The sequence below is a fragment of the Talpa occidentalis genome, unplaced genomic scaffold (assembly GCF_014898055.3).
Source record: "Talpa occidentalis isolate TD23 unplaced genomic scaffold, MPIMG_talOcc4v2.1 talOcc4.8, whole genome shotgun sequence".
NCBI classification, from domain to species: domain Eukaryota; kingdom Metazoa; phylum Chordata; class Mammalia; order Eulipotyphla; family Talpidae; genus Talpa; species Talpa occidentalis.
Genome location: NW_023605194.1, coordinates 4,468,612 through 4,575,279, shown reverse-complemented (window position 1 = coordinate 4,575,279; position 106,668 = coordinate 4,468,612). Strand labels below are relative to the sequence as shown.

Sequence of the window (106,668 nt, the reverse complement as noted above, 5' to 3'; positions counted from 1 at the left end):
CAGGAGGACATTGTCTCTCGTAAGAGAGGAAACACACACACACACACACACACACACACACACACACACACACACACACACCCTTGCTACCGATCTCTGCTCTCATAGCTGGTCCTCTGACTGCATGGGAAAGTGGCAAGTCTTCTGAAGCTCCTCTCTCTCCATCTCAGTCTCCATGGAAACCTTGAAGCCAGACAGGACTAGGCCAGGCTGAGTTATTTATCTCCTAAATGTGGAGCTACAGCAGAGTCCAGTCCCTGAGGCTAAGAGTTAATAAGACAACAACTTTTCAAATAGACAAGCACAGCACTTCTCTGCCTCTAAATACTGGGACTTTGTAGACTAGGAACAGTACTTCAAATAGAGTCCAATGTACTTCCATGTAAATATAGCCAGGGCTGCTCTTCAGAAGACAATTCAGGAGAATAAAAAGATTGAAGTTATTTTTATTTCATTTCAGAGATGCGTATGTTGAGTGTCATAAAGATTAAGCGATTTGCTTGAGATTGCTCATCTAGGACACAAGGAACAGTAAGAGGAACGGTGAGGACAACCTCGGGGCCAGTGGGTGGCTCTCAGCGCCAACTCAGTGGTAGAAGGTGGAGGTTTTTCAGGCTCCATCCCATGAGTTGGGAGCTGACAGGAAATAGGGGCAGAGCTGGGACTTCTCCAGTTAAAAAAAAACTGCTAGGGCTTTTGGCAATTAAGCTACTGATGAGGAGGGGTGTCTGTGGAGAAGTTGCCAGGTTGTCACATGCTGCTTGGACCTTGGTCTCTGCTCAGTGGATGCTATCTGGGGTAGGACAGATGGCTCTGACCACACGCAAAACTGAAGATATTCTCTCTCTCTTTCTCTCTGTCTCTCTCTCTTGCCTTTTTTACATTCTGTGTAAATAAATCCTGTTGTTTCTCCCTGTGTGTCTGCTTTTGGGTCATGTCTTGTGTCTTTAAATACACGAGGGAGGACCTACCGACAGAGTCGGCCTGTTCCCTTCAGTTTGCTGTTTCAGATTCAGGCCTCGAACCCAAGTGTGAGCTGTTCCAAATCATACACTCTTAGTCTGTGCTTCCCAAGTATTTCCTTGGCGATTCAGTCAAGATAAATCAAAGGCCTGAGTGTTCTTCCACCAGCATTCTCACCTGGTGGCTCTCATTCATACGGCTCCTGCTCACAAAACCAAGCTTAAAACAAGTACAAAGGAAAAGAGGACCTAGACGAGCCACTCACAGAAGAGCTGGTGGAAGAGAAGAAAAGAGTGAGCAGTTTTATCGGTCGGGAAACCTTGGAAGGGAACCTGGACCAGCAAGTATAACAGGAGGTAAAGCGTGTGAGGAACGCTCGCATCAGCCTTTTCATCAGCATTACAACAGGATGGATGACTTTTCCGTGGATATATTTTTCTTACAAAAGAATTCATAGTAGTTAATACTTATTTTCATATGTCAAATACTTTGTTATTATATTTAAATTTTAGCAGCCAGGAGATGTTGGTACTATCATCCCCATTAAAGAATGAGAACATTTCAGGTCACACATGTTAGGGTCTCAGACTAAGGGGTGAATCCATCCCAAAGAAAGCCATCCCATTGTATTCAGGAAGGCGAATGTCATAAGATGGGCTCCAAGTTACAGGCAGAGGCCAAATGCTCCCCGGGGGTCGTGCAGACACAACCTTAAAACCAAGGTGAAATGCTAAATAGCTTTTAGACCCTGAGAGCACAGAAGAGAAAACAATCTCTCTAATCTTTTCTCTGAGACTTGCTTTTATAGACACAGCAGTGCCTGGAGGCTGATCAACCAGCGTCAAACTGAGCCCAGGGCTGGTTGGAGTTGGGAGACACAAATGCGAGGAGGGGTATTCCGTGGAGAAGAGGGAGCCTCCAACAGAAACTCAAACCCTTGTCATCTGAGGGAAATCTCCTCAAGCTTCTCCATAGATGAACTGTCCTGTAACTCACCCACGGACTGCAGCCAAGTCCACATTTCTTTGCCTTTCCCGACTCCTTAGCCAATAAAATTTAACTCCTTTAGTCTCAACCCTGGGCCTCCAAACCTTTCTCACCTCATTCCCTTTTTTATGTAGGGAGGTAGATTTGAGTTTATCGCCTATGTCCTTGCCAGCTGATTTGCAATAAAGCTGCTCTCCCAGAAGTCTGATAGCATAATCTGAGCTAAGGTGCCAGGCAGTAGCCCCACTGGCCAGTAGCAGTCCTGCTGATCACGGGAAGGGGGCTGGCCACACGAAGACCTTAGTGGGCATCACCTCAGCTCCCCATTGCCAGCAGGCGGGCATGTATCCCCACCCTGGACCTTCCCCGCAGACACAGCTCCAGGAGGGGCCTCTCCTACTCCCTCGCCTGGCCCAGGATCACCCTTTTCCCAGCCAGGAGAGGAGCATCAAACAGAAGCAACATGTACCATTTTATTGAGTTTTTCTGGGACAGAAAAGGGAAAAAATCCAAGAAATGCAGAGCCCTTTGGAGAAATGGATCGTTCTGAAAATGGGTGAACAGTAGGGCTTACAAGTAAGTTGGGGAAAAAAATATGCTTTGTTTGAATTGCTTGGAGATAAATGTGACTTGTTGTCCCCAAAGGTTAATAAAAGTCACCCTCGAACAGCCCTTAGTGACCTCCCCCTCTTAGCACGCCTTTCTCCCAGAGACAACTTCTGGGGGACTGCCTTAAGCTGTCATTGAGTTAAATGCTTTGGAAAATATTGACTGAGACTCCAAAAGTTCAAGTAAAGATGTCTCTTGTTTTCCAGAGTTAGTGGCGTGACTTCAGAGACCTGGGGGTGGGGCAGAGAACAGAAAAGGAAAAGAACAACTCATAGCTGTTTTTAATTAGAAGTCATAAACTTAACACCCACAAACGAAATCTGGTCCCAGACATTATTTTTATTTGAATTAGTAACCAACATCCAGATCCCGTAAAAATCTTAATTCCTGACTTTTCTTGAAAAGTAAGCAGATCTGTTTTTAGCATGGTGTTGGGTAATTCTGGACTGGGTTCCCACTCTGCAGGTCCTGGTGTCTGGCCTGGCCCCCCCAGTTGCCACCCCTGTGCTCAGTGAATAAAAGTGGGCTGGGGTGTCCACTCACAACCCATCCCTTGGGGCTGAATGCAACCTTGGCACCAATAGGGAAGGGCACCTGCTGTTCTGGAAAAACCCACATCTCCTCTCTGGAGAGGATCCCCAGCTTCCCCAGACATGTGGGAGCCTGCCCTGGGGCCCTGATCCCACCATGTTCCCCACCCCACCCTTCCCTGCTCAGTGGCAGGGTCACACTCTGAGTAGGAAGGGTGGACCCGTGTGAGCCCTGCTGACCTCAGGCCTCTGGGAAGAGTTGTAAGCTTCCCAAATGCTGCTTTTCCTGAAAAAGGCTCTCCATGAGAACGTGGAAGCTAGAAAGCCCCTGTGGAACCAACTTTAAATCACACGCACCCTCTGTTCTCTCACCACCATGTCGAGACCCCAGGGGAGCTTCCGAGGGGTCCTGGCTCAAAGGTTCACCTGCTTCCTCCTCCTTCCTGTGGAAGAAACGGACCGTCAGCCAGGCCTTACCAGGACTCCACTCCATAGACTTCTGCCGAAGATTCTTGTCCACCGATCCAGAAGTCTCAAAACAAAATAACCTAAACTCATCCCACTCCCCAGCTTGCCCTTTAGAAACACTTCTGCCCAGCCCCTGGGGGAACACATCTTGGGGCCACCCCTGGGTTGTGGACCGTGTTTATTCTCAAATAAACACTTTCTCGATTATATTACAGCCTGATTGTTACTCCATCAACATCTTAATTCAAATCATTCTTGAAAATCTTAAGGAAAGAAGTGTCAGGACCCTGAGAAAAAGTTCTAGTCAGAAGACGGAAGGACTGCACTTCTGCGATTCTCCCAGGGGCTGGCGCGTGCTGTCACTCAGCCCACCCACGCCTCTCACACTCTTCTTGCTCCTCTTTGTGATTCTCAGACTGAGTAAAAGCAAGATGGCGCCTCCTCTCCTCAACCACCCCCTGGCAGGACACCCATCAGGGCGGACAGTCTGCTTCACAGGCGTGATGGGGTTGTGGAGACAACTCTGTGTCACAACAGTACCTAGTCCCCTGGGGCCTTGTGCTTTGGGGGCACCATCCCTTACAGTGTGGAAGCTGGGCCTGGTGAGCAAAGAGGTCCCCCAGAGGGAAATTTACATTTCTCTCGCCTACAATTACTTTCCTATCCTCTGATAAATGTTAAATCCAACTCATGTCAGGAACAGGAATGTAAATCAGCCCTGGCATTTATGCCGAGTGGGATGATTGATGGTGACTTACATGTGTAAGCTGATACCATCAATTTTTCAGCAGATTGACACACACCCAGGAGAACACATCACTGCTTTGCAGGACACGGCCACCGGCAACAGCGTTTCCCTTCCCACAGAAGGCGCTTATCTCTTTCAGAAGGATATTAGTTGTTTTGTGTGGGAAACACGATATGACGCATGGGATAGAAAGTATCTGGAACAGGCTGGGTTTACACAACCGCGTAGCTGCGTCCTCTGGCTGCCTCCCCCGCGCGGCGACCCCTGACAGGCCCACCTCGAACCCATTCCCAGTGCCGTCCAGGATGCCACGTGTCTCCAAAAGGTGAACCATGAATAAAATGGTAGCGTCAGCCCCTCCTGAGCAGAAGGTGACTTGGGTTCACTTCCCATCAGCGCAAAGGGGCGGTGGAGGCTTTTTGTTGACAATTTCGAAAGGTAGAAGAAAATCCCGCCTCCGTGAGAGATGTTGAAACAGTGGCCTTTTGCGATAGATTGTTTGATGAAGACCAGTGAAGTTCGCTGGTTCAGCTCAGACACAGGTTGGCTGGAGAGGGAGAGCCCGCTGGGCCGATGCCGGCCCCGAAGGCCCAGGGCGGGGTCCGCTCTGCTGAGAGCAAGGAGGGTTGGCTTGGAGGCCCCAGAGGCCACCGCCAACCTCAACAATTTTTAGAGTCGTACAGACTTCGACTAAGCTCCTTCTTTGTCCATTCTTCCCGCCTGCCCTCTCCAACCTTCTTTTTTTTTTTTTTTAAAGATTTATTTATTGGGCCTCCCCGGTAGCACAGCGGGTTGAGCGCAGGGCTGTGAAGCTGCCCGCAGCCTCTGCAGCCTGGGTTCGATTCCTGGCCGGCGAGGGAGGTTCCCACATGGCGTGGCAGACTGGTGAACACTCTCACCCTCCAGCAACTCTGGTCTGTACTCCAGCTCTTGTATAAATAAATAAATCTTTTTAAAAAATAAAGATTTATTTATTTATGCATACAAGAACTCGGGTGTAGGCCAAAGGTGCTGGGGGTGGGAGGATTCACCAGAGACAGAGTTGGGAGCAGAACAGGCGGATCTACTGAAATCCACTGCTGAGGGGAGCAGTGGGAGACAGGAGAGGTCTGCTGTGCCATGTGGGTAGCTCCCTGGTCGTCCGGAGATCAAACTCATGCTGCAGAAGCTGTGGAGAGCTGCATAGTGCAGTGTATTAACCCCTTGCTCAACCAGAGAGGCCCCCTCAACCTTCTTGCTGGAAGACTTTAAAATTGCACAACAAATGCACTGGTGAATTGGAGGAAAACTCCTTGACCTTGGTGCTACAGAGGTGCAGCGGCTGCCAGCTATGTAAGTGGGTGTGAACATGGTCGCACAGACTTGGCCAGAGGCTCCTTCCCTGCAGCAAGGGGATCCCTAGGCCCAGTGCCCCACACCTGACCCCACGGGGAAGGCTTGGGATTTTCTCTCGGCCTCATGTCTCCCTTGGGGGATCACTCCCTGGGCTGGGGTGTTCACACCCTGCAGGCCCTCCGAGTGCTCTCCCTTCCCACACGACGTTTTCCCACAAAGTAGTCAACTTGTCATGTTTGACAAGGAATGGTCCCATCTCCTACATCCAGAGCAAGCCCGCCAGGGCCAGAGCACCCAGGGAACCAGAAAGAACATCTAAAAAAGCAGTTTCTGAAGACAGACATTACCTCTGCCCTCCTGCTGCCCAGCCCCCAGCCTCAGCCTGGTGCACAGCAGGTTCCAGTAACTGAGGGATCAGTGAAGAGAAATTACCAACCCATCTCCCGCCCTCCAGTGACAGCTCTTCAGGATTCCTGGTCTCCAGTGCATGGGCGGTGAGGGGACAGAGATCGCAGAGGTTGTCACCAGCCCACGGACTTGAGGGGGTGAGCTCAGGCATCCTCCACACAGTCATCACAGGCCCGGGGGTCCCCGACCCACCTCTTAAAGCCCCCTCACTTGGTGACCTATGCCAGAGCCCCCAGGTCGCCTGCCAGCTGAGTCAGCAGTGACCCCTCAAGGGCCCCAAGCTGCTCACACTCAGCCCTTCTGACCCAGGAACCCACAGGCTTCTCGCCATCCTCTGCCCTTCGTGTGGACACAGTAGGAGGCAGGGCCCAGGACCCACTGGGAGCCAGACCTGGTCCTACTTCTCCTACCCTGGGCCACTTCCCGCTCCCTCCCTTCTTCTTCCTGAGATCCCCCCACCGCCCCAATAACCCTCTGATCCAAGTTCCTGTCTCAGCATGTTCTTTCACAGACGCGTACCTTTAGCTCTAATGCCCTGTCACTGATATTTTCCAAGACCAAATTCCCACCATGCAAGCCTTCCCGTGATCGATCCTTTCGCTAAATGCTGTCCTTTCAAAATTCCCCTTTGGTGAACTGGAAAGAGCTTAGGCAAGTCACTGACCCTTTCCAGGCCTGACCGCGCCATCAGTAAAGTGGAAATATTACGCTCATCCTCCCCATTTCACGGCTGTCCTGGGGGGCAGCGCTGGGCCAGCTGCTGCCTGGGAAGTGCTCACAAAGGTGCCAGATTTGCCGAATTTAGGCTTGTAATTAGATCCGAAAGTCTGTCCTGCAGTTTCTTGACTTCTTTAAAAGAGTCTACTCACCCAATTTCTTAAAAACAAAACACTTTTTCCACTCCATTTATTAAAAGCAGGGTTTTCTACTGTATATTTTTAGACTGAAGAAACCACTTACTGAAATGGCCCTGTTTCTCCTCAGCAGAAGCCAAGCGCCTGGTCTTGGCCTGTCTTGGAGCCATGTGCGTGGCCTCTGCTGAATTCCCGGGCGCGGTGGGCTGGCAGCAACACAGGGTTCTACTCAAAACCTCACCCAGCCCCACGGCCTGGCACCACCTGGCCCCAGCTGTCCTCTTTGCCATCACCCACCTTCCCCGCTCTCTGGTTTCCTCCCGCCCTATTGTGGGATCGTTACCCAGCAAATGGGCCTCTACCCGTGTTCATAGATCAGGTTATGACACCAGGTTCTTGAAAAATCAGCTTTATCATCAATCAGTTGGCATGGAGGCAAGGGATAAACTGAAATCTGCCCCCCCAGTTAAGAAAGAAAATGAGATTCTGTAGGTTTGGGGGACCAGTACTGAAAACAAAAGCGTTAAATTGAATTAGCTGAAGGAGCAGGCGAGGGGCACAGAAACCCAGTGCTCACAGCACGGAGGGAGCTCTGATGGGAATCAGAGTCCAGAGCCATTATCTGGAGGCTGTAAATGCTGAACAAACACTCTTGAGCGTGCAGAGCACTTTGGTCGCCTCTTCCGGGTAAAACGGGTCATGGTGGGGCAAAGACTGGCAGGGCTCACCTGCCAGCCCCACCAGAGGGGCGCCCACCAAGTTAACCATTACCTGCTCAAATCCACTGCCTCATTTGCATAATAGCACAGATAAGCTTCCCTGCCTCCCCTAGGGGATGCTGAGAGGAACAAACACAATAATAGATGTGCAAATCCTCTGTAAACTGCAAAATGCCAAAGTAAATGAAAAAAATTACTTACCAGTGTTCCTAAAAAGAAAAAAAAAAATCTTGAAAGTAATGACATTGATTTCTAGGAAGTGACTTTAGTAAAGCAGGGGGCCCCTCATTTTCTGTGAGCCTTTTCTTTGTGGGTACCATGCAGGGTGCTTTGACCCAAACAGTCTTTAGAGTCACGGGGGACCTGTCCTGGTCATACTTGCTGGTCGATTTTGCAGGTGAGGACCCTGAGTCTGAGAAAGATCCAGTGACTTGTGCAGAGTCTCTGGCAGCCAGCGTTAGAGATTGAAGGCAAACCCATTTCTGACTCCTTCCAATGCCTGAGCTCTCTCCCCGGGAGCAAATGAAGACCACCCAAGTGAGGACAAACATGGGCTATTGACTCAAAGCTTGCAATAGTAGGATGTCAGCCCCCATCTCCTGCATTTTGGAAGAGACTCAAAGGCAGACAGAGGAGCCAGAAAACTTTGTAGTGGAAAACAGGAAGTCTTCAGGGTGCCCAGATGGGGGGACTGTGGGCATGGGAAGCTGGGGGCAGGCTAGCTAGAAGTGGGGCATCCTACGTGATTAGTTAGGCAAGCATACTGGACTTGGTTTAGTCATAAATTGGAAGCAGGGACAGAAATAAGGGGAGGGGTTAATTGTTGAGCAAATGTGTGGAGTTGGTTGCTACCAGGGTTATTGCTTGATCTCCTGAATTTTTACTAGAGATAGCAGTCTGACTGTTTATAAGCACTACTTAGAGATAACAGCCTGCTTTCCGGGACTGGTTATTGTAGATAATGGATTGGTTTCCTGGGCTGCTCACTGAAGATTGTGAGTCAGAATTGCATATGTAGTCTTACTAAAGCTAATCAAGGGGCATCCAGGGGGCCCCCAAACTGTTTTTTTTTTTTTTAAGATTTATTTATTTATTTATACAAGCACTGGGTATAGTCAGAAGCGTGGGAGGGTGAGAGAATTCACCAGAGCCAGAGGGGGAACAGAACAGGCAGACTGATGAAATACACTGCTGAGGGGAGCAGCGGGAGGCAGGAGAGGTCTGTGGGACCCTCGCCAGGTGGCCCGGGATCGAACCGGCGCTGCAGAGGCTGCAGGCAGCTTCGCAACCCAGCGCTCAATCGCTACGCCACCAGGGGAGGCCCAGCCCCCAAACTGTTAAGGGGTGCGTACTCCAAAAGGGATCCAGCCACCCATGAATAAAAAGAGAACTGAAGCATAACCTTAGTGTGAAAGATTTTTTTTTTTTTATAGAATTGGTGTGTAGAGAGAGAAAGAGAAAAGAAAGGATTTCAAATAATTGTTTCTCAATAGATCACCAAAATTTACCCATCCTTCATGGGCAAATGCCCAACCAAACAGGCTTGGCTTGAAGTGGGGACCAAAATTTTGCCACAAATGTAAAGTACTTTGTGCCAAGGAACTACAAAAAGAGGTTAGGCAGGTCCTTGAGAGCCGAAATAAAAAGAAAGACTCAAAATTCAAAATATGCCACATAATCCAAGATGAAGCCAAGATATCAGCTGTCATAGTCGCTGCCAAGGACCAGGAGCAGCCTCCCCACGTCTCTCACCCACGTCTTCTAAGTATCTCTTCCAGTGTCTCCTCCATGTGGATCCTTCCAGCAGTACAGGGTGCAAATCTGAGCCAAAAAAGCAAGAGAGCAAGAAGACTGCATGTGTTCGGTTACAAGCCAAGCATGGCTGCTTAAATCCTCTCCTAGTTCCCAGAGGTTCCTTGTTCGGGAAGTCAGTCTCATGGCATGCCTGGAGCCGTAGTCCTTGGCTCCTGACATTGCCTCAGTATAGAGATAGGGGGAGGGGTGGTAGAAGCAAAAAGTCACCCGAGGGTGAAGTTCATTCATGATGTCACTCACTGGCTCTGAGTTTGCTCCATTGTATTCCTCTAACAGTCAGGCCACTGACCACTTATAGATTCAGTTTCTCACACCCTTCTGCCACCTGATTCAAACTTACCCCTTCCCAACATATCATATTTCTTTGCTGTGATTTTAAGAGAACAGAGCTCATTTAATTGCTAATGAAGTATAGGGGAGGAAAGAGTCTGGCTCCCTAAAATAAGTCTTTTTGGCAAGACGTTTATTTCAGGGTAGAGGCTCTGAAGTCTGGGTGGAGGTTGTTTTTGATATTTATGTTTGCTTCTCTAAGACCTAATGCCTTATCTCTCCAATTGATCTTTCCCTGTCTTCCCCAAGCCTCCCTTGTCTTAGCTAAGCTGTCCCAGGAGACATTGTCTGGGTGAGATATTCAGCCATTCTGGGTCTCCCACATGGGAGGGATTCATACTGGCTTTTTCGCTTATCAATCTGTCTGATGCCTGTTTGATTATTTGCCAGCCTGGAAGAGCCCAGAAGTGTGTGGGATGAGTTCCTTTATGCCCCAACAGAAGTAACCAGGCAAGCAAGGAAAAACTCATTACTTTTTTGTTAATCAAAAGAAATATATTGCAAAAAAAAAAAATGTTTTTACTGATTAGCTAAAAGGCATGAAACAATGTTTTGAAACATCATGCTTATATTCTCTGCAAATGCAAAATTATCCAGGGCTGGGGCCTCCCTCATGGTGCAGAGGGTTAGGTCTCAGCACTATGAAACTATCGGCAGCCATTGCAGCACGAGTTCAATCCCCAGCCAGGGAGTTAACCCACATGGCGCAGCAGACCTCTCCTGTCTCGCCCGCTTTTCCCCTCAGCAGTGTATTTCAGTAGATCCACCTGTTCTGTTTCCCACTCTGGTGAATCCTCTCACTGCATCACCACCCCCAGCATCTCTGGCCTGCACCCCAGCTCTTATATGAATAAATAAATAAAGTAAATCTTTAAAAAAATTATCTAGGGCTGCTGATATGGATTCACCAAGCTGAAAGTTCCCACCCTAATGTGTGAACACGGTGGTGTTTATAATTCCAACAAGGTCAAGGTCCTGAAATATTTTTATTCTCACTTTAGAATCCTTAACAATGACTGCTGAACTAGGAAGTAGTACCCAATGACAACTTGAGAAAAACTCAAAATAGTAGGTGATTTGGTGAGGAGGTTCATAAAAGACCTCAGTGCATAATGAAACACTTGGAAACTGAAACTGAAAACACCCCAGCAACACTATTATTCTTTTTAGTCACAGTTTAGCATTTTGGCTTTTGGTTTCTAAAGTTCTGAGGCAGACTGAATTAGAAAAATATATGCAAAACTATTCCGGAGTTCAGTATTGCTTATGGTTTAGAGATGCTAACTCTTGCCTTCGAGAGACCTGAATTTGAGCCTTGTATCAGCAAGGATAAAGATCAGCTGCCTATAATTTAAAAAGCCCTGAAAATCAAGGCTGAAATGAGAGTTTGGAAATGCCCAGGGGAAAATAACTGATGTTGTCATGGCACCTGGTGTCTCCAGGCCCCAGTTCTGCCATCCTCCAAACTTGGTTTCCATCTTCAGCCTACAAGATGGCTGCTGGAGCGCCAGCCTGCTTGTCTTTGTCCCAGGCTGATGGAAGTAAAGAGAAGAGGGAACAAAAAAGGCCCTCCTTTCTTTATTTTCACTTGTGTGGATTTTTCACTTTTATCTCATCATCCTGAGCTTATAAACTTACCCACAAGGCCAGTTTAGAAATGTAGTCTTTTCCTTGTCATTATTAACTCTTGAAAATAAACTGAATGTACCGAAGGTTCAGTGACTAAATATGAAGGGAATATCAGATTGACCCTTAGATTGGGCTTTCCAGAAGCAGTATCTGCAAGGAAGATTTGTATGGAAGGCGTTTGTTGGGAAATGAATCTGGGAAAACCTGATGGGAGACCTTGGATCAGGAATGAAGTCCGAGCCAAAGCGTGAGGTTAAGCCAAGTCCACCGAAGGCGACCTTGACCAGTGCCTCTGAGCGCTCTAGGGACTCTATAGTGTTAACCCAGAAATGTCTTCCTCAGGGGTCAAAGGAGTTGGAGTGTTTACAAGTTCATACCCATCGTCCGGTGGGGAGGGCATGCTCCAGGACTGAGGCTTCACAAGCAGAAAGCGAAACATACGAGCAGTCTGTGGGCAGAAAGGCGGTGGCTGCTGCTGGGAGTAAGGGCTCACCTATAAGCTAGGACGCTCGCTGTTCTCACTCCCACCCTTGGAATGTCTCCTCCAACACCCTTTGGGGAAACAGTTTAAATTCTGATTTTTGGCCCTGGTTCCCTCATGCATGCGCCTCTAATAAAGCCTTGCCTTGTTCAACTCTACCCAGTGCTCTCTGGTGAGTTCTTTCCCACAAGGGCAAAGGGCCCACTCTGGTCTAGCTGGTGACCTTTAGCTCTCTAGTCTTCTATTTCTTGTGAAAGCAGCTAAAATGTAGAATAGAAGTTATAGGCTCTCCATGAATATCCTTGCCTCTGAAATCCAGGAAGGGCTTTACCTTCCACTGTGTAGTTGATGATTTCCTATCTCCAGGTGATGGTAATAAGTTAAATTACAAAATGGCTTAAATGAAAGGAGAAAAATTCTGATTGGCTGATAGAGATCAATGAAAACAGACAGAAATTATTTCCTAAAATCATCAAAAAAAAAAAAGACATTAAACTTGCAATATTTTGAATGTTTGCCAAAGCAAACTTAAAAGCATACTAGGAATGTATACAGTTTATGGCAAATCTTTGGGAAATGGAACTAGTTTAATAATTTTGATTTAATAAAAAACAGCTGAACCTTCTCTAATTAATTAGTATTATATAAGCCTCATTTTGTTCTACTAGGTATTTTTTTCTGCACTTACTCATTTTTACTCATGAAATAAGCTAATATTATTCCTAGTTAATGTTTCAGGGTTTGAAAAATGTATATTTGTGTTCAACTAAATTGAATCATTATTCTGACAAATTTCTATACGTCAACCGTAATTATGTTTTATAGTGTGTCAACTTAAAGGTAATTTCCAACATCTTTCAGTAATTTATACTCTTAGATTGGTATTAAATTTTATTAGTTAATGGATAATCATTGGATGCTTAGATCATTTCTCAGCAAGATGAATGCTGAAACATTGATTTATAAGCATAATTTTGGATTTATAGACCTTTTCTTCTTATTTGTATATGCAGTGAGGCATATTAATGGACATGCACATTTTTGTACTAGAGTATTTGGCAATTCTTTAAGGAAGGTATTGTAGTTACAGAAAGTTATTATGTAAATTCATGAGCTCTGCTAGCTTTCAGAAATATTGGTGTGGGGTAGCAGTTTGCAATTAACCATCCCACAGACAGTTCTCTGAGAGAGAAATGATTTACTTCTGCTAAAAATTATAATTGATATAAGTGATTGTGATGATATTAGAAGCTTTGGTGACAAAAAAAAAATGCAACTGTGTTTGCGCTTCTATTTTTCAAGGAAAACAGTTTTCTCCTAAAGCAACATAGCAATATTTCTCAGATTTTCAGTTTCCAGATATCATTTCCCTCATAAAATTTACAAAGGGATCCATAGAGCTTTTGATTTTTAAAGTTATAACTATCAGTGTTTTCTGTATTGAAAATTTTACTTATGGGCATATTTGAAGAGAACAAAAATAATTGTGTCAATAATTTATTAAACAAATAACTAAAAATTATTTATGATAAATAAATAATAATTAAATAATAGTTGATAAATAAAATAGATCTGGCCTTGCAGATCCCTGATACCTATTTTAAATAATGTGCTAATTTATTCTAGAAAACAAAGGAGCTAACAAAGAACAAACTTGGAAAGCAAATTTTATTTGCCTTGGTTTTTAACTCCTGATTTTTGAAGCTTTTATCTAGTCTCCTTACTTTGGATGGAGATTAAGTTATTTGCACAGATTCAGTAGGAATCCTTTAAACTAGGATGTAATTTGAAAAATTGGTTATGTATCTAAGGTCTTGCCTAGAATGTCATACCTGAAAATGATGTTTATTAATCAGGTATGGCCGAAGTGGTTTTTTTAAAGGAGCTCTATTGAGATATAATGTATTCCTGACAGTTCCCTTATTCAACCTTATTCCCTTATTTCAGAGTTGTGTCACCATCACCCCAATCAAACTTAGAATATTTTCATTACCCCAAGAAGAGACCCCGTTCCCCTTAGCCATTCCTCTCCCAGCAAACTCTCCATCCTCCAGTCCTAGCAAATGCAGAACTATTTTTTGTTGCTGGAAACGAACATGTTCCAGACAGTTCATATAAATGGAATCACACAGTAAGTGGCCTGTGGTGACTAACTTTTTTTACTCGGTGTCGTGTTCCAAGTCCACCCATACTGAGGTATCATATTCTGCTCTCTGGATAAACCACGTTTATTTTTCCATTCGTCAGTGGAGGGACAGTTGGGCTGCTTCCACTTTTGGGCTACTATGCATGGTGCTGCCATGCCTCTGGTGTGTGCAGGGGAGAGCGGCAGGTCTCAGAGCTGAGGGCACCCAAGATCAATGAATCCAAGGCGACAACCAGCTTTCCTCTTTCTGAATCCTAAGAAGGATTCAGAGGCCGTGTCCAGGCTCAGTGGAAAGAATGCTTCAGCTGACTGCTCTGTCTACTCTGAGCAAGGAAGGAGAGGAGAGACAATAGGGATGATTTGTTTTTCCAATCCCCCTGATTTTAGAGACAGGGAAACTGAGGCCCCGGAGGGACCCCAGGTGTCTAGAGTTATACATCAATCCCAGGCCTCTCTGGGAAGGAGAGGGGACATAGAGGTCACTGGTATCCAGCTCAAAGTGGTGCAGAATGACCTTCCCAAGCAGGCACTTTTTGGGGGTGGGTGACTGTGCTTTGAGGCATGGGGTGTGACATTTGGGTAGCTGAGATTCTACCCCTCAAAAAACCACACACTAGAAGGATCTTACCATTTGCTTTATTTTTCTTTCTTCCAGGTCAGTGAGGCAGCAAAATTACTAAAAGGTGAGACAAACTGTTTTCTTGCACGGTCACCAGTCACCCCTCCTGGACCAATGCTGAGCACTCGCAGGTGATGCTGAGCTGCCGGGAAGCAGCGTGAGGAAGGGCTGGCATTCCACACTCAAAATGAGTGATGTCAGGCCAACACGGGGGGTTCACTGCCATGAAAGGGAGGGTGTCTTGAACAGAAGGGGCGGTACAGGCCCTTTTCAAGTCCTAACAGGTCAAAGAGGGAGCCAGGCCATACGAACTGGCCCTAAAAAGATTGGGCCTCCTGCTCTCCTAGCCCAGGGAACCCCCAGGGCTACCGGATCAGCAAGGAGTTGGGTGGGGCGGTTCTCTCCGGACCCAGGACACACACGCAACGAGGCCCCGTGCCCGCTGTTCAGCCATCACTCTTGAGTGATTTCAAGCTTCCTCCCCTCTTTCGAACACATTCTGTTGTTGAAAGGGAAACTAAGTGGACTCAGAGGGCTGGCTGATGCTCACTGATCTACTGTCTATTCAGAGTGTGAGTTTATTTCCAGCAGTTGGAATGTCCCAGAGGAAGAAAGGCTGGATTCTCTTAGAAAGAAAGCCCAGAGCCACTCAGATGATGGCATTTGGGGCGGCAGAGCCCGGGGGTGCCCGAGAAGGCAGGCCAGCAAACTGCAGACGCGGGGGAATCCCTGCTGTCACACACAGGGAGGCGCCGGCCCCCTTCCCGAGCTCGTCCCGAACGGGCAAGCGCCTCTCACTCTGGGAGTCTCAGGCTGCCCTGCTGGACTCGCTCACTCCAACCTGCCTTTCTCTGCTCCTCCGTTCAGGTTACGTGGACACAAGGGAACCAAGAAAAGGAAAAATATCCCAAGCCCGTGGCCCTCCCCCGGGACCGTGCAAGGCAGACATTCGTCCAGGCCTTCTGGAATTACGAGGAAACAACAGGGACGGAGCCCTCCGTGGAGCGGGGGTCGGGGGGCTCATTGCAGGGGTCCAGGAGGAGGTCACCCGCGCTGTCGTCGCTTGCGCCCCCGCAGCTTCAGCCGCCGGGACGGCAGGCTGACCGGCTGCCTCCCGAACCTCTCCATGATCTCTCTGATCCGTGCCAGGTTGGTTTTGCTGAGGGTGAAGTCGCAGCGCGTGGCCCCCATGTCATAGCCGACCATGCAGTTCTTGGTGGATGAAGTGAAACCCTCGGCCTGGGCCGTGACCACGTACTCGCCGGGGTTGAGCAGGCGCCAGTAGTCCCCGTCGCTGGCTGGGAACAGAAAGCGGGGGAGTTCAGAGCGGGCCTTTTCTAAGTCGGGTACCAGCAGGCCTGTTATTCCAAGACCAGCCTCCTGCCCAGAGAGGGGATCGGAGGCAGGCAGGGTGGAACCGGAGACCCCGCGGAGGCAGGGTCTTAATGCGTTTTGGAAGCTGAGATGTTTTCTTCTTTGGAAGCAGCCCACGATGGTTTGAGCAGGAAGGGGGCTGGGGTAGAGCTCCCTGCCGGGTTAATAAACAGGAGCCGAGATGGAGACAGATCACTAACACCCCCTCGCTGTGACAATAGGAGCCATTCATCACGAACTTGAACTTGCAAGTGGTGGGCCTCACCACAGAATGCATCTTGAAAAGCCACCGGTGGTTGGCTGCTAGCTTCCCTACGCGCGGCTGCCAATCTAGAAGAGTCACTGTTAAAAGGGCCGGGGGTCTGCACTTCTGAAGAGAGAAGGGGAGGGCCACACAGGCCATGGGCCAAGGGACCTGGGCGAGGCCCTGGGGCCTACACTTCATTCCACAGCCCTCATGCTGGCAGGGGCCAGGGCCAGGAGAAACTTGGAGCTGCGGGGGTGACATATGGGGGTGCTGCAAGACTGGGTCCTCACCACCCGTTACACCACTGACCTATCACCCGCATGGGACCCAAGCCCATCCTTAGCTCTAGGCTACGTCCTTGTCACAAAGAGAGGGGCTGTTGGCTCAAGACACCCCTCCCCAGAGCCTGCAACCTGGTGGAAACACTTAGACCCCGGACGTTGAAGAGGTTGCAAGATAGAAAAGGAGGGGCCAGCACCTCCCTGAGAACATGGACTGGAAGGATGAGGCTGAACCCCTGGATGCTCCGAGCCAGCCTCTGGTGTAGGTGGTGAGGGTATTTCCTTTTTGACAAGGACAATTTGATGTCCAGGCACTGCAGGAGCAGCGCTGCCGGCCACCAGCCTGCGCCCACTGGGGTTCTCCCTCAGCACCAGCCCTGCCCTGTGGAAAGCGTCGATGCCAGGTAAAGGAAAGCCAAGGCAGGATTTGCTGAAGTGCTAGGGGGCTGCAGGCTGACTTGTCTAAATGAGGTTAAACACCTAGATTCCTCTCAGACCCTAAAGCACACACACACGAAAACTTCTCTAAACTTTACTCTAAGACTTGTTTTGCAGCCAGCACAGCATGGAGGCCTGTCAGCCAATGGCAACCTGAGCATCCACGGAAGCTTGAGCTGAGTCCCAGGCCGGCTGGGGTCAGGAGGTGCGAAGGCAGAGGATGGGCCACCCGGAGGTGAGCAGCCACCCACAGAAACCCAAACTCCAGTTCTCTGAAAAAAGTCTCCTCAGAGTACGTCTCCCTGTGTGAACTGCCCGTTCCTGGCCAGTGAGCTTCCGCCAGGTTCGTATTTCTTTGCCCCAACCTGCTCCTTTGCCCATGAACTTAACTCCTTAATTCTCAATCCCAGCCCCCAAAATCTGTATCACCTCCTTCCCTTTCCTAACTGGAGAGGGGACTGGAGCTCACCTCTGCTCTCCTTGCCAGCTGACTCACAATAAAGCTTCCTTCTTTTCTCAGAAACCTGGCATCTCGGGATGGGGCCACACGTGTGTCGGGCAGTGAGCTCACTGCTCGGTGACATAAACAAGTCCCAGGTCTTCTCAGGGATGGAGGAAAGGGAAACTGTGTGTGTGACTAGGGACCTCCCCATAGGCAGAGAGAGCACTAGGAGGCATCAAGTTCCCATCCCACTCATTAATCATCTGAGACGCCCCACACAACACAGTGGTCACGAGTCCCGAGGGCTCAAGATGTCAGAATGAGCTCTATGGGCATGGCTTGCCACACAGCCGTGCAGGTAACCAGGGCTCCAGGTGAGCGCGCCAGGGACACTCAGCTCAGCCAGGTGGCCCCTGCTGTCTCAGCGCCATGTCGGAGCGTGTCTGCCATTCGTGAAGATGCAAGGGTTTCAAGGAAATGAAATGTCATCTCAAGGCTTCAGAATTCAAGCTCCACATCAAGCACAAGCGTCTCGCCCTCAGAAGGCATCGGTCTCACGGCACAGTTCATCTTTTGAGATGTCTGGCTGGTCTCCCACAAATCCCCCAACGAATCTGAAGGGCCACTTCCTTCAACCAGCCCACGTGCCCTGAGGGAGGGCTGCCTTCTCCTCCTGCCTCTCCTGTCTCGGCTGGTATTAGGATCTAAGGGCCTGATCTCACTCCTCAGCACTTCACAGAGTTTCATAAAGCATGATCTCAAGGAAAGCCAATTCCGCTGAGTGGGATGGAGAGACAGGCCCAAAGAGGAAACTGAATGTCTTATAAACACGAGGAGTTGATCAGGTGCAGTCTCCATGGCTGGCGCTTTCTCCTCACCAACGCCTAAGTGGGTTAGTTCCTCAGCTTGTGTGCTGGGTCAACTCTCTCCTCCTCTGAAAACTGAGAACTAAGGTTCTGTGCAAATGTCTAGTGGTGGTTGTTTTTATATATAACGAAATCTACTCTTCATAATTTAAAGTAATTGATTCTATTCCTAAGCCCCTGCTGGATATGTCCTCCAAGAAAATGCAGATGCAATTTACTCACTTTGAGGAAACACAGACGGGCAGGTGGAGGTGGCATCCTGCCGGCCGGAGACGCACCCCTTTCTGACAGGCACTGAGCACTTGGGACAAACTCAAACTCAGGCCACTCCCTGCTGGCCCGGTATTCTCCAGCCACACAGGACTTCCTTTGTTTCCTTAATTCTTGACTCTGAGCCTTTGTAATGACTGTTCCCTCTGATGGAAGGCTGTTCCCTTCTTTAGTAAAGGCCAGCTTGTACTCATCTCTCCCCAAGGAGGGGAGCTTCTTGACTTTCCCACCCATTTCTATGTTATCCAATTTCTGTCTTTCTTGCCTCTCATCACTTCCTGCAATGAAGTTGTTCACTTCCCTTTATAATTCCCTGGAGCCTTCTCTACTAGAATGTAGGCTTTTCAGGGGCATCGTGTGCCCAGTATCTGCAGTCCGCCACACAGGAGGAGCTCAGCAAGACAGAGAAATAAATGTGTAGAACGACTGGAGCTCTGTTGAGGTTCGCAGATCAGAACCAGGGGCGTCAGAAGCTGCCTGCCAGCAGGGTACCTTCTCCCCAGAAGTTCACTGCTGGGCTTTCCCCACATCTGTCCCCAAGGCTCTGATTATCTCTGCTTCACCTCTGACCCTCTAGAAATTTCAGAATGCCCCACTTCCTGAAGCTCAGGAGACAGCATGTTGGGCTGATGTCCCCTGAGCTGCCAGGCGTGGCATCAGAGCTGAGATGTCCAGGGGAGGACAGCATGACTGGCATCACTCGGCTTCTGTAGACAGAAGGGACAGCCAGTGTCCATCTGTTAGCAGGTCTAGGAGAGTGTCCACCAATCATGGCCGGTCCCGTGGCCTTGTGGAGCAGGTGTTCACACCTATTCACATGCACTGAGAAAGCATTCTTACCAGCTTCCTCCTGTGTCATTCTGTTTAATAACCCCGTTGATTTTGCACAAAATCCCTCCTGAAATCAATCTTGTCAGATCACAGAAGCCTCAGACAGAAAACAAGACAGATTCAGGGCTTATGTGGAGCCCTGAGAGACGCCGAAGCCAGTGCGCTCCGGAGCCCCGCATGGAGTTCAGAATCCATCCATCACCAGTCGCACCAGGAAATTATTTATAGGGGATGGAAAGGTGGCGAGAGAGCCACTTCCCATTAGCTCATCAAAACTGTCTCCTTGATGACAGCGCTTGAAATTCAGAGCTCATTAGGCAAAGTACTCGCTGCTGGTTTGTGGGGCCCCGGGGGCCTTTTTACCTCCCACTCCATTTAAAACCCTCCTGTTTTCTCACACTGCATACTAGGCACTAGTAGTCCAACGAATGTTCCAGACTCTTCCACAGGAACTCATTAGCAGTGCTTAAAAAACCAGCCCTGTGCAGACTCAGATCAAACGGCCTTTTCCTTCATAGTGGCCGCCAGCTCCCCACAGGTATCCAGACCACCCGTGCAAAGGCCCACATTTGTTTAATTAATAAATGAACAAATGAATCAGTGGGTTCCTGTGAGAGGCCACTAGGTACCACATGCCATACAGTGTGCTACACGCCGTGAGATCTTGGGGTTGACGGCTGCGATCCTCAAGGACAGGTGTTTGAGGTCCTCGGGGCAAAGAGGGCAGGGATGCTCAGAAGATGCTGTTGAATGAAGAAACAGAGAGAATGTGCTTCACAGCATCACACAGCACTTCAGATGCGCGGCCCCCATTTGAACAATAAATGGCCTCTGTACCTGACAACAGGTAGACCAAGCTCACAGGCAGACCAGGTCTGAGCCTCAGCCACTCCCCATCTGCATGTCCCGGAGTCTCTGTTTCCTCACGGGTGATATGGAATGACTTGGGCAGATTCAGTTTGCAGAGAAGACCCCCCTCCCCGCTCCGGGAGAGAAGGGAGGCATTTAAAGTCTCAGCCGGTGGCTGAAATCCCAGCTCAGCCACTCACTCTCTCTGCAGGCTGGGAAACGCATGCAGTGTTCATTCATTCATCAAACTCATTCATCTATTGGGCAAATATTTACCGAGCACCTCCTGAGGGCCAGGCAATGTGCTTGTATCATCTGGAGGATAGAACAGCCCAGGGGCCTGGCACCAGGGGCTGGGATAGGGGTGGGGCGGGCGGAAACAAACAAGCACTGTAAATACCAGCTTCTCCTCTGGGGAGCTAGAAGGCACCCGGGGGGAGAAGGCACTGGCAGGCCAGGCCAGGAGAGAGTCAGGAGGAGGCAGTGGGGTAGATTCTGCCTGTTTGCTGACAGAGAGCCTGGCTGTGGGGCGAGGGAGAAGCAGCAGGAGTGAGCCTGCTTCTCATCTGCACCCCTGTCATGATCCAGGCTGTCAATCCATGTGCAGGGAGGAACTGGGAGCACAGGAGGCAGGTGAACACGACCCAGCTTGCCTGGAACGGTCCTGGTTTTGAATCTGAAAGTCACACATCGGTTCTAGCAACGAGAAGTTCTGTCCCCAGCGCAGAGCAAGGGCCTCCAGGCACACACAGGCGGCCCTTGAACGTCTGCTGAGTCAGCACCAACTCTGGTTTCTCTGTAGTCTGAGGGCTGAATAGCTCTTCCTGCGGGCAACATGGCTTCCTTTTTCTTGCAATAAGTCTGTTCCGTGTGCCTGGGTGGGGTCTGGGAAAGGCTGAGTAAGGGCCTCCCAAAGGGTCCCCATCTACCAGAACCCACAGATTATGACCTTATTTGGAAAAAAATTCTTTGCAGATATAATTCAGGATCTTGATACACAATCACCCTGGATTTCCTGGGAGAGTCAAAATCCACAGACAAGCGTCTTTGTGAGAGACAAAAGAGGAGGAAACAAAGGCAGAGGCAGAGACTAGAGGGCTCTCACCCCACAGCCCAGGGTGTCGCGGCCACCTGGGACCGGAAGAGTCAGAGAAGGAGCAGGCTCCAGGGGCACAGGCTCTGCTGGCTGTGAGGTCTCGGGTTCCAGCCTTCATAACTGGGAGGATGAATTTGATTTTTGAGCCACCAGTCTACGGTGATTCGTCGTGGCGCTGAAACAAACACAGGGCCCGCAGCCCGCCCGCCCGTCTGCGCAGCTGACGCCAAGAGAAGGGTTCCGCGGCGCCAGGGTGCAGCGTCGCGCTCCCCAGTGTGAAAACCCTCAGGTGTGCTCGCAACACCCCTCTGGACGCACCGGAGTCTTGCAGACGATCAGACTTAAACGCGCAGCTGGCCCGCTCCCACCACACCTGCCTTGGCATCAGGCTGCAAACACCACCCACCAAAGTCAAGGGCACCGTGTCTTCATGTCCACCCAACACACCGAGGGACAGGACCGGGCACGGCGGGAGGCTTGGACTGGCTGGCACATCACTTTTGATCAGCAAAGAACAGACAGTCTCAAAATTAAAAAAACAAAACCACAGAACCCGATAGAACAGGCCGCCTGGATGCAGGTGGGGGAGCAACCCGGAGCGCGGGGAGAGACACCGGAACCCACGCTCACGCCCTTCAACCTTGGTCAGACTCTGTTTTTTGCCCGAATGAGGCACAGAGAGAAGCCGGAAAGCACAGGCAGCAAGACTTGATTTTCAGGGTCCACATGGAAAGTTGGAGGGAGGAGACGCTAGTCAGCTTTGAGTAAGTTGATGTTCACATCGTGATTTTTAACCCAAGTATTTTGAGAAAATTGAATGTTTTCAGCGAGAGGCAGTTTATGCACATTTGCAGCTACCTGTTCGGACGTCGTGGTTGATGCCTTCCACGGAGATCACGGCGTTCGGGATCCCTTTCCCATGTAAATCCCTCACCAGGCCTTTGATGCCACGGTGGACCTGCCGGGCAGAAAGGATGAGAAAAAGGGTCAAATCACCAAGGGGCTGGGCCCGACCACACAGTGAGGCTGCGGACCCCCGAGCCCTCCCCGCCCTCAACAGCTGGCCGGCTCCATGTGGGCTCGGGTGTATGCATCTGCGTTCCTTCCGGGTCCATGTACCAAAAGTTTTCCATTGAAGGTAAAATAGTCCATAGATTTTAAAAGATATTAGGACCTGAGATGGTTCATAAAAAACACATCCAGTAAAAGTGGAATTTAAGTCTTCATGAGGCACTTTTGTTTTCACTTCCTGGACTAGAGAGATTTGATGACTTAGGGAGAGGAAAGGAAAGAGTTGAAGACACGCCTATAAACTACAGCTCACCAGGTCCTTCCACTGTTACCTGTGTGATAGGACAAGAAAGCCTCAGTTTCCCCATCTGCAGAATGATGCGACAACCCAAGGTGACAAGGTTTCATCTCTAGGGACCTTCACTGTAGGTATCACTAGGCCTGGGCATCTTATCTGGAGGAGGCTCTTCGGCTAAATTGGGGTCATCACTTTTGAATGACAAGGACCTTACTCTTCTCATTTATGAAATGACAGAGCCATCCCTCAGAAAATTCCAGAGCGGGGCCCTCCCTGGTGGCACAAGGGGTTAAGCACCGCATTATGAAGCAGTCCCCAGCCTCTGCAGCATGAGTTCGATCCCCGGCCGGCCAGGGAGCAACTCACATGGCACAGCAGACCTCTCCTGTCTCGCCCGCTGCTCCCCTCAGCAGTGTTTTCAGTCAGTCTGTCTATTCTGTTCCCCACTCTGTCTCTGGTGAATCCTCTCATCCCCCGCATATCTGGCCTGTGCCCCAGCACTTGTTTGCATAAATAAATAAATCTTTAAAAAAAAAAAAAGACAATTCCAGAGTGGGGACAGAGTGAGCTCATGGCAAACAGGTTCACACCCTCCTGTGCCAGGGGAGTGCACCCAGGGACCCTCCCAGGGCTGACTCAGATGCTAGATCCGGGTGCCAGCCTTTGCCACTTGTGTTGCCTGATCACCTGTGTCACCTGTGGGGAGAGGCAGGTGCTGCAAAGCCAGCAGCCCAAACCACTGGCTGATGCTTCTTCTGACTTACCTACAACCCTCGGAAGAAGAGGCACCTCGATGGCCTCAGCTCTCACTCCTACTGGGTGGGAATCCCAGCAGAGTCACCACATGGAATGTCACTGTTTGCTCTTGCTCATTCATTGGCTTTTCAGTTAGTCTGTTCTTCATGGGGCAGGGATGCTGTTCTGTCAGGTCTAGCACTGGCCTAGCATCAGTTTACTAAATAGGGGTGTCCTCGCCAGCAGGAGGAGAGGAACGGGAGCAAGGTTCTCGTGGATCCAGCAGATGCAATGGGGCTTCCTCAACAATTGTGAGCAGAACCTCGCTGGCGCGGGTCAGAACCGTCCCCCAGGACCGCCCACCCACTGCATGCACAGCCTAAGGGTGCCCCCAGCCTGCGGGGTGTTCCACACTGAATTGTACCTGCACCACATCCACAGTGAAGTCCTTACCCATAAGCTTGCAATGCACCTGCATCTGAGGATGAGCTTTCCAAAGGGGCGGTGCAGCTAAGACAAGTGCATCAGTGCAGACCCTAGTCTACCTGACTGGTGTCCTTAGAAGAGGAAATCTGGACACACAGACACTGGGCGGATGTGCACAGAGGAAGGACGGGGTGGGGCGCTGAGAGAGGGGCCATAGAGCCACAGAGAGCGGCCTTGGATCGAAACCCACTGCTTCCCTCCCAAGCCTGAACTTCTAGCTCCAGAACTGTGACTTCTGCTGCTGCACCCCACCTGTGCATTTTGGTATGTGGCCCGAGCCGACCAAAACAAGACCTACATCACGCACCCACAGAACAACATCTGAGAACCCCCAAAGTAGCCTCACGCTCCATGAAAATGTGGGAACAAGCCCCATTGAGCTACAACTCACTTCTGGGGTCTAAGCAAGTGAAAAGAGACAACGGGTCATTCCAGAGCTGTTTGGGTGTCTACTGCTCTGCTCTCACGCTTTGTCATCCAGATGCCCCTCTTCTCTTGCACCCCCATCACCGTCTCACACCCACCTGCTCCAAGAACACAATTAAGGATTCCCGATTATTCTCCCACTCCTCGGGCAGCTCGCTTTCGTGTGGGTATTTATCACAGCCCACGTAGATGGACAGCTCGAAGCAGTTCGTGTGCAGGTAACTGAAGTCGTTGAGACCTGCCAAGCCAGACAAGATGTTAACTGAATAAGGTTCAGAGTGGCCGGGGAGATGGCAAGAAGGTTTGAGAACGTGCTTCGGGAGAATTCCTTTGAGCCCACGATTTTGCACTGTGTCTTCAAAGCACTACAAGTACTAGAAGAATTAACAAAATGATGAGAAATCAGACAGGTGGAGAATCTTGGGCCATGTTTTTTGGGGTGACTTCAGCACTTCATTGAACGTGGTGAGGCTGAGACACTTGGTTCAGGAGCGGATCCTGAAGTCAAGGAGGCCTCACCCAGATCAGTCCTGGCTGCAGCAGGAGACAGGAGACGTCCTTTGTGTTCAGTCTTGGTCTGGAATCCTGCTCTTTCACAGCCTGGGGATGGACACCAGCTCCGTGTGCTGGTGCCTCCCCCAGATCTGCCTTCGTTAAGGTTAAGGGGGATGGCGCGCAGACCTCTCCTGCCGCCCGCTGCTCCCCTCAGCAGTGTACTTCGGTCCTTCTGCCTGCTCTGCTCCCCACTCTGGCTCTGGTGAGTTCTCTCACCCTCCCGCGCTTCTGACTGTACCCAGTGCTTGTATAAATAAATAAATCTTTAAAAAAAAAAAAAAAGGTTAAGGGGGAGAGGATGCAGGAGGGCAGCCCAGAACAAAGGGGGGCTAACAGCACCCTGGAGTGCAAACGCACACGGTGCTAACGATGTGCATTCTGACTGCCCCCTGCTCTCATCTGCGCCCCCATTACTAACACCTTCAGTGCACTTCAAACAAGTGAGCAAGAATCGCACAAAAAGATGGAGAGGAGGTGGAGGGGGAGGGAAGGAAATTAGAATTTGCATCTCATTAATCTACAAAGAAATGAATCTGCAGACTTGATCACACGCCAGGAGGAAGAATGATTTAAAAGGCTCAAGCACCACATAGAAAATAGTTGCTAGATTAAAAAAAAAAAAAAAGAAACACCACCACACGGGGTGCAGCAGCCGACTTACGGAAGCGGGGCAGCTGACCAGGTGACTCCCGCTGTGGCACCTCCAATTCAGCCACAGCAGCCATAAAACAAAAATTCTTTCACATAAAAATTGTACATTTTTAGGGTTAAAATTGAAAAGCAAGGAAGCTTTGTAGCCATTAGGGAATTTTCTCCATAGAGAGTAGAGGGATCTGCATTTTATTTTGTACGAAGGGAGAGAAGGACGGAGACAAAGAAGAGCCTCTGCTTGGCGTGGAACCAAGAAAAAAGTGGAAATCTTCCTGAGCACGTTTTAAAATGATCACAGAACAATGTGTCAGCGTCTTTTTGATTGTGTTTAGCCCCGGGGTGGGAATATACCTGCAAAGTATCTGAAAGCTGCCTTTCTGGTGAGGTTAATTAGTTGGGTGATAAAAGCACAAAAGGCTTCAGTGGTTGGGGGAGGGCACTGATCTTACATCTGCTCCCAGCAGGCAGACAGAGCACACACCTGTCAGCCACTGCAGTCCCTGAGGGATCCCTGTCATCACCGTCTTCCAAATGGAAATAATGGGGCTCAGAGGAGTCAAGTAACTTGCCCGGGGTGGCACAGCCTCTACATGATGGGCTGAACTTGAACCCGGGTCTGTTTGACACGGGATGGGATCTGCTTCAGATCCACCAGTGGTTTGATCAGCTCCCCCAAGAGGAAGAAAAGGAGCAATTGGCGTGATGCCTGGGGTCTTGCATCCCAGTACAGAGGGGACCTTGGGGACTGGGACAGGCTTCTCCCTCCTCATGTGGGAGGCCTGGGCCAGGTACACCCTGACAGAAGAAACAAAGTGCTCATCCTGACATTTGGACCAGAGGCCCCTCTGGCTGCTGTGAAGGAGCCCCACGCCTGTCCCGGAGGCTTGCTGGTCCCCATGGACCCGGGAGCAACACAGCCTCTGTGACAGTCGAGTGTGGCCTGGTGTGACCTCCAGTGCACAGAGGCAGCTTGGAGTCAGCTCACACCATCGTGGGTTCAACGCCAGCCCCTCTAGGGGTAACCATATGGCACGAGCCCCAGTGGGAACAGCTCTGGGTGAAGAGCCGTGGCCCCAGCTCCAGGGTCACCCCAGCACACTCCCAGCCCCTGGTCCAGCATCTCCCCTATGTCTACGGTTACCCCACTGACCCTACAAATTCCCAAACCTCAGTGGCCAAGTGCAGGCCGGGGGCGGGAAGGTGTCAGACCCCAGCTCCGCCCCGCTAGCGCTCAGGCAGATGCCTCCTAGACGACAAGTCCCAGCCATCTCGTGAAAATGGGGGGTGAGCCAGACCCCTTCGAAGACGGCTGTGAGATAAAGGGGCGTCTGTGTAGAGTGCTTGGCCAAGGGCTAGCTGGTCACCACTGCCCCAAGTGGCTCCTTATCAACAGTGCTGATAGGAGGGAAAAGGGGTGATGCTGCACGGCCCCCGGGTCCCCAGCCCACCAGCCCATGCGCCCCGGGCCCGGGATGACCGCAGGGCCACCGGAGACTTACTTCCAGCCACCGTGTGCCAGGAAGCCCCGTTGACCGTCCCGTCCTCCTTCTGGAAGTCCTCTGTGTGGCACACCCGCCTCCGGGCGTCGGTCAGGAGGCGGTGCGTGGAGGCGTAGGAGTAGGCGAGCCAGCGGAACACGTGGTCGTCGGGCGTGGGGCTGGGCTCCTGCGTCTTCCAGGCCGAGCGCACCATGTCGTAGGGGTAGGCCACCACCAGCTCGCCCCCCTGCAGGTTGCCGCCCAGCACGAAGGGGATCTTCTCCATCCAGGCGATGACGGCCCGGGTCTCCGCCGCCACCTGTGACCGTCAGAACAGACGTGCTTGGGGGACGGGGGGACGGGACTGACAGGGAAACGCTTTTTCCTCCCTGCTCCCCAGACAGGGAGGTCGTTGAAGCAGCCGTGATGTGATGGAACAATCTTAGCAGGATTTAGACTTTCAAAGGCTGTCCTGGAAGACCAGGACTTTGCTGGAATATTCCAGTTAGGGCTCCCCGAGGGAGTGACAGAATCAGCGCCAGCATTTTGCAGCTCCCAGGGACTAAGGGGTCAGCTCGCCCACCGGCAGCTCCCAAGAGCATGAAGGGACATAACCCAACAGAATGTGTCTCCGTGGGAGAGCTCACACTGCAAACAGAGCCACCCTGGACCTTATGAGCCCCTTGGGAAGGACTGGCCACCTTGTCCGTAAAGAAGCAGGCCGTCATTTTTCAGGCTTGGAGGACCTGAGGGCCTCTGTCACCAGGGCTCAGCTGTAGCTGCGCGGCACCACAGACAAGGTGCACGTTTTATTGGACGTGGCCAATAAAACACCATTTACTAAAGCAAGATCACGGCAGGACATGGTCACCGGCTACGCCTGCTGACTAGTCTGTCCAGCCTGAGTCTCACTGGCGATTTGCAGGAAGCACAGAGAAAATACCTCACGGGACATCACAGGACTAGCAGCCCCCGGACAGGGGACGACGCTGTAAGGTAACCTGGTTGTTTATAACCTGGTTGTTACAAGATAAACAACAGCCAAACAGCAAGGAAAACAGAGAGAAGATGGCCGAGAAGAAACCTATTGTCTAAAGGATACTTAAAAGACATGAACTAATCAAAATAACTGATCTAAACCAACAGAGGGCCTCCCTAGTGGCACAAGGGGTTAAGATGCAACCCATGAAGCTGTCCGCAGCCACTGCAGCACAAGTTCCATCCCTGGCCAGGGAGAAACCCACATGGTGCAGCAGACCTCACCTGACTCCCCGCTGCTCCCCTCAGCAGTGGATTTCGTCAGTCTGCCTGTTCGGTTCCCCACTCTGTCTCTGGTGAATCCTCTCACCCCCCACACCTCTGACCTGTGCCCCAGCTCTTGTGTGCATAAAATAAAATAAATCTTTAAAAATAAATAAATAAACCAACAGACAGAAATATTGAGATTGACAACGGGGCACAGGAAACCGGAGTTTTCAAAATTACGAAATGATGTTGCTAGGATAATGGTGATATTTTCAGTTATAAAAGAGTCCAATCTTTCAGAGCTACCTATTGAAATATTTGCCGGGGAAATGATCGGTACCTGAGGTCTGTTTCCAAAATCTAGGGGAGGAGGAGAAGGTGGAAGCAGGGGCAGGCGGAACATGAATTGATGTCTTGAAGCTGAAATGGGCCCCTGGGGCCCTTCATAATTTTCTCTGTAATTTGGGATGTTGGACATTTTTAATGATAAAAAAGCTAAGAAAAGAAAGAACCTGGCCATGGTAGAAGGTAAAATGGAAGGTCTGATAGGGTCAGATACTGATCAATGAATGAAATATTTATCAGAAATGACTAATCCCGAGGAAGCTCCAGGAGAAACTGATGATGGGGTTGGGGGGAATCAACACTGAAAATGGTTTCATTCATGAAATTTTGTTTTTCTTCATAAATATCCCAGGGACCCTGAATTGGACTCCGCACAGAGCTGCGTTCATTAACACCTCATCCTGACCAGTCCCTTTTCCACCCTCTTCTTTTCTAGACGTGGATCTAATAAACACCGGTGAGCCCCTCAACCCAAGCACCGGGTCTCAGCGACAACCTCTGCACACATCTGTGACCCCCCCCACCCCATGCCCCTCCCATTAGGTCCTCAGCAACAGGTTCTCCTTCCCCTCTGACCCTTTGCGTGGACAAAACAGCGACTATTTGGTTTTACTTGTTTTTTGATCTTAAAAAAGAAGGCAGGCAACTGTACTGACTGCTGTCTTCTGCTATGTGTTTTTGTTTTTTGTTTTCCGTTTTATGTTCTGAAGATTCGCCCAGGTTGTTGCATAAAGCTATAGTTCAGTCTCTGAAGCTCTCAGCATTTAATTAATCTCAATCTGTGATGATGGGCAGAGAGATAATTGCTTTTTTTTTTCCCTATAATGAACAGTGTTCCTTAACTCGCTTGCGCTGTCTTCTGGCACACGTGGGCTGAAGTTTATGTTGCTTAGATCACCAGAAGCGGAACTGCAGTCATAGAATAAGAAAATATTCCACTTGACAAGCCAGTCACATTATATCCAGAGTCACCGAGCTCGTTCACACCCTCACCCCCTGTAAAGGCACCCCCCTGTCTGTTGTCCCCTTCGACACTCGGGGATGTCACCCTTCCGGATTGTGCCATCCACAGGTATGCACTGTTCTCTACCCGCCATGCCCGGGTGCCGGTGCGGCCGGCCATCTTCTGATGTTCATTCGCCACGGGTTTCTTCCTCCACGAATTGCCTCTTCATACCTTTTACCCATTTCTATTGAGTTGTTTGTATTTTTCTTGCTATTCTTTACATATTTTCAAAATTCTCCTTTTCAATTAGATAATTGACAAATAAACTTCTCTCAGTTTTTAGCTTTTCTCATTATAGTTTAAAAAAATCTCTTGATGAAAAGGGTTTCTTATTTTAATGTAGAAAATATTCATCTTTTATTTTATGATTAATGCCCTCAAAGTACTCATTTATCGTATGTATCACTAACAGATTTTATTGTGTTTGGAGCTTTGATCAAATGCCTCTTTCTATAGATTAATCACTTCATATTTTCCCTTTGTTTTCTATCATTTTATTTATTTCTGTTCATACTTTCTAATTTCCATCTTTCCACATTTTGGGGGATTTCTTCTGTTACTCTTGGTCTAGCTTCTTATTAAGTTAGTTAATTTTCAGGCTTGCTTCTTCGGCAATATACTCACCTAAAGTATAAATTTATTGAAAGCACTATTTTTTATTTATGCAGTACTCCACAACTTTGATATGCATTGTTTTCATTATCATTCCATTTTAACTTGTTTTAGTTGTCAGTGTGATTTTTTTCTTTGACCCTTTATCTGAAAGTTTATCTAGTTTTCTAAATACAAGGTGATGTTTCATTTATCTTATTTCTGTGTTTTTCGAGACCACAGACCACAGTCTGCCTGATTCCTAATTTCTGAAGTTTGTTGAGATTTCCTCCACAACCCCATATAGCATTAATAAATGCTCCAGGAATTATTGAGAAGAATATATGTTATCTTACAGTTGGTTGTAGATTTTTGTAGAAATCTGTGTCAAGCCTTTTGATTGTTAGTCAAACCTTTGTCTTTGATGACTGTTTACCTATCTACCCCATCCAGAACTGAGAAAAGTATTGGTGATAATAAGGAAATTTTGTGAAATTTCTTCTACTACCTGCTCTTTGTGAAATGAGACCTAGAAATTGGGGGGAAATTTTTTTTTCCTTTCCGAAGAATCACCGTGGGACTTAAAGTAAACACAAGATACCTTCCTGTACTTCTAAAGAACAACACACCCAGGAAATTAAATTTCAGTCCTAACGCAAAGACTAAAAGCCAAGGACTTCAATCATTGTATTGCAGTAATTTCTTAGCTTTTACAATTTCAAGGCTACGAAAGCCAGACACCATTTCCCAAAATTTGGTACAAGGATTCCCAGATGATAACATCATTTGAATCTGGACTTTGCCAGATGTCATTAGGATGTTAGTGTGGGAAAAACGGTGTGTTCCATAAGATGGAATCAGGAAATAGGAAAAGGACTCAGAAAACCACAGGCCCTGAATCCTGGACCCCCACCAGCCACCGTGGGCATCCGAACCCAGCCACATGGTATTGTCACCATCTGTTTCCATCCCTTGACTGGTAGCTTCTTAAGAGCTTGAAGAAAACACCCTGTGAATCATAAATGAGGCAGCCATGTTGGCCTCCTCTAGTGGGTTGACATCGTATTTTGACTAAATCCTAGTCAATGAGATTTAAGCAGAGTATATGTAGGAAGTCTAGGAATGGCTCTTAAAGGAAGTTTAATTATCTGAGAGGACTTTTTTTAACCCCCTCTCTCCTCTTCCGTCACAGATTTGACAGCTGGGGCACCGGCTGCCATTTTGGACTGTGGCATTGAGGATCAAAGTTGCATGCAAAATGGCAGAGACAGAAACACAGATGATTTTTTGGTTCCTGATGATAACGGGGCTTCTATTAGGCCAGACCTGTGCCATCTGCCTCTAGGGTCCTTTTGTGCAAAAACGAAAATAAATTTTACTTTGTTAAGCCACTGCTATTTTGCTTTTTCTCACTACAGCTGAATCAAAGCCTAACTTACATGGTAATCAAGCTGTCTTCAAGGACACATAAGATCACAGATGAGGGATAAAGCAGCAGATTACTAATGGGCAAGGAAGGGGGGAAATATATGGAAAATTTTGTAAAAATGATTTCTTTTACTACATACTCTTTGTGAAGTAAGACTTAGAAATTTGAGAGAAATATTTCTCATCCACTCATATTTTTCTTTCTGAAGAAGTATCACATGCACTACAACCATGGGGATTTAAAATAAACATAACATCTCAAGCAATCTGTGAGGGCTAAGGACAATTTCACAGCAGTGTAACTGCCAGTGATGAGGGTGGTAATGACAGGGACAGACACAATTCAGAGGAAGGTCTGTTTTGTTTAGAAGCACTGTGTAATTGCGAAAAAATATAATTAAATGATTTCTCTTCTATGAAGCATCTCCTCAAATATCAATTTTAAAGGTAGTTATTATCTAGCACACATCCTTACTTTTGGAGAAAACCTGAAAGAAAAAATGGTTTTGTCTTGGTCTTAAATGTCAAATCCTCTGGAAATACCAGCGGGTGCCAACTTTGACCTGCCGCTGCTTTCTGGGTTATGGGCATTTCCACTCACCGTGGCGTTTTCAGACAGAAACCACTCCGGGATTGAGATGTAGTGGTTGGGGACTCTCCTTGGGGTGCGCTGTCGGTCCTCCGCCTCCCAGAGCAGCGTGTTTAAGTCTGGAAAGTTGTTGTTGATGTCGATCCCGTCGTGAGTCCAGCGCCCCAGGGACCAGCCTCCCAGCTCCGAGCCCTAGGAGACAACTCAGAGCATGAGGCGCCCCGGCTTCCGGATAATGCCGACTCTCTCACCTGCCCCTAGCCCCAACCCCATCTCCAGCTCCAGCTCCATTTCCACCTGGGGCGTGTCTCTGAGCCCAGACACTTTCTCACCCAAAGGTGGCATCCCAAAGAGACACTGAAACGCCTACTGTCAGTATCTGCTGGGTGACGGGTAATGCAGACAAATCACTTCAAAGAAGGGGGCCAGAGAACTGAGCAGTGCTCAGAGAGAACTGGGTCCCTTCCGGACCCTCTCGCCTCCTCTGAGCCCTTGCACCCTGGTTGGCTAAACCACTAAGTCTTCATGAATCTGAAAGCCTGTCATTATAAAGTCAACGCATTCTCTCTGCCCTGCCCACGGTTCTGGCTCACTTGTTAGCATTGCAAATCCCTACCCAACTGTTGGCACCGCAAACACAACTACAACTGTGTATCGTAGAGCTTGCATTTGATAGATACTATCGTTTTAAGTACAGTTTTCCATTTTGTTCCCAGGACTGTGATAGATAATTATGGATACACAATGCCACACGCTCCTTACAACTTTATACTACATTATACTTTATAACACGATACTAACTACACAACCTTTGGCATAGGCCCATGCTGTCCATGACCATAACCTATTCAAATTCTGTATCACACTTAGAGCATGAAATATAAACAATATCCCAAACAACAAAGCGACTCTCCTTGGAGGATAGATTACAGCTCAAAATCAAGGCCAGCACGCGCCTTGCTGAAGGGCTCAGTTCCCGGCGGAGGCTGTTTTATTATTATTATTATTATATACTCTGTTCTATTATTATCACTGTATTGATGGCTGTATTAAACACAAGCCATAGCAGTTGCTTTTCTCTAGGGGAGGCAATGGTTTTTCTTGAAAGAATCTCCCATTCTACGTCACCAGTGCACACACCGTTGTAGTGTTATCACTGTATCGTGTCTCCGTCTGCTGGCCTGGCCACCTCTCAGCGCTCCCAAATTCTCAACCCTGCTTGTGTCCGTCATAAACCTGTGGGCTGCTCGCCTCAGCAGAGCCCCCCCGGGGTCCTAGCCTTGCCCCGGCCTGCAGAGCGGGCCTTACCCCTTCATGGGCCTTCTCGTAGCCGTCGGGGTTGAGCGAGGGGAGGATGTGGATCCGGGTCTCCTCCACCAGGCGGACGATGCGCGCGTTTCCCGTCAGGTACTCCTGGCACAGAAACTGCACCAGCAGCAGCAGCAGCTCCCGGCCCAGCACCTCGTTGCCATGGGCGCCTGCGATGTAGTGGAACTCCGGCTCCCCTGGCAGAGAGGGGAGAACAGGCTCAGGGTGGATGCTTTGTGCAAAATGGCCCGATCTCACGGTGTGGGGAAGACACTCTCTGAGTCACATCGACTGACCACCTTAGCCCTCTCTGTTCTTTCAAATCCACCTGCCTGTTTGTCTTCCAAAATAAGGAAATAGGAAAATGCATAGAAAAAGGAGAAACCAGTCTCAAGGTCATCATGTTCCTTCTCAGCAGCCAGAAGAGGGACAGTTAACACGGTGTTTAGAGTTTAAAATTTGCAAATTAAACACAAGCCATAGCAGTTGCTTTTCTCTAGGGGAGGCAATTATTTTTCTTAAAAGAATCTCCTGTTGTATTTTACAAAGATGAATCGATACAAGTAGAAAAGGGCCCAGCGGGACGCGTCGGCCGAGGAGGCAGCATCGGGAAGAGGCTGCTTTGAGGGGTTTCTCCTTCCAAGCTCAGCTTTTTCAGTCTTGGGGTTTGTATGGGGGGTTGTGCTTGTGCTAAGGACCCCTTCTCCTTCATCACTGGCAAAGTGGCTGCTTTGGAGGAGATGTGACCGACTGCACCAGCAGATAAGGCAGAGAAGCCATAGAACCTACTGGACCAGCGACACAGGTCCTTGGGTGTCTGAAAGCAAAATGGCTGAAAATAGGAAACTTCTGAAAAGAGCATTGACTTTTTTTTTTTGCCTGGAGAAATGGGGTACAGGCCAGAGGTTCAGGGGGTCAGAGCGTTCACCAGAGACAGAACTGGGGGCAGAACAGGTGGATCCACTGAAATGCACTGCTGAGGGGAGAAGCGCAGAGCCAGGAGAGGTCTGCTGCGCCATGTGGGTAGCTCCCTGGCTGGGGATGGAACTCAGGCTGCAGTGGTGATAGTGCTGAGACTCAACTCCTAGGCCACCAGGGAGGCCCCCATATTGACTTTTTTTTTTTTTTTAATAAGGAATTGCCTCTAACTCAAGCCATGAATGACCAGGGAGTTCAGAATTTTCTCCCTAAAAAAGACTCTTTGCCAACGGCCCAAGACCCTTCTTCTTTTGTTAGTGATCTGGGTCTCCGAGACAGAGAGCAGAATTTAATATGGGGCATTTGGACAAAAGGAGGGTATTTCCAGCTTCAAATAATTTTCTAGTTGAAATATCACAAGACCAAAGGTTCACAGAACCAGAATTTTCTGCATCTATGTGAGCATTGGTGTGGATAGCTCCTGCCCTGTTTGTGAGTGTTGTCACCGGGCGGCCACCCCCTGCCGTCTGAGAGGCACAGAGACGGCCTCACCGACTTCGTGTTCCCCGGGGTGATCCGAGATCTCCACCGCGTACAGCTTCAGGCCCTGGTGGCTCTTGCCGATGTTGTAGATTCTGGTGACATTGGGGCACATTTCATTCACGACCTTCATCAACTGGAAAACAAGATGGATTCGGGGCTCCTAGCAAGGATGTCCCAGAGGGGCAAAGGTCCCCAAAAGACAGTCATGCCCTCCTCCCCCAAGGCCCCTGGCACCCCAGTCTCCCCAGGCACTGGCTCTCTCCCTTCTGCCTGGAACACTCTCCTGGGCCCTCTGCCCTGTCCTCCCAGCACCCCTCTGTGCGGCCATCACCTCCCTGGGTTATAGTCATCACCTCCGTCAACTGTGGGGTCACCTCCCTTGACTGTGACCGCCACCACCCTGCACCCTGGTGTCACCTTCCTTGGCTGGTGCCTCACCTCCTGCTTGTGCTTGTAGTGTCACCTTTGTGCTGAGGTTTCCAGTCTACCTTTGGGTGCTACATTGCAGATCCTTGAAGGGACACATCAAACTTTTATCTCTCTATCCCTGCCTAAATAAGTATTACTGCGTATCTTTTTTTTTCCTCATAATTTAACAAGCATCTACACAGTCAGACTGAGGAAAGAGGCACTGTTCCCCTCCCCCGCCCTTGACACCTGAGCTGGAGATCATGACCTTGACACCAGTGCTAAGGTCTGGACCTTGACACCTGTGCTGGAGATCATGACCTTGACACTGGACAAAGACACAAACCACCTCCCCTTGACTTGACACTTCACCACGCACGCGGCCCCCAGTCGGAAGGCTCTTGGCAGTCAGTCGCCATGGCCACGTCTTTTGAGGCTGGCGCGGTATTTCACATCAGCCACGTTTCCCTCCCCTGCACCTCACTGTGTCTTTCCCACACATCAGAATGAGAACCCAGGCTTTTCCACACTCTCCTTTATGAAGGTTCTTTGCAACCCGCCGTGCACCGTGGCCTGCTGGGATGCCAAGAAGGCGGTTTCTCCCTCCCTGGGGGCGCTCCAGGAAGGCAGCCGTGAGCATTTCCAGGAGCAAGTGCCCCGTCTCCACGCAGCACACTCAGGCGAGAGGCTGCCACCGCTGGGCCCACAAAGGCCTAAGATGGTTTCTGAAGTTTGGGTCTTACTGATGAGTATCTGGGTCTTGTAAAGAGAAAGTCTAGGATTTTCTTCATGGCCTGAGCATGTAGTCACCAAAGAGTGATGCCATCTTTAAGGTGAAAACTGGCCTCTGGGGAGAGCTAGAAATCTTGGGGATCCCAGTGCAGAGCGGCCTCCAGAGTCCCACCCTGCCCGCCGAGACCCCACACCCAGCACTGACCATGGCGGGTGCAGGTGAGGGAGGAAAGTGCTTCTACAGGCTTTTTGGGGCGAGAGTGGGGAAAAGGTTTGAGAAACATAGTCACAGAAAACAGCTGGAATATGAGACTCTCGCCAGAGCCGCTGCTTCATCTCAAGACGGGAAGAAACCACCAGCCACTCTCAACATGTCCTCAGCTCCGAGGCTTCTCTCCTCCGCTCACCACGCTGGGGCCTCAGGAGAAAGCGCCCCCTTTCCTGCTAACTCAGTGCCCCGCAATCAATCAGAAGGAAACGTCCAGAGATGGTAAAAACACACGCCCAGTGACACGCGGTGTGACTCCTTGCACAGCAGCAACTGCCGCATGGGAAGAGTGCCAGGAAAGCACCGGTGCATGCGCTCCCTGGAACATTCTGCAGCGTCACAGTTGCCATCATGGAGGCAGCGTGGAATGGGTCACGATCCAACAGGAGCTGGAAAAGCGGGGCCAAGGCCTGAGTTTAGGCCACAGTCGCGGGGGGCTCTGCTAGTACAGGGACCCCGACACGGCCAGGAGGGGCGGAGACACCGGGAGGGTCAGCCCTTGGGCTTCTGGCTTGCACATGATGTTGACGTGATATTATTTGTCCATCGAATTAAAAAAAACTTTAAAGGGTGGAGGGTTGGGGGAGAAGAGGAAAAGCCTCTTCCACCATCTTTCCTCATTTGTCTGAGAAGCAGACGCTACATATGGTCACTGGAGGGAGGAGCGAGGGCTGATGTGGGAGGCATCCCCGGGGTGAGGAGGGGGCTTGCCCGGACCTGCAGGCCTGCTGCAGCCCCTGGGAGGGAGCCAGCTGCCGCCTGCAGGGGACGCGGGGACCACTCCAAGGTTCCTCTGAGCTCTAAAATTCCTCTAGCAGCCAGCCAGGGACATGACCAGAGCCGCCAGGGGTTGGAAACACACTCCACCATCCGCCCTGGGGGGAGAAACCCCAAAGTTGAGCTATTTAAAGAGATCTGGACTGTCTGTGTCATTGTTCCTTTTAAACGCATGTAGATGTATTGCTTTTGACATTAATTGCACTGACTGAGTTGATCCTTGTGTAGTTTCTGAGCCCCCAGGGATGTCCTGAGACGTCCAGGGAGCAGAGCTGGGCTGACTTGCAATGGCTCCGTGAAGGGGAGCAGAGGGCAGGCGTATAAATACCCGGCGATGCGGAGCAGCAGGATGAGTCACGCACCACGCGTCCCAACACATTATCCCGGCTTCTGAAGAGTAAGACAGCAAGACGATCTCTTTAGCACATCCCACCTCCAAGTCTGTGCTGACAGGTGTCTGGAAGCTGCGTGTGCAGATCTCAAGCTCCGTGACATGTAGATAAACTGGGTTTTCAGACTTCCTGCGACAGGCAACGACCCCTCTGTTCAGCTTAATCGCTGAGGCTTCCAGAGAGTCTCCTGCACTGGCACTTGGTGGCCGGCCCCTCCCCAGCACCAGGAGTCCGGTGCTGAGCCAGTTACCATGGCCTTGGCGAAGCCTTGCTTTGTGAGGACAGCTCTCTGTTCTGCCTCTTCAAACCGATTCTTAGAAAGCAAATGGTTTCTCATTTGCAGCACCTCCTGTGCTTTCTAGCACCATCGGGGGTGCGGCCAACGCTGGACAACTGCTCAGCACAGGGCCTGCTCTTTAGCTTGTCCTAACCAGCCTTTGCCTCTGTCCCTCTGCACCCGTATGCAGTCAGAGGCTCAGAACCACTTGGCTTCTGTGATGAGTCTCAGGGAATCTCATTCCTTCTAACTAAGGTGCTCACGGTCCTCAGCTCGGAAGGTCTCAGCCAGTGGTTCTGAGCCTGGCTGGACGTTAGAATCACAAGGAAAGCTTTCACAAATGTGGACCCCAGGCCCTTCTCCAAGATTCTTTTTTTAATTTTCCTGAGGAGGAGCTTGAGTACAGATATTTTTCCAGATTTCTCCTAGTGACCCTAATATGCAACCAAGATCGAGAATCAGAGAATGGGAACAAGTCTCTTGGTGACTCAGTTTCCCCATCAGTCAGATAAGGATGACAGTGGTCTCTGCCCCCCGCCCCAGGGGGCTAGGAGGACAGGCCAGGCTCACGTAGGTGAGTTGATAATGCAGGTACCCTCGCGCAGGTCCTACATGAAGACTCCCTACTCTCGTCACTCCACTGTTTCCCCAGGCCCTGCTCTTCGGCGCTGCACACACCGACTTCCCTAAACCAGCGCAGCTCGCAAGCACACCGTGACTCAGAAGAGCCTGTGTTCGAATTCTGCTTGACCACCTGCTGGGAGAGAGACTCGGTCTGGCCCCCTGAGGCACCAGAGACATTCTCCACTTTGAAACCACAAGCAAGCGGTGGGGCTACAGCCAACCCAGTCACTTAGCCCTGCACCCCAACATATCACCCTAACTTCTGAAAAACAAAACAAGCCATGGGAGCACCCACGCATTGCTCCACGGCGGAGCTGGGCCTCACCTGGCGCATCTCCTTGTAGCTGTGGTGCTTGAAGTCCAGGTCGTCCGTGGTGGTCATTTCGTTCCGCCGGTGGTAGTAGTTATTGGGGTCTGGGGACAGAAACAAAGTTTTGAATTCACTCCCCGTCATTCTGGCTCTTGTGGCCACTCTGTCAGGTTCTGGAGTTGTGTGGGGAAACAGAGCAGCCGGAGGGCCACTAACATTCGTCTCCTCAAGGGTGACCTACAGCTGGGCTGCTGAAAGATGCAGCCGGACACCTACAGAATCAGAACCTGCGGTTTCGTAAAATGTCAGCTGGCTCCGTGGGCGCGGGAGTTTGAGAAGCTCCTCGTGAAATGTCCTACAGGGACCAGGGCTCCGAACATGCTGACACACACCTGCAGTAGCCGAACAAGCCACAGTCCAGCCTGCCCACCTGACCTCGTCAGGGCTCACCTGAAGACGCCTTCCCCAGAGGAACTGAGTGTGCAGTCAACTGAAAATTGCATCGACAAACTCCGAAAACAACCAGTTTCAATGGCTGCAAAAGGTTTGCCAGAAATACTATTTGAAACAAGTAACTGCCATAGAAAGACAGTGTGGAAAAGAAGTGCGTGTTGGTCCAGGAGAGAAAGTAGAAGCACCCCTGGCTTAGCCAAAGGCCCCCCAACCCCCTGATTGCTCCAGCACCTGCCCTTAGGGAGTGGGAGCTGACCCCACCCTCGGGCAAGCCACCTGCCTTTGGACTTACAGACCTGGAGGTTTCAAAGCAAAGGTAAATCATGTTTTCACATTCTTTTATGTGTAACATACCTCCAAGCTGGCTTCTAAGAGCTCCTTAACACCCCCAAGCCCCAAGGCCCTTAAATCCCCCTTGGTCTCAGAACACAATTTATGCCTTCAAGGTTCTTTCAAAAGGTCTGAAAAAACCCTCAGAGCTCTAAGTACAAAAGAGCTTTGTTTGGTAACATTCTTTCTTCCCTCAGACTAATCAGTTTGCCTAAGGATATGGGTACAAATTCCAGAACTGTCTCAAAGCCACAAGGAAGCACTGCTCAGGATGCTCAGTCTCCCAGATCTGGTCAAGCACTGCTCTTCCTGCCAACCTACCCTGAGTGGACAGTCGGAGAGAACCTCGCAGGAGCCCAGCACTGTGTCTGGCACAGAGTCTCCAGACACAGCAGACTAGCCCCCCATCACTGTCACTTTCTTCCCAGGACAAATGAATCCCCTTCTCCTGCAGGAAATCTATTCCAGATGGTTCCAACAGAACTGTTTTGCCACTCGACCCAGGTCTGACCAATTAAAACACGTGTCCTCTTGGGCCTCCCTGGTGGCGCAAGGAGTTGAGCATCGCACTGTGAAGCAATCCACAGCCACTATAGCATGAGTTCAATCCCCAGCCGGCCAGGGAGAAACCCATATGGCGAGGCAGACCTCTCCTGCCTCGCCCACTGCTCCTCTTAGCAGTGTATTTCGGTCAGTCTGCCTGTTCTGTTTCCCACTCTGTCTCCGGTGGATCATTTCACCCCCCACAGCTCTGGCCTGTACCCCAATTCTTCTATGTATAAATAAATCTTTAAAAAAAACCAAAACACGTGTCCTCTGGCCACAGGCCCTGGCTCAGAGGTGGCCCCAGGACCCAAGCTGGGCCCACCACTCACGGGCCCTTTCCAGAACCAGGCCGTGGGCATTGTGGTATCGTTTGCAAAAGGACAGTAGCTGAAAACCACCAACTCAAGCCCCATTATGAGTCTGACATCAGCTGGTGGGTGCCTTTACCTGAGTTTCTCATGAGCCAAAAAGTTCTCTTAAGAAACCTCTTCCACTTCTGATCTTAAGTCTAAAATCTCCATTTGAATTTGGGAAGAGAACACCCTTTGTTTTTAAAATTGTAACAAAGATAAGAAACATTTTTGAATTTTAAAAATTTCTCATTGTCAAAATGCACTGCCTTAACCATCTTTGAGAGCACATTTCAGTAGCAGCCAGTACTTCGCATTGCTGTGTGACAGAGTTCTGGAACTTTTTCATCTTGCAAAACTGAAACTCCATAACCACAAAATAGCATTCCCCACTTCCTTTAAACTTTAAAAGAAGTTTAAACTTCTTTTAGTTTTGAGTTTTCAAAAACCTATTGATAACCATGGGATGGGGTCAATCATTTTCCGGATCAAAAATATCTGGAAATGTTACTATTCACCAAATCTTATAAAAAATCCCCACCTTCTTCCATCTCCAGCTGCGAGATCACAGAAAGGTGGTAGAGGATGAAAAGGAAGATCAAAGAGAAGCAGAAGCAAAAGTCAGTGAACTTTTTACAAGCAGGAGTTCTGGGAAGAGCAGACCCTGGGGACATCTGGACACCCGGTGACCTTCAGTTTGGGCAACTGAATTAGCAGGGTTTTCTCTGCCTTTGGCTCATTAACTTGCACAAAAGAATTGCGTGGGCAGGAGCACAAGGGGAGGGTTGGTTGCTCCCCACAAGAACTGGGCGGCTCCCCTTAGCCTCAGCTGTGACCCCGCCAGGTGGCATATACGAAGGTCAGCTCCCCCCTGGGCAGACTGCTAAGTAACTTCTAGAAGAAAAATGGGCCCACATATTCGGGATGGAAAATAGAAGCATTCTGAGTCCATACTTGAAACCCACCCAGATTCCAGACAGTGACTCTGACTCTGGGTTTAAACTGCCTCCGGGCCTGTCTTCCACATACACACCAAGAATAACTTCCCAGGGAATATTTATTTCATGAAACTCACAGGCCGCACTTTGCCCTTTACCAAGAACAGATGAATTCCTGCCCACAGAGAGAAACCGTGGGCCGGCTCTTTAAGGCAAGTCAGCCAAGGCTATGAGGGGCCATGTGGCACAAAGGGGCCTCCTGAGGCACCCCCCACATCTGTGCCTGCAGATGCGCTGTGCAGGGGAGACCCCGCAGCCCTGGACCATGCCAGGCTGGCCTGGGGTGGCGATTCCAGGACGAACCAGCCACAAAAGGAAGCTCGAACACCAAATCAGGCTGGACGCCGACATTCTCTCTGGGTCTGTCTTGAAAACACACACCCCTTTCACATCAGTCACCCCCCTTTTCATAATCTAACTTATGAGATAATCTTATGGTTTAACAATCCCATCATGTAAACAACAATCACGGACATGCACACCGACACAGACAGACACCACCTGTGAGGTTCCTATAGAATCAGAACTTGGACAACAACTGGACTTCCGTCCACGAGAGGCAGAGTGCAGACACAGACTGAGTCCTGGGATGCTGTCTACTTGAGACGCGAACAATGTTTTTCAGTCTAGGAGGACAGATGTACAACAGAGTCTGCCTGGTGTGAGGTAAGAAGGTAGGTGCACAGCCCCATCTTTCTCACCCACAGAGTTTGCTTGCAAAAATTTCATAGTTGGCGAAGTATGACAATGGAGGGCCTCCCTGGTAGCACGAGGGTTAGGATGCAACCCATGAAGCTGTCTGCAGCTTCTGTAGCACGAGTTCGAGTCCCGGCCAGCCAGGGAGCAGCCCACATGGCGCAGCAGACCTCTCCTGACTTGCCCGCTGCTCCCCTCAGCAGTGTACTTCGGTCAATCTGCCTATTCTGTTCCCCGCTCTGTCTCTGGTGAGTCTCTCACCCCCTGCACTTCTGGCCTGTACCCCAGCTCTTGTATGCATAAATAAATAAATCTTTAAAAAAAAAAGTATGACAATGGACATTACAGGACTGCAGAGCAATCTCGTAAACAGTAAGCGACATTAAATGTGGTTTGAAAATGGAGGAGATGTAGGTTTGCACTGGGCTGGAGTGGCTATGAAGTGGCATGAGGGATGCCTGCCGTGAGAACATCAGGGCTGGCAGAAGCCTGTCCCCAGGCAGTGGGAATCTCACCCCAGGCAGGAAGAGCAGGACTTAGTGGAGAATGCACAGGTGAGAAGAAACCAGGTCCCCTGTGGCGCACACAATGGAGACATTCCCCAGCCCGAATGAAGGGCCTGAGGAATGTTCTGGGAGCCAGCTTCCTTCCCTGGAGATGTCTGGTCAGGATGGCAAGTCTGATGCCTACAGGTTCCATGTTGGCACAGATTCCTGACCTCTGAAAGGCCAGATAACACCCACCCCAAGCCAGACCAGATCAGCTTGTCCAGAGCAAACACCAGCAGGAGCCAGATGTGTGAAGTCCAGCCCCTTACGCCCGGCCTTGCTGAGGTCACATTCACAAGACATGATTGTGTGGAAACAGGGCCAGGGGAACACAACTAAAGGAACAAGCACTTACCCCAAGATAAGGCATCCAGGTGAAGCTACTTAAACAGAAAGAAACTATATCAATGGTCAAGTTTGAAATGAACGTCCCCCACCGCCTCTACCCAGTGCCGTGGAGCACTCAAGGACAACTGAATGTGCCACCAAACAATGCTGTGTAGTGTGTCTGCTCACTCTGAGTAGTACTGTTGCGCGCATTTCTAAGCTTCAAAGCATGCATCATCTTAAAATCCCAGTGGGTGAAACCACACTGGGCATGTGACTGAGACCCCAAATATTCCCAGGACTGAGTGAGATTTGGGGAGAACTTCTTCTTTTTTAGCTGATTTATGTTTTCTAAATATTCTACAATAGATGTGGTATTTTTTAACATGAGAACAAGACAGCAAAGTTTATTTTATTTACCTGGACTAGGCACCTGTTCTCCACCCGGAAGCATGAAGGGCAAACTCACCTGGCAGTGGACAGCCAAGGATCTCCATCCTCATGCATATGTTGTCAAACCACGTTTGCGGGTTGATGCGAATGTAGCGGGCCACCATGGGCACCGGCAGCTCGTTTAGAACAGGGATCTCCTTTTCACTGTTGCCTTCAAATACCTATTTACATACCAAGGAAAAGAATCTCTTAGAGCTTGATTACTCAGGGAGAGAAGAGTAATTCACTCATTGCCAGGATCTTATTGAAGAACACCTACTGTGCACTGGGCACTGAGGAAGAGAAACGAACCAGGTCTGGATCCTGCCCTCGGGAAGCCCCCACATAGCAAGGGGATGACCGTGGGATGTATCATACGTAGATATTAGAGAAGAAACCTATTCGTGCTGGGGCAAAGAGACAGTCACAGAGCTCTGGGTTTTCCTATGGAAAGGACCAGGCAAAGCTTCAGGAACGAGGTGCCATTTGAATTGGCCTTGAAGGAAAGCTAGTTAGGTCTCTAGCTCGAGAAAAGGAAGAGCAATAGCTGGAGAAGCTCAGACCTGGAACTCGGAGAGAGAAGAGCAACTGGCTTGCTTTTACCGGAACATGGGAGTGCATACGGGGGTGAGAATGAAAAAGAAGGTTGAAAGCAGAGGCTCCAGTTTGATTGTGTGAGACGCTGGAGACCTATCAGGAATATGCATTTGGGAACCTCAAGAAGAAAGTGGAGTGATTAAGAATGACCCGTGCTAGAAAAATCAGTGTCATTAGAGAAAGTCAGAAAACTATTATAATCAAACAGTTGGGAGCAGCACAGGCATAACCCATGTGCTACTTTTCTCCTGTGCTGACCTGTAAATTGTCAGAGACTGTAGCCCAGCAGCTCTGCGGGCTGCTTGGGGCTGAGCTCCCATGACCGATAGAGGCCATTTATACATCAGATCCCACGGTTGCTGGTTTGGAGTTGACACAGAATCAGGAAACATCGATGCTCACGGGGACCCAGCACATATCGCCTCTCTAGGCCCAGGGCAAGGTCAAGGGGAAGAAGAGACTCACCATGTCTCCAGATCCATTCTTAACCGTGATCCATGTGTGGCTGTCATTGCTCACCATGACCTTGTAGGAGGTCACCCAGTCACTCCTAAGAGAAAATAAAATGTCGTTGGGACCACAGACTTGCAAAGGTGTACCTCTGCCATGGAGGGGTGCCTGCCGGAGAACTGGTGCTTGAGTGAGACAGTCCTGGATCAAACCCCAGCCCCACTGCTCAGCCCCCTCCTGTCAGCTAGGTAACTGACCCACCTGTGCACCGTCCATTCATCCAGAAAATGGGAATGATCAAAATCCCAACCTAAAAGGATTATGAGTGTTCAGTGATTTAAGACCCTTTAAACTCTTAGGACAACGGGTGGCCCTTTGTAAGCTCTAAATATTGGTCATGCACAAGAGGCTGCAGACATAATTGGGTATTTGTTTATGCTGAGCATTCATTTCATACAAGGTAATAACTTAATGGAGTCCCACATGGCAAAATAATCTCAGTAAAAAGTTGCAAATTGGTCTAGAAATTTCACTTGGAATACTGATTTGGGAACAAAACAAATTAGATTCCACCGCAAAAATAACAGCTTGAGTTTCTAAGAGACGGCGGGTTTCTCCTTGGCTGTCGCAGCCGTGGAGACAGTCCCCGCCACCTCCAGCAACAGCCCAGAGGGAGCCGGGCCCAGGGCCAGCCCCTGTCATCACGTCCTATTGCACAGAATTACAGAGGGGAAAACAGCCATTATTCGACTTCCCGGAGTGGAGGTCCACCCCACCGGCTTGGCAAAAAAAACCCACCTTCATGTGGAAAACACATTTTCCCCTCTGCCTCGGATTTTTGGAATTATTGTGAAACTAGACAGAGAAACCCACCTGAGCATCTTTCTTTTTAATGTTTAAAATACTAGAAGTAGGCACCAGTTTATAATCCTTGAGAACATTCTGTCGGCTGCAGCACTTGGAACCCTTCTCTTCCCAGGGTGAATCTTTGGATTCAGGCTCACGCCAGGAAGGGGCCGAGTGTCCTGCCTGAAGCGATACTGGCCAGGAACGTTTCTTTAAAAGAGCAGCCGGCCTCATTCACGCTGGTTGACTTGTCGCAAAAATCGCACACGCTTGAAAACAAGCCTCACCTTGACCGTCTCCTCTTCTCCCTTCTCCCCAGCAGCTTTGTCAGACTACCTGCAGAAGCCGGATCTGCCCCAGGGCACATCTCCCCCCCCCCCCGCCCCCCCCGCCCCCCCCACAGGCCTGAGCCCACGACCGGAGGTTGAGGAGCACCAGCAGGCCTTGAGAAAGGGCCTCAGCAGTAACTCGGGTCCTTTGCACTAGATAATTTTCCTCACCCAAAATAGCAACCTGTTTGCCACAGGCAATTAACTTCCAACTCCTTAAGGCAGTTCCTTTGGCTTCTGTTTTTCTGCTGATAATGTCCCATGGTGACCTGCGTGCAACCCGCAGAGATGGAGGCAATGAACTCAAGAGCCCCTCAGTCACAGGCAGTGAGAAAAATTCACGTAAGTTCTCCAAAGAAAAGGAGAGAGAAAAGGAGAGAGAAAAGGAAGGGAACAATTTCTCACACTTACCAAAAAATATGGACAAACCCAGTACTACTGCCTGAAGGGTGACTGGTCACTCACGTGGCCGAAGCCCCCATCACACCCTTCTGTGATCTGGCCTGTCCCTCCACGGCACGGCGATATCTCCGATCTAACCTGCCCCCATCCGACCAACCCCCTCACCTGCTCACACCGCAACAGGGCCTCAGAGTCCCAGCCTCAGAAACGCTACTGCCACCCCCAGAAGGGAAGAGTCCTTGGTCCGCCAGGCCCCTTCCTCCCCTAGACTGAATCCATGGCCATCACGTTACCTCCCCACCTTTCTAGAACTACCCCGCTCTCTCCATCCTCATGCCACGGCCCTGCCCATCCTCTCTGGCCAGGACCATTGCAGTTGCTTCCCATTGGTCTCCTTGAATCTAAACTACCTCCTCAAACCTTCTGCACAGTCAGAGGCTTAGTTTTCTAATGAAATAATATTATGTCACCCCTGCTTAAAATACCACTCTTATTTTAGAATTAAGACCAAACACTCATCATGTTCATTTTCTGTCCATTCCTGAAACTGATTAAACTGTCTTGCCTCAGGGCCTTTGCACATGCAGTTATGGCTGTTAGACTCCTCCTCATGTCCCATCTCCTGTCTGCCTCTGGCTCCTTCAGACCTCAAACCTTATTAGATAAGCCTGTCCTAATCTTCCAATCTGATAGACTGTTGATGTGTATTTCTTTCACAGTTTAATTCCACTTAAGATTTTATATTCCTTCCTGTAGTGTCTTTTGTTATCACTGGAGTATACATAGATCACTAACAGGATTATTTTCCTATAATATATCAATGACACATTTGCTGTATCACAGCTGCTAACACTAATATTTATATACTGTTTATTCTATGCTAAGTACGATTATAAGATATATAGAGAGAAGTAGGAATCTATGCATACATATATACATAAATTGATTTAATTATCACTGCAATGCTACGTGGTAGGCATTATATACTCTCCATTTTACAGATGAAGACGCAACCAAAGACAACATTTTCCAAACGTTGGTGAATATGTTGAACAACAAGAATTCTAAAACATCACTGGAGAGAGAGAAAGTGAGAGAGAGAGAACACTGACAGAGTCTCCCTGGAAAAGAATTTGTCATTATCCTTTTGTACCCAATCCTGTCATGCTCTTCCCATACTCCAGTAGACATGGACAAGAATGATGACCCTCTGAAGCACCATGTTGAGTGGAGAAAGACAAATTGCAAAAGCTAAGTACAGCAAAAATGACTTTATATAGTCAATAAAAGGAGATTGTGTGTGTGTGTGTGTGTGTGTGTGAGAGAGAGAGAGAGAGAGAGAGAGAGATATCTTTTTAAAGGCAAGGTATTAACAAACCCCCAATAAGGAGAATGGTTCCACGTCCAGGAGGAAGCACACAGGTGGGGACAGGAAAAGTCACACAATAATTTCAATCTTGGCAATGATCTAGCTTTTCAAAGGAGGACAAGTTAGCATTTCATTTGGAGGCAAAAAGGAAAGCTTAATACAAGAGATTCAACATACAAATAATAATAATTTAAAAAAATTGAAGGGAGAAAATTGAGGTGAGCATAACAACAATTATCATCAAAGAGTAGAATCTCCGGGAACCAAAAAATCAGTTTCCATTATTTTAAGGTCACAGCAAGTTCCGGTTACAACAAGGCATTACACGGGGGAGCTTTTAGCACAAGGGATAGAGAAAAAGTCCCAAAACCTTATTGAGGAGAACTAATTAGAAAATGTATAGGTGTGGACAACCTCAGGTCTCTGTACCGGAAGGCTGAAGGCAGAGAGGTGAGGGGAAGGTTCCTTATCTTTGAGGGATGGCGAGGATGGGTTTCTCTTGGGGATGATAAAAACATTCTAAATCTTCTAAAATTGATTGTTGTGAGAATGTTAAATGGGCGACCTGTCCAGCAGGGAAATTATATTTCAATGACACTAATAAAAACTAATAGAGTGAGGTCACAAAAAATTCAAAATTTTACTTCCCAAGTTCCATTTCCAGATAAATCAAAGGGAAAACAGAGACATGGGATGTAAGAAACACAAAAGATCCCTGAGGAGAGAGCTGAAAAGAATCCCCGCGGGAATGGTAATAGGACGGGAGCTCCGGGACTGCAGAAGTTCAGATGCCAGCAGAGGCCCCACAGCTCCGGGGTGACGATACTCCAGGGTGACGATGCTCCAGGAAGAACTTGAAAGTGTGAACTGCTGATATCGTGGATGTATTTGGAGATTTCCAGGTCCCTCAGAAAGCTTTGGAATGAATTAGTAAGAAATATCTAGAAAACCAAGGAAACAATTAAAAGAAAGCCATTATTAGCTCCCATAAAAACAAAAGGTCATACAGGAAAGGGGGACATAATTATAGTACACCACGTGACCCAGCGACGGCCAGTCGTCGTGACGCAGATTAGATAGTGACGTAACTAGAGTTGGTGATGCAACTCTTTGGAGAGAACAGGAAGAGAAAGACACAGAGCAAGAGACAGGCAGACAGAGAGCGTGTGTGTGTGTGCGTGCACGTGTGCTTGAAATGGATTAGAAGAAACTTAAATTTTCACCAGTCACAGTAAAAATTCAATCAATAATAATTAATGTACAAAAATCAAAAAAGTGTACTGAAAGCATCTTGCTGAGAAATACAGGGATTAAGAGAATTATATAGAGGCTACTAACGGGTTTATAGACGTTACTTGAGAGACCAGGAATAGGGACACAGGGGTCAGGCGCTACTATTTTTCATAGCAAGCAGTGCTGTCTGCTGTTTACACACGTAATTATAAAATAAGCCCCGTATTCCTCTTTGTCACTTCGGCTTCACTCCTCTGGTGCTTTCTCAATTTTTCTGCCCAGTTCAAGGTCGTTTTTCACAATGCATGCAAGACGTGAGGCCAATTTCTTCCTCAGTTGTAAATTCAAAGCAGGATTAAAAAGCAGAGTTTCTTTTCCTTTTTCTTTTAAGAGTTCCCATATAACTCTGTGCCCTGGAGAGGAAGTCAGTGGAATTTTATGTGAGCAAAGTTGGGAAGCGTCTTGCCTTTCCCTTCCCACTGCCGCTCTGTGTGCCGAACGGGTTGCCAACCGTCTGCCCTCTGGCCCAGCTGATGTTATTCTTTGACACAGACTTTAAAGAAAAACTCAAGGTCGGAAGGTTATTTGAAAAGAAGGAAAAGAAGGACTTCTATGAAGCTTCGCAAAGATTTCAACTTTTTAAATTGATTAGAAAAAATATGGCTTCCCCCGTCCTCAAAGGACACAAAGGAGGACACCACACACGAGGCCTCAAAGGTACCACGTGAGCACCATCCTCGAGCGAGAGTTGTGCTTTCTCAAGCCCCGCCGGAGCCAGAGCAGAGAGCCTGGCAATTCCTGGCGCCGATGGCCCCCTGGAAACCTGCAGCCAACCTGGGCTGGGGGCCACCGCCACGTCCCCAGGAGGCGCTGGCACTGGCGCCTGTGGGGGCCACAGTCCTGACTGCAGGGCACAGGGAGAAACACTTGGCACACACATGCTGGCAGTGCTGCAGGAGCTCAGCTTACAGTAGGTAACTGCACCATGATTATTTTAAATGAAAGGTGACAGCTGCCACTCCCGGTGACACCAGACAGCAAGAACGGGCTCTCAATGGACACCACGGTCAGGACCAGTGGGAAGGAAACAGGCAATGCAGAGGAGCCTCCCAAGTCACAATCACCGAGCATGGCTTGGAAAGTTCTGCTGAGGTGGTTGGACACCTACCAGAAATTCCAGAAGAACAGAAGCTTCTGGGGAGAGGATTAGGAAAGGGAAAGAAACATTCATCTTCTGGCCTAAACTGTGCTTGACACAGGATTAGGAATGAGCTTCCCAATATGGAGAATAAGAGGGGAGGCAGAATGCCAGCAGGAGGCGGAGCTCCCTGGTTCAGACGCGATGGCTCCCAGCTCGTGAATGTTCACACCACCAAGTTCCTAAAGCTCATAGAAGACACACTAGTCACGGAGAGCAGCAGGCCATGGAAGTTTCCAGCACAGGGCCCCACGCCCATTCCCCACCCTCTTCCTCTGTGCTCATTTGGACCCTGTGCTCTGACTTGGAGTTTATTGCATTTATTTAGAAACTTCAAGCAAAACACAGTGATGGCATCAATTTAATCACCGTTCATAATATGGTCTTCATGGAGAGCGTGTGAAGAAGCGTTGCATCGGGGCATTATATAAAATGTAGGAGCCAGACACAATCACAGAATGTTGTGGTTCCCCAAGGAAATGCAGCTCTGGGTCCAACACAGGGCCTGCACTCAGTGACGCAGAAGAGCTGGCGCAGGTGTGGACCCGCAGAGAGCAGCCAACGGGTGCAGAGAAGCCCAAGAGGGTGATCGTAAAATCTGATGGTCAGATCCAGGGAAAACAAGACCAGGAATGCACCGCATGATCCCAAAAGGTACCGCTCACTTGAGGCATTAAATGGGTATAAATATCTGTGCATTAAACCAGCCTCTGCATTCACAGGGAGTTACAGGAGAAGCAGGAGGAGAGAGAACCTCCTTGTACCTTCCTGGAGGGGTCTGAAGGGATGAAACACCATCCGTGATAAGCTAGCCAGTGCCGTGGTCCGGAAAAAAAAAAAACAGTCTTTCTTTCTAAACATTCATGGAATATTCAAAAAAAACTGTCCCTACTTTAAGCCTCAAAAGAAACTTTCAAAATGTCAAGAAATTAGAAAACAGAGACCATGTCCCCTGATACAAAGAGAAACGTTAAAAAAAACATTGATTCAAAAACCTCTTGCCCAGGAAATTTAATTCCATCTCCTAAGGAATACTTGATCAAAGAGAAAAGCAAAGTTGAAACTACAGATGTATAGTGTTTGGAAGTCAATTAGAACCTTCTACATAGCACATAGAATGTCTGTGAGCTACAAAGTGTGAGGGGTCTCCCCGAAGCCCAGTCAGAGCCACCTCCATGTCACCAAGCCCAGTCCCAAGTCCAGTTGTGGCCCCATGTCAGCCCTGAAAAGGAGCAGTTCCCCTTCCTACTCCTCTGCCCAGAAGCTTCTGGTCTCCTCGTAGGTGTTCAACCATCCGAAATTGGGGGTGTGGGGGTGAGAGGGAACAAGAGAGATCCAAAGAGAGATCCAGAGAGAGAGCGCTGGAGAGAAAGATTTAGAGAGAGAACCAGCAGGATAGGGCTAAAGCAGAAGAAATCTCAGAGAAAATCTCACAATCTTACAAACTTATATCACTAAGAGAAAAAGAATGCCTGAAGCATTCAACTCAAGATTTAAAGAACAATGATATAAACCAAAAAAGGAGAAAGAACCCCTTTTCAATAGAAATGAGTAACTTCAAAAAAAGAAAAATGGCAACACTGGTAATAATTTCAATGAATGCTTGTTATTTAAAAAATTTGGTTAGCCAACAAAGAGAAAAGCAGAAATGCACAGATATTTTAAATAAAAACAAGCAAATAATTAATGAGCAAAACAAATTGAAAGATGCTTTAAAAGACAATTTTGTTAAATCAAACGTGCTGGAAAATGTAACAACAGAAAACTGGCACCTCACGTCCTTTCACTCTTAGAGAGGCCGGTTCTCCCTCAATTACCTGCTCAATCCCCTCTAACACAGCAACTGGGATTCTTTCCGTGGCTAATCCGTTCCTCCTTGAAAAGTGCATGTGTGAAAGAATATGGCAAGAATGGCCAGCCAGACATGATTCACAAGGATGTGAACTGGGTCTACGAGACAGGGCGTGACGACACTAGGACAGCGTGGCACTGCCACGGAGACTCGGAGCAATGGGATATCAACAGATTCCAGGAGTGAACCCCCTGGGTGACAGGACTGTAGACTATCATGATGGGGACACTTCAGTTGTGTCTCCGTCCATCCAGACTGCTAAGACCCAACACTATATACTGAGCATCTGAATAAATCAGGAATTTACCTCTCCCAGCCTGGAGGCTGGCTGTCGGATATCAAGTGCCAACATGATTGTCTGAAGGTTCTCTTCTGGGTCAAAGATTTCTCACCATGTTCTCACATGGCATAAGGGGTGAGGGAGCTCTGAGGGGCCTCTTTTATATGGGCACTGATTCTAATTACAAGAACTTTGCCCTCATAACATAATCACTTCCCTGAGAACCCACAAGAACCATCATATCGAGCATCAGGATTTAACTTACAAATCTGGGGGGTACATTTAGACCAAAACAGCTGGGGAAAAAATGCGGACCGTGTAATAAACAATGTTGGGACCATTTGACTATCCTGGTCACCACTTATGGATAAAAAGAGTTTGCTCTATTACATATACCCTGTACCAAAATACTTTTCATATGATTCAAAGATTTCAACATAAAAACTGAAACCATAAAAGTACTAGAAGAAAATATTGGGGCAACCATTTGTCATTAGAATGAGCAAGGCCTTTCTATGTATGACATAAACCTTAAGAGACTAATTATGCTAACCGCATAAACATTCAAAAATTGTATACATCAAACAGCTCCAAAGCAAAGTGACAAGGAAGGAGATTAACCAGGGGAATATTAGTACATCAAGCCACAGTCAAAGAACTAATTTTGGGGTGCCCCAGGGGCATCCATCGAGGATCGACCACACTGGAGTTTCTTACCAATTTGATTCGTCTCTCTCTCTCTCTCGCTCTGCCTCACAAGAAAAAGGTTCTTACCCACATCCTTGCAGGCGGCCACCATCAGCTTCAGCAAATACCACCTGACAGGGCCAATGAGTAAAGTCAGTCAACGAAAGGACAGAGAAGAGCCCCACAGTGGTATTCAGTCGTGAACACCACTGGGTGTTGTCCACTTTCCCAAGCAAGCAGGGAACACAGTTAAGTCCCTTTTCAATCAGGGAACAGTTCATCAACCCCTCCTAGTATTTAGGCCAATTTCTGTTGGAACTGTGAGGAAGCTGGCAGCTTCCTTTTCCTGTCCCCCACTCCTGGACGGAGCTAGCAGGTTCAATCCTGCCTATGGCTGAGTTATAACTCCAGGCAAGGTTGCTGCTCCCAGGGCCTAAACTTGCCTTATGTGGCTTCTAGAAACAATATGGAAAACAGTCTTTTTTCCTGCAATACACACAGGCAGGACAGCACGGAAGAACATACCCGCACAGTCCTTGCGCCCCACCCCCAATTTCCCTGTACCCAGCTCCTCCCTCCACCCTCTCCTCCCCCTTTCTCTGCTGGAACCACAGTTTCAGCCTGAAATGATGCTGCTTCCCTCTCAGCGCAGCCAAAGGTTGGACACTGTGTGAAAATTCAACCATTGATTTACTGGGTTTTTCGCTTTGGATTGGTTTCCATGGCTTTTTGAGAATGCAGACCGTACAGGAAATGTCATAAACTTAGAAATATTATCTATTTTCCATCGCTTCCAGTAAAAACGCCTACCAGCGAAAGCGGGGTAAGTGCCACTTTAGGGGCCAAGTCCAATAAATCTGGGTAAAGGGTGAGGCAGCTCCTGGTTGGGAACTAAAAATTCTCAGGGAACTAAAAATTTAACCAAAAAGTAAGTTATTTAAGGTCCCCAGATCTGAAAGTCATTTCAAAAATCAGTAGAAAAGGACCAAAATGAAGTCTCCCAGGACAGGTGGCCAGGCCCTTCCGGGGCGGTGGCCTGGAGGCAGGGACTCCCACGGGATGGGCCGGAGGCGAACAGGAGGCTTGGGGGGGGGGACTGGTAGCCGGCTCAGGGACTTCTGTGGCCCTGGGCACTTCTGTCTCCGTGGGCACTACCAGTTTTCTCCTGCTCCTGTAAAATGACTGCCCCGTTGAGCTTTCAACCACACAAACATGTTGTCTCACAGCTCTCGAGGTCAGGAGCCCTAAACCCGAGGTACTGGCAGGGCTCCCTGAGCTTCAGGCCTCGGGCATGCATGGGGGAAACCACAGGGTGGGGGGTGGGGGTGGAGGGAGCAGGAAGGACCTGCAAGGTCACGGTGAGGCAGGGAGAGATGCACAGGGGGCTTGAACTCCCCAACCTCAGTGTCCTCACCACTCAGTGGGGACAAAGAAGCCTCCCCTGGCAGAGTTGCTGAGGACACACCGAGGTAATAAGCAAGTGCCAGCAGCCAGTAAAGAGAACCAATGTGCTTTGATTTCAAGAAACCTTGTGCTAGCCTAATGATGCCAACAAAATGCAGAAGCATCACAGGAGTGTTTGAGCCAAACTACTTCTCAGTCACCATGTGATTCAGCCCCTAAGTCCTTCCTGGGTGCCCGCGGGGTGCTGGGGCCCTGGAGGCCCAAGCACAGATGGAGGGGGTGAGAGGAGCCCACCCTGCGAGGAACAGCAGTCCCAGCGCATCATTTAGGCCTGAGTCTAGGACATCCCAGGGCTTTCTGCCCGATCCCCCCAACACTCCCAGCGAGCGGGCGAGCAGGCCCTCACCTCCTCAGACCAGCCGGGAAAGCGAGGCTCAGGCGGACGACAAGGCCACCTGGGCCACCCGCCCTCCAGGGCTGGCTGCAGCTGCCTCCTGCCCCCCGGGGTGTGAGAGCACACGGGTGAGAGCACACGGAGGAAGGGGGGTGGTGGGGGACAGGAGGCCTTGCCCAGAGGCTGGCTGAGAGAGGAAAGAAGCATGGAGGCGGCACTGCATCAGGCCCCTCCACAAAAGACGGGAGGAGTCCTGAGGAAGCAGAGGCCGGGCGGCTCTTACAGGTGCCGCCTGCCGAGGACCACCCCACGTGCCCGGTGCGCACTTACTCATCCATACCCACAGTGGCCCCATCTGCAGGGTTCTGTTATCTCCATTTTGCAGGTAAAGAAACTGAGGCACAGAAAGGCTCAGAAATACACCCAGGGCCATGGAACTAGGTAGCTGTGGATTCCAGACTCCCAGTCTCACCGGAATCCACTTGTGTCTGCTCCAGGAGAGGAATGGTCACCTGAGAAGGGGAGCTGGGTCCCCAGCCTGCCCCTCAGGTTGGGGCCTGGCTCCTCTCAATGGTCCGTGCAATAAAGACCCCCGCCCTAGCAGACTCTGGGCTGGCGGGGGCGGGGTGGTGGTGCAGTGCTCCGAGAGGAGTCGGGCATCAGGGTCCCTCACTGATCTAACACTGGGGGCTCCGAGGGAACAAAAGCCAGGCTCCGTTTGCTCCCCGGGAGCCTCCCCAGTGCAAGTACAGACACACAGGTAGGAAAACAAGCCAATCAGGTCACGGAGCAATACTGAGGATAGCCGTCAGAGGAGGTTTCAGAAGGCCTCTCAATGCAGGGAGGGTTGAGCCTCCCAGTGGGGGATAGCAAGTGCAAAGGCCCTGGGGCAGGTGCGTGCTTGCTGTGTCTGTGGAACAAAGAGGAGATTCCTGTGGTACAAGTGCAATGAGCCAGGAGACTCATGAAGGCAGGCGGCAGGGAGGCCCTAGGGCCAAGGTGGGGGAACAGCTCGGGAGTTAAGCAGAACAGAAGGTCTTCTCCGCAGAAAACAGATGAGAGAAACTTCACGGTGTGCTGGCAGGTGTCCTGGGGTAGACTGGACCCTGAATAAATCAGGGTGGAAGCTTCATCCCCGGGGAAGAGGTGCTAGGAGGTTTCCATTTCAGAGACGTCACCTCCTGAGGACGCGCCCTCTCATCATCGGCACCCAGAAAGCCGGGTCTGAAAGTATGAGCCACGGAGCCATGAAAGAGAACTTGATTTAGTTTCAAATAACTCTCCCTGCATAGTTGAAGCAAAACACAGAAAGAAGAAATGATTGCCTGCCTGGCCTTCGACTTGAACTTGGAGATGGTTCCATTAAAACACTTCATTTCAGGCCAAATTTGGCAAAACTAATAGTTCCCAAAGAGCTTAGAACGGAATTTGGAAGCTTCTGTCTCCCCAGCCCCATGCAGGTGCCAAACACATCCTTCTGCAGCAAGCAGGGAGTCTCAGCATGACAGGGCACCCACAGCCTCGGCATGACAGGGCACCCACAGCCTCAGCATGACAGGGCACCCTCAGCAGCCCCACCTTGAGCTCTGCTTCCAGGGCCCACAGGGCGTCCTCCCAGATTCCTGGCCCAGCCCAGTGCCCTTCCCTCCACACCCCAAGACCGCCATGTGTGGGGCCCAGCGCTGGTCTGCAGGAGCCAAAATCAGTCCTGGGAGCATAAAGTCAGACTAACTTAAAGAGCGAGAGAAGAGGCAGGCCCCGATTCTCACTGGAAGCTGAGGAGCCCGCAGCTGGGAGGAAGGCGCTGGGGAGGCTCCACCTGCTCCCCGTCTTGGATGAACGTCCCCCAGAGGACATCCATCGTCCTTCTTCTGTCCCTCATAGACCCCAGCCTCCCCCTTCAGCAAGCCCCTCCTCGCCTCTCCTGAGCTTGGTCTCAGAGGTTCTCCCAGCAGGGGTGCTGAGCAGTCAGCCCTGCACCCCCAAGATCCCCAGAGGTCGGCCCCACTCAGCCTCTGCTCATCCTCCTCCCCCCACTGCAGTCATCACCTCCCTGGCCCCAGGGAGGCCCTCACACAGCGCTGTCCTCCCGCCAGGCGCCCACGACCTCTGAAGCACCTCCCCAGGGCACCGTGGCCTGCCCTCTTCTCCCAGGGCTTTGGGGTCTTCCCCAGCAGTGCAGGGTCTCAACTGCACCCCCATTTACCTAGCACGCTTTGCTGCCAGGTCTGCACACCCTGGTCCCTCCACCTCCTCCAGCTGCCCTGCCCTGAACTCTACCGCCCCCTAGTGGAGGGAGCCCCGGCGTGGCCCAAGGGGCCACTGTATTGTAGGAGCAGGCCCTGGGCAGCCGGCCAGAGAAGCTCCTGCTGCCAGCTTCCGACCCTCAGACCTGCCACACTCACTGCTGGCAGGCGCCCCACTTCACCAAAGATCTGAATCCACCTCGACATTCACTCCCACCCCTTTACCATCTCAGGGGGCAGGAGACCCTCCTCCTTCCCTCTTCACCGCAGGGACCTCCCTGCATGGCCACCCCAACTGTTTTCTCTCCACAGACTCCCCTACCATTAACACGAAAGCGGGGTGGGGTGGGCCATTCCCGCCCCTGTCTTGCTTCTGGGTGGGTGCCTCACCCTCTCCTTTCTTTCATCAGAATTCTCGGAAGGGAAGCCCACGCCCAGGCCCTCTGCTAAGGTTCTCACAGGCAGATAGGACACCAGCGTCCTCGGGCCTGTGTTCAGGCAGAGACTGCGCTTGCGGCAGATGCCCCGTTCAACCTGCTCGAATTAGCTAATTAGCCTGAGTAATTTTTAAAAGTTCAGCCAACTAGTTGAACCTTCCAGATTCCTTGCCTTGCAAACTCATCCATCAAATTGCAACTTCATTTTAAGGACCCATTTACAGACTCTCAAGAGATAATGAAAATCGTTCTGTTTATTAAACAATTAAAATTTAAAACATTTGGTTATTTAAATTGTCGGTATTTCACCCAAGTCATTAGAAGCAGCTATTCACCTCAAGCGGAATAATTAACTTTTCAATCATCATGTTGGTTATAACCGTAATACTCATATATCTAATATACTTTCTGAAATTAGGGAAATAAAGGATTGGCTTTTATTAGTATACTAAATTGCAATGCACTGGGAAGGATAATTGATATTGGTAAAAAGTATAAATAATTCAGTATCATTAAAACAATTATATTTTACACTTACAAATAGCATGAATTATTTGAAAAATTATTAAAATTAGAATCATGTCCCTTTTTTCAGCAAGTTAGATATGAACTGGGCACAGATCACGGCTGAGCCTCAGAGTCTGGGACAACCTCCTTCTGGTTTGCATCCTGGGCCTGAGACCAGCTCTCCTGTCCGCGTGTACTTGCTGATTCTAGAACACCTGCCACACAGTGGGCTCCCCGACAGGACTGGGCCTTCCCAGAGGGCAGGCTACTGTGGCTCACCTCTGTACCCCTCGTGCTTGGGAAAGTTGTCCAGCAGCCAGCAGGTGAGGGAGTTCACAAACACACCGCGAGAATGTCAGGAGTATGTGCTAATTTTAAAACACCATAGCATCACCTCATTTCACTTCCCCACAACTTTATGATAGAAAGTGGACACCCCCTGGAAAGGAATGCAAACTGAGGTCCAGGGGAGGGAAATCTCACTGCCAGTGATTCTGAAGCCACGGTTTCACAGGCATCCATCTAGCAATCCTGTCCCTTCCTCCTCTTTCACCTGCCTCCCCTTGACAGTTTAAGCCAGTTCTCAGCTATTCATGCTCAGGGATTAATGAACTCATTACCATTTGCTGTGAACAAACCTTTGTCAATGTGTTACTTCCTAACAATCTCCATTCACTAAAGAACCAGTGATCCAGTCATCTATTTTTGGGCATTTGGGTTGCTTCCAGGTTTTCCCTATTGTAAATAGTGCTGCAATAAACATAGGGGTACAGGTGTTCTTTTCAATCACTGTTTTTGTGTCCTTTGGGTAGATCCCTAGGAGTGGAATCGCCAGGTCGTATGGTAGCTCCATTTTTAGTAGACTGAGGAACCTCCAGACAGCTTTCCACAGTGGCTGGACCAGTCTGCACTCCCACCAACAGTGCAGGAGCATTCCTTTTTCACCACATCCTCGCCAACATTTGTTGTTGCTGGGTTTTTTGATTTGTGCCATTCTCACTGGTGTAAGGTGGTATCTCAGTGTGGTTTTGATTTGCATTTCCCTGATTATAAGGGATGTTGAACATTTTTTCATATACCTGTTGGCCATTTGCATTACACAATGGAATGTTATTCAGCAATCAAGAAAGATAAACTCATGTCATTCGTGGCAACATGGATGGAGCTAGAAGGAATGATGCTCAGTGAAATAAGCCAGAAGGAAAAAGAAAAATATCGGATGGTTTCACTTATAGCAGGAATATAGGGGAACCCAATAAGACATCAGTGTAAAAAAAAGTAATAACAGCACAAAACACAACAAAGCAAAAACAGATAATTACAAATCAGAGACATCCTGCAGGGGAGGAGGAGGGAGAGGGATCAGAGGGAGGGAGGGAGGAGCACAGGGGACTGAGGTGATGGTGCCCAGGTGCCTTGGGGAAGGAAACTCTGTGGGGACTCCACCTGAGGGGGTGGGGGGAAGCAAATATTGTTTAAAAAAAGAAAAAATTTAAAAAAAAAAAAGAAAGAAAAAAAAACCAAAAAAGAAAGGAAAAAACAAAAAAGAAAGAAAAAAAAAAGAAACCAGTGATCCAGCTCTGCAGATGCCCAGTACTGGGGAGGGCCCCTGGGACACAGATCTGGTGCCATCGACCCCGCATCCAGGGCTCACAGACTCGGGGGAGAAACGTGGACACCGATAAAGAGGAATATTGGCCATGGGAACACGGGTGGCTGCACCAGGACCGAGGCCACGGGGGAAGCGGGGGCTGCCGCCCCGAGTTAGCACTGCTGACGGCGCCTGTGGACGTGTCTGGGGCCGCACCGGCCAGATGCCGCTGCCGCCAGCCTGACTCAGGCCTCTGGGGAAAGGACTCCTTGGTCCTCACCCCTTCAGGCCAGAGCAGGCAGCGCTAAGCCAGCAGGTAAGACAACATGACCCTCCTCCGATGCCTTTGCAGGGCCCCGGAAGGATAAATGCACTCGGAATACATTAATGCCCTGAAAAAAAACACCCAACTCTTTACAAAGGAACTCTATCCCTTGTCTTTCTTCTCAGCTGCCCCGCGTGCTCGGCTCAGCCAAAGAAAGAACGTTCTATAGCAATTGCTTGTTCACCCAGAACCCTCTTGTGTTTCTGGGTGAGGTGGAGGGCGAGCGTGACTCCCCTCCTGCTCTTTCCAGCTAGCGCTGAGCCAGCTCCCGGGGTGCAGTGGTGGGGGGGGGACGGCGGGGAGGGGGCAGCAGGTGCATAACCAGACCCCAGGGCCCTCCCTGTGGATCACCCGAAATTGGCCTTTCTTTCAAGTCTCGATTATTTTCCAAAATGCTTCCCTCTCAGACACTAAACAGTGAAACAATGCTGGGGAGTCACTGGTGAGAGCACCGGGCAGGCGACGCACGAGCTGCACAAATGCAGTCAGATGCTGCCGGGGCGCACGCCGGCTCTGGAAACCTGCTTGGAGGAAATAATTCAAGGGGATGACAAAGCATGAAATGCTGCTGAAATATGATATGAGAAAGTAGGAAACTAGGGGCCGAGTCAATCATAGGCTATGAAAACTGCCCGTCGTGAAGTGGGGTCACAGCATGAGGAATGCTGGGACTTTTTAACATGGAATGTGATTTCAAATGTGCAAAAAATGACATTTGCCTAAGGACAGTGGACTCACAGGTAATATTTGAAAACATAGTTGGGTGTTAACACATCGTCTTGACAGTGAAACAAAAAGGCTCGGGGTGAGGGCGGAGATCACTAGAGGGGGTTTGTCAGAGGGGGAGCCCATCAGAGAGGGAGACCGTCAGAGGCCCTTTCAGGGTCAGTGACAAGGGGTTTAATGTGAGCACAGAAGCCACAATCACGTCTCTTGCCCCAGTTTACTTATTAATGTTGGCCTTTCCTGAATTAAAATAAATCTGACCAGCAAATGATGGGCAGATTTTTCATGAGTGCCAGCAGGTAATGAGTAAATGCTGAAAGGCACCAAGTGTGGGAAAGTAAGAGCGCAGGACAGACGGGGAGCACAGGTGCGTACAGATGGGCAGCGCAGGCAGGGCCACTCTCCAGCCCCGTGATCTGGCTCCTGACCCATGTGGGGTGTCTGCGCTTCCAGGCCCTCAGCACAGATAATGTCAGAGGAACTTGTGAAACGTCAATATAAATTCAGAAAGCACCCGAGATGCTGTGGACCCAAAGAGGCCTGGCCCCATTGTCTGCACACCTGGAACCCCACGGAACCACCCCGCAGATGAAGCCCTGCCTGGTCCCCACAATCAGCCCTGGGTGGGGGGGGAGACATTTTGTGGCGGGTGTTTTTTGTTTGTTTTTTTTTGCTTTTTTTTTGTTTATTTTAGTAAAATATACATAGCATAGAATTTATCATCTTAAGCATTTTTGAGCATGCAATTCAGTGGCACTGAGTACACACACTGCTGTGTCACCACCTCTGTCCATCATCCCAGACTGGAAAGCCAAACCCATTTGACCCTAACCCTCCACATCGCCCCCTCCCCCCCGTGCCAACAGCCACCTTCCACCTTCCACTGCTTTCTCCCTATGAACTGGACAACTCTAGGCACCTCACAGAAGGGCCTTTTAGCGTTTGCCCTTTGAGGCTGGCTTACTGCGCTCAGCATGATGCCCTCACGGTTTGCCCATGGTGTACCAGGTGTCAGACTTCCCTCCTTTTTCAGGCTGAATAATATTCCACTGTACGTATATGCCACGGGATAGAGAGATTTCAGGGGCTGCAGCCTCCTCTCTGGGAGTTACTACCAGGCCTTCTTGTTACTGACCCAGCCTGACTCCAAGTTCCATTTCAAGAAGGGACTTCCTTCTCAGGCCTCATATCAGCTCCTTCTCACATCTACCTCTTCTCTTCATTACTTGGTCTTTTACTGGCGAGCTGCCTGAGCCTTCAGTCCTTCCTTCTACTTCTACCCACGGACAACAACTGGGCCTGTTACCTGATGTCCACTGCCTGGGGTGCGTCTACTGCACCAGTCAGGGCATCAGTAACGTGAATCCAAGATGGCAGCCACCTGTCTCAACTGCATTGTTTGTGCCCCGCTTAACCTGCCCATGGCTCCCTCTCTCTGATCCTGCAGCGTGGAGGGCGCAGCTCCACCAGACACACCTTCCCCCAGGGCTCTTGTCTGCAGCAGCCCAGCCTCCTGCCCATGCTCCTGTTCTCTTTCCTTCCACTGCCCATCACCAGTTACCTCCTGCAACCAGCCTGTCTCTGGCCCCTAGAACATAAGACCCGAAACATGGAGTCCAGCAAAGCACAGGCCCAACCACACTTACAGCCAGAGCGAGTTCCTTCCTTGAGTGATGACCCCAGTGAACTTGGTGAGACGTCTGGCATCCACTTCAATCCACTGATGGAGGTCGTTCCTCCCTGCGCACCACGCCCCGTCATAAAAATCATTTTCATTAATACCCGCCTGGAAAGAAAAAGAGGGGTATTCTTCAGAGAGGCTCGAATGGAGACAATTAAGGCCCACTCTTCATGACACCGAGAGAAAGGGAGGAGGGATAAAAGACAATGAAGGAGATAAAGAAAAACTCCACTGTGCCCTGAACTCCCTCTTCCAAGCCATAAAGAGGAGCTGCTTATTATTCACAAGTTGGGAGTATTTCGGAATGCTGTGTCTTCTTCTTGCCCAGTGGGAAACAGAATTTAATGAGTTTTCCTATTACTCATTCTTCCAGCAGACAAAGACCATCTCCTACATGCCAGCCTACACACACCAGGTGCCGAGGGCACAAAGGTGAATCGTTCCCTCCTGGAACTTCACCATCCAGGCAGGAAAAAAGACATGAAAATAGAAGAATTAGAACACGGTGGGGCGTGTGCTATTTCAAGGAGAGGCGCAAACTGCTCTGGAGCATTTAAGGACAGCAGAGCTGACCTGGTTATAGGGGACACCGGAGAGAAAGACCCAAGGCAGGGGTGATATGGGGCTGGCTCTCGAAGGGTAATGAATCTGTATTTGTTAGCATTTACATCATTTGATGTGTTTGAGTATCAGCTACTACTGCTACCAAAGCCTCTCCGATCCGAATCCACAAGGTAGGTGAACTTCCTGTTCTAGAATTTCCCCTGTTTTAGCTCTAAAGAGAAAATTACCTGCTGTGCCTTCCCCCCAAAAGAGGACATTTAAACCAAGTACATCTTTCTAACTTACTGAGAATTTTTCCGCATTAATCCCATGTTCACATGGTTATTTCACAAGTACATAAATAGATCAGAAAAAAAAAAACTATCTTTGAAAGATAAAAATGATAGGCCAGCCCACCCTCCCTTCCGCTAAGCATTTTCAACTCAGATTCCGGGACAGTCGATTCATCAACATTCTGCAGAAGCTCAAGTTCTCAGCAACTCAGAATCTGCCGGCACATGGGCTGCTAGGGACCTAGAGGGGCTGTGAGGTTCCGCTTTCTAGAATCATCCAAGAAAATCTGAATTTTGCAAGTGCATATTCCTGGCCCTGAACCATGCTTCAGTGCCTTTTGTTAAGCATATCCGGTCCACCACGAGCTCAGAATAGAGGCTGCAGGGACAAAATCAACCGTTTTCTCCACCTGCAGGCAGCTGTCCTCTAAGGACAGAGACAGGCAGCACATTCACTACCCACAATATCACACCTCGACTTCTGTCACAGAAACATGACACACACCAGTGTTTGCTGAGGTTCTTCTTGTCAACAGCCCTCGAGGCTGAGGTTTGGAACAGCCCCATTCACCGCTACAGCTAACCCCACTGTGTCCCTCTCCATGCCAGGTACCGGCGGAGGGAGCAGAAATGCAGAGGGGAAATGTGCAGTCCTGCCGTCTCGCAGCGTAGAACGGGCAGGCGGACGAAGCTCGCACACGAGCTTGCATCTTGGTCTGGGCATCTTAAGATCAACCTACAAGCTGCGCCCCAATATCCTCCTTCCTGTGTATGAATCCCACCTCTGCCACTCGCACTCAGTGTAGACGCGGGCCATCGGCCCAAGTGCTCTGTGCCCCAGTCTCCCCCTCTGTTAAAGTGGGGACCATGACAACTTCTCCCTTAGGGTGTTGCTCGGACTTACAACAGGGCCTGGCACAAAGTTAGCTTGAGATTAAAAAAAAAAAAAAGGTGCCCGATAAATGCCAGTTATCAGTATATGTAGAACAATGAATACTTGGCAATTCATGGCTGTATTGGTGCTTTATGAATTATTTCACATTTGACAAAATTCTGGGGATTTATAGTTCTATATCACTTAATTGCTCTCACATTTGATATACCCTCAAATATTCAGAATATAGTTACAACACCTGAAAAAAGAGGAGACCCACTGCCTAGAGTTCTCAACAGTAGACCAGGCTGCCCCACGCCCAACCCTAGGGGATCTCTGGCCGACTCTGGAGTCACTTTCAGCTACCCCAGGGAGGAGGGGTGTGTACTTCTAGCAATGAATGGATACAGGCGAGGATGTTACTACCCATTCCACAAAGTATAGGACAGCCCCCAACACAAAGAATGACCCAACCCCAACGTGTCAATGGTGCCAAGGCTGGCATTGCCCCGTCACAAGCAGGCAAGACCAGGACTGTTGCACAGTACGGATATTTACCCCAACAGAAACATGGAAGCTTGGAGAAGCTGTCCTCACGCCAACCCGCCAAAGTCTACTGACTGGAATTTGGAATTAAATTTAAGATTCCCCGTCTGGCCAGTCTGGATATTTTGCTTCTGTTGCTAATCTCAGTTCTTCCTGAACACACTACATAGTCAATTAAATATAGAAAGGTATCAGGGGACTGAGGAGCCCTTCCTGAAATTGACTCACTAGAAACAGCAGCCACCTCTACAAAATCGGGGATGAATTTATAAAGAAAGTACCTGGGAGAATTCTGTGCTGGAGGAGGTACCAGCCGCAGAGGTGCCACCAAATTACACCACGTGCAATAAATGGAATTGTCAGGATGTCTCTGAGAAACCAGAAAAGGGTACATTCACTCCCTTCCTTTTTAATAATGTAGGAAATATTCATAAATTTTGGAGATGGTTCAATCCAAAGTTCTTAAAATAAAAGGTTTGATTCCTTAAAGTATAAGCTAGTCTCAAAAGCACCACTAATGCGGAATGATTCTCTCTCTTTCTCAAAGCAATTGTATTATATGCATCATTTCCTTACCATAAAAAAAACCAATGCATTTCATAACACATAGTTTTCTTTACAAAAATGTGGAAATATTAAATCCATAGCAAAGAGAAAACCTAATTCTACCTATTTAAAATAAATCAAATATAATTTTTCTATTTTAAGATAGAGTAAATATATGCACTTCCCTGTGTTCAATCAAAATTTCCCCCCAGGGGCCTCCCTGGTGGTGCAAGGGATAAGTCTCAGCACTATGAAGCTCTCGCAAGCCACTGCAGCACGAGTTCAATCCCCGGCCAGGGAGCAACCCACATGGCACAGTAAACCTCTCCTGTCTCACCCATTGTTCCCCTCAGCAGTGTGTTTCAATCCACCTGTTCTGTTCCCCACTCTGTCTCTGGTGAATCCTTTCTCTCTCTCTCTCTCTCTCTCTCTCTCTCTCTCTCTCTCTCTCTCTCTCACACACACACACACACACACACACACACACACACCTTTGGCCTGTACCCGTGTTCTTGTTTGCGTAAATAAATAAATCTTTAAAAAAAACCCCCCAAACAAGGAAAATGTGTTTCAGAAATACAACCTTCATCTCTGATAAGACCAAAAGATAGTTATAATCCCTAAATGATAACTTATAGAGCCAGAAATCAGATGAAGGGGCCTGAGATGACTCAGCAAGAGAATGAAGCCCAAACTCACAAGTGGCACTTCGATGAAAAACAAGACACATGGACTCTAAAAATGCTCAGAAACTAGATTCTTAGAAATCTTGGAAGATGAAAGTGAGGCAGGAATAAAACAGGGAATTGATTCAAAATGTAGATTTAAAACAAATAGGTTCCTATGTTCCCATTCCTAATCCACAGAAGACACAAAATTTTTATTTTAAAAAACAACCATAGAGACTCCTGATTTGGAGACCTCATACATAAAGGAGGGCATGTGATGTGACGGGTCAAAACAAGGAGCTCAGTGGCTAGCAACCTAATGAGGAGTGACATGGGCACCCTCCTCCTCCATGCGACTCTGGGACACAATGCAGTCAGGCCTAGAACAACAACAAAGAAAAAAAACAAAAACCCTGAAAACATAATGTAGAAGAGGAAAAATCCTCAAAGAAATTGTGATTAATAGCCTTTGAAAGGGAATTTGCTTACATGAAACAAGAATAGGATATTTTGAAAAAGGAAAAGGTACTGCATAAAAAATATCTTTTAGACTAACAATATGAAAGCAAAAATGGTTAAAACAACAGAAGGGTTTGAAAGCACAAACTAAAGAAGTCTCACAAAAAGTAAACAACACACAAAAACAGATGAGAAAAAAAGCTGAGGAAGAAATCCAGATTTTAAGGGGAAGAAATTATCAAAAAATACTATAAAATTATGTCCCATATCTGAAAGAACTAAGTCTCTGAAACACCAAGAACCTAGTACGATGAATAAAGCAAAACCCATGCCAAGACATATCAAACTTCAAAGCATCAGAAATAAAGAGAAGATTCTAAAAAGAGAAAACAAATATGGAAAAACAAAGAAAAAGGAATATGATACCAGAATTCTCAATAGCTAGAAGAATGGAGGGAGAAAAATTCCTTCAAAGTTATATGAAAATAAAAGATTTTTCATCTTAGAATTTCACAATCTAACTATCAATCAGTAGTGATGGTAAAATAAATATATTTTCAGATTCACAGACCCTGAATAAAAATTATTTTTCATGTACCACTTCCATGATGTTACTACAGGCTGTGCTCCACAAAAACAAGGCAGAATACCAAAAAGAGGAAAATATAAGATACAGAAGCAAAGGATTCCAATACAGGAGAGAATTTTCAGAATGAAAATGGCCCATGGAGAAAGTTCCAAGAAGGAAGCTATGTGAAAGACACAGAAAACCACCATTCATAATATGGCAGGTGAAAGGGCCTCAAAGGGAAATCTACAGAAATATACAAACAGAAGTGAGAACAGAGATTGTTGAACAGGTTTGATCTTATAGAAAACTATATTGCAGGGAATTTTAAAGACTTATACCTAATGCACAGTGTGGAAAAATGTTTTTTAAAATATAAGTAGATCTAGGAAGACAAAAAGTTGTCACAAAGTGATGCATAATGAATACTTCTTGGTTAAGTAGTTCACAATGTTACCCAGGCATAATAGTGAAAACCTTGAATATAGATTTACCCAACAGTTCAGATACAATTTTATTGGAAGGATTAAAGAGGAGTGAAGGTGTCACAAAAATGAGCTGAAATTCTCATCTTCCATAATAAAATTCAAAAGAGAAAGTCAGAAGTTTATAAATCCATTCATATCAACGTGCACTTATGTAGGAATAAAGATTTAAATTTCCAAGGAAACAATTGAAGAGTTTGTAGGTGCCCATCTGCCCCATCCAGAGCTTGTGATGGTCAGGGGTGGGGTAGAATGTTGAATGCACTGATAGTGGATCATTTTTCTTATTACACTTTTGTTTTTTCTAACTTCATTGATAGATAGGCAAATATTTATGTATTTAAATGTACAGCGTGGTAAGTTGATGTATATATACATGCAAAATGACTACCAAGATCAAGATAATTAGCACATCCATCTTCTCAAGTATTTCACTCCTTCTTTGTGTGTGTGTGTGTGTGTGTGTGTGTGAGAGAGAGAGAGAGAGAGAGAGAGAGAGAGAGAGAGAGAATTAAGGGAATTGGTAGGAATAATTAAAATCTACTTTCAGCAACTTTCAAGTATATGGTACCGTATTATTAACTATAGACACCTGCTCTATATCAGCTCTTCTAAATTCAGGCTTATTATAACTGAAAGTTTGTACCTTTGACATAAATTCCCCCTTTTCTCTCTCCCCCAATGGGGAGAACCACTATTGTACTGAGTTTTGTTGTTGTTATAATCCTTCAACACTTTTGATCTAACTAGTTGTTTAATAATAACAAGCAAAGGAAAGGGGATGCCCAGACACAGAAGGTGACAGATCTAAAGCCTACTGTTTAACCTTCCATTTTCCAGGTGGCCATTGAGTACCTACTAAGCGCTAAACATTATGCAAAGTGCTTTGCTTTATATGGAAAACAGTTAACTCTTAGAATCACTCTACTGGGACCAGTGCTCTGCCCTGCCCACCTTTTGTGATCATGAGCTGTCTCCACCCAGAAACATCTGGAAGCAAATTAAAAATTTATAGTCCAGTGAACCTTACAATTCCAGGATAAGTAACTAAGCTGCCACTCTACAGCCCAGGCTAATTTGGACAGAAACACTGCTTCTAAATCTTAGAAGCAGTGCCTGAAATTCTACAGTTTATCAAGAGTTGCCACCTCTGGGAGTGAGGGTTACCTGGAAATCTTAGATAGACACCTGATTAACACAGTTAAGTAACTAATCTCCAATACAAGGGCCACAATGGGCCTGAATACTTACTGAGACACAGGGCAAGCTAGGAATTAGGCAGTTTTAGGGACACTGCAGGAAGGGACCTCGAAAGAACCTTCAAGAAACTTCTGATAAACCCACCAAGCTGCCCAGGTGCTACTCATTGGACTTTCTGCAAATTAGCAGAGTCTCTTATCCAATTCAGAACTTATAGATCAGTAAAGTTGTTTTAGAAGATATTCATTGTTTTGAAGTCATTTTAGACCCCAGAGGCAATTTCTTCAAAATTTCCTTGCATTTGGACAAAGAAACCAAGAAATAGCTTCAATTTGAAATTAAAGCCGTTTAGAAATAAAATCTACTAGATACCCATCAAGCATTAATTCATTGCTTAAAAATGAAAAAAAAAAAAAGGAAAAGAAACATACTAACTGAAAAAGACAGTAAAGGTTTTTCACATCAACATGTTAATTCAACTCAACTAAAATCTGGAAACACTTGGCTACAGTAATTGTATATCTATGGAATAAACAGGTAGTTTAATTCTCAACCTAAACAATTGCAGACGCCCCCATCAGTGGTCCTCATAACGATGGATAGTGCTCCCACTTCGAGATTCCATGTGGGCCAAGGTCAAGTCCTGGTTCTACCGCTCCTTATTGAAACCCCTCCAATTAGATAAGCCAGTCTGGAAGACAGGCAGAGAAATAGAATGATATTTCTATTTCTGAGTCATTCAGAAAGTATCGTTGGTGCCTGGCATGTAAGAAGGACTCAGCAAGGAAAGGGAAGCTCCTGGGTGCCAAGCAAGTCACCTTGTTTCAGGTATGCATCTGCTGAGCCTGTGACTGAGCCCGCACTGTGAGTCAGTCAAACTGTTTATAAAACGAGTGAGTTTGGTCTATTTAGTCCACCGACAGATGTTCTTGGTCTTACTGAGTCATCAACTTTTCTTAGATAGTCTATTTTTATTGCTGCTTTTGTTTTTGTTTTATCTTTAACTATTGACCTATTTTCTTTGCTTTAAGTATCTATTTCCTCTGGAATTTTGTAAGTCTGTAACTTGGTTGAAGTGGTTGCTTTAGTAACTAGCTCTTTATGTAATAGACTTAATTCTCTATTTTCATAGGAAGTAGCTATTAATGCCCTAACCAAGGCAGCATTGAAATCATTCATTCCATTTCCTGCTACCACCCTTTCTTCCCCTTTAGCCCCTGAATTCATTTATTATGCTCTTCACATTCACATTTACAATTTTAAATCAAATAGCTCTCCTTTATTTGATCTACGAGCTATTTTTGGTAAAGGTTTCATTGAATTTTAAATACATACAGAAAAGTGCACAGGTCTAAAGCATGCAGTTGAATCAATTCACTACTGTGACTTCCAGCCCTCTTAACAGCTCTTCCTGTCTTTTAATTTTATATAAATAAAACTTACCCTAAATATTCTTTTGTGTCTGACTTCTTCGGCTCAATGTTTTACGTGAGAGTCATCTGTTTTATTGCATGTAACAATAATTTACTCTTTTTCACTGTTGCATAATATTCTACCCAGTGCTTAAACAAATGACTTAGTTGCACTGTCATCTGCACTGCTGATGGACAGGTAAATTGTTAGTATTTGGGGTTATCATGAATCATACTTCAATGAACCGACCTGTATGTGTTTTTTCATGCACAGAAAATGCATTTCTTTCAGGAGCAATCAATTCTGTTTATCAATAGGTGTACGAATGTTGAGCTTTAGTAGATTCTGTCAAACAGATTTTCAAAGTGGTTGTGCCACTTTAGAGTCCCACACTGTACAACAATTTCTATTGCTCCACATCTTGCCACACTTAACATGTACTCTTTTTTCTAACTGCATATTTTTTTATCGATTTAACATTGGTTTGTACCACGGAATATGATTGAAGGGTATAGGTTCACACCTGCTAAGACCACGCCACACCCAACACCAAAGCACCAATAATCCTCCACCAAAGAGTAATAGCCAAGGTCTACAAAGAACTCACACAACTCAACATGAAGAAAACAAACAGCCCAATCAAAAATTGGGCAGGAGAGCTAAATAGGCCTGTCACCAAAGGAGACATTCAGCCGGCCTTTTCTTCCTAAACCACTCTGGTGTCTGTGTTGTATCTCATTGAGATTTTAATTTGTTTCCTTGACAACTGACGATAGAAAGCGCCTCTCCTTGTGCTTATCAGCCATGTCACTCTGTGACCTCAGCGCAGCCCCAGCCACACTGGCTTTGCTTCAGTCCTTCCAGTATGTGGTGCTCCTGCCACCACAGGGCCTCTGCACACACTGTCCTCTCAACTTGGAATTGTCTTCTCTCCCCTCTGCCAACCTGCTGTCTGATTAATTCTTAGCTTGTAATCCTGCTTCAAATCTCAGTCCAAGTTTCCCAGCATCCCTTCATCACCCCCATCCTGGCTTCTCCACGTGTGCGGTGCATGCTGCATCCCTGGGGGCACAGGGTGGCCTGTATGCGTGCAGGAGGCAGCAGGCCTGGGCAGCCACCCCGAGGGCCCTCCCTGCGATGCAGCAGGGGGAGAAGCCACAGTGGGGTCGTGCCACATGTACACAAGTACCCACAGGCATGACCACTGCACCCCACAGATTTCTCTGAGTCCTGCCAGGTAAGAGGACTGGGAAGAACTAGGGGCCACTCAGCCAGAGGTGGGGCTAGTGAGTGACGGAGGGGGTTGGAGGTGACCGGAGCCAGTGGGCACACGGAGGCTTCTCCCGGACACTGACAAGGGGTAGGGACCGCTCGCCTGCAGCGGGGACTTGGCCTAGAGCCCGGCCAGCAATGAATGGCATGGGGTTAGGGCAGGTCAGTTAGGGAGCCTCTGACTTCAGTTTCCTTAATTCCAAAACAGTTTCCCCCCAAGTCCACTGAAGCTGAAATGAAACACGAACTTAATGAATTTAACCAAAGAGCAAAGAAAACCACACAGCAAGAGGAAAGGAACCCACATCTGAGCAAGAGATCTGGGGTCCTCAGCAATTTCAGGTTCCCAGGCCTAGGTGCTTGTTACTTCGGGCCCCCTTTTCCTGTTGCTTGTCCTGCTCCTCATTCCTCTAACTGCCCATGTGGTTATCATGCTGTAGGCTCTCAAGTGAGACCAGCTCTTCATCGTTACTCTGGTAAATTCTCGTTTTGAATTTTCTGAGAGTCCAGATTTAAAATATTCAGCCCTGTTATTCCCATAAAAATCCAAATACCCCGAATTCCAGCCTCCTGGCATGCACATGCTGTCGCGCACACTGTTTCCTGAAGCCAGATGCAGACCAGAGTCCTCTCATCGGCCCAGGCACCCCAGCCCTGGGTGTGGTGCAACCCCGTGGTGATGATTCTGTCCCCACACAGCCCCGAGCACACGTCAGCACCCAGGGAGGAATTTCAACTCCCAGCAAGGTCTTGTGCTACCAAAATCCCACTGGAGGCTGGGCACCCAGGGCGTCTAGAGGCTGGGCACCCAGGACGTCTGGAGGCTGGGCACCCAGGTTGTCTGAAGGCAGAATATTCAGGGCATCCGGGTGTCAGACTTTGGGATCAGAAGAGCCCAGGGGCAGACAATGCCAGCAATAGGCAGTAGTGGGAGGTGGGGTGATATCTAAGACGTCGATGCTGCCTTGGGTGGTGCCCGGTGCTTCCTGCCAGGGTTTCCACCTTTGGATGAGGTGTGGTAGCAGGGACATCAGGGCCAGAGGGAGTGGTGGGGGGAGCAGATGTGTGAGGTACGCCCACACTTGAACTTGGACACCAGGATGAAACTTGGCTGAAAGTCGCATAAGTGACCTCATGTCACCCCGGGGGTACAGCTGGAGCCATGGGCAACACCCCCCTTCAAGGCTTAGGCCTCATGTCCAGTAAAAAGATTATGAGAGCAACTGGCGCTGGGTCCCAATGTCAGCATCCAGGGTTCCGCAGAATTCCTTCCTGGCATGACTTAGAGCAGGCCCACGGCTCACTGGGCGGTGCCGAGAAATGGCTCGTCCAGATGCTACTTTTCTAACCAGACGGTCCTCGTGGAAGAGGTGCCGGAAGTGACCTTCTCTGAAGGGCCAGGCCCTAGGTCATCGCTAACACAGGAGAGACCAATGTAGGACACGGCGTGCATGGCCATGACCAGGTACCCCAAGGACATCTGGAGGAGAGACTGCACCACACGCCTTCCTCCATGTGGCCTCAAAATGTCCACTCTTGCTTCAAAATAGACCTGAGCTCAACTCAACATCCCCAGCACTCGCGGAGCTAGCCTGCCCGAGCCGCCTCTCCCTGCCTCCAAATCACATTTCTTCCGATCTCCTGGGGTCGCACACTGAGCAGGACTTCAAGTCTGAGAACGAATCAAAAGGCAGCCCTTTGAAATGGCAAGTGCCGCTCGACTTTGCTCAAGGCTTCCCAGCCAAAAAGCAGCCAATGGTGCTCGGGAAAAAGCACTAACGCAGTGGGATCAACCACCGAGGAGCCCATGCTGTCGCCAGCACCCTGGCCTAGGTTATGAGCTGTGGAAAAGCTCTCGGGGTCCCCAGAGGATTCGTCAGGGACAGGACAGGTGACAAACTGCGATCAGAGGATGCTCTGGAATGCAGAGCCACCTCTTAAGACCAGCCCCGGGCGGATGGTCCAGCTGCCATTAAAGGTCATTGCAGAATCATCCTCTCCAAGGCCCAGAGCGTTAATCTCCGGTCTGTCCATGGCAGAAGCAGCCCGGGACTGTCTCTCAGTGAGACCACAGGAGTCAGCATGAAGGGACCCGGGCGTGCGGGCAGCATGATAGCAGGGGAGAGGGCCAACCTCGCCAGCTGCTGAGCTAGATCTTTCCTTGAATTTTCGAAATGTGCATCTTGTCCCGGCGTATGAATGGGCTGGCGGCTGGATTTCTTGTCTCGGCTTGCGTTACTCTGCTCCATGAGCAAAACTCTACTTGCAAAAACCCTGTAAGCTATGCTATAGCGCCTGTTTATTCTTTCAAAGTTTTCTGCTTAAAATGAGAGGGAAAGAATGCTATGGCCTGAGCGTTTATGTCCCCTCAAAATTCTTATGTTGAAACCTGGGCCCCAGGTGGGGCCTTTGGGGTGATGAGCCGGTAAGTTCTGGGCCGACCGCGTGTGCCCGCAGAGTGGGCCAGCAGGGAGATGTTCTGGCCTGGCCTGTGACCTGTCCCCGGGTATTTCAATGCAGTTTCTAATTCCGATGCCTTCCTATTTCCTGCACACAAAATCCCATTAGCTTGACACGCCTACAAAATTCTCCTGTGTGAGGCAAGAGGGGGTTATTTTTAAACTGCATTTCAAACCACGCGTGTGGGAAGGTGCGTTTTAGATCACCTGCGGTGGGGGATCACACTTCTCGGGGGCTGATTCTGGAAGGTGGGAACCACCGAGGGAGCAAGGCCGCGCCTTTATTTCCTGGGGAGCAGGGGGTGCACCAAAGTCCCTCATACACATGGCAGGTGACCAGCGCTGCTCCATGGTCAACATCCCAGAACGCATGGGGGGGTGCAGTCCAGGGCCAGGGCAACTGGCCCCGAGCTGGGGATTAGAACAGCAGCTTCACACCCGAAGAACACGGGAGGATGTTCAGGTGATGACAGAACACTGAGGAAGCATAACCCCCCGAGGACCAGTATCACTGAGTGATTTCACTTGCCCTGTATTTTCATCCTGAAGACAGGAAGCGTCTCTGCTGGAGCTTTCAGCCCAGGGTCCTGCTTTCTCCCTGGGAGCGCCTTGCTTGGTGACGGACGAGGGAGGCAGCAAGGATGGCCAGGACACAAGGACAGCACGGTCGGCTGCTCCAGCTGCCCCATGACCCCCAAAGGTGCATAGTGGAGACAGCGCAGTGGACACTGGCCGGCTGCACACACCTCCGGCGGCGCACCCAAACGTTCTGAGCCACCCCCATGCGGAGTGCTGCTCCTGGAGTCTGTCAGCATTCAGATTCCCCTTGTTCTGATCAGGCAGCTGAGGCTCCGAACCCTGAGACCCTGCTTCCAAAGACCCTGAGTGTCCACATGGCAAGGCCAAGGTCTGAGCCCAGAAGGCCCGCTGGCTGGCTGCGCCCCTGCACTGCCCACTCTGCCCATCCACTCTGCAGGGGAACTCCCCACCTGAATGACAAACCCCAAAGGTTCCCCTAACTCAAGTACCTGAGGACTACCAGGGCCTCTCTGCCTTCCTGACTGCAAGCGGGGATACAGGTGAACATGGTTAAGGCATCTCACTTACAGAGACGCAACCACATGTCCGATGACAGCGCCTGTAATTAACACATGGACGGCCCCACCTCGCCTCGGAGCTGCCCTGGCAGGGCCTGATGTCATCTATGGGGAGGACTGGAGCCCACGGAGGGGCAGTGGTCCCCTGAGATGGTGAAAGTTCCTCTGGAACCCACAGACCCAGCTGTACAGGCCAAATGTTTCTTAAGAGCTATCACTGCAAAGAAAGAACCGATATTTATAAACCAGTCTGGATTTCACTGGCTAGTTCTGGATATTCTCTGAATTCTGAGCTGAAAAGTGGTGACCGCTGAGTAGATGTGGTCAAGTTGGAGGGAGGAGGGGCTGGCTGACGCTCAGATGCTGTGACCTCGGGGAAGGGGCCACATCCACTCTGGTCCAGCCCCATAGCTCACTGACAGCTGGGGCAGGGGAGTCTCGGCTCTGCCACTCAGAAGCTGCCAGACTTGAGAGTCGCCACATCGCGAGGTGAGGGACCATGTCCCTCCCAGAGGACTCGGTGAGCAAAGGGGTGTGAAACCACAGTTATGGAGCATTGGGGGGAAAAGCTAAACTATGGTCCTTTTAAGAACCGCAATGGACTGTACAGATCAGCAGCAGCTGCTCTGGAGCTGAGCAGGAGGGAAAAGGCACCAGAGATGAGCTGGCGAAATAAGCCCCCGTCCCGTCGAAGATGCCCACGGGCTGACCCAGAGCCTGTGTACACGCGAGGTCGTGTCGAGGGGGATGGAGATTGCAGGCAGGATGGAGGCTGCTGGAGAGCGGGGAGGAGCATCCTGGATTTCCCAGGTGGGTCCTTAAAAGTGTCCTTTCCAGGTGCTTAAGAGTAATCAAGGGTCCTTGAAAGTGGAAGAAGAAAGAACCAGGGAGTTGAGAGCCTGAGAAGGACTCAACCGGCCAGAGGTAGGGACCTCGAGCAAGGAAGACGGAAGCCTCTAGAAGCTGGAAAAGGCCAAGAAAGGGTCCCGCCTCTTGAGCTGCAGAAGGGATGCAGCCCTGCCCATGCCTTGATGTTAGCCCAAGGAGAAGTCTCTCCCCAGAACTGTAAGAGGAACGACTGTGCGCAAGCGGCTTCGTTTACAAGTTGCTAGAGCAACACCCGGGAACTAAGGCGTGGCTGGACGGGACTGCCACTGGCTGGGCTTGGCGCAGGGGAGGGCGCTGCAGCCAGGGGCACTGCTTGAGAGAAGCCTGGAGTCAAGAGCTTCAGGGGAACGGAGTGCAAGGCGGAGCTCACCCTCCTGGGACAGGCCCAGGCTGTGGGGTCCCGGAGCCCCGGGGAAGGAGGCCATCCATGATGAGAGCCACGAAGGGTTTGACCTGGTGGGGGTGCCACAGAGCACACTGGTGTGTGCGGAGGTGAGACCCACAGGGAGGCAAGAGAAGAGGAATGACCTCAGAGTCCAGCATCCTCCTCCTGCCCTTTCTGGAGTCATCACGTGGAGCAGGACGACTTGGGGCCAGAAGCCAGAAGCATCCTTCTCACTAACAGGTCTTTGGAAAAGGCACATATCTCAAGTCTCAGCGCTCTCTCCGGAGCAGGGCGCTGAAGCCACGCTCCCCCTATTGTGTGAACTGGGGCTAAAGCCTTCTGGCCGCCACACCTTGTACCTGACCCAGCTCATCTGACTGTCGCCATGTCTGTTGCCAGAGTCACCAGCAAAGCAACACCTCCCTCCTGCCCTACCTGGATATTGAGTCTCCCCCGGTGCGCCCCCAGGCCATAGCGCTTCACCGTGGACGCGTGCAGCTGGAAGTCTGTGATTTTTAAGGTTTCCAGGCCGAGAGGAGGGCAATCTGGAAAAGACAGTGCTTGTTAAAAACAAGGAGAGAGGTTGAAATAAATGAGTTCCTGGTTTTGCTACCTCTGGCCGCATGCTCCTCCGTGCCTCCCGCCCGAGCCCCTCGCACTGAGACCCACCCTGGCGTGCCCAGGGCTCCCAGGCAAATATGGCGTCAACTCCGTGCCAGTTTTCTTCCTTGTCAGCATTTCCTCTCTGTTTCGCTCTGGTGCCCCTTCTCTCTTGCTGCCCATGCTACCGTCTGCGGCTGTTTCCAATTAAAGATCCTTCCTCAGCATCACTCAGCCAGGAGCGCGCCTGGTTAGAAATTTCAAAGCGCTCACACGGTCGAGCTCTGCAAATTAATCACAACTTGCTGACTTTGCCTCAGCAGCCCCGGCCTGGGAAGCGCGCGTGCTGATGAGGAGGGAGAGCAGGGGAAGCTATGGTCTCCCTTCTTGGCGAAACTGATTCTCTGGGGAACAATTCCCAAGCAACATGGTCCACGCGGCCCCGGGAATGAGATGCTGGACGAAGTCACCGGTGCTGGTCCCAGCCCATAAGCAGAGCTTGGGTAGTAACGGGGGGCTGGGAGCCAGCCTCCTGGCTCCGAGGGTTCTACCACCCACCCCACCCTTGGCCGGGACACCTCTAGGTGAGCTCAGCTGCCTCCTGGGGGATGAAAATAAAAACCCCACAGTAGAAGGAACTAGAACCTATTTCTACTACTCCTGATGTCACGGAGGCGAATTTAAGATGCCACGATGTCCCTGCTGAGATGGGAGGCCCCAGGGACCTGGGGCGCCTGGAAAAGGCCCCTCCGGTCTTGGAGGCTGGAGAGTCTGGCAAGGTGGCCACAGGGAGGCAACTGAGTAAGGAAGTCCGGGCTGCAGGAGCTGAGCCGCCATCTCATCCTCCCCTGGAGTCTCAGAGGAGGCCCTGCTGAGCGGCCCAAGCGGCCCTGCCAACGGCAGAGCCACCCCTGAGGTCCCAACCTCCAGATTCCCAGCTCCAGGCTCTCCGACCACGGCCCGGCTGCCCCGCGTGCGGGAGGCTGCCCAGTGACATCACCAGCTCTCAGCGTCTCACTGTCCGCCGAGACGCAGAAGGGCCGGTGCCCAGTGGGTGAGGGGTGGGCCCGAGGAGGGAGGCAACAGGCTGCCATCACCCACTCGCATGGCAGGATGGGGTCCTGGAAACGGGCTCCCCACTGGCTCTGGGAGAGGGGCCGTGCGGAGGGCCGTGACAGGAGCACGCGGTGCAGGGGGCACAGTGAGCCTCGGAAGGGCTCCTGCAGCAAGGGGAAGACACTTAGCCGGCGGGGCTGGCATCCCTGGTGCTGCCCTGCGCTTCCAGGCCTGGAGGACACGTGGGCCTGACTGCTCAGGGTGGCAGTTTCCGGTCCCAGATGTTACCGAGCAACCCCTGTCATGCCTGCAGGCCGCTGATTCAAGCGTCGAGGATAGACGAGGCTATTTCTCACAAACCCAGCTGTCTGTCTTTATCACTGTGCTTCATGGAACCTGCTAGGACAGACACCAGCAGCTCTGCTTCCCCTGTCGGGTCCTCCAGCTGCTGCAGCTGAGCTATGGGCTTGGGCTATGGGCCCCGCCTCCTGGAGAATGGGAAGCCCCCCCAGAGCTGCCCGTCTCTGGCCTCAGGAGGGTGCACCCTCTCTCATGCTACTCTCCCCTGTGGACAGGCCCCCTGAGCTCTCAGACTCTGGGCTCAGGCTCTAGTCTGATTCAGACAGACAGACAGATCCACTGTACCTCCTGCTGGGGAGACGGCTGGGCTCTCCCATCCTATGATTTACTAGCTAAATAGACTAACAGTTGCTCTCCAAAGCATTTCTTCCAGAAAAGAAAGCATCTCCTGTGTATGTGGATATTTTAATTCAAAAAGGAAGTACCCGAATCAAATTGCATATTCATCAAAATTATCCTTCATTGATACGCAGAAGCTTCACCACCTCCTCTCACCAAGATGCACCAGCAGGAAAGAAAGTGTCCTAAGTGGAGGGTGTTTCTTGGGAGCACGCCTGTCACCAGCTCACAGCTTGGTGCTCGCCCCCCTGGGGCCAAACTACTGTCCGTGGGGCTAGAGGAGGTAGATGTAGTTCAAGGGGCCGGCAGCTCTGTCAGCCGCCACGGTGAGAAACGTGCTCTCGTCCACTCTGGGCTGGTCTGACAGCGCAGGCCAGGCACACCAACCCCACCCCTCACCCCACCCAGGGCACGGCACAGCTGACGAAGCCTTAGCACATAAACACACAGACTCGGCCCACAAGCAAACGTCACCGTGGATGGGGATACTTTTCCTTATTAGAAGATGCTCTCTTCAAAGCATGTGCTTTTGTTTGGAAGCTTTCTCCACTGCCCAGGCCATTAATGCAGAAGCTGGAGACAGATCTGCGCTGAGAAAATGCAACGTCCTCAGCAGGCGGCAATGGTTACTGACGCACAGGGGTTAGCGAGGCTGCTCTGGTCGTGAGAAACTAATGAGAGCTAATGGGAGTGGGGATGCAGGAGGCTTTCGGGGGGCCCAGGTCAGGGACAGAAGGTACAAGGACCCAGGGCAGGTTCAGAGACTGAGGGCAGGTGCAGGGACCGGGCCAGGTTCAGGGACCTGAGGCGGGTGCAGGGACCCAGGGCAGATGCAGGGACCTGGGGCAGGTGCAGGGACCGGGGCAGGTTCAGGTGGGAGCGAGGAGAGTTCTCATCACCCAGGCAGCAGAAACCTCCACCCCAGATGCCGCCAGAGAAGCGGTGGGGTTTCCAAGCCACTTGCCAGCCACATCACGCTCTAAGGTGTCCAACCTTTCCCCAACCTTTCCTCCCCAAGATGGCCCGACTCTTGTCATCCTACATCTGCCCAGGGGAACTGGGCTCCATTCTGGTGCCAGTCGATGCCAGGTCTCCAAGATCAAGGCCTACATGTGCAGGACGGGCACAGGAGCTGCCTACCCAAGGCTGATGGCACCCAAGGGCCAAGCTCAGCCTTGCACAGCTGAGGTGTAAGGGTCTTCAGTCCTGCTCCCCGGACCCCCCACCCCTCTCTGCCTCTTTCCTCCTTGAATGTCCATGGTCCTGTAAGCTTGTGAGTACTGAGAAAATGTACCCCTTCCCACCATAAGCATGGACTCTTGCTGAAAGAACTGCCAGAACAATGAACAGAGACACAGCCAAAGCCGAGCATAGCAGGAACCCCCAAACACCCCAGCCCACTCCACCAGCCGCAGAACCCCCACAGCAATGCCGAGTTGGAACAAGTGAGAGCTCCCTTGACTCGAGGAACCACCCTGCCCCATGCGGAGCCCCCTCCTAGCCCGACGGCGCCTCCATCGTTGAGGGGACACCACCGAGGACGACCGTGTCAGCTGGAGGGGCTTAAAGGGTACTTAAAGCTGGGGCCTCCCTGGTGGCCCAAGGGGTTAAGCACAGCACTACGAAGCTATCACAGCCTCTGCAGCATGAGTTCGATCCCCGGCCAGGGAGCTACCCACATGGCGCAGCAGACCCCTCCTGTCTCCCCGCTGCTCCCCTCAGCAGTGGATTTCAGTGTATCTATCTGTTCTGCTCCCCGCTCTGTCTCTGGTGAGTCCTCTCACCCCCTCCTCCCTCTGGCACCCCTGGCATAAATAAATAAATATTTTTTAAAAAAGAAAGAAAGTGCTTAAAGCCAAGGAGCAAGGCAGCGGCTCAGCGCTCCATCTTGCCTGTTTCCAGGCCCCAGCCAGGTGGCCCCGGGGCAGCCGGGGATGGTAGCTCCCGGAGGACGCAGCTCACTGCCCAGTCTGTCCCCACCACACCCCTGCAGACAGCTCCCCGCTGCCCCTGCAAAAGCAACCGCACAGAACCCTTGGTGGCCACATCAAGAGTTTGCTGTTTCTAAGAGGCAAAAGACTCTAATGCCGAGAAGCATGTGGGTGACGAGAACATGAGAAAGGTGTGAAATGAACATTTGAGGAAGACATTAATTAGAGATTGAGATGCGTCATGATCTGGAGGGAAGAGAGTCATCAGCGAGGACACTGCTGGTCTCTGGAGGCTCCCAGAACACCCCGTGCCGTGTGGGCTCCACTCCGCAGGTCTGTGTTCTGTCCCCAAGGAGGCAGGCGAACGGGGGACCCTCCACTCATTCCACACTCCCCGCAAGCACACGCACCACACCCGCACACACGTATTTAATTGACTCTGTCCCTTGCTAAAACTCTCGGCCCCGCACCCCTTCACAGAACGGCGACCAGCACCACAGCGGGGGCTTCCACCCGCTGCTCCTCTCCACCACCATCCACCACCAAGGGAGCCCCAGCTCCTTAACAGATGAGGGGTGCCCCCCGCACCCCCTATCACAGGGTCCCTGTGCCCAGAAGTGACGAGGCGTGGTCAGAACACAGTGTGTGAGCCAGAATCCTGAATGTGGAGCATCGATCCAATATCCCACCCCCAAGACCCCAGATCTGTCTGGGGGGTGTGAGTCACGTCACGCAACTTATTTCAAGGGGTTGTTATTTGGGGGGAGGGGGGACAACAGGGTGACTGCACACAGCCGTGAGTCAGACCCTCTGGGGACACCCGGTCACTCCATCTTCATCGTGACCGTGACAGATGCGCGTTGTCATCCCCTTAGTCACACGAACAAGCTAAGGCTGGAGGAGGCTGAAGCGGAGCCGAACAGCTACAACGTGTCGCGTTCAAATCTGAAATCAGTTGCACGTAAAACCCCAGCCCCAGCTTTCTCCTTCTCTGCTGACTTTAGTCTCAGAGCGTGTGACAGACGAAAGCCGCTGCTGGTGTCTGGGTGACAGCAGGAAAGGGCAGCAGCGCTGGGACGGCGTCAGCGGTCAGCAGAGGGGAGTCGGAGGTCACGGCCGCCTGCCTGCTGTGATCTTCTGCTGGAAGCAGCAAAGGATTCCTCAAGACCTCAAGTGCACTGCCAGGGACAAGCTCACAGCTGGCCTAGACCCTTGTTTTCACTGCTGCCTATAAATCCAGTCGCTCTGACTCATGGCATTCCTTCCTCTGCCCTTCTGAACTTGACATTGCCTTTGATCACTGAGCCTGAGTGAGGAGATGGCTTCCTGGTGCCCTGAGACTGTGTTTGCTGCGGCTCTTCTGTCTCAGACGTCGCTGGCCTCCGTCCGGGTCTTGGAAAAGGAGCTCATGGCAGCCTTATCTCGTCGCCCTGGACAGTCTCTTAACAGCTCCACGCCACAGGAGACCTTTCGGACCCTCACCCTGGACTCCCCCAAGGAGTTCTCATGAGATGTCTCCTGGGGAACTTAAAATAGGGATGCTCAGACCCCTTCCAGGAAGCTGCCAGCGTAGAGGCCTGGCCCTTCCATGCCTGGGTGATCTGAGCCCGGGGACCCGACTGTGCCCTTATCTGTAAGGCTGCGCAAGCTCTGAGGTCTGTTCGCCTCCCCAGGCGCCGGCGGATCAGGCAGAGGACTCTCTTCGGAAAGGGGAGTCAGCCCACCCGGCAAGCCTCCCACGTCCTCCCTCCTGCAGCCTCGGAGTCTCTGCACGCTGGTGAGTGGGAGCAGGGGGAGGGGAATGGCTCCTTTGAAAAGCCTCCCAAGACCTTCTCGCCACCCCTCCTTGTACCCACCCCACTGAGGTATTCATTGGGGAATCCCCAAAGCCAGTCTCTGAGTGAATGAAATTGCATATGAGTCAATAGCTGTAATCACTGTGTCTGCATCATCGTGCGAAACTAATATTTTGGTTTTTACACTTTGCTTATATAAAGCCAAAAAATATACACATTTGTTTAAAATGCCATTTCTTTTTGTTAAAGATTTATTTATGCACAGAAGAACTGGGGTGTAGGCCACAGATGCAGGGGGTGAGAGGATTCACCAGAGAGAGAGTGGGGAGCTGAACAGGCAGATCTGCTGAAATACACTGCTGAGGGGAGCAGCGGGCGAGACAGGAGAGGTCTGCTGCGCCATGTGGGTTGCTCCCTGGCCAGGGATTGAACTCGTGCTGCAGTGGCTGATGTTAGCTTGATAGCGCTGAGACTCACCCCTGCGCCACCAGGGAGGTCCCAAAATGCCATTTCTTAAATCTCAATCACTTGCTTATTATCTTCATGCATTTTTCTTTATCCAGGGACAACCTACTCTATAACTTACTGCATATTTTTATTTAAAATAAGTCATTTCAATAGATATATGCTGATGTAAAAGAAAGCCTTATGGCTAGAAGATAGCATAGGAAAATATCTTCATGAATGCGGGGTGTGCAAAAAAAACTTTAAACATGAAAATAAAAAGCACTAAAGAAAATACTGATAATTGGTCTCGTTCAACTTATGAACATCTGTTATTCAACAGACACCATTAGTAGACTGAAGAGGTAAGCCTGGGAGCATGAGAAGAGACTCGCTCAGTATGTGTCTGACAAAGGACTTACATCCATAGCATCCTTAAGAAAAGCAAGCAAACAGGGCCTCCCCGGTGGCGCAGCAGTTGAGTGCTGGGTTGCGAAGCTGCCTGAAGCCTCCGTGGCGCCGGTTCGATCCCCGGCTGCTCCCGGGCCACCGGAGGAGGGTCCCACATGGCGCGCAGACCTCTCCTGCCGCCCGCTGCTCCCCTCAGCAGTGTACTTCGGTCCTTCTGCCTGCCCTGCTCCCCGCTCTGGCTCTGGTGAATTCTCTCACCCTCCGGTGCTTCTGACTGTACCCAGTGCTTGTATAAATAAATAAATAAATCTTTAAAAAAATAAATAAAATAAAATAGCAACTTTCCCCACCCCTTAAAAAAAAAGAAGAGAAAAGCAAGCAAACAGAAAAGAACAAGATAAACAATGAGCAGAAGACCTGACTAGGCGTTCTCAAAAAAAGATCCCTACTGGTTATTATTAGTCTTCAGGAAAACGCAAACTAAGGCCACAGGGGCTACCTGCGCACACCCACCAAGAGGAACAGGGTTAAACAGCCACAACCTCCGATGTGATGCGGAAGCAAAGCAGCCGTGCTGGGAGAAATGTCAACTGGTCCAATGAAAAACTCTCCTGGATCATCTGCTAACGATGAGGCCTCCCGGCCGATGAGGCAGCAGTTCCGCTTCTAACCGACAGAAACACAGTCCCGCGCGTGCAGCGAGAGTGGGCATCCCAAACCCACCCGTTCCGCGGAGACCCCAAAGCCTGCATCGCAGAGTCGCGCACACCCCCAGGCGCCGGCGCCCCCCGGGCCAGGGTCCAGGCCTCCGTCTACTCAAAGAGGAAAAGCAACGCTCGTGTGTGAAGGGGCTGCAGGGGTTCCCTGCTGTGGAACTGCTGCTTCAGGCCTGGATGCGCTGTGCGGCACAGCTGCGATGCTCTGACGGCGAGCCCGGGGGGACACGCAGCCCCGAGCATCACGCTGCAGGGAAGCCCGCGGCGCCCTCCGTGACATCGGGCCCGGGACTCGGTTTCTGGGCTCCCATGGCGGCTCAAGAGGGCTCGTCCTAAGTGCAGAGCTGTGAGGCGCTCGGCTCATGTCAGGCGGCTGCACTGTGGCACAGAAATCCAGCACCGGACACTCTTGGGTCCAAATCCCTAGCGTGGCACTGACCCGCCGCGTAACCCTGGGCGAAGGACCCGCACCCTGAGGCTCATTTTCCTCCCCTGCCATCACCATAATTCTATCCCCCGCCCCCACCGCCACCCACCCGTCCCCTCTGGAGACCCCACGCCTGGCTGGAGATGGGAGAGGCACGCCCCGGGGGGTGGGCAGCCGCGGGGTCCCCCGAGGAAGGAAACGAGTGTCTTCCCGGAGGCAGGGGCAGGTCAGGGAATTCAGAGATGACTGCGGACCCCGGCGAGCCTGCCCGCGTGGCGGAGCGCCCGAAGAGGTGGCGCGAATACTGTCAGCCCCACCCGGGTGGTGAAGAAGAGGCAGAAGGTCCCAGCAGCCCCCCATTCAGAATCTGCAGCCGGCTGCCGCGCCGGGGGCCTGTGGCCCGGGCCAGCAACGGGTGTGGGGGCCAAGGCGCTCACTCACCTTCTCGGACGTCGTCACGGGCCGCGGGGACACTGAGCTCCTCGCTGGCGTCCTTCTCGGAGCTCTTGGCCCTCACACCTTTTCTGTTGCTATTTTTACCTGGAAAAAAAAGAGAGAGAGAGAAGATGCCTTCGCCTCTGCAAATGCCAGAGGCCCCCGAGATGGTGAGAACTCAGCCATCGTCTCCCGCACGGCAGCCGTCTGCCCCCTACACCCACCTCCCGCCTCCCTGCCCCATCACGGCGCCTTGGCCTCCCAGGCGCTCACGGTTAAAGGGAAGTACACACCAGGGAAACCCTAATAACAACAGCACAAGCTACGCTGAGCCTGCAGAACCCTGTGGTGGTACGTTTACACCCCACCTGGGAGGGGGCGGGGGGAGTGACATCACATCTAATTGGTGAAATAGGACTGGAACCCTGACTTCAGACCCCAGAGCTGGAATTCCCACCAGGCTGGGCTTCTCCAACTGTCTCCAAGGGACTGAGGGGGGTGATGATGCTCCCACCAATCAGAGCCCACGTAGTCTGCCTGTTCCTGGCCACGCTGGCCTCTCCAGCTGCCTCCTTCCAGGCTTCAGGTCACATTCCTCCCCATCAGAACCTCGTATGTGCTAGGCCTCCTCCTGGAGTGCCCACCCTTCAACCCACTCTCCATCTAATTAGGTCCTGCTGAACGTGCAAACCTCAGCTCTGGCCTCCTGTCCTTGAGCTGCTTTCCTGGAGTTCCTACATAAGTCAGCGCCTCCTCTGGTGGACTCTGACGGCACCTGTCTCAGGCCAGCTTGCTTCCATGCAGAGCCTGATGCAGGGGTTTGGTGCGTGTGATGTACAGTCATCCTTTGCTCAGTGACATTTCAAAAAAAGATGAACCACATAGACAACGGTGCTCCAAGCCTTCGAATCCACACCGTCTAGGTGTGAGGTAGGTAGGCTGAACAGCTGGGGTTGTGTAATCACACGCTGTGACATCCACATAATGATGCTATCGCCTCGTGATGCACTTCTCGGAACATAACCCCATTGTTAAGCAATGCGTGACTAGGAGGAGGGCTCCAAGGAGAAGGAGGGAGGTCGGTGGGGACAGAGGCTGCATCTGGTTTTGTTCACTTGCTTCCCCCAGAGCCTGGTGTATGATAGGCGGCAGTGAATGAATGAATGAGTCAGTGAATGACCAAACTGACAAACGGGAGGGGCAAGTCTGCGGAGAAAGATACTTAGTTTGGACTTTAGAAAGAAAGCTGACACACCAGAAGAATTTAGCGGATTGTGCCAATGAATGAAATCACTGCAGAGTGGCAGAGTGTGCTACGTAAGAGAGGGGGTGGGGGAGAGAGAGAGAGAGATTTATCAAGAAAATCTAAAATCTTTAAAAAATCCAAAGGGCACTTTGGCCCCATCCGTAACGCTCTCCTCATCGTGTTCCTGGGAAACGTCGGCTGGGAGTGTCCTTCATTTCTCATCTAAGCTGAAAATTCACAAACTAAGTGTCTCCTTGGGTGAAGGAAGTCAACAGACGAAAACGTTCAGAAAGGCCAGCCGAGGGAGGCTGACCCGGGGCCTGACAGCTGACACGGTCTCTGTGTCACCTCGGTGCGGTCCCGTTTCTGGGGGCAGACCTGCCGCTGCCGGGACTTCCCAGGAGCCCTGGCCAAGGAAGGCTCTGCAAGGACTTGGTTGTTCTGCAAAACCTGTGGCCTAACATTGAGATGTCAGAGCCTGATTTGACAAAAAGACAAGATGTTTACTTAATATTGGAAGAAAAAGTCAAAGTTCTGGGAAGGAATGTTCCATCCCAACCCTCCCAGAAGCGGGTCATTCACTGCAAGCCTCCCCCTCTGCCAGGACAACCTCTCCAGACCGTCTCAGGGCAACACGGGAGTGGGAGGCAGGAGTTGGAGAGCACAGCCTCACTCACACCTCACGCTCACCATCTCAGGGCCAGGCCCACATCCCTCCAACCAGGAAAAGGCCCCTGCTCTGGGGAACCCGTAAAAGCCCAGATGCGGAGCAGATGTGCAGCCACTCGAGAGTTTGACTCCCAGCAGGACCTCCGTGTGGGAACAGAATCCCTCCCCGAGGCCGTGCAGGCACGTGCTGGCACCTTCTCCGGGGACGCCGACCCAACTGCAGGCTCCACTATGGCCCTCACCACCGGGGGTCCTCCGTGGCCCCTTCACTTCTCGGAGCCCCTTCCCTGGTCAACAAAACAAGGGGACGAAGGATCTGCCTCCATGGACGTCACGGGGAGAAAGAAACTATCTGTGTCCAAGCATAGGGCTGGGGCCACAGCATCACCTCTTCTTCGGGGATGCGGTTCCCTGCTCTGTCCCAGGTGCGCCCCGACTCACAGCCTTTTCACAGGTCACGACACTGGCTCTTCGCCACTCCCTACTGAGGCTGGAGGCTCGGCACGGTGGGGACCTCCTCAGCGGGGACCGAGGCTGGAAGGCGAGAGGAGACCTTCCCCAGGCCGCTCAGAGCCGGAGGCGGCACAGCGGAGACTGGCGCCAGGTCCAGGCCCTCCCCGCCCCTTCCTCTCCTGCAGCCGGCGAGGCAACATATGGCGCGTGCAGATGCAAGAAGGAAGCAAAGCAGAAAGCGCACACAGGAGCCAGAATCGAATCAACATCTCCCTCTGGGCTGCGTGACAAAACTGAATTCCTTAAAAGTAGCAAACTGAATTGCCAACGAGGCCACATGTTCTATTCTGGTCTACGGCGATAAATAGAACGCTTCTGGGCTGATAGGAAACTATTTTCTCCCGTCTATACAAGACGCTGACAGTAGCCACCCCCCACACACTGGAAAATCCTGGGCTGCATATTTCCATTTTCCCCAGGAAATTCCAGCCCAACGGGGAGGACTTGGCCCAGGCGCTGGGCTCCCCCTGCCTCTGCCTGAGGAACCGCATGAGGAGGAGGACACGGCAGGTGCTGGGGCCCCGGGAGGGGCAGCCCACACAGAGAGGCCTGCACAGGAGGCTGGGATGCAGGCACCACCCACTGAGAGACCTGCCTTCGGGAGGCATAGGGCCCTGGGGAAACAGAAGACTGTTTTGGGGAACCCCAGCCTCCAATCCAGCTTCTCCCTACTGGGAGTTTCTGCAACCAGGGGCACAGACTGGGGGAGCAGCAGGAAGTTGACTTTGGAAAGAGAGGGGGTGTCGTACAAAGCTGCTTGTTGCTGTATGTGAAACTATCTTTGTTTCGTTTTGTTTTGTTTTGTTTTGTTTTGTTTTGTTTTGTTTTGTTTTGTTTTGTGAACCGCCCCCTGCCCCAGAATTCTGTTGGGAGTTTATCTGCACAAAACACGCTGGACATAACCCTTCAAGTGAACATGCGATGTCACAACGGAAAGATTTCTTTCTGCTCGCTCAGGTGTGCCTACAGCAATGCCTTGCTTTTAAAACATGCGCTGAAATATTCACAAAACGTGTTCTTCATGCTCCCACACCAGCTTTGCCCCAGAGAAGACGTTTCTACGCAGAGGCCAGACGCCCAGAGACTCGCGAGTGAGACCTGAAAGTCAGCGTTTTCCACCCAGCGGCTGCTGAGCCACAGAAAGGGCTTTGTCTGAGGCCGCATGCTCGGAGCCAACGCTTTGGTTACCTCCCCCGAGGCTGGGGCACGACACAGCACAAACCCAACTCCATCCCTCTCGGCTCCTCACAGACAGGCAAACAAGCCTGGCTCGAAGCCCACCCTGCAAATTCCCAGGCTCAGGGCTGGGGACCAGGTTGGGGACGCAATGGCCCGTGCCACACACCAGCAGAAGGCGGCAGCAGGCAGACCAACCTGCAGGACCCCGGCAGCTTGAGGTCTTCCTCTGCCCCAAGGCACAAAGGAGGAGGAAGGGGCTCTTGAAAGACCCCATTTAGCATCATGCTTATTAACATGTTTCTTCTTAGCACCCTGGGGAGGGAAAAGGCAAGTGGCAGAGTCCCTGTCTACGGCCTTCTTCCATTTTATTCTCTTAAAAGAGCGTAGCCATAAACCAAGATCATCAATTTGGAGATGACGTGCAAAGCAAGTACACCCCAAATCCACTCACCCCGGTCCCAGATTGTGGGGGGTGTTTTCATCCTGAGACAACGAAAACTGCGACCTCAGACTCACCCTCTGAATCCCAAAGCATTGCGGCTGCAGGGACCTGGAAACCACTGAGTTAGGCTCGAGACCACCAAATGACAGGACTAGAGAGAATCAGGTTGTCAGAACCTCTGAGGAAGAATATTCGAGCAATCGGGAGCCATTCCATGGAGGGGCAGCCTGAGCGGCGTGAGCAGAGCCCACTGCCAGACTCTGCAGTCAGCAATGACTTTGTGGGCAGCGACTACTTTGCTTCTTTCAAGTCCTGAAATTCTTAAGGGGTGTTCACATGAGGACCTCAGGAAATGTAGGGTTCCATGTTCTGCATCCTGGTGGTAGTGGCAGGTCCACAAATCTACACATGTAATAAAACTGCAGAGAATTACACACATGTGTGCACATGCACATATACATGAGTGCATGTGAAAACTGGTGAAATGTGGGCACGCAGTCCAGTTAATGATAATGGGCCAGTGTCAGCGTCCTGGTTGGGGACTATACGTGCCAGTGACTCTCAACCCATTGGGGACATTTCTGATCGTGACAATCACAAGAGGGGACCACTGGCATCTGAGGGGTAGGGGACAGGAGTGCTGCCAAACTCCCTGCAGTGCCCAGGACAAACCCCCACACACCCACACACACAATGGACTTAAATGCCAATACTGCCAAGGCCAAGAAACCCCATGCTATGCTTCAAGAAAACATTCTCCATAGGAAGTCACTGCAAATTGTTATTTGCAATTTCCTGTAAGTCTATAATAATTTAAAATAAAAACTTAAAAAATAATTTTTTATGATTTCACACCCTGCTCAGAACGTCAGGGCAGAGCCAGCACGTGACATGAAGGGCACATTTCTGGGGTGGCGCGAGAGACCAGGAAGGGTCACAGCCAAGCTCACACCAACATTAACTCCCCAGTGCCCCAGCTCCTTAAGGAAAGCTGCCGTGGGATCGGGACACAATCCCTCCTGGAAACACATCTCCCTTCCTGCTGCGCAGAGCCTACCCTTCACCTAAGGCACAGACTCTCTAGAAAATATTTTACCATCTGCAAGACAGAGCGCACGAGAGGCTTCTGGACTGGTTACACCTGCTTTTGCAGACACTGATCTCTACCTCTCACCCCTCGCTCCCGTCGTGGGGCCTAGATCCAGATGCGGGTCAATAGTACCGGCAGCATCACCCCGGGACACTCACAGGAAACACACCAGCCGCGCTGCCCTGATCCTTGCTCTAGAAAACCCTCTCTGAGCCATGACGAGTCTGATCTGGGCCCAGCCCAGAGAGGGCTTCCGTGACACCGTGAGCTGCGGCTTAGGTGGGGAAAGCTGCTGCTCACACCGCCCTGGACCCTCCTGCTGGAGATCATCCTCAACCCAGTCTCCCCACACAGGGCCCGGGGTAGAGGATTCCACTGACCAAGCACAGAAAAGAAGAGGGGGACAGGCCAGGAGCTGAAAGTATGTGCTAACTGTCTCTCTTGGCTTGCCCAGTTTGGGGGGACCCTACAAAGTCCCCCACAGTTCACTGGAAATGCATGCTGAGACCACGCAGGCCTGGGGAAGGCACCGGGAGCCTCAAAGATGAGCTTCAGGTGGTTTCCAGTTTGGGGATCAGAGACCCCGCTCTCAGCACATCAGCTGACTTTCTCAAAGTCCCCAACTTCTGTGTGGGCCAAAGGGCGTGGGAGGGGCGGCTGTCCTGCTCTGTCTCCCCAGGGCCTCACCCGGGGAACCCATAGCAAGGGGCAGTTCACAGCAGGGCCAGCGCCTGCTGACACAACAGAAGCCTTTGCTGAAAAACTCCTCATGCGACAAGTGACAAAGTCAGGCGAGGGAGCCTCTCACCTCATCTCCCCGTTTGCAGATGAAGCCCCAGCGCCAGGAAGCTGAGCGCTTAATCCCAGACCTGCGTGCTCACTGCAGCGTCAGACTCTAAGTCTGGGGCTTCTTTCCTGTCCCCACCCCTACAGGCCCCAGTAAATATCAGAACCTCACATGCGTGTCTCCTACCCTCCCCATCATGCCCAGCACGAAGCCAACCCCACAGCAGATACTAAAGGAGAAAAACATGAGCGAATTTGATTCCAACAAGGGCTGGTCCTAAAAGCACAGGAAGGGGGCTTTCAAATCTCCCCAAGCCAGCGAGGGCTGCTGAACAAGTTGCTTTTACTGTCAGAACCTCAGGTTCCCTGTCTATTAGAAATGACAAGAACCAATTGTCTTCGGAGCCACCAAGGAGCCACCAAGGAGCCACCGAGGAACTAGAGGTGTCCGTCAGCTGCTAAGGGAGCACAGCAGACAGTGTACAGACTCCGGCCTCTCCCTCCCCACTCCTGCTAAAACACCTCTGCGAATCTGAATGCTCATAATCCCCAGGCAATGCCAGAAATTCTGGATGGTTCTGTGCAGGGGGATAGGACTCACAGAACTCCTTGCCCATTCGTGGAGTTGCCCCCACAATGAAACCCAGCAGGGTCCCCCCCACACACACATCCCCGAAAAGCCCACAAGCAGACGCTCTGGCCACACTCTGCAGAGCTCTGCCCCCACCCCACCCCCTCCCGTTCAGCAGCAGTTGCTCTGTAGTTCACTAGCAATTCAACCCAACAAAGGCGATGCCCCCAGGCCAGAGCTATGGGCGGTGCCACCTGCAGGATCTCCTTTCAAGTAAGGCCACCGCCAGGCCAGAGAACCTGCCCAGCACCCGCTGACTCCCTGTGTTAAAAGACTAGGAACTTGGGCCTCCCCGGTGGCGCAGTGGTTGAGCGCTGGGTTGCGAAGCTGCCCGCAGCCTCTGCAGCGCTGGTTCGATCCCCAGCTGCTCCCCGGCCACCGGAGGAGGGTCCCACATGGCGCACAGACCTCTCCTGCGGCCCACTGCTCCCCTCAGCAGTGTCCTTCGGTCCTTCTGCCTGCTCTGCTCCCCGCTCTGACTCTGGTGAATTCTCTCACCCTCCCGCGCTTCTGACTGTACCCAGTGCGCTTGCATAAATAAATAAATAAATCTTTAAAAAAAAAAAAGACTAGGAACTTTGGCGCTGGCGCTGGAACTGGAGGGAAGAACATCTGGGACAATGAAGAGAAACCCCCGCCCCGCCTCCACAAGGAGTGTGGTCCCCAAATGGAAGCCCCTTCTGCTGGGCAGGACCGATGGGAAGTGGGTCTGAGGTGAGAGAGGTGGAGCAGCACCCCAGGCTGCCAGGTCTCCCCCAGTTCACCGCCCCCCTGGAAGCCAGAGGCCAAGTCTGGGTAGAGGCTTGGGGTGGAGACTGGGCCCAAGATGGGCAGAGGACTCAAGGGGCCCCAGAAAGCAGGAGGGAGGGGCTGAGAGAGGCCGCTGGCTGATGAGGGGCCCTGCCGGGCCTCCCGCTGTGCCCAAACAGGCCAGGCTTTCCCTTGGCCAAATGGGAAATTCACTCCCCGAAGAAAACGCCCTGCAGGAAGAATCGAGAAGTGGGCAGAGGAGAAAGCGCGTCTGGCAGAAAGTTTCTTTGCCCAGTTAATCACTTGGGACGGGAGGGACCCCGCTCCCCAAGCAGCTTCCCCAGTGCGGAGGCTGGGGGAGGACCCGGGCCTGCAGGAGACAGGGGGTGCCATGGAGGCTCTGGGGGCTCTCTCACCCCAAACCCGTGGGCAGAGAAGCTTGAGTCCCTCTGGCTGTGAGGCTTGCGCCAGACACTCTGGGGGCGCCGGGCAGCAGGGACTTACCTGGCGGCGGCGTCTCCAGAGCCACCTCCTCCCGCCGGGCAGCCTTCCTGGGCTTGGCAGCTTTCTGGGGCGGCCGGGGCTCCCGCGGGCGCGGCGCGCGCTCCTGCTCCCCGGCCCGGGCGCGCAGCGGCGGCGAGAGGGGCTCGGGCTGCGGCCCCCCCGGGCCCGCGTGCTGGGGCCCCCAGCTCCAGAGCCCCTGCACAGAGTAGTCGGGGTCCTCGAAGGCTGCGCCCTGGGCCCCGACCCCGACCAGGGCCACCGGCAGGAGCGCGAGGGCCAGCGCCAGCGCGGCGGTGCCCCCGCGGGCCATGCCCTCGCCGTGCCCGGGCAGGCGCCGACGCCGGGCGGGCGGGCGAGACGCGGGCGGCGGGGCAGGGGCGCGGGCGGCGGCGGCCGGTGGCGCCTGGACCCGCCAGCCAGCGGGGCTGGGCTGGGCCGGGCCGGGCCGGGCCGGGCCAGGGGCGGGCAGGGCGCGCCTAGGCGCGGGGCGGGCGCAGGGGGACCGCCCCGCCCCCGCCCCTCCCTTCCCCGCGCCCCGACCCGAGGCGACCGGCCCGGGGCAGGTGTGGGGGCCCCTCGCGGCCCATCCACTCCCGGATTCCTCTCTCCCTGGGAGCTGCGCCCTGGGCGCCTGCTGGGGAGAGCCTAGAAGTTTCCGCACAGAAGGAAACTGGAGGCCCTGGGTCCCCGCTTCGCAGGATGGAGAAATGTGACCCGGAGAGGAGAGAGGAGTCACCTGAGGTCCGAGGGCGGATTCCAGCCTGGAAGGCTGCCTCTTGCCTCTCAGGAACCCCCAGACCTGCGGCTCCACCGGCCTGCAAACCTGGCACTCAAGTTGACTATGATCCTAGATCAGGGGTGAGCTGGGAGCTTCCTGAGCTAGAGTTCCCTGGGGACAGGGTGGGATGCTCCTGGGGGAGCCCGCCGGGGAGGGTGACTGTTGGAAGGCAGAGAGCGTGGACTTCCAGGGCTGCATCCTGACACCCACCCGCTCGCCTCTGGGAGGAATCTGCTTCCAGCTGGGGTGTGGGGGGTACTGTGTGGGCGCCCCCACGGCAGAGTTGAGGTCACCTTCACACCTGCTCAGCCTCAGCCAGTCAGGGGTCCCGGTCCTCCTGAGCCTCTTGTGCTTTCCCAGGAAGTCCAGTGGCCTCTCTTTGGTGCTTGGTGGGGGGTGTTGAACCTCAACTCTGGCTTCACAGCCCTCTGGCACCTGGTCTTCCACACTGCTCCTCCTTCCAGCCAGAGACAGTTCTCTCCGCTGTAGGCTCCTGTGAGTAGGTGGGACAGCCAGAAAATGCCCGCCTCCCTTCTCTTCCCATGGCAACGCCACCACACCACCTTGAAACCTAACCTACCCACGGGCCCCAGGGGCCAGGGAGGGGTGCCTTTGAGGCCTGTGTCCCTCCCACAGGGACAGACTCACCTGAGCACCCGGGTTGAGCTGTTGCCTTGCCAGTCCCTTAGGGCCCTGCCCCTCCAGGATGACACTGAGCTGAGGGGGCTGCTGGGAGAAGGCTCCCCACTTCCCTAGAATCACTTCTTTGAGCCCACACAGCAGGCAGGGCCTGGGCCAGGACAGTTGCCCCCATTTGCCACCTGGCATTTACTCATTGTCCCCACACAGGACACCTGGCCAGGCCATCCTTGGACAGAGCTCCTGGGCACAGGCCAGAGCAGAAGGGCCAGAGAGCAAGGAAGGGTTGCAGATTGAGGCCGGGCCCATCCATGTCCGAGGACCAGAAGCTTTGTATCTTGCTGTGAGTCCTCCAGGACGTTTGCCCAGGGCCAGCCCCCTTCTCTCTGCCCCCCACTGTCCAAGCAGGCCTGGGCGGGCTGTCCATGACCTCCTCTGGATCCCTGCCCATCCTTCTCCACGAGTGTCCCCAGGGATCACGGGTTCTTTTATCTGAAGCCAGGAACTCCAGACAGCAAAGCAGCAGCGAATGAGACCCCAGGAGGCCCAGCCAGCTGTATGAGGCACAACCCAGAGAAGCACATGGCTTCCTGGCCAAAGGGACCTCAGAGTTCCAGCAGAGACCCCAGTGCTTACTGGCCATGCAGATGCCCAAGCTACACCCCAGACCTTTAGAACCTCCTAATTGCGGGGTGAGGAGAATTGAACATGTCTGTGACACCCCTCAAATAACTCAAACTGTTAAAGCCAAGACTAACCTTCTCCCTCCTAGTTAAAGAGGAGGAAACCAAGACCCAGACTCACTCAAGATACACAGCAAACGAGTGACAGGCAGAACCAAACCCTGCTCTCCTGCCTCTACCCAGCTGCTCCAGGCAGTAAGAGTCGTGATAGCCCCAAATCCATCCGCTCCTTAAGCATTTTCTTTCCTGGCACCTCTTCGGTAAATACAACAGCACACACCTCTTTTGCCAGGAATGGTAGAAGTTACAGAATGTCCTACCCAAACGTGATTCTCAGCACACCCCTGCAATCAGGGAAGTAATCCGCTAATTGCTGTTCTCCCTACTATTGCTTGCTTGTTTGATTTCCTTGGAGAGACACATAATTAAGGCAAGCAGAACAAATAAGACGGGAATTGATTGCCTAGATGCCAAGCCTCCCCACATGAGGCAGCCACTGCTGGGCCCCCGGGCTGCCTCTGTCTACCTCTGGTGCCTTCTCTCTGGGGCTGCAGGCCTGGAAACTCTCAGGGCACAGCCAGAGTTGATGAAGTTTAGGAAGCTGGGATGACAAAGCTGACCTCATTCTCTCAGTCTCCAAGCTTCTCAACCCCTGCAGTCTGCCAGCTTCCCAGATGAAGACTTTGTCCTATTTCTCCTTGACCTTCCAAACACCTGATGGAACCTCAAGTCCCAGCTGGATGTCTTCCTCAACCCTCCTCTGTTCCCACTAGTAGGTTCCAGGCTACTGATGAGCGGCCCAGGCCAGCTGATTGGAACCCTTGCTCAGAAGGGTTTTCTACTGCAGCCTCTGTGACTGACCTCCACCCAGCCCAGGAAGCTACCAGCTTTCTCCCCAAAACATCCACTCCTACTGTTGCTCTCCTACTGAAGAACCCCAATTGCCTACCAGTCCCCATAAGCACAACCCCCCTCTGCAGCTCAGGCTCACACACCCAAACTTAGAGCTCCCGGCTCACTAGCGGGCAACAGTGACAAGTCTTACCCTGCGTTGTCCCCCGTGCATGCACATACACTCTTCATAAACTAGTGATTATGATGATTGGCTAATTTTACATCCTCCAACTGGAAAAATAGGGTACAGGAAAGACAGAACATTCTCAAGAAATCTTCATAGCATGACTAGCCTTAGCCAAGTCTTTCATGGCCTCAGCCAAGAATGTGTCTCTCCAAGATCCTTTTTGTTCTCAACTTAATATTTTCTTTATTTAACTCAAGCCCGGGACCCTAACAAAAGACCCAGCATCTCCCCACAGCGGAAATGGAGTTGGTTGAAGTGCTGACCTTTCCAGAACACCAGACATGCTGTGAAACCAAGCAGCTGGGGAAACCAAAATGGCAGCTCAGCCCCCTCCTGGCTTCTGAGTTCTTCAAAGCATGTTCCTTTGAGTTGACCCCTTATTTGCATCAGTTGGGAATCTATTATGTACATTTCTGGTAAGCAAAGTAAGCCAAAGTTTATTCACTCCTTCATTCCTTAGGCTCAGGATTCTGCTAAACCAGTCTCTGTTACACAACATAAATCTGTACTTGTCAAATAACCCTCAAACACCTTACAGAGCTAATAATTTTTCAAATATTTATGAGCTCCTAGGAGAAGATTTATGTTAAGCTGCATGACAAGGAACAATAGACCGTACAGGTCCAGAGAACATTCTGTTGAAACAAATGTTGTCAAGACATCAATACTTTCGTAGCGTTTTCACAATGGACTTTCACACCTGCTCATTTCCCTAATTATCCGGGAGACGTTTACAGTCAGAGAAGATGAAAATGGAATTTTTTTTAAGATCTGTAATTTGAAAAATTAACTGCTATATAAAGAAAAATACATGCTCAGGCACAGTCATTGCTAAAAATACAGTCTGGAGAGAGAGGCTCAGAGAGATACTAAGTTGTTATGGCAACTATGATTATAATTACGAAGCCGGAGGGTTTTTCCCGTTCATTGCTCTGTTGAGATGTGGTGGTTTAAATGTCAGTGTCCTTTGTAATGTCCTCAATCTCATTACTACATAATTACCCATTTCATATTTAATTTTCAACCTGTTTGTTCTTACTCCCGCGCGCTGTAGATCTGGCCGTCGTTGGTGAGACTTCGACTCAGTCCCCGGGCCCCTCTGGCACCTCATTGTCTCTCTTAACTATTGCCTCTACCCTGTGATTTCATTTTTAGTTCGACCTGGGGAAATATGCTTTGGCTGCAGATTGCCCAGCGGTAAACAATCCATTGCTGTTGTTGAGCAATCATTCAGGAACCAGCCTCCAGACGCAGCTCGGCGTTGGGGAGCGCTGGCATCTCTTGGTCACCTACTATGTGCAGGAAAATTTCCAGGTGTGACCACCTCCAACCTTGGTGCTGGTTTTTCCATTTAAACCCCCTCCTGCCTCCATCCACCTGCTTGCCTGCATCCCAGAGCCCGGCCCTTTGGACCAAGTATCCTTGCACTTTGGGTTCTGATTGGGAATGGTCCGTAACAGATACCAGCACGAGACAGGCAGCGGTGGGGAGGGAGATCTGGGAACTTCTTTGGGTACTTTGCCCCAACCCTTGCACAGACTTTGACCCCAGTGGTTGGAGGGGTGGCTTCCTCTCTGGGTTACCCAAATTTTAGCACACACACACACACACACACACACACAGCTCCAGTTTTGCAGAGTACTAGGCAGTGATGACTTCCTGTGGGTCTTGTCTGCTGTCACCAGTCTCCGGTGCCTCCAGAATCCCTTTTGTCCCCTCCACACTGCCCGTATCTCAGGCTCCCTTCAACTTCCTCAGTTCACCTGTGTAGTCCTCCGTCCCGAGACCATCCTCCCAAGACCTTATTGGGGGGTGGGGAGTCTCTCCTTCCTTACAGCAGAGGAAACTAGGAGTCAATTCACCAGCTGGAGTCATCCATGTAGCGAGTGGGCAAAGGATATGAAGAAACCACTTAGAGAGAAAACTCAAATGGCTACTGGTGTCTAGAAAGATGTTCAAAATGACTAGTCACCAGGCAAAGGAAAACGTGAGTGATGAGGTGTCATCCACAACTATTAGCTGGCAGCACACGAACGCGGCATAGCATCAAGGGTTGGGGACCAGGGTGGGTGGCAGGAATGTGGCTGGTGGGCATGGACACAGTGCCCAGCTGGAGAGCGGGTATGCCTCCTGAGCACCCCCACGAGCACCCAGCACCACATGGAACTGCATGAGAGCAAGCATTAGGTTATGAGCCCACTGCAAAGGAAAAATGTAGCTGAGAAGCAATTTTTCTCCCACTAAAACACTTGTGCCAGTAGAGGATATTCCATTCACTCAAGACACAGATTACTGAAACACACGGCATTGCCATGTGACAGCAGAAGACTTTGGTCATCGACTTACCTGATGTTTGGGAAAAACAATCCATTATTATGGCAGTACTTTCTGGAATCAGTCCAAAATAATTACTCGGGAATACGGATTAACTTCTTTTTCTTCTACATCTTCCTGATGACTACTAGGGAGTAACAGACATGGGAATAGGTCAGGAAATGCAGTGTGTTAAAAGTATTTGCTTCTGTCCACTCGCCTGCTGGGAAAACCTCTGTAAACAGCAGTATGAAAAGGAGGACATGAAATACGCCATATGCAGGAAGAAGCGAGGCCCATTCCTCAGACGACAATGACCTGATTAAGAGCTTCACAGGGAGCTCACACTGAGCAGGAGTCGTTTTTTTTTGCAGGAATCGTTTTTTTCATTCACTTTAATTATACGTACCCCTAGGGGCTCCATCGAAAGACAAATTTTCTTCACCCTTGGCATCGTTCCCTCACACCTGGATCTCACTCTGAACTACCTCGCAGCTGTAAATCATGTGCTAAAATGCAGCAGCAGGCTTTGGGGCGCTGAGGCAGGGGACAGGGGGAGCTCTTGGAGCAGCAAGCCCTTCGCTTCTCTTCCAACCAAGCACATTTCCCTCCTCCACGTGCAAAGGAAGGGAAGTCATCACATGGAGTCTGCCACTAAGGCTCCATTTCCATTTCTAAGGTTAACTTTCAAGGCGGAAAAATCCGATGTTCCTTGTGTCCAACCATCACTGGCAACCACGGCAAAATCTGGAGGAAATTCTCAAATCGCATTTTAAACCCCAGCTTCCAAGCTCCAGTGGATGAAACAGAAAGCCTGTTTGTTCTGATGGTTTCCATTCTCCGTCCTGGAGGTAGAAGCAAGGAGTGTTAAATATTGAAGTGTTTAAAGTTTGCATTTTAATATGTAAACAGCGTCCAGATGTAGTTACCAAGCCAGGAGCGGCCCAGCTGGGGTTGCACAGCCAGGTCCCGGGGAGCCAGACAGGCGGGTCCAGGCCCCACGTGTGATCCTGCGCCCCCTAGCTGTCAGGCGGGTCTAGCCTGCAGGTCCCCCCTCAGTGGACACACCCAGAAAGTGGGAGACTCTCATCCTGACCTAAACTAGAACGTCAGTGAGACTTTAATAATGTAACACACAGAGATGCACTTGGATTCACTAAAGCTGGATGCACAGTAAATGCGTGACCAGCAAAGGTTACTGCTGTGCGGTCATCTGCTGTTACTGGCCCTGACAGAGCAGGGCACTTGCTCATGGACACAGCAGCCTGCAGCCACGCCCTTCATTCTTTCTTTGTCATGTCCTCTTCTGCCACTCTCCACCTCTGCACAAGCTGTTACCCCTACCCGATGTCCTCCAGCCCTCCCCGACTGCAGTGGAGGGATCCTGGTCCCCTGGGCTCCAGCACTCTGTGCGTATCTCCCAAGACCCTCAGGACATTGCATGCACCCCCTACCCAGTGAGTTCCTCTAGGGGACAATATTGAAAAGCAGATGGCGCCGGTCCTGAAGCCAAGGGTAAGTACTGGCTGGATGACTGGATGGGTGGACGGACGGATGGGTGGATGGATGATGGGTGAGTAGATGGATAGAAAGAACTTGAAAGCATAGTCCAAGCCTGATTTCTCTGTGTCCCTGTCAAGGCCAATCCCAGTCTCTGGCACATAGTAAGTGTTCAATAAACAGTCAAGTGCTGAACATGAATTTCAAAGCCCACATTTTCCTTGAAGTGGCCCATCCTGGCCTTCTAGGGCAGCCTGAAATCCAGGCATCTGCCTGTCTTGTGTTGCGACCTCCATCCCCACCCAGTCTTCAGCTCCCTGCCTCGACCTGGGTAACACCTTCCCAGGGATGAGCTATGCTTGGGAAGAAGGCCCTGAGGCTCCTGTAAAACCAGGCGCTGTTGCCATCTGCCAGGAATGGAGCCCCTCCCTGGTGGGGTGGGGGTGGCCAACATTTCCAGATTTCAGCGTTGGGTGGCTTTGGTGAAAGAGCCAAAGAGGGAGAGGGCCTGCAGGGGTTCACCTGGCCCCTGGGTGCTGCTCCTCTGCCTGAGCCTGTCAGGGTCTCAGCTGTTGCACCTCTAGCTAGGGGGGTGGGCAGGTCAACTGGGGGCTTCTCCATGTCCAGTCTCTGCCTTCCTCAAGCACTGTGGCCACACCAGAGCAAAGGATGTTGATGGCGGGAGATGGCCCAACCCAGTTCCACAGGATCCCCCTCCCGGGTACCCCCACCCAGGCTGTTGCACCCCTCCCTTGCCCATCACATTCATGGCTGCTCCTGCTCCATCTCTGGGAACTCCTGGGCCCGATCACCCAATAAACCCAGTCACAGCCCCGCTGCCCGCGATTTCTGTCATGTCACCACCTCCTGCCTCCCGCCTCCAGCCTTCATCCTCACCTCCTCCTCCTCATCCTCACCTCCTCCTCCTCCATCCCACCTGCGCTGGAACGCAGCCCTCTCTCCCCGGGCCCAGTGCTTGCCTGCCCTCGTCCAGGGACTTCTGAAACCCAGGGACACGTGAGCGGGCCAGGCCTCACCCCTGACACGCCCCTGCTGTTCACTCCTCCCGTGACATCCAGGTATGGAGATGAGATCACACCATCCTCCCGGCTCCCCCACACTCCTGCTGCCCACACCCCCCTACCAGGAGCAGCCTCGCCGCCCCCAGGATACTGCCCATGCTCCTGCTGTGGATCCCTCGCATCCATGTTCCATTCTAGAAGCCTCAGAAACACAAGCCAGTGGACAGCAGGGGCAGCCTGCTCATGCCAGCCTCAGCTTCCTCATCTTTAAACTGGCACCCTGACCCCTACCTAGTGCAGAAGAGGGTTCTCACAAACTGGGGACACCCCAAATGTCAGGTGGGGTCCAACCAAGGTTCTCTCACACCTCCGGCCTGCCTACAGGGTGAGGCGCCACCACCTCCGGCCGCTGCAGGGTCTCGAGGGGATCCCGGCTCGCCGCGCCCCACACAGCCCTGCCATAAATCATGTCGGCCTCACCCAGCATCGCTGGGCCTCTGTGTGTGCGCATGTCGTCAGGATAAAGTTGCAGTGAAGTCCAGAAGTTGCTGTGCTCCACAAAAATCACAATGCGCGTTCCCTGCCCTGGAACTTCAAACCGAAAAAAAAACACTGAATAAATACTGCACGTTGCCCCGTGAGCCCTGAATTCTCCCCAGCCTGGCTCCGCCAGACCTGGGAACCTTCCAAAGATAAGAAATTTATGCAGAAAACCTCTCACATTTCCTCAGGACTCAAGCCATGCCCATACACTTTCTAGAAGGAGGGGGACAAGCAGGGTCCCGTAGCACCCAGGGCAGAGCGAAGGCAGGCAGGCCGGAGTGGCGCCTGGGGGTGGGGGGCTGGCTTGACGTCTGGGCACCTTCCACCTGGCTGCCCCCCCGCTGCCAGCAGCTCCTGTCCCCCGCAACCAGCAAAACTCCCCCTGCCCAACAGCTGCCTGCTGCCCACCTGGGGGGTCGCCTAAAGGATTTATGCGTTTCTGCCCCTACAGGTTTGGCACGATGAGCTTCTCGGGGAGAGGCACCTGGGAGAAGCCCCGGAAAGGGGGGTGTGCGCGTGGACGTGGGGGGCTCCCGTCTGCACGGAGCATGGAGAAGCGGTTGCGGGCGAGGCTGGGCACCTCCTCCCGCTGCCAACATCGTTTGCTAATGTAATTAACATCCAGGCTGAAATGGAAGCGGGAGGTTCGCAGCGCAGGGGCTATTTTTAGAGGCCTCCTAATGGAAAACTCGCTTCCTTTCAAACCGCGGCTTTCTGTAATTAGAGAGACTCTGACTTGAGTCAAATCTCCTCTCCCCGATTTCTGGGCTGTGTCTGATGTTATGTGAACATGCGTCTCCGCGGGAGCGACGGGCGGCACCCAGAGGAAGCGTGTCCTGGTGGGCGTGGACGGGGTGGCCACGGGGCGCCCCCCACCGAGCAGAGGGCAGGCAGTGTCCCCCACAAGCCCCTGGCCCACCCGGCCCCCGGCCCTGCCCGGAGCTGCCCTGGCCTCGCCTCCATGAGAAGCCCCTCCGTGAGGGCCAGGGCGCCCAGGCCCTGAGTGGGGACACCCCCAGGCGCGCTGTGTCTCCCACTGTTCCCGTCCAGCCCCGGGGGTCCTTTGTGCATTCAGACGAGCTCGTGAGCAGCTGCTTGGTGCCAGGAGAGGGACCGTGAGGTCTGGGGTACACCCGGGCAAGCGAGGGAGGGGTCAGGCCGCCTGCCCGAGGTCCAGAGGACGGGGCCAGTGCCCGGACCGCCAGAGCTGCAGACGCTCCAGGAGAGGAGAGAGGACGGGAGAGACCACGGGGGAGGGCCGAGGGGTGCAGGAGGGGAGCGGCCAGCAGGAAGGGGAGGGGGCAGGAAGGTTGGAGGCCAGGGGACAGAGAATGGGGTGCTCCTCCAGGTGATGCTGCCAGGGAGACCCTCTCTGGGAAGACTCAGCCAAGACCCCAGGGGTGGGCGAGCCGGCAGCGTGCGCATGGAGGGAGAAGCTCCCAGAGGCCAGAAGGCCACGGCCAGGGCCAAGCAGCCTGCGGAGGGGAGCTGGACACGCCGCGGGACACCGAGCCAGTGGTGTGGCTGCGCAGCGTGGCACAAGCAACGGGGCTGACCGCCCAGGGCCGGGCCAGCGGGGGCTGGGCCAGCAGAGCAGTGGGGAACTTCAGCCAAGTCCATGGGAATCCCTGGAAGGCTCTAGCCGGACTAGGGTGTGACCAGGTCATCGGGGGAGGAGGAGGATTTGGGTGGAAAACGTGGACTTGGCCACGGGACTGTCCGTGCTAGGCCGCTGGTGGCTGAGCTGAGGACAGGAAGGAAACTTCGGCAGAACCGGGGGGACTGGCTGCAGCGGCGGCTGGAGTGAGGAAGGACGGAGCAGGAAAGGGTGAGGCTGGGGCCTCGAGCAGGGGCACCTCTCGGGGGGACGGACCCCGAGGTGAGAGGTTTAAATTCCAAAGACTGCGGCAAGAGCTCCAGGGATGACACAGCGGCCCAGGGCGGGGCCCACCTCCCAGGCAGCTGAGCGCGTGGCCTGCGCGCTTCTCCGCTCCTTCGCTCACTCAGTCAGCCAAGGCCGAACACCACCCAAAGCAGACCCCGGTTGGCCTGGAGAAGCTGAATATAATAACTCAGTTTGTAACCTAGTGGGGAGGCCCATGTGCAGATGAGGATCCCCTCGTGAGGAGATCAGGACCACAGGGGAGGTCTGGGGGTGCAGGGACATGGGAATGGGCACAGGGGCCATCTAGCCCATGTGCTGAGGAGCCAGAGCAGCTGCTCAGGGACCCAGCTCCAGGGTTTTCCCGAACAGCTGGAGTTGAGTAAAATCTGTCCCCATGTTCAGAGTTGATGGAGAGTTTAAACAGCCGCAAAATGACTGGCACAAAAGGGCACCCGGGGGACCCCAGGGCTGGAGCCCGGCTGAAAGGGGATGAGAGAGCAGGTGAGAGTATCACCCTGAACAAGCCCAGAGGTCATCGGAGGCCCCAGCAGGTTGCTGTGGAGCCAGGGCACCCCCAGAGCCCGGGTTCCGGGCACCATCACCGCACAGTCCCTGGAGGCTCTACCCACACCTGCACCCGACACCTCCACGCCGGCTCCACGGTGGCTTCTTGAATCCACAGCACAGTTTAGGAAACTTACCTCCCCAGGCCAGCAGGCAGGCAACACAGGCTAAGCTCTGGGGCTCTGCTCCAAAGCCCAGGCACTGTCCCGCATCTGTACACTGACTCTTCCAGAACATTCCAACTAGGGGCACTGAGAGGACGGCTGGTGGAGGGGGCAGCTGGTGGTGGAAGGGGTGGGCTGGTTTTTCCATCTTTGGTGCCCTCTGGGGCCCTCCCAAGGGGACTCACGTCTTCCAGGAGCACTGGCAGGGCTCAGGAGCACAGCCTCAAACACACTCAGCTCCAGTCCAGCGCAGAGCCAAGGCCTCTGACCGCACCTCCCTCACTTCACCGTAGACTTGCATGAACGGTCTGCTTTTGCCATCTGGATGCCCATGACCCATCTGTTTACTTCTGTGAAACAGCCTCCATCCTGTCCGCTGCCCCATTCATTTGCCCCTGGAGCTCCCCAGTGGGTCTCACTGCTCTTGTTTGGCATGCCCTGGGCTCTCCAGAGCTGCCTCATCAGCTTCTGTCCACCCGCGGCCTTGCCCCAGACACGACACAGCTGGACACGACACAGCTGGTGCCCTCAGACATCCTGGCATCTGGATGTGCCCATGGACTGGAGAATCCTCTGCACCTGCAGAATCCTTCCCCAGCAGGTGCTGGACCCTCTGCTTGATCTGATTAGTGAGTAGAGAGTTCAGCATGGGCCTTCTGGAAGAATCTGGGTGGGTTGTGTGCACACCGCCGTGGTGCTTTGGGCTGAGTGTGGCTGATACTGTTCCCTGAGACAGGAGCCTTCAGGCCGGGGCTCCAGCCACACGGAGCCTGCCTGAGAGACTGCCTCACCTGAGTCCAGGTCTCGGGATGATCAGGGAGGAGGTCGTGAGGGCCGAGGCTGGCACGCACCCCCCACTCCTTACGCTTTACCCAGCGGTTGCTTGGAGAACACTGGCTGGGCCAGCTCACGCGGGGATCACTGCCTTGTGAATGGGTTATGCGTGTGGGTGGCTGGATGCAAACACGCAAGTCAATATAGGGATGCGCGCCTGCACCTCCTAGTCCCGGTGCCTGACAAGGCCCCATGAGATAGCATTTAAAAAAAAAAGGAAATCAGGACAAGCAAGATAGGAAATGTGGAATAAAAATAGCGGCAGAAAGTAGTGGGGCGAGCTGGGGTGGGCGGCAGGACGAGAAAGAGAAATGGGAGGAGGAGGAGTGAGAAAAGGAGAAGGGGTGCAGCGAATAAAAGCTTCTGTTTCCATGGGAACCAGTCGCTCCAGGTCCATGGAGAAAAAGCTCCAGAAGGTACCCATGGGCCAGCTCGCCCGGTTGCAGTGAGCATCCTTTGTAGGGCGGGTCCTGCAGGAGGCTGCACCCTCGGGCTCTGGGGCTGAGCGCCCACGCCCGGGCGAATCGGGGGCCCAGGCCACATCTGAGGTCCCAGAGTTGGGGTGACCTCAACACCTGGCCCTCGGGGATATGGTGTTCAACCTGAGGGACAGGCAGTCCATATCTGATGGCAGCTGGCCCCACAGACACAAGGCCCTGAGCCTGAACTCCAGGCCTGCACACCCGCAGCTTCCCAGACGCCTCCGCTTAGATGCTGCAGCCACATCCCTGACTTAAATCCAAAGTCACTCTCTGATCAGCTCCCCTGAAATTGTTTCTGCCTCTCCATGAACGATGTGGTCCTATTCCCAGGGGTGACTTACCCCACACCCCAGCCCGGTATTGCCACCCCCCAAGGAGCAGCCATCAGCACAGCTTCTGAGTCAACTGCCAAGAAGACCCCGAGCCTGTTTTTTCCTCCCATTCTCTAAAATCACTCCCCCCGCCCAGAGCACCTCTTTCTGCAGCCTGGGTTAGCGCAACAGAGTCCCTTTTCCAGTGCTGTACCCCAAAGTTTGTTCTCCAGGCAGCAGCCAGATGGGACAGTTTGCAACAAGAATGGGATCCTCTTTGTCCCCATGGAAATCTTTCTATGATTCTGTCACCAAGAAGAAAGGGCAGCCTGGTCCTGCTCTGGTCCTGTCCCTCGAAGCTTCTTTCATTTTCCAAATGTGTGGAGTCTTTCCTGCTTCTTTTTTTTCCTTTTTTTTTTTAAGATTTATTTACCTATGCATACAAGAACTGGGGTGCAAGTCAGAGGTGTGGGAGGTAAGAGGATTCCCCAGAGACAGAGTGGGGGACAGAACAGGCAGACTGACTGAAATACACTGTGAGGGGAGCAGCGGGGAGACAGGAGGGGTCTGCTGCGCCATGTGGGTAGCTCCCTGCTAGGGATCAAACTTGTGCTGCAGTGGCTGGTGACAGCTTGAAAGTGCTGCGTCCTTAAGGCTTGTGCCACCAGGGAGGCCCCTTGCTTCTTTTCTTTTCTCTCTGAAAAGAAATCTTCAGTGATAAGCACGTTATTTTTCTTGTACTGAAGACATCTACCCTTTCAAACTAACCAATCCATGGAGCAATTTTCTAACATTATAAAAATAGTTGATTATCAACTGAAATTTTAGAAGATAAAAATAAAATTACCAAAAAGGTCTTTTCCCAAAAGAAGTCACTCATAATATTATATTTTACTTCCATCTAAACTTCTCACTGTGATTGAGGTTGTTAGATATCACTGTGTACTTAATTCTATATCAAGAGTATTTTAAGTGTTAGGTCATAGGAAAGTTTCCAAGTTATCCTGAACCCTTTGCCCAATAACTTTGTATTGTTCTAATGTTTACATTTATTTTAAAAAATCATAGATTGCTAGCAATACATTCTTTTGGTTTTCCTTCATCTGAGTGTGTCTTAATTTCGTCTTGATTCCTAAACAATACTTTTGTCATATACAGGATTCGGCCTTGACAGTTCTTGCCCTGGAGAGCTTTAAAACCAACTTTCCACCAGTCTCCTGGTCGCCATAGTTTCCCATGTGAAATCTGCAGTCATTCAAAGTATCCTTCCCCTGCTTGTAATGTATCATTTTTCTCTGGCTGCTTTCAGGATTTATGCTTTTTCTTTGATTTTTAGCAACTTGATTATGATATCTGAGCATGAGGTGCTGTGGGTTTATTTCGCCTATGTTTTGCCAAGTTTCTTGAATCTGTGAATTTATGTCTTTGACCAAACTTGGGAATTTTAAAAACATTATCAAATTTTTTTGGCATTGCATTCTTTCTGAGTCTCCAAGGACAAGAATGCTAGAACTTTTGAGATTGTCCTAAAAGACCCTGAGATTGTTACTTTTCCTAATCTTTTTTTTCCCTCCGTCTCTGGGTAATTTCTATTGATTAACTTTCAAAATAATGGAGATTTTCTTTTGTCCTCTCCATTCTGCTACTGTACCCCCTAGAGACTGAAATTTTGTTTTATGACTACTGAATTTTTCATTTTTTTAAATTCCCATGTGGTTCTTTTTCATTGTTATTTGTTCTAATTTTTGTCAGAGAATGTTTAACTTTCAATTTGTCTCAAGAGTGTTGATATTTACTTCATGGAGCATGGTTGTCACACCTGCACCAAGGTCTTTAATTCCAGCATTGGGGTTGGTGTGTGTTAATTGTCTTTTCCCT

General features: G+C 51.1%; 1 protein-coding gene across 1 annotated transcript; it reads right to left on the bottom strand.

Moving 5' to 3' along the window:
• Positions 1-14,484: 14,484 nt before the first annotated feature.
• On the bottom strand, positions 14,485-92,301 carry CPXM2 (carboxypeptidase X, M14 family member 2). The gene is made up of 14 exons (XM_037495630.2): positions 91,992-92,301; positions 84,188-84,286; positions 76,102-76,211; positions 61,936-62,075; positions 44,479-44,563; positions 43,454-43,598; positions 38,752-38,840; positions 34,958-35,081; positions 33,488-33,684; positions 32,192-32,371; positions 26,997-27,294; positions 24,390-24,529; positions 22,194-22,293; positions 14,485-15,939 (listed from the first exon to the last, which is right to left on the bottom strand). The coding sequence occupies exons 1-14, from the start codon at positions 92,299-92,301 to the stop codon at positions 15,686-15,688; spliced, it is 2,271 nt and encodes a 756-aa protein (XP_037351527.1). The 3' UTR covers positions 14,485-15,685.
• Positions 92,302-106,668: the final 14,367 nt, after the last annotated feature.

Bases quoted from the DNA above. Each gene is read 5' to 3' on its own strand.
- CPXM2 (XM_037495630.2), bottom strand. From the start codon at position 92,301: ATGGCCCGCGGGGGCACCGCCGCGCTGGCGCTGGCCCTCGCGCTCCTG. The intron at 38,841-43,453 runs GTGAGTTTGCCC...TTCTGTCCCCAG, and splicing joins CCTTGGCTGTCCACTGCCAG to ACCCCAATAACTACTACCAC. The intron at 32,372-33,487 runs GTAAGGCCCGCT...GTTGTCTCCTAG, and splicing joins ACGAGAAGGCCCATGAAGGG to GGCTCGGAGCTGGGAGGCTG.